This window comes from Perognathus longimembris, chromosome 14 (assembly GCF_023159225.1).
Source record: "Perognathus longimembris pacificus isolate PPM17 chromosome 14, ASM2315922v1, whole genome shotgun sequence".
NCBI lineage: Eukaryota > Metazoa > Chordata > Mammalia > Rodentia > Heteromyidae > Perognathus > Perognathus longimembris.
This window is the reverse complement of record NC_063174.1, coordinates 23,235,206-23,367,989: the sequence shown is the minus strand read 5'-3', so window position 1 is coordinate 23,367,989 and position 132,784 is coordinate 23,235,206. Positions and strand designations below refer to the sequence as shown.

The 132,784-nt window shown below is 42.5% G+C and overlaps 1 protein-coding gene, 1 long non-coding RNA gene and 1 pseudogene across 3 annotated transcripts; 2 read left to right on the top strand and 1 right to left on the bottom strand.

The window, feature by feature from the left end:
* Positions 1 to 57,526: 57,526 nt before the first annotated feature.
* On the top strand, positions 57,527 to 127,245 carry Fermt2 (FERM domain containing kindlin 2). 2 transcript variants are annotated; one of them, XM_048362985.1, is made up of 17 exons: positions 57,527 to 57,696; positions 58,034 to 58,199; positions 82,930 to 83,163; positions 101,687 to 101,821; positions 105,376 to 105,601; positions 105,705 to 105,807; positions 107,635 to 107,742; positions 111,221 to 111,355; positions 113,268 to 113,317; positions 114,416 to 114,540; positions 118,996 to 119,102; positions 119,243 to 119,464; positions 122,020 to 122,043; positions 122,564 to 122,584; positions 123,194 to 123,318; positions 123,608 to 123,749; positions 125,993 to 127,245. In XM_048362985.1, exons 2-17 carry the CDS (start codon positions 58,043 to 58,045, stop codon positions 126,164 to 126,166), a joined length of 2,088 nt encoding a protein of 695 aa, XP_048218942.1. In that variant the 5' UTR covers positions 57,527 to 57,696; positions 58,034 to 58,042; the 3' UTR covers positions 126,167 to 127,245. The 2 variants fall into 2 exon arrangements, with proteins under 2 accessions (XP_048218942.1, XP_048218943.1); XM_048362986.1 differs by lacking the exons at positions 122,020 to 122,043; positions 122,564 to 122,584 and having other exon boundaries at positions 57,529 to 57,696.
* On the bottom strand, positions 73,493 to 99,380 carry LOC125363668. The gene is made up of 4 exons (XR_007213268.1): positions 99,370 to 99,380; positions 96,440 to 96,444; positions 89,055 to 89,058; positions 73,493 to 74,232 (listed from the first exon to the last, which is right to left on the bottom strand). It is a non-coding gene; the product is annotated as an uncharacterized LOC125363668 (long non-coding RNA).
* Positions 79,179 to 79,277, top strand: LOC125363711 (annotated as a pseudogene).
* Positions 127,246 to 132,784: the final 5,539 nt, after the last annotated feature.

Here is a 132,784-nt window from a genome sequence, read left to right as displayed (position 1 = left end):
GGAATCCCATTCTTCTTTCTGCCAAACAGTGTCTTTTTTACTTGCCCTCAAAGACCTTAGACACAGACTTTCATTGTTCTTTTTCTCTGATGTGTTCTTTCCTGTCTATAAGGTTTTTATTTAGCATACTCTTCATGTCCCAGAGTAGATGTATGAGGAAAAATCAGACAGTTGCCCAACTAGTGCTTCTGTTCATCGCAGTGGTGTACCAGAACCCAGTAAAGGGCAGCCAAGCTGAGAGGTTGCACTGTGAGGCCTGTGGAAGAAGACAGGCCTTCCACCCTCACCCATTCTCTCTTTTGGGGGATTCTAATGAATAGGACACCAGGGAATTGAGAAAAGTAGCCAGAGTCTGTCTTTTGGGGGGAGCAGTGGTACTGGGAATTGAACCCAGGGCTTCATGCTTGCTAGGCAAGTGCTCTGTCACTTAAGTCCCGCTGCCTCTAGTGTGTATCTTAACTTGTTTTTGAATAATCTTTCACTATTGTAGAAATGAAGCTAAAGAGTGAGATGTTAAAGGTCAAAACACAGCTAGAAAGAATGTACAATTAGGGCTGGGGATATAGCCTAGTGGCAAGAGCGCTTGCCTCATATACATGAAGCCCTGGGTTCGATTCCCCAGCACCACATATACAGAAAATGGCCAGAAGTGGCGCTGTGGCTCAAGTGGCAGAGTGCTAGCCTTGAGCAAAAAGAAGCCAGGGACAGTGCCCAGGCCCTGAGTCCAAGGCCTAGGACTGGCAAAAAAAAAAAGAATATACAATTAGACACTGGAAAAAGAAACCCGATTTTTTTTATAAACTGTTAGCCATGTGTCTTCCAAGGTGGTTCTTGTTTTGTCCAGGCCAAACTGTGCTGTCATCTGCAAGCCTCAAGCCTTACCAGGGATCTGATGCTACTTGGGCTGAAAACATGGGTGAATTTTATATCTCCCTTTTTTTTTTTCTATCTGGGGATTGTACCCAGGACCTGAACTCCCTAGGCAAGCACTACAATTGAGCTACATCTCCATCCCCTAATCTCATCACAAGAAAACTCATTCATGCTGTTACTCTGATGGTGACAGCCTGGGTTGTGTCATCCTAGTTCAGTCTTCAGCGGATACGTGGTAAATATTTTTAAATTATCTTTTAATTGTACAAAGGGGTTTCAATTCATCTTGTCAGATTATGAATAAAATACATCTTAGCCAGGCACCAGTGGCTCACATCTGTAATCCTAGCTACTCAGGAAGCTAACTCAGGAAGACTGCAGTTCAAAGCCAGCCTGGACAGGAAAGTCATTGAGACTTTATATCTCCAATTAACTACCCAAAAATCCAGAAGTGGAGGTGGGACTCAAGTGGTAGAGCACTAGCCTTGAACAAAAAAAAAAAAAAAAACAACTTAGCAACAGCTCCCAGGCCCTGAGTTTAAGCCCCAGGGCCAGCACGAAAAAAAAAAAGTTGATCAGTGTTTTGTGAGGACTTTCCAAGAACCTTCAACTTTGAGATCTGTGTGGCTTTTGTGAGCCATGCAGTCCAAGCCTATTTGTTTCCCATAGCATTCAACTTAATGACAATGAAGGTCATGAAAAGTAAAGAGGCAACAAACTCAGTGAAACAAGTGCATGTTGACAATGGAGGACATGGAGAAGTACTAAAGGAGAAATATTGATAGTAAAGTTATAAACCTAGCTGGGGTAAAAAAAAAAAATTTCCAAAGTATGGTCTGCAGATGCTGTGTGTTATGCCAACATAGAAGTGCCAGGTTTAAAAGGTTCCTAAATGGCACTGCTGGAAACTTTGGCTCCTTTAAATGCAGTGCAATCTAGTGCTGCCACAAGAGGTATGTAGCAAACTTGTCTAGCCAGAAATCATTTGTAATAGACCTAAATACCTGATTATTACAAGGCCAATGGACCATTGAACCATTACATGGACCGATCTTGATCCATCTGTTGTCTCAGCATCCTGGGAAGCAGAGCTCAGGAAGATCATGGGCCCAGGCCAGCCCTCTCAAAATGTTGGCAAGATGCCATCTCCATAAGCCAGGCATTGTAGTGCCCGTATGTGATCACAGTTACTCAAGAAGCATGGGTAGAATTGCTACCTGGGGCTGGCCCCAGGGTAAAAAAAATAATAACCCTGAGATCCTATATAAAAAGTAGAAGAGGGGCTGGGAATATGGCCTAGTGGCAAGAGTGCTTGACTCGTATACGTGAGGCCCTGGGTTCAATTCCCCAGCACCACATATACAGAAAATGACCAGAAGCGGCCCCGGTACAAGTGATAGAGTGCTAGCCTTGAGCAAAAAGAAGCCAGGGACAGTGCTCAGGCCCTGAGTCCAAGGCCCAGGACTGAAAAAAAAAAAAAAAAGAGAAAGGCTGGGGTTTAACTCAAGTAGTAGAGTACCAACCAATGTGAGGCATTGGGATCAAACCTCAGTACCACTCCCCCCAAAAAACATACATATGTATTGATTACATTTAACTCTTGCATAGTTCTACCCACTTATGCCATGCCTTTATTTTACAGGACAAAATCCCATCCTGAGCAACCACATGGCTAATCTGTGTGACAACTCAGAAACTAGTGCCTGCCTGTTTTATACCAGAACTCCTATTTCCCCCAACAGATAGGAAATTCCTACGAGCAAAATCTCCCTTTTTTGTCCTCTCCACACTGATAGACACATATCTTGCAGCACGCTGGTGACAAACATCTGTAGATTTTAGCTTTTGCTAGTTCAACTCCCTCCTTCCAGGCCTTCATGAATGTCATAGCACATGTCAATAGACTTCTGTGTGCGCTCATGTTCAGAACACAAAGGGGGCGCTGGACAAGCCAGGTACCAGTGGCTCACTCCTGTAATCCTAGCTACTCAGGAGGCTGAGATCTGAGGATCACAGTTCAAAGCCAGCCAGGCAGGAAGGTCTGTGAGACTCTTACCTCCAATGAACCACCAGGAAACAGAAAGTGGAGCTGTGGCTCAAGTGGTAGAGTGCTAGCCTGAGCAAAAAGAAGCTCTGGGACAGCACCCAGGCCCTGAGTTCAAGACCCACCACCAAAGAGGGGCAGAGACAGGAGAGGGATGCAAAACAAACTAGCCAGAAAGGTTTTTTAAAATTTTCCATCCTAATAACAAATAGCAAACATATTAAGGAAACAAGTTATAGTGGTAAATATTTACTATTCATTCCTGAAGTGTTTATATGTTGACTATCAAGTCACAGCAAGTAGGCCACTTGTGAAATTATTCCAACATAGTTCAGGGAAGTGTGTGTGTGTGTGTGTGTGTGTGTGTGTGTGTGAAAAATAGTCTTGCAAATTGCTGATGTGAACATTTCCTCTGACTTTGTGTTGGAAGTGGAACAGGTGCATGCCCAGTATTATCTGTTACCTTCTGGTTTTCCATTCATGTGTAACAAGATGCATCTTGCTTCCTTTCTGCCCTTATTCATAAGAATATCCTGGGGCATCCCTCTGAGGAAGATGAGACATCAAGCCTTCTGTTGGAATAAGGAAAATGGGTTCACTTGTGTTTGCAATCCATTGGGGGATGGGCTTGAGGATCCACACAGCAAAATCTCTAGATGCTCCAGCCCCTTACGTAATAATATTTCACAATAAGCCATGCTCATCCTCCTGTGTGCTTTACCTCATCTCTATTTTCTATTTATTTACAAATCTAACAGTGTAAGGGCTGTGGAAACAGCTGTCACACTGTCTTGTTTAAGGAATGGCAGCCAAAAAGTCTGTACATGTTCCGCACAGGTGTGTGGTGGGTTGCATGAAAGAGTACAGAACCCACAGGCAAAAGACTGTGGCTTAACACTGTACTGAAATGCTGGAAGACACCAAGTGTCTAGCAGAGGCCTCAGACTTTCCCCTGAACACCCTCACCCCGTTCTCCACTTGAGCTCTAAAAGCATTTCATCGATTCCCTGTGAGCTTTCCAACAGAAAAAATAACCATTTCTGCCTCCTACACTGACGTAATGGGTCTCTGTTATGCCAGTAAAAGTCTAAGGGACGGTTTTTGGCTATTTCTCAGAAATAGCACTATGGCAGTCCTTAGACTTACTTTCTTTCAACCTGTGGTCTCATGCTGTTTCAGTACAATCAGTGACTCCAATAATGACTCTGAAGGTGGTCTTCTTTCCTTTCTTCCTTTTGCCTTTGTGACATAGTTTTTCCAAAGCCCTGGCAGGTTCATTTTCTCAGAATCTTCTGTTTTACTGGAGTATTTGTGATCTTTTATCTGTACAAATGAGCTCACATGGCAGAAAGCAAGACTTATGCTAGTGTAGTCAGTTTCTGATGTTCCTCATCTGGACTTGAGCATGCACATTCAATCATGAGAAACTTAGGAAGATTGAAAGATACTGAGATCTACTTTATGAGCTATGGCCACCCTACCCTGTTGCTGCTTGGCTAGAACTGGCTATGCCTCCCACGCTGGCCTTGAACTCTCAGTCCCCTGCCTCTGCCTCCCAGTGTTGTGATTGTAGGCATGCACTATCACATTCCACAACACACACTTTTTTTTTAGAAAGATTGGTAACCATGATGGCATATGACCACCCTACCCCCCCCCCCCAGCAATATCAGAGAATGAAATGCACAGATCTGCAAGGGTTGGCATACTCTGGTTTTAGACAACATCCATTAGCAACTTTGCAGTCCCAGGTCCAAGCAGAACCAAAAGTCTCCAGCCTTCAGACTAGCCCCAGGAATGCATGCAGAGGAAAAGCAGCCACTGCTGTGTTCCCATTCACCTTGCAGTTCCTCACCTCTGAGATGGCACCATGTGACCAAAAGGAAAACTCTTAGGTATGTGGTAATATTGGCTGAAGAAAGTAATTCATCTAATTGGATGAAATCTAATAGTCTTAGATTCGGTAATTAAAATATTAGCTGTGAATCTGCATTAACTTGTTCCTCAATACACTGGTTTCATTTTGCCTTAATTTGAGGCTTGCTTACATGTCCCCCATGTTTGCTAGCCTTCTAACTTACACAGGCAGCAGCTAATTTTTTAGGACTGAATTTAGCCCTTTTTTTTTTTTTTTTGCTTTAGTTATTTTTGTGTGTGTGTGTAGAATCACTTGCTTTTTTTTTCTACCCAGGAACAGCCTTGGACCACAATCTTCTTATCTCTACCTCTTGAGTATTTTCTTACTTAGGAGAAAAGTAACACTAGAAAGGACCCATCGTACCTCCTTGGTTGAAGCCTGAAAGAGTTCCATGTTAACATCATAATCACCTTGAAACCTCACTTTTAATAGTGCAGTCTTTTCCAGAATTTAAACCCTGAATTCTTTCAGACAGTTCTCTAAAATAATATCTGTGGAATGTTAGCATATGTTATATGTGGATGGAGATCAAATCAAAGCACTCAATTCCTCAGATATACATTGGTCTCTAAGGTCTCCAGAAAATCATACATTAAAAATTGTCACCAAAAGAAAGTGTAGGCCAGTTGCCAGTGGCTCACACCTGTAATCCTAGCTACTCAGAAGACAGAAGAACATGGTTCAATGCCAGCTAGGGCAGGAAGATCTGTGAAACACATCTCCAATTAACCACCAAAATGCCTGAAGTGGCTCAAGTGGTAGAGCACTAATCTTGAGCAAAAAAAGCTCAGGGCAGTACGCAGGACCTGAGTTCAAGACCCAGGACTTCCCCACCCCCGGCACACACACACATTGTAATTGCCTCTAAATCAAGTTAAACTTGTGTGTGTGTGGTGGGGGTGGGGGGATTGTGAGACTTGAGACCGGGCCTGAGCACTGTCCCTGAGAACTTTTGCTCAAGGCTAGCACTCTAGCACTTTGAGCCACAGCTCCATTTCTGGCTTTCTGCTGGTTATCTAGAGGTAAGAAGAATCTCACAGACTTTCCTGCCTGGGCTGGCTTTGAACCACGAACTGCAGATCTCAGCCTCCTGAGTAGGACTATAGGTGTAAGCCACCAGCACTTGGCCAAGTTGAACACTTCTTTCAGAGGCTTGACAGACTTAGATTTCCATTTATTTGAGATTTGCTGAGCCTTGAAACCACAACATTTCATAATATTGAAGGCAAATTTCATCTCAGTCATGCTTGTAAAATGTATTCCTCAGATAAATTTGGTGAGACAAATTCTATCAAAAAAATCACAAATTTGTGTTACATCATTTTCCTAGACTTGAAAATGCTCTTTGAACGTTACATATGCCGTATGCCTATTTGCAATCACACTTTTGCCTCCCCTGTCATTTCTCATGTGCAGGGAGTTTTTAGTCTCTAAGGCATTGTCATGATGGTAGGAATAAAGGCGAGTGGCAGGCAGAAGCATCACACCACCACTGTCTGCTCAGAGAGTGCTAAGCTAATGGTTTGGGCAGTGTTCATTAATGCTCAACAAAGCAGTGAGATCACTGAATTGAGTGACTATCTGATTCATTGTTCATCTGGATCCTTTTAACTAGCCAAATTTCACAAACTACTAAATGCCCTGATCATTGTTTCATCATCCATATGCCTTTCATTTTATTGCTTAGAACTTGCCCCTTGCCCCAAGTTTTTGCTTTTAGCCTTTGTCCTCCTCTTTGGTGGTCACTACATAGGCTAAGCATTCATTAGATTATATACAACATTCTTGCATAACGATGTAGTTTTAGAACACAGGAGCCTTTTGTTGGGGGAGAAAGAGCTGAAGAATGTTCTTATTTATGCCTGGCAGAAAACCACAGTACTTAGTAATGTTTATCATACTGCTGTACATTTTAAAACATTTTAAATAAGGTAGCTCTTAATTACACTGAGAAAGGCGTTGACTGAAATCAAATGAATACAATATTTGCCTTTAAATTGCAATCCAAAAATACACATGCATGTCAACACATACTTGAGAACTAAATATCTTAATAACTAACACAGGCTCCTCAGTTTGCTCATGTTCACTGAACTAGGGTGATAGCAGGAGGTCCCCAGTTTGTCAAGCTCTGGCTGATCTTTACTGAGTGCCATGTATCAAGGAAGGAATTTGAAGGTAACTCTCTAATCCATCAGGTCTTTATCTAAAGATGTGAAGATCCTCCTGCTGGATCTCCAGTGTGCCCAGGTATGCAACTCAGTATTCACAAGAGAACATTCCAGATTGCTGTGTGCCATAGTCAGCTCAGCTACAATCAGTTCTATAATCAGACTCCTCTGGCTGTGTGCTTTCTTGTGCCAAAGCTCACCGAACACGAGTCCAGGAAAGAACTTAGAACTGCAATGTGAACAAAGTGTGTGTGCCCAGAAACCTTTGGGCACACAAGTATGATTGAAACCAGTGTTCACATTCAAGAACTCACTGACCCAAGTACCATATTCAGCAAATTCCCGACATGGTCCAACTCGCTGCAAAACCAAAAAGAGAACCTCTGGGAAGAACGCCAAAATCCTGGGTGTCATTGCACAACATTCCAGCCAACTCTGATTTCAGAAATTCTTTTGCAATTGTTACTCCATGATTGGAGTGCATTCCACAGGGCTTGGCGGCAGACAGTCACATTAGAAATACTCTGTGGAATTAGACTTACACCGTGCTAGCTTTATGCAGTAGGATGTATTAACCCTTGGTAGAAACATTTTTGGGGTTTTTTTTTAACTCTGTGTGCGTGTGTCGTGTGTGTATGTGTGTGATAAACGTGATAAACATGCTGAATTGGTTGGAGATGTAAGGAAAGAGCTATAAACAGTTGCTAGGTGAGACACAAATATATTACAATCCCTTTGAGGTAATATGGCAGTATCTACCAAAACCAGCAGTGTCAGACCGGACATAGTGGTATGCATCTATAATCTATGAGCTATGCAAGGGGTGAACATAGAATAGGCATCCAGGCCATCCTTGGACAAAAGCTTGAAACTCGACCTGAAAAATAAAGCAAAAGCTGCTGAAAGTGTGGCTCAAGAGGTGGAGGAAAGCCAAGACTCAGTTCTAACCCCAGTACCACCAAGAAGAAAAAATTCAAAATGGCACCATGACCTTTTGTCACAGCAGCTCTGGTTCTACAAATGTATCCTTTGTATGTTCTTATCCATGCAAAACAACCGGGTTTGAGGGGATAGAGGTCGTTTTGTACTGTTTTGCAGAATTAGTGACAGCAATAGGTGGTTACGTGATTATATGAAAATGCACACAGTGTATGCAAAATGTAGAGTGAGTTTATAGAATGTACTCTTGGCATGAAGAGTAGTAAAAAAAATGCCTCTGAAAGATTAAAAATGAAATTCTTTAAAATCTGTAATAAGTGGAAACTATATAAGTTACCTGAATTCCCTGAAGAGGGACAAAAGAGCTCAGATTCATTTCTTCTGAATTTCAAGAGGTAATTCAGCTGATAGTTGCTTTGTACCTCCTTGCATTGAAGACAGCTGTGTAACCACAGAGTTTAACAGCATTAGATGGGAGAGTTTGAAATGTCTCACTCCTTCCTCTAGAAAAGTCTAAGTCTCCAAGCCTTGGTGGGTAAATCAGGCTGTTGGTCTTTGTGTTTGAGGTGGAAGTGAGGGGGCATCTTATGACATCACCAGGCTGATTCCAGACTCCCTCCTGCCTCAGCCTACTGCGTACCTGTGGCAACGGGCAGTGCATGCCACCACACTCCACTCAAACCAGGCTTCTTAATACCTCTAACTTCCTGGAGCTTTAAAACACACACACACACACACACACACACACACACACACACACACACACACACTTCCTCCAAAGAGCGTCCTAAATTCTTTCTCCAAAGAGCTTCCTAATTATTTACTCATAAAAAAAAATCTCCCCCACATTGAGTATGGTGGCTCACACCTCTAATCCCAGCTACTAAGGAGGTAGAGATTGGGAGGAGGGAGCTGGGACTGTGGCTTAGCGGTAGAGTGCTTGCCTAGCATGCATGAAGCCTGGGTTCGATTCCTCAGCACCACATTAACAGAAAAAGCCGGAAGTGGGGCTATGTATGGCTCAAGTAGGAGAGTGCTGGTCTTGAGCAAAAAAGGAGCCAGGGAGAGTGCTCAGGCCCTGAGTTCAAGCCCCAGGACTGGGAGAGAGGGGGGGAGAGAGAGAGGGGGGGGAGAATTAGGAGGATCAAAGCTCAAAAACAGCCTAAATTAAGAAAGAAAGCAAAAAGAACTGTAGTGAGATCTCATCTCCCATGGTAGGATGCACCCATTATCCCAGCTATATGGGAAGGGTAGGTAGGAAGGAGGATCATATTTAGATGCTAACCCTGGGCGAACATGCAAGTCCCAATCAGAAAAGCAAAAAAAAAAACCAGTTTGGAGACAACAGCTTGCAGAGCACCTGCTTAACAAAGCCAAGGTCCTAAGTTCAAGGCTTAGCATCACCAAAAAATAAAAGAAAAAAAAGTTTCAAAAATCTTATGTTTTTGGTGGAGCTGGGGATATGGCCTAGTGATAAGAGTGCCTGCCTCATAGACATGAGGCCCTGGGTTCGATTCCCCAGCACCACATATACAGAAAATGGCCAGAAGTGGCGCTGTGGCTCAAGTGGCAGAGTGCTAGCCTTGAGCGGGAAGAAGCCAGGGACAGTGCTCAGGCCCTTAGTCCAAGCTCCAGGACTGGCAAAAAAAAAAAAAAAATCTTATGTTTTTGGTACCTTTATGAATTAATTTGTTTACACTTAAATCCCTATGTCAAATTTGTCTTGATCCATAGAGTGAAGTATGAGGGAATAGAGGGAATAGAACCTTTTTTTAAAAAAAGATGGTCGCTCCATTAAATAATCTTTTGTGGTTGTTAAATAACAATTTTTTCCTAAAAGTAAGACATCGATTTCCCCTATCAAAGTAAGATGGTTCCCTTCTCCTGAACCAAGAAGAGAACAATTTTTGTCACCATAGGTGGAAAGCGAGCACCCCTGGGAATATACTAAAATAGCCCTGATCTTCCTTAGTTCATGCTACAGCCTACTCACCTCCCAGGACACATGTCCCTTTGGCAATGGATGGTCCTTTGTTAAATGGGATATAAATGTCACCTCTAACTGCTGCTGTTGAGTTTTCACTTCTTGTCTGTGAAGTCTCTTTGCACACAGAACTATTAACATCAAGAAAAATTGAATGCCTTTTTTCTTATTGTCTATTGACAGTTTAATAGAAAACCTGCCTCTTCACAGTAAAACCTAAGAGAGTAAAGGCGGGGGTGGGGGGGAATCCTCCCTTTCTTAAGTTTTGGCTCACTTATAGGCTGATTTTGTAAAAAGGATCCCAGGCTTCTTTCCTGTGTACTCTAGAATATTTTCTTTGATCTGTCACTTAAGTGTTGGTAGAATTTACTAGAGAAATCAGATGTCAGATGCGCTAGGGTATTGCTTATTTTGGGTAGGGAGGTGAACAACTATTCATATTTATCTTACAGCAATTCCTGTTTTGACTGAGAACAAACAACTATCCCTTCTAAGGATAACACTGGGGATTATTATTTACTAAAAAAAAATCATCCATATTATGAATTTGGAAAGTTTTCTGAATACAGCTAAGCAAAATCAGATTTTGGAAGTCGTTGAGTCAGGCACTGGTGCACACTTGTAATCTTAGCCACTCTGGAAATGAGGCTGAGATAGTGGGCTCAGGCCCATGATCTTTCTATTTTACACTTCCTGCTGCAGCTGGGATGACAGGCACACATCACAGTGCCCAGCTATTGGTTGAAGAGTGGTTTTATGAACTATTTCCTGAACTGGCCTCAAACCACAATTCTCCCCTCTCTGCCTCCCAAGTCATTATTAGAATTACAAGCTTGAGCCACGTCACCCAACTAAAGATCTTTTTAAGAAGGAAAATTAAATCTTAGTGTGAAAAGAATTAAATGACATCTTTAACCCTAGCTCTTTTTCTTTCTTTAGGAATGTACAATTGTTAACTTTCTTGTGTTCTTTGACTTTGGAATTGTGGACAACTCATTGTTTTGTAAGCAATAATCCTAGCCTAACAATAGAAGGGGGTTTAAAAGTCCTTTTTGTTGGCTTTCTTTCAGCTAGCTTTCCTCTGTTCCCTTGAGTCTTAATAAATTATTATACAGTGGTTCAAACTATCATATGAAGATCAAGAAAAAACACATTCCTGGCTTCTCTTTCTGAAAAAAAAAAAAGGTACTTGATCTATTAATTTAATTGCTTAGATGTAGACTAAGTATCCCTTGTAGGTGGGTTTGACACAATGGGTCAGTTGATTCCCTTCCTTTTGGTTCAACTTAATTCCAGCTTTCCTAGGTGCAAGATAGAGAAACTCACTAAGCCAAGCCTTCCTTCCTTCCCACCCCCAGCCTAGGAGCCCCACAGCCTGTTCTGTTAGGTCGTATTTCTCTTCTACCCTCAATCAGACTGCAGAAATGTGAGTCACATGGAGGAGGAGGGACAGCTCTCCCAGATCACTTGCCCCAACTGCAAAAACAAGGAACAAAAGTTAAGCTGGTTAATATGCATGCTCCGCAGTCACAAGGGTCCCCACAGCACAGCTTCAGCCCTAATTTGCCTGAATGAAGCCCTTGTTTGGTGCTAAAGTCTGACAGGATTGAATCTCGGATTGAGTTTCCCAGGGACAAGCTTGTTCTTTTGGGTTCTGCCAAGGAAAACTAAAGCTAGAAAGGGGTCAATTTCCGGTAACACTTTCTGGTAAAGGTAGGGAAGTTTCTATTCCCTCACAGCTCCTCTCCATTCTTGCGCCCAAGTGGACCTTGGGATCTGTAGCAGAAGAATTTAATTGCCTTCAGAGATTTTGTTCTCTTACAAATGCAAAATACCCTCAATTATTTCAATTCTTGCATTTCACAAAGTAGGAAGAAATGTGTAAGTAGGTTGTGCATGTTTAAGGTAAGTTTACTGGTTTTTTTACTGGAAACAATTTGAAAAAGCATACAAACACCTTCCAACGCACCCTGCAAAAGAGTGTCTCAGAGTTACTACAAAACTGCAAGGAAATCACAGGGTTTTGATCCTGTTACTCATTTCATTGCATTAGAAACCAGAAGGCAAAGCCCATTTCTTTTAACAGCCCTTCAGCCCAGACAATGTCAGCATAGATAAAAACAGGATAGCAAAGAGTAGTAATGCCTTTAGAATATTCCAGCAAATTTTGCTCTTGTTATTTCTCCTCTGATGGAAAAGGTGAGTCATACTCTTTTGGGACAACTAGTTCATTTATGAACTCCAGGTGAGGGGGCAGGGGGAGAACAGCGCAATGTATGTACCCCATGAATGTCCCAGAGAAGAAATGCTTATTCTCAAATGATAAACCCAAATGAATGAACAAAATGAGAATTTATATTTTATAGATATTTATGTTACCTTGCTCAGCATCTAAACGTATTTCTTATTTTTGAGAGCCCTAAAATAACAAGGAATTCCTCCATGAAGGAGGTCCAAGGACAAAATGACCTTGGAGTATGAGCAAGCACGTGAGAGGCACCACCATTTGAATGCTTCAACCTGGGACTTAAAGCCACGAGTCTGACAAAGCTCAGGTCTATTAGGGTTGCCTCAGGTGGCTCTGCAGGGAAGGAAGATATACCAGGACAGCCCAGTCCAGCCCTAAACAGTATCCGTGGGTGCAGATGCCTGTCTAAAATGTGTGAAGGTATTGAACAACCAGTGGGCTTGTGGCATGGCCTGCACAGCCTGGCACTATGGCAATGATATGTCTGGTCTTGCATGTTTGCCTCTTCTCTGATCCAGTTCTACCTTTCTTTGATTCTAAGGGGCACCAGATGCTCCTTCTTATATATTCCTATATGTCTGTTTCTGCTTACATTGGCCATAGGTGGTTTCTCTTATGATACTTAAGAACCTCAACAAGTACATGCACTTCTGAGTTGAGGGTCCAAAATCAACCAAGGAGACCAGAACCTTTGCAATGTATCTGAAAAATATGTGGATGGAGATTGCATTGGAGCTATAGATTGCTTTCAGCAGTTGAACCATTTTCATAATATTAATTCTACTTATTCATGAAAAGGGGATATTACACCTAATGTTTTCTTCAATTTCTTTCACCAAGGTCATGTAGTTTTCACGGCAGAGGTCTTTTCCTACATATGTAGGAAAGCCACTGGTTATTGTAGGTTGATTTTGTATCTTACTACTTTGCCAAGAGTGTTTATTAGATCTACGAGCCTTTTGGTGGAATCTATATGGTCTCTAATTATATAATCATATCACTAGCAAATAGGGATAATTTAATCTTTTTCCTTTCTTATATTCTTTTTTTTTCTTTTTGTCAGTCATGGGGCTTGAATTCAGGGGTTGGCCTTGGGCTGTGTGGTCCCTGAGCTATTTTATTCAAGGCTAGCACTCTACCACTTTGAACCACAGCACCACTACGGTTCTTCAGTGGTTAATTGGGGGTAAGAATCTCACAGACTTTTCTGACCAGACAAGCTTTGAACTCTGATCCTCAGATCCCAGCCTCCTGAGTACTAGAGTTACAGGCAACATGAATGAAAATTTTGTTATTTCATTGAATATGGATTCTTTATCTTGACTTTCTTCTGCTTCTTCTATGCCCATAATTCATAGGTTTGGTCTATAGTGGTCTCACAGAATTCTTATATGCTTGCTCTAATTTGTCTTTATCTGAATATTCTAGTTACTCCTTTGTTCTCATGCCCTGTAGTCTGTCTTCTCAGTCTGTTGATGAAATGTTCAACTGAGTTTTTATTTGACTTACTAAGCTTCCTATTTCCAGAATCTCAATGTGTCTCTTTAACTTTGGAGGAAATTTCTATATCTTTATTGAATTTCTCTTTCATATCCTGTATTGCCTTCCTCATTTCATTTAGCTGCATATTTGTATTCTCTTTGAATTCATTCAGCTGGGGGTGTGGGGGGAGTGTTCTCCTTGAATTCATGCTGGTGTTTGTTGGTGTTTAATTTCATTATTTTATCATCATTCTTTTGAATTTAACCACATCATTAGAGTCCATTATAGTAGAGTTGTTGACCTTTGAAGTAGTCATAATGCTTTTTTCCCATATTTCTTGTGTTTCTGCATTGAGATTTGTGCATCTGAGGCCAAGTCATTGGTTCGAAGTTTTAATCACCTAAGGTCTTTCTGTTGAGGTATTCTCAACATTTAAAAGGCCTGGAAAGGGTAAGTTGCTGTGGAAAGGGTATGTTGCAATTTTGCACCACAGAACTGGAGGTATAGCTTAATTGCCAATCATCCTGGGCATTGGATATAAACAATATCATGACTTAGAGAAAGGAAAACTAGCTGAAATCCTAGTTTGCAGGTTGGTGCTATATATGGGCTGTGAGGGAAGCTAATTATGGATCACTTTAGGCAGGATTCATTTTAGAAGCTTCCCTTCTTTATGTATTGGGCACTGTGGCTGGCCATATGGAATTTTATAGCCCAAAGGCCAAGTAAGTACCCACTTGCTCCACACAAGTTTGCACCCTCAACAGCAGCAACTGTGTAAGCCTAGAAATGCCCCCCAATGTGATGAAATATGGGTGGAGTAAACAGAACACTGCTGGATTGGTGAAGAAATGAGGGGAGTAGGTTACTGCCTGCTGTTCTCAGTGCTTTCAGACATTGCCCAGCAGTTCACCACTTCATGGGAGTGGGAAGGCTGGGGAAACATACCTGGTCCATACGTCCTACACTCAGAGCTCTAAGCCTTACCTGGAAGAAAAAACACAGCCAGCAGGCTGCTCCAGAAGGCCAATCTCCATGCTTTGGAACCCATCCCAGCAGTTCATCACCCTGTGAGAGAGAGGGAGATGGTAAAATCATGTGATAAACAGGATCTGGGCCCAAAGTTCTCAGTCTCAGCTGGGAGGCAGCTCCCAGGGACAGAGCACTTCACCAATCAAAGGCTCAGTGCTGTTTCCAGAGTTCTACTCAGGTGACAGGACTCACTCCATGCCCAATTGCTCAAACATCTCAGTGTGTCCATAACTGACATCATTATAAATAGTGAGATGGGATTGTTTGGGAGTACCTGCAGAAATCCCATTGTTTTAATGACAATGGAGGTGAAAAGATCTGTCAGAATTAGAAAAGCCAAAAGCAGGCAGAGTGAACAATGCTAAGTTTAAAGCTGCAAAAGAGACTATTGCCTCTGGGGGCCAGGAAATGGGTTCTGAGGTAGTGTCTGTGAGGAGAGCAAAGAGAAGTTTAGTCAAGGCTGCAAAATTAGGTATCCATTAGCAACAATAGCCAGCTTCCCCTAGAGATTCACTCAGTTGTTTTTCATTTTGGGGAGGAGAGAGAGAAAAACTGGTTCAAGGTGTTTCAGGGTAAGTTTCTAAATACCCTGAGATATCTCCTATCCTAAGTCAGTGAGAGTTGTTGGTTCCTAGTGAACTTTAAATAGGGAAATTATTCATCTAGGTGAAGGAAGAAGTCAATTCGACTATTAGAGTCTAGTAGAGCACCCTGTTTAGTTTATTTACAAAGTAAGAGGGTATCAGCATATTGAACAAGAATGAAGTATGGGTAAAGCCTACAGAGTCTATGTTGACTATAAGGACTTGGGGAGACAATTGAGGCAGGCTCGTCACATACCTGAAATATGGGAATCCATGTTGGCTCTTTTTAAGTTGTGAATGCAACAGGAACTTATGAGTTAGAATACAACAGAATAAAAATGGGAACCTTGGTAGAGATTAATTACTGTAAACTTGGTAGAGGATAATTACTGTAAATGAGCTATGTCAACAGGAATTAAGGTAAGAATAGTAGCTAGATTAGAGACTACTGGACAGAAAAGAGTTATGAAACAGTTGAAGGCTCTTGGACCTTGTATAATTCATTGGATTTGACTCCTATCAGACAAATTTCCTTGTTTTCCTTATTGATAAGATTAGGTGTTTCATACTAAGGAAATTAGGATACAAATGTCCTACCAGGATCTATACTGAATTCAGTTGCTAATCCTATCTATTCCGTAACTCCTGCTGCTTTCCACTACAGTCATACCACCTTTGAATAAGTCTCAAAATTTTCACTTAAACACATTCACTTTGACATGTTTTTGGGTTTGTTTTTGTAATGAAAGACAACATTTGCTTTGGCAGGGCGATGCATATTACTACAAAATGAAGGCCAGAGAACACTCCATAGTTTACACAGTGACTAAAGCACAACTGACAGTAACTTGGGATTGACTGACAATTTCTTCAAATCAGCTAAGCTAAGAATGTCCACATGGAAATTTAAATTTTTTTGGTTTTTCTATTTTTTAATATTTCATTTATTTATGTTTGACCAGGCTTGGTCAAAACTGTAATGAATCTACAAATAAATCAGGCTTACTCTACATTAAATGTATATTAAAATTTTCCTCTCATCAGGTGCTGGTGTCTCAATACCTGTAATCCTAGCTACTCAGGAGGCTGAGATTCAGAGGATCATAGGCTAAGGCCAGCTAGGGCAGAAAAGTCCAAGAGACTCCATCTCCCTTAAAGATAATAATAAACACATGAGACTCCATCTCCACAGTAACCAGCAAAAAGCTGGACTAGAAGCATGGTTCAAGTGGTTAAATGCCAGCTGAATAAGCAAGCAAAGTGAGAGCAAGACCATGAATTCAAACCTTGTCATTGGCAGAAGAAAAACAGAAAAGGGAATGGGGGGGGGAGGGAGGAAAGAGAAAAAAAATAAAAAAATTGAGTCTCAAGTTTAACGGTGAATTCAGAGGTCAGTTATGGATCAACTGACCTCATCAGTTCATGGATGATCATCCCACAGAACAGGAAGAACAAATCTAGAGCTTAGGAAGGGTGTTTGTTAAGCTTTCCTTCCGGTTGAACACAAGGCGGTTGTTTTATCAATGTCCTGGAATTTTTTTTTTTTTTTTTTTTTTTTGCCTGTCCGGGGCCTTGGACTCAGAGCCTGAGCACTGTCCCTGGCTTCTTTTTGCTCAAGGCTAGCACTCTGCCACTTGAGCCACAGTGCCACTTCTGGCCGATTTCTATATATGTAGGTACTGGGGAATTAACCCTGGGCTTCATGTATCCGAGGCAAGCACTCTTGCCATTAGGCCATATTCCCAGCCTAATGCCCTGGATTTTTTTTGACATCTGTGAATACCTGAAGGGGAAACTCTGTAGGCAGCAAGAAAAACTAGAAGATTTTCAGTGCCTTTCAGGGTCATGCCTTTGTTTCTGTAAATACTGAATTGCTAGGCAAGGGCTATTGATTTTCATGCCTTTTCCTCTTATTTTCTGCAAGCTATTTTCAGAGAATTACATAGTGCTTCTATAATGATGCTCAACGCCTGAGTCACCAAGCCAACCACACTATTTTTTATTTGCTTCTTTATATAAGGAGGAGAATTCTGACCAAGACAGAAATTAAAATACTTCTACATTTTGGAGCTTCATGGCTTAATGTGGTGTACCTTGGAAAAGTTGTCTAAAGCGTTCTGTAAAGGCCTTTGCATGCTCTCCTTCCTTCTCAGCACAGAATTGAACCCTTGGACCAACTCATCTTGAGGAAAAAGACCTCTGTGAACCAGGGCTCAGGCCCTGTGTATCACTTTCTGGCTGAGCCACATCCTGATCTTTGGCAGGAGGGTATGGGAGTGGTCCTGGCTGTGTGTTACTCTGTGGGGTTTTCCCTTGTAGGAGCAAAGGGAGCTTCCCTTACTCTCTGATAGTTTATGAATTGAGTCCTGCTACCAGGAAATGACAAGAGACAGATTAACAGGAGAAAAAGCATGTAGATTTATTTGCACTCGTGCAAAGGTGCCACACAAAATAGGAGAGTCAAAGGGCCAGGTGGGTGGAACTTAAGTAGCATCTGAGTTACAGAAGTAAAGGTTTGGGAGTCCTAGGGACTAAAATAAAGATACTGGGTCTAACTGGTGCTATCTTGGCAATGTAGTACATGATAGGGAATTGGTCTAACTGGTGCCATCTTGGCTTCTTGGTGGATGAAGGTGAAGTCCCACCCCCAAGTGATGGATGTGCCTGAATTCCTAGAGGCAGAGGTGGGAATTTGGGCAATAGGTTACTGAACTTGTACCATAAACTCATGAGACTCCTTGAACTCTCAAGCTCCCTATGATTCTGCACGCTACAAGACCTGATTTAGGCCCCAACCAGCTCATATGCCACTAGGTGACACGGCTGTGTCTCCTGCCTCTCAGGTCACCAAGGTGTCACCCTTCAGCTCTCCATTAGAGTTGAACTGCATTTGAGTTTTTCTGTTCTTTCTTTGTTTTATTACCTCACAGCTCAATCTTCTAACAGTGTTAAGTGTATTCAAGGCTGCAAGTTTTTGGGGGACATGTGTCCACAGTTGCTGGCTTTCTAATAAAGACTCACAATTTGACCTCTCAAAATGTGGCTTCTCTGTTTCTCGGGATTGAATTCTTGTATAACAGGGACAAGTAGGAACAGAGAGGCATAGGGACTGGGTCTCCAGAGAGGATACAGAAGGGTGTGAGAAGAAACTGTACCACAATGTCGGGGTTGCTATACAAACCAGAAGTCACCATTAGTCTTCCTCAGAAGAGCAGAAGTTGTGTTTAGTGTAAAAAAAAAAAAAAAAATCAAATTCTTTGGATGAGATCTTTAGGAAAGGAGGTCAAAGACAATTGCACTCATTCTAGAAAAAAAAACAAAAACAACCCTTAGAGAAAGGGACTTCAAAGAAAGCACTTCCCTGCATTTGCTATTTCCTAATTTCCATTGAACGGCATAAGCAGTACCATATATGGGTATAGCTTTTTCTGAACACTAACACCCCCTAGTGGGTGGTTGGTCTGTCTAATAAACAGAATGACCACAGGTAGGTAGGTAGTCCACATGCATGTGAGTGGGATTGTAAACCACCAGTCTTCCTAACTCCTCTATATATTTGGTAAGATCAGAAGCCAGCAAGGGGGCTTTGTAATTTTAAGATCTGCTACTAAGAATGTATGAATTCTTGGGTGTGGTTGAGTCCAGGATATGTTCCTTGGGGTACTGCATAGGAAAATGGGGAGCTGATGGAGACAGATTCCAGATTTCCAGCATGTGGAAGGAAATGGGAACCTAGCTGTGTATTTTTTTTTTTTCCAGTCCTGGGCCTTGGACTCAGGGCCTGAGCACTGTCCCTGGCTTCTTTTTGCTCAAGGCTAGCACTCTGCCACTTGAGCCCCAGCGCCTCTTCCGGCCTTTTCTATATATGTGGTGCTGAGGAATCGAACCCAGGGCTTCATGTATATAAGGCAAGCTCTCTTGCCACTAGGCCATATCCCCAGCCCCGGCTATGTATTTCTGAAGCCGAAGCCTGTGATAGATACGTTTCCTGCTCTTTGGATTTATATAAGCAACCTGTACACCTGTGGCCTAGATTTCAGGCAGAGTGGATCTGTGTAAATCTCACAGGGAAATGGAACTTAGAGCAGGCAGCATAAGGGATTTTAGGCATTAGGGAATTTTGTTACAAATATGGACCAGATTTTGAAGAGAGTAGTTTACAGCGAAGACCAGAGATCCAGAAGATCTGGAGCAACAAGAGAAGAGCATAGGCCATAGGGGTAGGAGTGGTGCATCTCTACTGGTGTCAACTTTAACTCTGTTCCAAGTCTTCTTGTGTTCTTCACTCTTGCTGAGGAACTCCCCAAGGCTATCCATTCACTCCTGTGTCCTCATCAATATGATCATCCCTAGGTGGTGGTTTTATTTTGGGGGATGGGGGGATGGATATTTTGTGTTTTCTTGGTAGCACTGGGGTTTGTTCTCTAGTCCTCACACTTACTTGCCAGACAATCTTACCGCTGAACTATGTCTCCAGTCATATTTTGGCACTGTGTGTGTGTGTGTGTGTGTGTATGTGTGTGTGTGTGTGTTTGAACTTGAGGCCTGGGTGTTGTCCCTTAGCTTTTTCCACTCAAGGCTGGTGCTCTACCACTGACTGAATCACAGTCCCAATGCTAGCTTTCAGGTGGTTAATTGGAGATAAGAGTTTCTGGATTTGTCTGCCCTGTCTGGCTGGCTTCAAACCTAGATCCTAAGATCTCAGAGCAGCTGAGATTACAGGTGTGAGCTCCTTGTGGGTATATATATACTTTGGCTTTCTAGAGTGGCTTCCACCCCCTTCCAGGGCAGATGGAGGCAGTCTGGAGAGAGAAGTTGTGCTTCTGAATGTGTGAATGGAGCCTCCCTCCGTGGAACAGTCCCATCTTCCAAGGGCCTTCCTCATGCTACCAGCCTGGCCAAGCCAGGGACAGGGCGTGGCTGTCTGGCTGGGGTCCTTCCTGTACAGATCCTTTCAGCTTCCCTGACAATTTCCCCCTTGTCCCTGCAATGGCATTTGGCAGCTGTGGGGTTCCCCTTTCTCCTGCCTTTCAGCTGGCCTAGTGCTTGGAGCCCCTAGGAAGTCCCAGAGAATCCCCAACCCCACCCCCTTACCCACCCACCCCCCCCACCCCCTGATGCAGCCTGGAATGCAAAGCCCGGAGTCACAGCTGCTGAGCTGCCAGTCAGGGCCTTGGAGAGGGCGGGGCGGGGCTGGGGAGGCCGAGGCTGCACCCGGGGTCCGGGAGGGAGGAAGGAGAAAGAAGACCTTGAAGAAACAGCTGCTCTGAGCCTGCCACCTGCTCTGCCTGCCACCATCCTACTAGCCGGCCATGTTCTCTGGATCCTCAACCTTTCTCCACGGGCAGACAACCTTCTGGGTGCTACGGGGTGGCCAGCTGGCCATCTACCCCAGCGTCCCAGGGCCGAGCGCAGGGCGCGGTGCCACCGGCTATTTTAAGCTGCGCCCTCATAGGCAGCGGGCGGGCGTTCTTTCCTCCCGAGCCAACCGGGCTCGAGTTCGCGGCTCTTCCTGCTGGCTGAAATCACATTCTGCTTCTCCGTCCCGAAGCGGATCAAGTGTCAAAAACATTGTTGCTGTGGGGATTTTGGTTTTATTTTTACTTTTTAAAAAAATGGACAGTTATGAACAGAGAATTCATTCATGACATTCACTCAAAGTAGCATCCTAAAAAAAGAACATTATAAAATAGGAAGTGTCCAAGAGGGAATGCAGGAATGTAGGGAAGAAGGGTGAGCAAATTCAGACCTGGTACCCAGTAGACACTATGCGGAAAATGAACTATGAATTCCAAGCCAGCCCAGGCAGAAAACTTTGTGAGACCCACATATTCTGTAAATTACCCCCAAAAAAGCCAGAAGTGGAGCTGTGGCTCAAGTGGTAGGATGCAGTCTTGAACAAAAGAAGCTTGAGGACAGTGCCCAAGTCCCAGAACCAGCAAAATAATAATAATAATAATAATGAAAATAATAATAATCAACAATGACAGAGAAAAAAAAGTGTTCACCTCATGCCTCTAGCTCTCCAATCCGGGAGCAAAGAGCAAGCACCACCACATGCTAGTCTATTTTTCCAAAGGTACTCTTTTTAGTGTGTGTGTGTGTGTGTGTGTGTGTGTGTGTGTGTGTGTGTGTGTGGCAGTACAGTACTGGGGCTTGAACTCAGGGTCTCACATTTGTACGTGGCTTTTTGGCTCAAGACCTGTGCTCTACCACATAAGCTACACCTCTACTTCCAGGGTTTTTTTTGCTGGTTAATTGGAGATGCAAATCTCACAAGCTTTCATGTCTGGACTGGCTTTTAGCATCAATCCTCAGATCTCAGCCTTCTGAGTAGCTAGGATTACAGCTGTAAGCCACCAGTGCCTGGCCCAGAAATATTCTTTGCCTGTACAGGCCTGTCTATCATGTGGAAGTTCTGGAGCAAATAGCATGCATTACACAATATGGCACTACTGCTTTTTTTTATCTCAATAACCTTGCAAACTATTTCATGCCAGTACACATAGAACAGTTTTCTTTATTCATTCACTCAAACATACATGTTGTACATTGGTTATTTTCAATTATTTCTATTATCAACTGTTGATAACTTTGAACTTAGATGTGCAGACATATATAATAGTTAGCTTTTGTAGAGGTAAGATATCTGTGCTATACAAATATACATATATGTAGTACCAGGTCTTGAACGTAAGGCCTCAAGCTCACACTAGACTGAGGAAAATTGCTTCAGGCTTCTGGCCTCCACAAGCAGGAGAGAATCAATTTGTTTTCAACCACCTAGTTATGACAGCCCTACTAATAAAAGATTTACAAATTAATACAGGATGGAAACATTTCTCTCAGTCCTTCTTTTATAAGTAGTCAGTCAAACTGCAAATTATGTCTGTAGCTTTTTTAAAAGAACCTGCTTGCTGGCAGGGCACCAGTGGCTCACTCCTGTAATCCTAGCTACTCAGGAGACAGATCTGAGGGTCACAGTTTGAAGCCAGCCCAGGCAGGAAAGTCTGTGAGACTCTTATCACCAAGTTATCACTAGGAAACTGGAAGTGGCACTGTGTCTAGCCTAAGCAGAAGCAGAAGGAGCGCTAGCCTTGAGCAGAAGAGCTCAGCAACAGCGCCCATGCCCTGAGTTCAAGCACCATGACTGACAAATAAATAAATAAATAACCTGTTTCCACTGGGTGCCAGTGACTCATGCTTGTAGTCCTAGCTGCTCAGGAGAACGAGATCTGAGGATCACAGTTCAAAGCCAGCCCAGGCAAAAAAGTCCATGAGACTCTTATCTCCAATGAACCACCAGAAAAACACAAGTGGACCTTTGACTCAAGTGGTAGAGTGTCAGCCTTGAGCAAAAAAGCTAAAGGACAGTGCCCAGGCCCTGAGTTCAAGTCCCAGTACAGGCATAAAAAGAAGGGGGTTAGAGGTGTGGCTCACATTATAGAGCATCTACCAGTGAGCAAAAGTATCAAATCAGGAGTTTGAATCCCTATGTCGGACAAAAAAAGGAAGAACAAAGGAAGGAAAGAAGGAAGGGAGTTAAGAAAGAAGGAATATTTTTTTAGCCAACTCGCCTTCCATAAGCATAGAACTGAGAATTCAACATATACATATAGAAGTGGCAGTATTCCTCTGGGAAAAGGGTAAAGGCGCTGGACTCAGGGGAGGGGGGGAGGGAAGTGTGGGGAGGAGGGCTCTGGGAGTTTTTAACCTAGACTCTTTCTCCTCTAAATACACCGAAACCATGATGAAATGAAAATGCATGCTGTTCCTGTTGCTCCTATAAACAATGACATGGTTTTCATAGAGTTATACAAAAGTATCTTTTACCAACAATTCTTCATCAAAGCCAAGCCATTGATTTGTTCGCACAGTAACAGCAGGATTGCTAACAGCAAACAGGCAGCACGCTCAAGCTCCCAGGCCTTGTTAGGCTACTGTGGCCTGAAATCTGTTGCTAATCAAATTTGCTCGGTCTTGGCTTGCTTTATTTCTTTGTTATGACTTTATTTGGGTGGCAAGGATATGTGTGCTCTTCCTTAATGGGGTTGAGGAGAAGTGAAGATGGGTTAGAGATTGCATGGTGGCAAAGTGCTTAGCTGGCACATACAAGACTTGGGTTCTATCCCTGCCTCTCCAAGAAAAAAAAAAGGGGGGGGGGGGGAAAGCAGACATGCTATGATAGTGCGGCAGCTAGATTCTCCAGTAATGGTGTTTGAACTCAGGTCTTCAAACCTGGCTTTTTCACTCAAGGCTGGAACTCTACCACTTGAGCCACATCTCCACTTCCAGCTTTTTACCTGGTTAATAGGAGATGAGTTTCTTATACTTACCTCTCCAGACATTGAGTCTCGATCCTCAGATCTCGGCCTTTTGGGTAGCTAGAACTATAGGTATGAGCCAACAGCACCGAGCTCTTCTTTTTGTTTGTTTTAAAGAAGACAATGACTCCAAAACACAGACCATTTGAGGTTTTGAATTCCCGCCCCCCAAACAAAAGCTGAGACAGGCTTGGTATGAAGATTAAGTATGTTAAGTAAATGATTATTCTATCAGTATGAAATTTAGGCTCCAAAATAAAACTGCACTCTTGCTTGCCCATTCTTTGTTTCTGGCACACAAATGTTTTGCCTACGTGTATCCTAGAATGCATTAGGGGCCAAGAACAAAATCTATTATTCAGCCAGACACTGGTGGCTCACACCTATATTCCTAGCTGCTCAGGAGGCTGAGATCTGAGGATCAAAGCTAACCCGAGCAGAAAAATCTGTGAAACTCTTATCTCCAATAAACCACCAAAACAACCTGGAAGTGGAGCTGTGGCTCAAGTGGTGGAACCAGCCCTTGAGCAAAAAAAGCCAAGCAAGAACACAAGGCCTTGAGTTCAAGCCCTAGGACTGGCATGTGCACTTATACACACAGACACAGACACACACACACACACACACACCACCACCACCACCACCACCACCACCACCATAACACAGGGAAGCTGCTATGCATGGGCAGACTTCTGATAGTGAGGGAGAGAGGGGACTCACTAGGCTGGACACAGCAGTGAGTGTCCAGCTCCAAGTAGAGGGAGTAGGCCATTGTGTCCACCAGGCTTCAGAGGCCAGCAACCTACATTAATAGAGTAAATGAGTAAATGTCGTGGAGACGGTCAGTTGTGTTAACAGGCCTAGATTACAGTTCTGTGACTATGGTTCCAGGACACTTAAATCATCCAGGCTTTTTTGTTTAGATTTTGAACTTCTTTGACTATTAGCAGTATCTAGCTGTCTATTTTTTATTTTACTTATTTTGTGGTACTGGGGATTGAACCCAAGACCGTATACATACTAAGCAAGTACAGTATCACTTGAGCTATGTCCCCAGACCTTCTGCTTGTATTTGCTTTTGAGACAAGATCTTGCTATCCTATCTTTGCTGGGAATGGCCCAGAACTCATGATCCTCCTGCCTCTGCCACCCAAGTGCTGAAATTGCAGGCATGTGCTACCACACCCAGCTGGATATTTCTTGATGATTTACCTCCCAGGAAGGTCCTTTTTGCAAGCTACATCTCCCAACAGAAGTTCACTCTTTCACCCCTCCCCGCCGTACTACTGCTTGAACTCAAGGCCTGAGCACTGTCCCTGAGCTTCTTTTGCTGAAGGCTAGCACTCTACCACTTGAGTCCCAGCTCCACTTCTGTTTGTTTAGGTAGTTTATAGGAGATAAGAGTCTCACACACATCCCTGCCTGAGTTGGCTTCGAACCTTAATCCTCAGATCTCAGCCTCCTGAGTAGCTAGGATTACAGGCATGAGCCATGAGCACCTGACCAGAAATTTACTCTTATCCACCACCAGCCCTGGTTTCCCTGGCTCCTCAATCCTGGACATAGAGGTGATTCCCCCGCCTTTGTATGCTGGGGCGTGGGATAGGGGTGGGGTGTCCTCAGCTGCTCAACCAGCTTAGACATGCAGGTCACTGCAGCATCCCTGGCAGGGAGTCCTCATGCACATCTTTGCCTTGTAGCTCTGCAAATGAGTCTTCTTGGAGTTGTCTTCCTTTGAGGGTGCCACCTGCTCCCCAGTAGCCATCTGGATGAGATTGTACAGTCATCTCTCTCTATATTGCAGTTCACTGACTGTTCACTTCACTGTATTATGGGTCATATATATATGTGCATATATAATTCTGTATCATGGAGTTTTTCACTATATTGCAGAATTTTGCAGTATATAGGCATTTATGTAATATTTATTATTTTAATTATGATTGCCTAAAATCTAAAACAATATAAAAATGTTAAGAGAATATTAAATTGAAATCAAATACAGTATGTATTTCATCAGTGTATGAATACCGTACTGTACACAATGGAAATGTAGTACACCACTACCTCTTGCCCAAGTTTGCCAGTGTACACAGCACACTATTGGCTGATGGGATGGAAGGCCAACCTACTATGTTCTGAATCCTGGGTGCTGAGTGGCGCAGTGACCGTAGTAGCATCAGTCCGTTGCTCCCCACACTGTGCCCAAACCTCCACCATCTCTCCTTGTCCACATCATATCCACATTTGATGGCTGCGTGTAGTGTTGCTCTGCAGTGTTGTGATTTTGTACAATTTTCATAAAAGTTTGAATTTGTTTCAAGCCCTACGATGCTACCCAAATGTTCTGTGCCTTCTAAGGCTTCTGGCAGTGTACCCAAGCACCAATGGAAGATGCTTGCTACCAAAGAAAAGGTGCTGTAGGCCGCCATTATGGGCTCAGCAAATCGACTGTTCTCTATGTAAAGAAAGACAAGAAGAATAGTAGGTCTACAGCAAAGATGACTTTTGACATAACTGCAAAGAGGGTGGTCACTTCCCGCAACACGGCCATTGTGTGGATGGAGTCTGCACTGGCCCTGTGGATAAATGACTGCAGGAAGAAGAATATCTCACCAACACCATCTGGATGAAAGCCAAGAGGAAAGCATGGACGTTCATGATGATGATGCAGACGAAGATGAGGACAGTGATGCAGAAGCAGAACCACCACGTGCTTCTCCCAACAGACCAGCCCCATTCAGTGCCAGCAAGGGCTGCTTTGACTACGCGAGGTAGAGGGCTTGCCTTGAGTCCAAAGACCAGCGTTTCTCTGCATAGAGAAGAAGCTGTCTCCGCAGATAACACCACAGCTGAGGAGCACGTGAATATGTTCATATCTATCAGTGAGGAAGGGTGCTATAGCATGAACAAGTTTTTAAATGCATGAGACAAAGCAAGTGAAGAAGCGGATGAAGAACAAGATGAACTACGAGTTGGAGAAGAGGAGGAAGTTGGCCCAACACTAGATCAATCCTCTTGTAACCATGGTCAGAATGGCCAAAGAACTTCAGCGAGTGGCTGAAGAACAGGAACCCCAGTTGCTTTGTTCATTGCACTTTGTAAGTACAACCGAGAGTGCCAAGTCAGTTTATAAAAAACCTTCTCACTCAGAAGAAAAAGCAGCTCCAGCAACTCCTATAACTATGTAAATCACTCGGATGAAGTGATCAGTTATGCCTGCGCCTTTAGCAGAAACAGAAGTTACAGCCCAGGGCACAGATACTGCACCACCTGATGAAGCACCCGATGACGTGGCACCTTCAGAAGAGCTGTAATGCTCTTCTCGGCTGTGCAGTACCTTCACCCCACTGTCATCGTCTTCATCGCCATCCGTACTGCACAGCCTCATCATTCATGATCTTCATCATTCAAATCGCAGTATGCTTCACTAGTGAGTACCCATGTAGAATTCCATATTGCTTAAATATAGGTTTAAGAATACATAAAGAGGGCTGGGGATATAGCCTAGTGGCAAGAGTGCCTGCCTCATATACACGAGGCCCTAGGTTCGATTCCCCAGCACCACATATACAGAAAACGGCCAGAAGCGGCGCTGTGGCTCAAGTGGCAGAGTGCTAGCCTTGAGCGGGAAGAAGCCAGGGACAGTGCTCAGGCCCTGAGTCCAAGGCCCAGGACTGGCCAAAAAAAAAAAAAAAAAGAATACATAAAGAATACATATGAAGTGTTTATAAGAGTGTGGAAAAGGTTAATAAGAGAGTGGGAAAGGTTTAGAGGAGAGTAGGAAGGATTTATAAAGCCTTAAAAAATATATGTAAGTCTACATTTGCATGTATTGTGGGGGTCTCTGGAACGTAACTCCTGTGGTGAGGGAGGGATCTTCACTCCCTAAAGCATTGAGACCAAACACAGTCCCTGTTTCCACAACTCATACCGCAGTTGTCCATCTCTGAGCCATCAGTAACTACCACAAGCCACAAGTCACCGGTAGATGGTGGCTCTCCCTCCTTGCAGTGCCTGGAGCTTCTGGAGACTCGAAGTTCTCTCTCCACAACCATTTCTACTCCATTCAAAGCCCCTCCTGGACTCTGCCTCCTCCAGCATATTCCCTTGTCTTCCACTCTGGCCTTCCAGCACCCCTCTGGGGTCTTCTCACTGAAACTCCCTCCCTTGCTCCTTCCCACCCAATTCCTGGTAATCTCAGCCCACCTCTGTCCTGCTGGGGGACCCAACAACATCCCCCCCACCGTGGTACGCTCCCTGCCTTCCTGGGTGCCCCTCTATATCATGTGTCATTGTGCACCCTGTCATCACCGCCATCTTTCTGCCTGCTCCCCACTCATGCACGGTGACTCCCTAAAGGCCTGGATTGGCTAGTATTACTGTCTCTCTCCTGTCTAGGTGCTGGCTGAATGCAAAGGCCTCCAGTGTAGACAAAGCTGAGGCCAGGGTAGAAGCCTCCTCTTCTCCCCACCCCCACCTGCTCCTGAGCTACAATCATGGCCGCTCCTCTGGCAAACTCATCTCCCTCTCCCCACAGAATGAAGAGCTAACAACACAGCACTTAGCATGTTCACCTCATCACAATGTGTAGGACCTGAATTACTGAAGCTTTAATAGCATGTGTTTTTACTTTCATCCTTTAAATAAGCAATACATTTTTTTTAGTTTTACAAGGAAAGTTTATTAAAAATAGCTTTCTCAAATATTACATTCCGTGGGCTGGGGATATAGGCTAATGGCAAGAGTGCCTGCCTCGGATACACGAGGCCCTAGGTTCGATTCCCCAGCACCACATATGCAGAAAACTGCCAGAAGCGGCGCTGTGGCTCAAGTGGCAGAGTGCTAGCCTTGAGCAAAAAGAAGCCAGGGACAGTGCTCAGGCCCTGAGTCCAAGGCCCAGGACTGGCCAAAAAAAAAAAAAATTACATTCCGTTATCTGTTCTACATAACAAGTGGCTGTATTCTCTTTGTAGAAAATTATGTATTCCATTACACACATTTCTTCATTATAGACCACTGAAAGGAAAGACTATATACTGTGACCTGTGATATACTACTTCTAATTGAGTGGTAGGTTATATATTACTTTATCCACATGTCACACTATATCATCTTTTTAATTTTAGGACTTGAATGAATGGGGACTAAGTTGGCTTCAATGGTTATTTCAAATCTAAGTTCAAATTGTAATTCTGAAATTTTTTCTACTTTGTGACTAAGAGAAATTTGAAACAGATGTGGAGAGATATAACCTATTTTATCCACTATACATCTTTCAAGCAATACATTTTCATGAGTCAAAACAAACATATATAAAAGGTTCCGTGGTGAAATCCACACTAGCAGTGTCTCCCACTTCCCTCAGTCCCAACACTGGACCAGTAAGCATGCTCCCAAATTTCTTACATACACTTGGTTCCAGAATTGCCTAAAGCATTTGCAAGAAAATTGCAACTATGCTTATTTGTGATATATGTTTATTTTCAGTATGTATATGCAGGGGAAAATATGCAAAAGGCATATTTTATGCACCTTGTGTTCTTTCAACTGAATATCTTTGGGAAATATTTTTCTTACCTGTTTGCTTTTGCCTTTTATACAACTGCACAGGATTTCAGAATGTGGCTGTACCATCACTTATTTAAACGAACTCTCATTGATACATAGGAATTACTCTTAATATTTTTTTAAAATAGTGTATAAAGGATGCACATTTATTCTCAATATGATGATTTATGCTTCAATGTATAATTCTTTTAGTGTTTGTACCTCATACTCTATTTCAAAAAACTTTTCCTCTCTGAGCCTAATCAATATGTGACATTTGCTAAGGATAAATTAAGGTTAGCCTAGATCAATAGCCCAAAATGCTATTCAACTTTATGAGTTCATTTTTGGGCACTTATCCACAACAATATTGGATGCTACGACAGTGGGAGTTCATTTCAATGGAGCAGGCAGGGGAGTATGTTGTCGATGTCACCATTTCTTGCCAAAGTCATTTGGACACAGCATTCCAGAGTTTTCCTGGGAAGGCTCTCGATCAATCTGGAACTTCTAATGAGCTGAGGGTTGTTTTTTAAATTTCTCTTAGAATGGTAATACAGCAGTAGTTTACCAAAAGGGGGAGGGGCTTGGCCCATTTCTCAGCAACTAGAGGACCCCAGGCTCTTCAGGAGAGTTCAGTGCCCATTTCAAGACCCTGCTCCTCCCGAGGCTGCAGGGTCAGCTGTGGGTTCCCTGGCTGCTCCCCAGTGCAGAAGAGATGTGTGTGGGAGGCCTTGTTTATATTGCACATACCTGCTGCTGGGGAGGGAAGGAGGCCTGTGTTCCATTTGGCCCAAGGGGAAATTCCAAGCAGCTGCCCCTGCTGTAAGGCTTGGTTGGCATGGTGCCCGGGCAGGAGCATGAGCAGATGGACCAGGCACATCTGCATCTGCAGAAGGCAGTGATGGGCTGAAAAGGAATAATCGAATATGGCTGGAATTTACCAAAGGGTCATTAGAGCATATTTCCTCAAAGGGAGGCAATAGGCATCACCACACTGCTCAACCGGTGCAGGGCCAGGCTCAAGAAACATCCAACACTAATTGCCTATCAGGAGGGCTGGATTTCCCCTCCTAGGCAAATTCAATTAAGGGCCCTGGGGGAGGGCTTGCTACCCTCCACCAGGGCTTTCCTACAGGGCCACCAGATCTGAGCTCACTGAAAGCCGTACAGTGCCAGAGGCTCTAGCTCTTTGACATACATAGATAGATAGATAGATAGATAGATAGATAGATAGATAGATAGATGATTTCCAATTTGATGATGACTCTCTAACTCAAGAAAACAAAACAAGGCCAGGTACCATAGTTTAGACCTCTAATCCCACCAACTCAGAGGACAGCCTGGGCAGAAAAGACCCTGAGACCCTATCTCCAAAATATCTAGCAAAAACCATGTCTGGGGTATGGCTGAAGTGGTAGAGCACCAGCTGTACACACAAGCCAAGTGACCTCAAACCCCAGGACTACCAAAAAAATTTTTATTGGCACAGTATCTTTCTAATCCAGTGATATATTTTGCTATGTAACAAACAATCCCAAAATTTATTAACCTTAAAACTCCACCATGATTCAGTAGATCAGGAATTTGACTTGGGCTGAGCTGGACGTTCCTCCCATTTCACAGGGCATTGTCTGGATCACTCGTGGAACTGCCATTCAGCCAGGCATTGGCCTGGCTCCCTGACCTCCTTTTAACTCAAGGCTATCATTCCACCACTTGGGCTACAGTGCCACTTCTGGCTTTTTCTGTGATTAACTGGAGATGAGAGTCTCATGGACTTTCCTACCCAGGCTGCCTTTGAACCTCGATCCTCAGATCTCAGCCTCCTGAGTAGCTAGGATTACAGGCAGAAGCCACTGGCACCAGCTAAGCATATGTTTTCAATAAATGATTTTGCATAACTGAAGGTAGATCCAGTGAAACATAACCCTTTCAAAATCCCTTTGAAACACACTTATAATGTGACTGACAATCATTTTCTTTACAACTTAACCTTACCAATATACTGACTTTGCAGATAGTTTTTTGTTTTAGACTATAATACAAGACAAAATGAAAAGGTTTGGTAGGTTTAAAAATATGTTTAATTTCTTGGGGCTGGGGATATGGCCTAGTGGCAAGAGAGCTTGCCTCGTATACATGAGGCCCTGGGTTCGATTCCCCAGCACCACATATACAGAAAACGGCCAGAAGTGGCGCTGTAGCTCAAGTAGCAGAGTGCTAGCCTTGAGCAAAAGGAAGCCAGGGACAGTGCTCAGGCCCTGAGTCCAAGGCCCAGGACTGGCCAAAAAAAAAAAAAAAAAAAAAAAAAAAAAAAAGTTTAATTTCTTGTTCCCTTTCCTTCACTGGGCCTCTGCATCAGCTTCAAAGGAAATTAGACAACTCAGACAGGGGTTATGTATCACAAAACCATACCTTATGCTTTGTTCTCTCAGCCTTTCTAAATGGGACCTGTGCTGATTTATTACAGTGCTTTTCAAGCAATTGCTGCATGCTTAATAATTGTCAAGGTCATCCCTTTCATTCTTCATTGAGAGAGACATAAACTTGGTCTTTGTCCAGTTTGTGGGAACATATTAGTTCTCAGATGCAGCCAGTCAGCAGGATAGTGACCTTAACTAATTCATGATGTAGCTCAGAAAGCAGGACCTCGGGCACTGTGAGCCACAATACATGGATAGTGCTCAGTCATCTGGGAGGCAGAGCCACTTCCTGAGTGTCCCCGGATTGCAAGCCCTCGCTGATCATTGGCTCCTGTGGCTTGAGCCTTGCCTCCTGATGGGTGACGTCAGTAAAGGGTTCATTAAACCCTGCCTTTTACCCAGCTTGGGCAAACAGGAGGCAGAGGGAGAGCATTCACCAGACCCGGGCAGGCTCTTCACCAGGGGTGGTAGCATTTTCCCCTGTTTAAAGAACAATGAGTAAAGATGATCTCTCATGAATTCAGTTATTTGCAGAACACACTCGGCACATGCTCTGCAGCAGGCCTCATCGAAATAACACTGAACACAACAAAGTCACAGCTGTGGGAATGTCTGCAAGCTGATTGTGCCATCTAGTTGTTTTTTTGTTTGTTTTTTTTTAATAATTGTTGCTTTAATAGCTACAAATAAATACAGAGGAGATGTGTTGATAGCTGGTAACCAAACAAACCAAACCAACCTGGTGCTAGTGGTTTACTCCTGTAACTCTAGGCACTAAGGAGACTAAGATCTGAGGATCAGGTTTGAAGCCAACCAGGGTTCATGAGACTCTTTTCTCCAATGAACCACCAAAAAGCTGTAAGTGGAGGTGTTGCTTAAGTGGTAGAGTACCAGCTTTAAGTGGAAAAAGTAAGGGACAGTGATCAGGCCCTGACCCCCTAAGTTCCAGCTCCACAACCAGCACCAAAAAAGAAAAACTTGAGTCCAAGATTAAAAGTGACAAAAACAGAGCTGTACTAGTTCTTGTTCTGACCCCTAGCAAACATCATCCAGACATAGAAAGAACCCCTTATCAAGGTCTTCTCAATAGTGCTCCCTGATGGACTGAGTTATGAGTTATTTGTGCCAAAATATTCTCAATGGGTAGGTCCTCAAAGGCTATACATTATTATAGAATGTATACCACAGCTGTCTCTCACAACATTCAAAGTCTTAAATGCAAAATAGAACATCTCTACAATCGATTTCCTTTCCCTATCCTGATCACTTGGCACAGTTCATCAGGTTTCCAGTACACAAGAATTTGCTTGGTTTTCTATCTCTTCTTTGCCCTTGAGAAGATTGCCCACTGTGCTCTCTCGCTCTCTCTCTCTCTCTCTCTCTCTCTCTCTCTCTCTCTCTCTCTCTCTCTCTCTCTCTCTCTCTCTCTCTCTCTCTCTCCTCTCTTTCCCCTTTCTAAAAGGGTAGGAAATGATACTAAATAACCCCAGGACTTTTGCATAGGAAAGACATTCATAAGCACTGAGCCCACTGCATGAAATCAACTATTTTTTCCATTGTAGGTAATGTTGTGGCTGAACATTTGTGTCTCTTCAAATTCATACAGGTTGAACATTCCTATTCTGAAAAGACAAATCCAAATGTTCTGAAATCTGAAACTTTTTGAGACCCTACATGAAACATGTCAGATTTGGAGGTTTTCCCATTAGGGATTCTCAGCCTGTAAAGTCTATGCAAATCAGAAAAACAAATGAAGAAAATAGAGCGTCTGATACACTTCTGGTCCTAAGCACTTCAGATGAGAGGTCTCATCCTGGGTGCTGAAACTTAGCCCCCACTGTGATGGTATTAAAAACACCAATAATGTGGTCTGGGCTCCATCTCCAGGAGCCCAAAGGAGCTCAGCCAGCCTCACCTGCCAGGCTGGAGTCACAGCAGGATCTATGTCTCACCAGACACCAAACACTCTGGCACTTCCACCTTGCATGTGTCAGCCTCCAAACCTACCAACAAGGGATGACTGCAATTTATAAATTGCCCAGTGAGTTGGGTACAAGGCAGCTCATACCTATCCTAGCTCCTCAGGAGGCTGAGGAGGACATATCTGCAATTAAATAGCAAAAATAAGAGTCTAAATTGGCTCACGTAGAGAGCCAGCCTTGAGTGAGAATGCCAAGTGAGAGCTCGAGACTGTAGCTTCAAGCCCCGGTATGTATGTGCGTACATACATACATACATAAATACATGTTGGTTTTGTAATAGTGTTTAAATACACTTAAACAAGTAGTAAGTAAAAATTGAAACAACCTGTGTAAAAAGGGACAAAAACTAAGAGATATTTGTTAGATCTTGAACTCACACAATACATCCTCTATCCTTAGTGTCCACACTCTCCTTCTTTTCTCCTCATCTGTCTGGTGGCTTCTCAGCCAGTTTTGTGGGTGAGCTTTCCTTTATCTGACCTCTTTTTTGGGGGGTGTGCCAGCACTAGATCGTGAACTCAGGGCCTTTGTGCCTTCGTGTGACTTTTCACTCAAGGCTAGTGCTCTAGCACTTGAGCCACATATCCACTTCCAGCTTTTTGCAGGTTAATTAGAGATAAGAGTCTCACGGAATTTCCAAATATCCTGCTCGGGTGATCCTCAGATCTCAGCCTTCTGAGTAGCTAGGATTACAGGTGTGAGCCACCAGAGCCCAGCTTATCTGACCTCTTCTTGAAGAGCTCCATTGCTTCCCTCCTCATCTATCCTTTCTGCCTAGGTCATCTCACAATCCACTTGTCTTTCACTTGTATGTATTAAGGAGCAATGTTTATATTTGCTAGTGTGTCTATATCATACAATTGCAGCTGTGTAGAATGTGTGTGTGCGTGTGTGTCTGGTTAGTACAATGACTCACAAGTGCATAGCTGCAGCCTTGCTGTCTCCTCTGAGCTCTAGATCCCCATGTCCAGTGGTTTTTCCACATCTCTACTTTGGGTGTTTCAGATACCACCAGTCTCTACCTGTCAGACCTGAATTTACATTGCCCCGACCCAACCTGGTCTTGCTCTTGGTAGCACTAAGGGGTGCTTCCTGCTCCCCCAGTTATCCAAGCTAAAGACCCAGGACGTCTGGGACCTCTTCCAGCTTTCTTACAGCCCACATCTGTTCATCTCCAAGTTTGGCCAAGTTTGCTTTCTTTTCCTCCCCACACTTCTTTTTGTTGTTATTGTAAAGGTGATGTACAGAAGGGTTACAGTTTCATAAGTCAGGTAAAGAGTACATTTCTTTTGGACAGTGTCACCCCTTCCCTAGCTCTCTCCCATCCCCACCCACAAGTGTACAGTTCATTTTCAACCTAGTGTCTAGTGAGTACCTCGGCTACCTGTGTTCTCTTTGTCCGTCCATTTTTGTGACTTCCCTTACCCTCCCAAGACAGATAAATGAACAAACAAGACAAAAAGAAAGGAAAACAAAAACAGCAAAGAGAAAAGAACACCTCATTTCCATTTCCTGAAGTTCATTTCGATAAATGTTATTCCAAGTTTACTTTCTAACTGTCTCTGCACGCCATCCTCATTTTCATTATTTCAGTCCACAAAGAGGGTTTGACTCCCCCTTGTCAGCTCACGCATTTGGCCTCTTACCCTCCCCTGCTTTCCACAGAATGCTGAAGACAGCTCTCCACAGGCCCCTGGCACCCCCTCAGACCGCAGTAAATCTGTGTTCCTCACTCTATCCAGCTCTGTAAGCCTGCACATTGCACATCTCCTGCCACTGTTAAAAAAAAAATCACAATTAGAAAACAAAAAGTGGCTAGTCACCAATGGCTCATATCTATAACCCTAGCTACTTAGGAGGCTGAGATCTGAGGATCACAGTTTGAAGCGAGCTCAGGCAGGAAAGTCTGTGAAATTCTTCTCTCTAATTAACCACCATTTGGAAGTGGAGCCGTGGCTCGAAAGTGGTAGAGTGCTAGCCTTGAGAGCTCCCTAAGGCCCGAGTTCAAGCTTTACTACTAACACAATAAAATAAATAAACATTTCTTTAAAAGAGAAAGTCCATGTAGCTAATAAAAGGATTGAAGAAAATGAAAGGTTTTCAGGAAAGCAATGAAGATCATTGGTTTGAGGCATGGATTTTCTTTGAAGAGACTGAAGAAATCGATTGCCTACTGGCCTTCCGTGCATACAGATCACGTATTTGCAAATGTTTGTCTTCTCCCAGGGAAGAAGCGCTTCATCTCCAAGAGAACACAATGAGATTTAAAAATTCAGGTTGATTACTGGAAACACTCCCTATCTGGAAGATAAATATTAAATTATGAAATGGCCTCCTCGGGTAAATTGTGAAAGTCATCATCCAAAATATTAAAAATTAAATCAGATAAAACATTAGATGAGCCTAATGTAGGAAATGATTCTGCTCTGGTTTGGGGGCAGGAGAGACTGGAGGACATATTGGGGCTTTTCTATTATTAATTTGAATGATTTTTGCCAAGAAACAAAACCCACACAACATAAGCTCCAAAACTTCTATTTAGAGCTATTGAAGAAACAGGATTTTAGACATTGGAGGTAAAGGTTTGGTTCTGGTTTTAATGTATTGAAGTGGAAAGCCAGCAATGCTTAGTCCACAGCCTCCTGACAATTCTCAGAAATGCAATATTACTTCATATATATTTAGATGCCCACCTTTAGATGTGAGAAGGTCAAGAATACAAACTAGACATTTAAAATAAAAAAATATTTTTTAAAACACTGCAAGGCTGGGTACTTGTGGCTTTTGCCTACGATCCTAGCTACTCAGAAGGCTGTGATCCAAAGAAAGCCAACCCAGAAAAAGCCTTTGAGACGCTTATCTCCAAAATAATCAGCACAAAGCCAAGCTGAAGGCATAGCTCAGTTGGTAGAATACCAGCTGAATGAACAAGTGTGAGACTCTGCGTTCAAACCGTGATACTGCCATACACAGTAGTCTCTCAAATCCTTCACAGACTGAGAGAATATTGGTGTTTGAAAATGAAAGGCCCTTCTGGAAGTTAGAGAGTGAGAATGTCTAACCACGTTTACCTTTTACCCAGCAACACTTCACAATTATAAAACAAGAATTCTTTTTCATCTAAAATCAAATTGCTAATCTTTTAAGTAAATTGTTTTTCTCTTTTTTCAATTGTTATTAGTACAAAGGGGTTACAGTTATATAAGGCAGATAAAGAGTACATTTCTTTTTGGATAATGTCATCTCTTTCCCCCCCCCCTCTCTCCCAGTTTTTCCTTCCCATCCCCCCACACAAGTTGTACAGTTCATTTTCAACATAGTATCTAATGAATGTCACTGCTGTATTTATTTACCCTTTGTCCTTCCATTTCTGTGCTCCCCCTAAACCTCTCAAATGAACAAAGACAGAAATAAAATAAAGTAAAAACAGCAACAAAGAAAAAAAAAGAAAAGAAAATGAAAGGTCTTGTTACAAGTGGGGACTTTTCTATAGTTAGAAGATAAAGGCTTTATTTGAGTTGGAAAGGCTATATTTTTTATTATTATTTGCCTGTCCTGGGACTTGAACTCTGGGCCTGGGCACTGTCCCTGAGCTTCTTTTGTTCAAGGTTAACGCTCTACCACTTGAGAGAAGCTATACTTTAAAAGATAAATATACAAAATACAAAGTTAAAGAAGAGAAGTAGTACTACATGGAGAATGACGTCCTATGCATAAAATGAAGACTTTGTAAAGGTCTTAGAAAGACTATAAAAGAAAAATATGCTGAAATGTGGTTGGCACAAAGATAGCAAACATCTGAGGATTTCTCAGCTAATTCTTGAACAAGCTATGAATGAAAGGGCCCTATTCATCTATCCACTTTTGTTCCACCAAATAGGTGTCTATTTTTGTGCTTGGCACTGGTAAGGATTGAGGACAACCTAGATTAAAAAAGGATATGGAAAAGATAATCTTCCATCCAGGTGGGATGACATATGTTAATCAAAGCAGCAGCAAATACTTCATTATATAGCCAGTAAAAACTGTGATGTAAATGACGGGGTGAAAAGAGCATACAACAGGGTAAATGGATCTAATTTGGGAGGGAAGGAAAGCATCCTTTGCATGGAATATTTCCATTGTGTGTTTTTGAGTGAGTTTGCCCCCAAACAGTCACTAAGGCACAAGTGAGTTATTTAAGAAGTGATCCTAAAACGTGATGTAAAGGAGTAGGAAAGGGAGAGATCTTAGTCTGTTTCTGTTACTATAACAAAATACCAGAAGCTGGGTATTTATAAAAGAAAAAAATGTCTATTTAGTATATTAGTTCAGAAGCTAAAATTTCAAAGTTGGGTGATTCTGTCTGTTTGGCATCTAAGGAGAGGCCCCTTGGCTGCACTGCAAGGTGGGTGGGAGGGATTACGATGAGACCCTGGGCAAAGGTGGGGGGGAGGGAACAGTTATCTGGAAAGACAAGAAGCAAAGAACTCAAGGCTCAGGATCTCTCTTTACAACAACTTGCACCCATAGCAAGAGGAAAACCAATACCAACAGAAGGTTGTCAATGAGCCAATGAACCACTGAGTAACTGTGGCTTCCTCCCACAAGAGGCTGGGAGGCTTTGTGAAACACCTCCAAACCTCTCATGGATGGCAGTTGGTGCATTACCTATCCATCATTAGTTAGGGGTCTCTCTAGGGGTATTAAATCCCCAGCACCCGCTGCCTCCTGATGAAATGGAGATGCAGGAAGCTTGTATGGATGCTACACATAGACCAGAGGTCTCAAACCATGTGAATCACTGGGAGGGCTCAACAGAACACATCTCAAAACTCTGCTCTGGAGCTGCCAACTCCGGGGATGAGGGGATGGGATGAGGTTGGAGAGTTTGTATGTCTTTTTCTTTTCTTTTTGGGGGGCTGGGAATGTGGCTTAGTGGTAGAGTGCTTGCCTAGCATGCATGAAGCCCTAGGTTCAATTCCTCACTACCACATAAACAGAAACGTCTGGAAGTAGTGCTGTGGCTCAAGTGGTACAGTGTGCTAGTCTTGAGCAAAAGAAGCTCTAGGTCCTGAATTCAAGCCCCAGGACTGGCCAAAAAATAATCTTTCTTCTCTTTCTCTCTTTTTTCCCCCTTTCCCAGTCCTAGAGCTTGAACTCAGGGCCTGGGCACTATCCCTGAGCTTCTTTTGGTCAAGGCTAGCACCCTACCACTTGAGACACAGCTTCATTTCCTGTTTTGTTGTTTTTTATATATATAATTAATTGGAGATAAGGGTCTCATAGACTTTCCTGCCTTGGCTGGCTTTGAACTGCAATCCTCAGATCTCAGCCTCCTGAGTAGCTAGGATTACAGGCATGAGCCATGGGCACCTGGTGAAAGTTTATATTTCTAGTTTGTTTCCCACTGAAAATGAGGCTGTGGCTTAGGCATCACACATTGAGAAGAACTACTCTAGGCCAGCTGTGGGCAAGGTCCACCTGCCAATCCTACTATCCTAATGGTTACACAGATGTCAGAACCATCTAGGTAGAGAAAACCCTCTACAAAGGCCCTGAGGTAGGGGGAAATCTGATTATAAGTGACAAAGGAAATGCCCAATGGAGGGAGCACAGAAAATGATTGAGTCAGCAGAGTGTGTAAGAGTCAGACCAGTCAGGGAGGACCCTGGGGCCATAATAAGATGTGTGTGTGTGTGTGTATGTGTGTGCGCATGTGCACATACTCATGCACACTTGCATGCCCAAACACACACAGGGGGTGGGGTGGGCTTTAACTCAGGGCCTGGATACTGTCCCTTAGCTTTTTCACTCAAGGCCAGCACTCTACCCTTTGAAGCGCAACTCCACTTCTGGTTTTTTTTTTTTTGGTAGTTAATTGAAGATGAGTCTCAAGGACTTTCCTTCCCAGGCTGGCTTCAAACCTTGATCCTCAAATCTCAGTTCCCTGGGTAACTAGGATTACAAGTGTGAGCCTTTCACCTGATAGATGAGCAAGGGGAAGGTTTTAAGGAAGGGACCATCCGTGTCAAATCTGCCCAGACATTAGGACAGGTGAGCATGTGACACACCCTTCAGTATCCTTTGTAAAAAGCAGCTACAAAGTGAAAGCTGACCCTGGCAATAGATCCACTTGGAGTAGGCAGTGTTTACAGAGGTCAGTATGCTTTTAGGAGATGTTTGTAGAATGGTTGGCTGTTTGAGGCTCCTTGTTCAGATGACCTGTCCGAGCATGCTCTGAAAGGGCAGAGCTAGCCATCCCAGCCTCGGCTGCTTTGGCATCAGAAATAGGTTGATCTAATTGCAACCAGGAGTCAATGACTCAAGAAAAATTCTTTACACATCTTCTCTGCCTAAAGTAAGGCACAGGTCACCCTTGGTGGAAAGCATCTCGTGTAGCGGGGAAACAGAGCTGTCATTTTCATTAAAGGCAGCATCAACACCAGAAAGCTCGTGTCCAACTTGGTCCCTGTGTGCCATTACTTTACCCACTTATTTCTACAATGGCTGCTCATTTGAAGCTTGTTAAAGAAAAAAATTAAATAACCAAATAGAAAAATTAAAGCTCTAAACAGCTTTTCCCAGAATCATCTCTAAATTTGTTAAAAATTATATTTTATTATAATTTGTGGGGATTAAACACAATACAGTTTCTTTCCTTTCTTTTTCTTTGGGGGAGAAGGGGACAAGGGAGAGCTGGTTCTTGGTCTTGAACATAGGGCCTGGGCACTATCCATGAGCTTTTTTTGCTCAAGGGGAGCTCCACAGCTCTACTTTTGGCTTTTTGGTGGTTGATGGTAAGAGTCTCATACATTTTCCTGTCCATGCTGATTTTGAACCTTGATGCTCAGATCCCAGCCTCCCAAGGAGCTAGAATTACAGGCATGAGCCACCAGTGCCTGTTTTTTTTTTTGTTTTTGTTTTTGTTTTTTTTTTGGCTTGTTTGTTTTTGTTTCATTGTCGTTCCACAAGTAGGACTTGAACTCAGAGCCTCAAGCTCTCAGTTCGATTTTTTTACTCAGGGCTAGTGCTCTACCACTTGAGCTATACCTCCTCTTATGGCTTTTTGGTGGTTTATTGAAGATAAGAGTCTCACAAACTTTTCTTCATTTGTCTTCACTTTATGTTTAGGACAATGTCATTCTCATGCAGTACTACTGCTCTTCTTTATTTCTAAATTTTGTGTTTATCTTTTAAAATATAGCCTCCCAATCCAAACACACGTTTCATAATCTAGCTATAGAAAAATCTCAATTTGAAAACTGAAGAAGACTCCATTTGAAGACTTCTTTCTCCTGAGTAACTAGTTTGAAAAGTTTGAACCTCAGGCACCCTGCTCCCCAAAGGGGTTTTCTTGTTGTTTTAACAGGAGATGCCCTTGTGCTTGTTCAGATAAATGGGGTCCAGTCTAATGGTTGCTGTGGATCTGCTATATTTTGGAAAAATCATTTTGACATTTCAAGTTGTTTGATTACAACCATTGGGTTCTTATCCTAGTAATATTACATTCATTTGCTCAGTATGAACAGTGGCTTCTCATAAACACTGTTTAACAAGCTTAAACTTTGTTTCCTTATTTTCTTAGCAGGGGAAGGAAGTGCCTCTGTCCAGCCTCTTTGATTGTAGCCAAGCTAGTTTCTGTGACCCCAATGTGTATAAGTATTAATAAAACTTACCTGGTTCTTTTCTTGTGTTAAAAAAAAATTCAGGTTAGGTACCATTGGTTCATGCCTATAATCCTAGCTATTCAGTAGGCTGGGATGTGAGAATCACAGTTCAAAACCAGCCCATGCAGAAAACCCCAAGAAACTCTATGTCTAATTAACCAGTAAACAAACTGGACTGCAGATGTGGCTCCAGTGGTACATCACCAGTGTGGGTGGAAAAAGCCAAAATGAGAGAGCAAGGCTGAGTTCAAGCCCTGGTACTAATAACAAGAACAAAAGTCTGTGTTAAGGAGAGAATCTGAAGCCCCGATGGAGACTCTTGAAGAAGGGGATGTAGGTACTGGTGGGCTATTCTCTGGTGGAAGCATGAACACCCATCATGCCTGAAGGACAAGAGGACATCTGTGCAGGCACAAGGGGATTGGATGTCTGTTAGAACAGGTCAGGGAGATATGTCCTGATGACTTCAGCCAGTGGGACTTAGGACTAGGTTGGCAGGGGCCAGAGGGACTACTGAAAGACAGTGGAGGTGAATGAAGGGCAGTATCTGTGAGAAGATGAGGATGGGACACTTCTGCACAATGATAATATTTGCTCATGGCTCAGCTCTCAAAGATGTCTGTGGGCCCAAGAAACACCAATGTTTCTTCTATGTGATGCTTATAGTCTAGGCTTTTGTGGCCTTCTAAGAGTGCACATGCCTGGAGTTCCTCTGTTTAAAGGAGCTCACACTGCAATGATGGAATGGGCATGGAGATCAATAAACAAACATGATCCAAATATCTGATGTCTTATACCAAATAAAAGTAGCAGAGGATAGAAGGTAACTGGGAAAGAAGAGCAGTTCTAAGCTGAGAAACAGAAAGCCAAGAAGAAGCTCCAAGGCAAGAATAATGGTATGTGCAAAGCTGGAAAAATAGGGTCTTGTCTGATGGACACAGCCAGCAGGACAGAGGAGTGGGGCTGGTCAGAACACAGGAGGCCTTTCTAGCTGGGGGAAAAGCTTTGAATTTCATTCTAAGTGCGATAGAGCTGCTAATGCTCCTAAGAAGAGAGTAAGTATTGGGATTTAAAGGCACATCCTAGATACTGGGTAGGAAATGGACTGGAGGGGCAGGATTTGAAGGAGCAATTAGGAGGCCACTGAATACACAAAAGAGAAAGCAGTAGGGAAGACTAGGGAGGGAGGTGGAGATGGAAAGAGGTGAATCCATTTGGATCCATTTCAGAGACGGATGAGCAGAATTCAGTGCTAAATTAGTCACTAGAGAAGAGCAGTAAAGGGAAGTGGAAAATCAAGGCTGATTTTCCTACTTTTTCTTTCAGTTTGAGAAAATGGGTATAACGGTAACACTAGATGAGATGAAAAATGTTGAAACGGGAACAGATATTGAAGAAAAAGGTCCAAATTACAGTGCACAAGGAGTTTGAAGTGTCTGTTACAGATCTGTAATTACAGATCTGTTATAGATCTGTAATTCTGGACCCATTGGGGCCAGATTTGGGCCAAAAACTTGGGGTTTTTCAGTTATAGTACCTAAAGAGTAAAGATAGGAAGAGATTAGCTGGAGAGAACATGTATGTGAAAAACAAAATCGGTTCTGGACAGAGCTGTAGAGCAAGCTGAATTTAAAGCTACAGGAGAAGCCCACAAGGAAGAATGGACAGACAAGTGGAAACAAAACAGGGTATGGCAATGTCCCGAATGTGAGTAGAACATGCATTTAGAAAGAAAAGGCAAGTGTGTCCAGGGTGGTGGTAGCTCACACTTGTAACCCCAGACATTCAGGAGGCAGATAGTGAGATGATTGCAGCTAGAGGTCAACCCTGGGCAAAAGGTCACAAGACTCCTGCCCAGAGAATAGCTGAGTGTGGTGGTACATGGTTGTCATCCCAGCTACAGTCAGAAGCCAGAAAGAGGAAGAGCCTGATCCAGACTGGTCCATGTGTAATGTGAGACCCTATCTCAAAGATCACCAAAGCAAAAAGGGCTGAGAGCATGGATCAAGTAGGACAGCACCTATCTAGCAAGTAGGAAGGAAGACTTGAGTTCAAATCCCCAGTAGTACCAACTGACAAGAGTTTAATAGAAGCTAAAGAAGAAGGCAGAAAAGGCACAATTTGTTTTGTAACACGGTGGCCGTCAGTGATTTTAAAAACAATTTTAATAAAGTGATAAGCATTGAGGAGATAAAGTGATTTTTCTTTAATCCCTGATACTTCTTAGCTGGGTCACATATAATAAAAGATAGATTAAGAGCCAGGTGGGCTGGGAATATTGCCTAGTGGCAAGAGTACTTGCCTTGTACACGTGAAGCCCTGGGTTCGATTCCTCAGCACCACATACATAGAAAAAGCCAGAAGTGGCGCTGTGGCTCAAGTGGCAGAGTGCTAGCCTTGAGTAAAAAGAAGCCAGGTACAGTGCTCGGGCCCTGAGCTCAAGACCCTGGACTGGCCAAAAGAGAGAGAGAGAGAGAGAGAGAGAGAGAGAGAGAGAGAGAGAGAGAGAGAGCGCCAGGTGCTAGTGACTCATACCTGTAATCCTACCTGTTCAGAGGGCTGAGATCTGAGGATCACAGTTCAAAGCCAGCTTGGGGAGGAAAGTCCATGAGACTCTTATCTCCAATTAACCCCTAGAAAACTGGAAGTGGTGGTGTGGCTCATTGGCTCAAAATGGCAGCATGCTAGCCTTGAGCAAAAAAGCTCAGAGACAGCGCCCAGGCCCTGAGCTCAAGCCCCACAACCAAAAAAAATTTTTTTTTAGGAAAGAGGCAAAATATGTGGTATGCCATGTACTAGTGGCTCATGCCTGTAATCCTAGCTACTCGGGAGGCTAAGATTTGAAGATTGTGATTCAGACAGCCCAAGCAGAAAATCCATAAGACTCTATCTCTAGTTAAACATCAGACCTAGAGTTGTGGATCAAGTGGCAGAGCACTACCCTTGAGCACAAAAGCTCAGGGATGGCACTGAGTTCAAGCCCCAGGTCTAGTATACACACACACACACACACACACACACACACACACACACACACACACACATGAAGAGAAAAGCAAAGGAACAAGTTTATAAATATATGGAGCACCCATCATGTGGGAAAAACTTCAATGGAAACGACTCCAAAAGCAGTATAGAGGCTCCTCAAAAGACTAAACATAGAACTTCCCTATGATCCAGCAATCTCACTCCTTGGTATTTACCCAAATGATCACAAACAAGACCACACTAAAGCCACCAGCACAACTATGTTCAATACAACATTCTCTCTCTCTCTCTCTCTTTTTTTTTTTTTTTGGCCAGTCGTGGGCCTTGGACCTGAGCACTGTCCCTGGCTTCCTTTTTGCTCAAGGCTAGCACTCTGCCACTTGAGCCACAGCGCCACTTCTGGCCATTTTCTATATATGTGGTGCTGGGGAATCGAACCCAGGGCCTCATGTATACGAGGCAAGCTCTCTCGCCACTAGGCCATATCCCCAGCCCCAATACAACATTCTTTACCATAGCTAAGATAATGGAATCAACCCAGATGCCCCCTCAGTAGATGAATGGATCAAGAAAAGGTGTACATACACAATGGAATTCTATGCTTCCATCAGAAAGAATGATATCACCCCAAATAGTAAGGAAATGGAAGGACTTGGAAAAAAATTGTATTAAGTGAAGTAAGCCAGACCCAAAGAAACAGAGGCTCCATGGTTCCCCTCATTTGTAATAATTAGTATATGTCTAGGATAGTCCTAGCAGAGGATCACAATAGCTCAATAGCTATGAACATATGACCATATAAAATTATGTTAATTGAAATAACTCCAATATATGGAAGCAATAAGATTTTTTTGTTTCTTTCTTTGCCAGTCCTGAGGCTTGAAGTCAGGGCTTGAGCACTGTCCCTGGCTTCTTTTTGCTCAAGGCTAGCACCCTGCTACTTGAGCTACAGCACCACTTCTGGCTTTATTTTTTTTTAATACATGTGGTGCTGAGGAATCGAACCCAGGGCTTCATGTATACAAGGCAAGCACTCTTGCGACTAGGCCATATTCCAGCCCTTCATTTTTGTTTTTATAATGTAGTGTGTGAGCTCATTTTTTTCCCTTTGGTTTATCACCTGTTGTCACTGTTTTTTATTTTGGTACCCTGTGTCTTGTATATATGTTTATCTGATTTTGGGAATAGAAGAGGAATAACAAAATGGTGAGACAAAAGACAAAGGGTGAACCAATGCAATAACAATACTCACAAGACACTATGTCGGGGGCTGGGAATATGGCTTAGTGGTAGAGTGCTTACCTAGCATGCATGAAACCCTGGGTTCAATTCCTCAGTATCATATAAACAGAAAAAGTCACAAGTGGTGCTGTGGCTCAAGTGGTAGAGTGCTAGCCTTGAATAAAAGAGCTCAGGACTAGGCCCTGAGTTCAAACCCCAGGTCTAGCAAATAAGTAAGTAAATAAATAAATAAATAAACAAGACACACTATTGGAAATGAACTTTACAACTTGGGGAAGGGGAATCAGGGGGGAGAGAAAGTGGGAGAAAACAAGGGAAGGGATAACAATGTTTGACAAGAAATGTACTCATTACCTTACTTATATAACTGTAACCCCACTGACATCACTCTTATAATAAAATAAAAAATAAATTTTAAAAAAAGAAAACAACTCCAAGTGGTGGCTGAGATCTCTAGTTTATGCGGCATCTTCAAAATAGAGCAAGCAGGGGTGCAGTTTGGTGGGAGTGGTAGAGAACTTGTCTGCAAAGCACAAGTCCCTGGGATCAATCCCCAGTACCACAAAACAAACAAAACAGCTGATACTCCACCTCCACCCCACCCAAAGAACTTGGTGGTGGGGATTGTAGCTCAGTAGTAGAGTACTTGCCTGTCATGCACAGGTCCTAGGTTCAATCCCCCCCCCCCACAGAAAGATAGATGACAGATAAATAGATGGGGGGGGTAGGAAAGGGAGAGATGGGAGAGAGGGAGAGGAAGAGAGAGAACAGATAAATAGGAGAGGGGCCAGGAATGTGGCTTAGTGGTAGAGTGTTTGCCTAGCTTGCATGAAGCCCAGGGTTTGATTCCTCAGCACCACATAAATAGAAAAGGCCAGAAGTGGCTCAAGTGGTAGAGTGCTAGCCTTGAGCAAAAGAAGCTCAGGGACAGTGCCCAGGCCCTGAGTTCAAGCCCCAGGACTGGCAAAAATAAAAATAAAAAGATAAATAGGAGAAGAAAGAGGGAAAAAGGGGGGAGGAGGGAGATAGCTGAGAATTGACAGGATGAAAGAAAGCTGTTTTAAACTTCTGAGAATAAGAAACTGGGAAGAAAACAAATGGATTCCTCTAGTGCCACATCTAGGCTCTAGTAACATCTAGGCTCTAGTAAAAGTCGAACGTTAGACTTTGCTTCCAGTGCAGGAGAATTTCTCTGCTATCATGAGCAAAAAGGGAGATCAGACAGCTTTTCTTTCCATTGCTGCTTCTTCATTGCTTTTAGATCAAAAACACCTTTTTAAGTTCAAGAGGCATAAATTCTTATTTTCCAGAGGCCACTCTAGGGCTAAGTGTAGGAGACAATATAGAATTGAGGAAGTAGAGATATTACACATAAGCACCACAAGTGACTGCGTTTGTGTTTAAGAAAACTTGCTTTAAAAGGGTACTGTAGGGGTATATGTGATCGTGGCAGCTTTTTTTCTATGTTTTGGAACAAGAGTTAGAAGAGTCTATGAATGGAGAGAGAGGAATGGCCTGAAAACAAGGAGACAAGTAGTTACCACAGGAAAAATGTGCCATGTGGGAATAGGGTGGAAGACAACAGAAGAAGACAATCCTACGAAGAGAATGTATCCCAAGTTAGGGCTTGAACTCAGTCCTTCACACTCTTACTTGGTTTTCTGCTCAAGACTAACTGATGTTCTACTAAATGACCTGTGCCTCTACTTCCAGCTTTTTGCTGTTTGATTGGAGATTAATCTGAGCCCCTCAGGTTTGTTTTCTTGGGCTAGCATTGAACCAAGAGCCTCAGATCTCAGCCTTCTGAATAGCTAGGGCTACAATTGTATTCACTGGCACCCACCTTTTTCTTCCTCCTGTTTTTATTGAGGTAAAACACATAATATTTCCCTTCTTAACCATTTTTTAGTATACAATTCAAATGTATTTAGATACATTCATAATACTGTTACCCACCAACAACCCCCATTCCTCAATTCTCCTCCCCTGGAAACTACCTTTTAAAAATTATTATGTTTAAGTAGTTGTACAAGATTTGTCTCAACAAAGAAGTTTATGAATAAAACACATCTTGATCAATGTTACCTCTTTCAACATCTCACCCATCCCTCCCAACCCACTCCAACCACCTTCTTTTAAATGTCCATTTCCAGATTTTGATTATGCCTAAGTACCTCATATAACTGAACCACCTCCATTACTTGTTTTTTGGTGTATGTGGTTGCCTTATTCACTTAGTATACAGACTCTCAAGCATTAGCCACAGTGCTGAATTTCTACCAGGAGGTTACACCATTTCCAATACTTACTAAATTCTTCATGATCTATTAATGGAAATTAACTTACGGGAGAGGGAAGGTTTCCAGTGACACCTCCCAGGCACCAGATGGCGATGTTCAGCTATTGGCCGGTTCTCTGTCACCTGAGAATGCTTTCTTAAGACCTCCTTGATAAAAGCACTTTTGTTCTGTAAGGTTGGACTGAGTTGGCCCCAGGGTAATTGGAAATGCTTGTGACCTTCTGATTTGGCTCTTTTAGTGGCACTGCAACTTCTGGCTTGACTAGAATGGAGAGTGTGTGCATTTGAAAAGGACTTTATAATACAAATAACAATAGGTAGAAATCATTTCTCAGAATGGGGGTTGAGAGTTGGAGTTTACCTGCCACCAGAAACTAGAAGGAACCAACTAGACAATGCCAGTGAAAATCAGCAGGGAGGCCTAGCATGTTTAGTAACAAACCAACGTTGATTGGGCTCGAGTTTTGCATAGTAGGATGGAAGCAGCTGTGAGGACTGGCCTGTGGCCTTCCAGTGACCCACAGTAATGGCCATACTGGCTGTCCCAGGCCTGCTGATTCCCACCCCACCCTGAGCATACCTGTAGTACAGCCCACTGCATCTGTGATATCACTGCTGACTTTCCCTTATGGGCCTCTCAATCTCTGCCCTAGTTGGACCAAAATAATCTTTTGATCACATCCTTCCTTTCTTACATCCCCACCCAGATCTGACCTCCTGGAGGGGATCCATCTGAGCAGCACAATAACCCAGCCAGCCCCACCCTCTTCACGGGCTAATATTGATGGTATTTGTTTCAATACATGTAGACCCTCATTTTCTCTATCCTGCCAAGCCTTTTCACTATCAACAGGGCATTCAGAGCTTTCCATTAACCCTTGCTATCTTTCCAAATGTCTGTGTATTTCTTCTGGCTTGGCAATGATCACTCTTATTTCCCTCAAATCTTTTGGAATCATCCCAGGAAGAAATCTTAGTTTTGATTTTAAGCAACTCTTTCCCCTTGTATGGCCCAGAGTCTTTACTTATGCTCATGTCTCTTTTTTTTTGGGGGGGGGGGGTGGACATCTTGGCTTCTGCTGTCCCTTCATATTACCATCTTATTTCTGGTTTGCTGCTGCCCACAAACTGTTGGAACTCTAGAATTGTCCTCTGCAAGGTCAACAATGATTGTCACCAGTTTCTGTTGTCCTTGTGCATCATTTGATACTGCTGACCACAATCTTTTCCTTCTTGAAATTGATTCCCTTTATTTTCTTTGCTTGCCTGTTACTGGACTAACCTGATTTTTTTTTCCTCTCAGCTCTGATCCTTCTGTTACCTTAGATGACTTTTCTTCCTGCTCTGCCCTAGTCTTGCTGAGGGGGTTGAGCCATACCTTATAGCTCACCTCTATGCTGATTTCCCTGTGCTTTCTGATCCTCTCCCAAGATCACCAGGCTTACTTATCTAATTGCTCTCTTAGTTTTACTGTGGAATAAAATGCCAGTAGCAGCTAGACATTTATTTATTAAAAAAAACTCCTTATCTTTCTCTCATCCCTGAAATCAGCCTCTACAAACATCTTAAATATAAAAACTTTGAAGGGTTTCTGACCATGGTTTTAGGCCTAAATTCTAATCTCAATTATTTTAAGTGCCAGCTGTTGGATTTAGAACAATCTACATATCTAGATAACTCTATTAAGTAAGGACAGTAACTGCTGCTGCTGCTGCTACTACTACTACTACTACTACTGTTGGGAAAATGGAGAAGGGAAAAGGAATAGGCCTGACTTGATCATCAACAGGTGAGGGCTGTTTATTAACAATGAGGGGTACAGACCTTCCTGCAGGTTTGGAGGTTGTGCAAGGGCCTGGATTTTTGGAGTAGGCTTATATAGGGCTTAACAAGCAGGAAATAAAAAAAAAAAATGTGGGTCGTGGTCCCTTGGGAGTCCAAGGTGATGTCCTTGACCAGGCCCATAGTGGAATGCACCACCTGGGGTGAGGGGCTATTGTTCCCTGGGACCAAGGGTGGTATCCTTGGCCAGGCCCAGATTGGAATAACCTGCCTTCGGACAGGCATGTGGTCAAGCCTGCTCTTGTGCGCCCAGAATCTTGCTTGCCCTCAGGGAATAAGGCAGGAATCAATCCTTCAACTACTACCACTACTAATAACCTCAGGGTTATTTTGAGGGCATTTAAGGTACATTTAAAGCATAGCACATTTAAAGAACATTACAAATGCTCAGGGGATTTTATTTAGTTATTTATTTTCTTTTTTTATTTTGAGGTTGTGAGGCTTGAACTCAGGGCATGGAGCTCTTTTTAATCAACGCTAGCTTTCTACCACTTTGAGGCACAACCCCACTTCCAGTTTTCTGGTAGTTAATTGGAGCAAGAGTCCTGCCTGGGCTGGCTTTGAACTGTGATCCTCAGATCTCAGTCTCCCATGTAGCTAGAGCTAAAGGCTTGAGCCACCAACATCTGGCTGGAGGATTTTTAAAAAATAACAATCCTTTTGGGATCTTCTGCATACCTCATTCTATTATTTAATCTACCAACAAAAGTGTCTTAGTCATTGTATTTTTTTCTCAAATCTATGTTGTACGCAGATTCCAAATCAAGCTTCTGAATCTTAGTACCTCTTTCAATTCATCATGCCTATATATACATATATATATATACACACACATATACAACATATATACATATATATATATATTACCAGATTAATCTTTGGACATTGACTTCATGCCATGACTGCCTACCATACAGCAACCTTCAAATGGTGTTAGGGTTTCAACCTCAGAGTATGACTTTCTGTCCTCTCCCCATCATCTCTCTGGCATTTTCTCTTCTTTCTCCTGGCTGGGAAGCATGTCTAGATGACTTCTGCCTCTCATATGATGCCACTTGTCCTCTCCATAAAACATGCTATCACTTTGCTAGTGATCTTTGTGTGTGGGGGGGGTATGTAATGTGTGTATCAGTACTGAGGCTTGAACTCAGGGCCTTGTGTGCTCCCTTGCCTTTTTTGCTCAAAGGCACTCTACCACTCAAGCCACTCCACTTTAAGCTTTTTCCTGGTTAATTGGAGATCAAAGCCTCCAATCTGTCAACTCAGGCTGGCTTCAAATATCTCTTGGGTACTTAGAATTACAGACATGAGCCGTCAGCACCAGGGCACTAATGATGTGTGTGTGTGTGTGTGTGTGTGTGTGTGTGTGTGTGTGTGTGTGTGTGCTACAGTTTGAACTCAGAGTATGGATACTATCCCTGAGCTTTTGAGTTCAAGGTTAGTGCTGTACCACTTAAGCCACAGTTTCACTTCTGGCTTTTTGTGGTTAATTAGAGATAAGTCTCACAGACTTTCCTGTCCTGGGTGGCTTTAGACCACAGTCCTCAGATGTCAGCCTCCTGAGTAGCTGGGATTACAGGCAGGAGATATTAGTATCGGTGCTAATAACCTTTTGAAGTCCACAAGCCTCAGAACCGATCTGTGCTTCACAATCTAGCCTTTATTTTTTCTCCCTTCTCATTTTTTAAAATGAATCATTTCTTTTAAATAAGAGCTTTACTGAGACATAATTCACACACCATAAAATCCAGTCATTGGGGCTGGGGATATGGCCTAGTGGCAAGAGTGCTTGCCTCGTATACATGAGGCCCTGGGTTCAATTCCCCAGCACCACATATACAGAAAATGGCCAGAAGTGGCGCTGTGGCTCAAGTGGCAGAGTGCTAGCCTTGAGCAAAAAGAAGCCAGGGACAGTGCTCAGGCCCTGAGTCCAAGCCCCAGGACTGGCCAAAAAAAAAAAAAAAAATCCACTGTCATTCAGTGGGTTTTCACAGAATTGTGCAATCATCACTACTAATTACAGAACACTCTGTCACCCCCACAATAAACATTGCACCCATCAGTAGTATTTCCCACTCTCTCTTCACATCCCCCAGCCCCGTGCTTGACAGCTACATATCTACTTTCTATGTATATGGTTTTGAGTTTTTAAGTTATGTGGGGTTTGTTGGTGGTGGTTGGTTGATTGTTGTGTTTTGACTGTTTTTTCCAGGCTGGGGAACAAACCCAGAGTAAGTGCCCCACCAGTGAGTTGCGGGCATCCCCAGCCCATGGATACAGGTTTTGTGTGTAAAGTATTTTCAACCCTCTTGAAAGGTATACTTAGGAGTCAAACTAGGGAATTATAGGATGTCTTGATCCATTTAGGCTTCAAAACAACACTAAATGGTGGCTTATAGACAGAGCATTGACGTCTCACAGCTTTAGAAGCAGGGAAGTCCAGGCCAAGGCCAGGGTAGATTTGGGTCTGCTGAGGGCAGTTACACCACTACCACCCAGCTTTTCAAATTTTAATTTAATTTAATTTTGCATTTCCCTGTTGACTGATGATATCAAGTATCCAATTTTGTGTGTGTGTACTAGGACTTGAATTCAGGCCTGGGAGTTGGCCCTTAGCTTTTTTATTCAAAACTGACTATCACTTGAACCATACCTCTCCACTTCTGACTCTTGTGGTTAATTGAAGATTTCCTGCCCAGGGTTGGGAACCACAATGCTCAGATCTCAACCTCCTGAGTAGCTACGATTATGGGCATGAGCCACCAGAGCCCACTGCTCAGCTGTGCAGACTGGTCATTTGTATGTCTTCTGTCTACTCATGTTCTTTGTCTATTTTCAGTTATTTGTCTTGGGTTACTGTGAAGTTTTAATCGGTCTTTATATTATTCTAGATCCAAGTCCCTTAATAGATACATTATTTGCAAATATTTTCCTCAAAATAAAATGGTTGGTTGGCTTTCATAGTGCCAGCATCTCCTAGGCAAATGCTCTAGCAGTGGGCTCGCTGCATTCATAAACTCTTACATTTTGATGAAATATAATTCCTTTAATTTTCCTTTTGTTACTTATGCCTTGATGTCCTAAGAAGCTAAGGTTACTTCTTCTTCCTCCCCCCTCCCCTCCTCCTCCTCCTCCTCCTCCTCCTCTTCCTCCTCCTCCTTCTTCTTTGTTGTTGTGTGGGTACTGTAGCTTGAACTCAGAGCCTGAGTGCTGTCTCTTAGCTTTTGCACTCATGTCTGGCACTCTACCACTTGAGCCACAGCTTCACTTCTGGCTTTTCTGCTGATTAATTGGGGATAAGAGTCTCACTACCTGCCTTGCCCCAACCAGCTCCAAACTGCAATCTACCGATCAGAGCCTCCTGAGTAGCTAGGATTACAGGAGTGAGGCACTTGTATCCAGCTTTTCTTGATTTCTACAAGGAATGTCTACTAACTCCAGTCAAGTGGCTCTGTAAGCTTCCTTCCCACTCAGAGCTCACAGCCCACTTCCCATGGCTCTGTCTCACTACCAGCTTTGCTGAGTTTGGCAGGAAGAACGAAGCTCACCTAGTATTTGACAGGGATAACTCATGACATTTCATCTTTGTGACTGCATACTAAAAATCTTGAGCCCCCTTTATATGAGCATATGAAGAAGCATGCTTTCTCTTATCTCTAACTTCTCTTCTTCCTTCAAACCTAGTGATCATATTTTCTTTTAACCTTTTAGAAATGTTTTAGAGCACAGCACCAGGAGACTCAGCGGAAAAAGCTGAAGTCAACCTGAGGATTACCATGATCCAGGGCTGCGTTTGACTGCAGGTCTGTGAGATATCATTTGGTCTAAATCTAAGCCCAGTGCTTGGTACCTTATTTGGATATTGCTGCTTTTAATGCATGAGCTGTTCTTCCAAACACTGGCGTTCTGGGCTACTTTTCAGTATGATGTAAGTACTGCAAGTATCGCATTGTCTTAGGGGTCCTAGCCGGGGATGGAGGGAGTTTCTGATGAGGTCCTGCATGAAATACATTGGAAAACAGTAGGTAGAAGTAAATATTTAAGAAATGTGCTTGAATACCTCACTTGATAAGCTCAAAAAAAAAGTTCCTGGTCTCAGAGGTTTAGAACTAGCTTCTCATTAATCTTCAAAGCAGCAACAGCTTGAAATGCTCAAAAAGAAAGGCCTGAAGGGAACAGCTGTGCCCACCCTGAGCTGATCATTCCTCCTCAGGCACTTAACTGCCTCCTGCTGCAGGGGTATACACTGCTTAAACATCCTGCTTTTTGTTTCTTTGTTCTTTTTTCTTTCCTTTTACTGCCTGTCCTGGAGCTTGAATTCAGGGCCTGAGCATTGTCCCTGAGCTTCTTTTGCTCAAGACTAGCACTCTACCACTTAAGCCACAGTTCCACTTCCAGCTCTTTGGTAATATATTGGAGACAAGGGGCACATGCACTTTCCTAGCCAGGCTGGCTTTGGACTGAGATCCACAGATCTCAACCTCCTGAGTAGCTAGGATTACAGGCATGAGCCACCAAGCCCAGCCAGCATTCCCTGACTTTCTAAAGCCTGCCTTTCACACCACTAGTGTTAAGGTGTAATTTACAACACTGAAACTCCCCTGTCAAGAAATGTAGGAAACATTTGCAGAAGCAAGCTGGGGGTACATAGTAAGAAGAGTAGACTTTACCCTGTAAGGAAGGTTGTTCTGAAAGGGAACCATCCTTGGATAAGAGGTAGATGGTAGAAGCCAAGCCTTAAAGGGGCTTCTGCCATGACTGCTAGCTCTCCCATTTTCCACTCAAGGAAAGTGCATCTTCAGAAAGGACATGGAGATTTTTTAGTTTTATAAAGGCATGTTTCAAGCTGGTGCCTGTGGATCATACCTTTAATCCTAGCTACTTAGGAGACTGAGATGTGAGGATTTAAGTTCAAAGCCATCCTAGGCAGCCACATTTGAGAGACTCTTATGGCCAACTAGCTGGCAAAAAGCAGAAACTGGAAGTGTTGCTCAAGTGGTAGAGCACCAGCCTTGAGAAAAAAATCTAGAGTGGATGTTCTGAATTCAAACCCAGTACCAACACACACACACACACACACACACACACACACACACACACACACACGAGGCTGCAGTTATTCCTACCTTACTGTAGCACATGCACAAGTCATTACAGTGCAATTCGGAAACTCATTTCCAGTTCCATTTTAAACCTCCAGCCTACTCTTCTAATTCTATGCCTGCTCTTGTTTCTGGTTGTTTCGTGCCACTTATAATGTGTGTTACATTGAAGCGTATACACTCTTATACGTTGCTATATAAGATGGCAGAAATACTTAAAACTTAAAAATGTAAATTTCCTCCAATCATGAGATGTTTTCCCCCATGGAATAGACCTACAGACTCTTTGATATCTATATGGATGTGGCACCAGCATGTTTTTCATTTTCCTTGTTCCAACCTATTTATAAATGTGTGTACAGCACAAAGAATTGGAAGTCTCTGCTCTTAAAGATGGTAAGTTTTATTTGTGAATACTAAAAACACAAAAGGAAACCTCTGAATATCCTGCCCAGGAGGCCAGCAGCTGACCTCGCCATTCTGCCATTAGGAATGGAATTGCATGGGCAGAGAAACTGTGACGCTGGAGGTGATGCTTAGTGGTGATAGAAAACCCCTAAATGTGGTTTTGTGAGTTTGTAGAAACTGAAGAATAGAAGAAAAATAAACCTCTCATGATCTCAACATCCAGATGGGTTCTCAATATTTGGTGAATTTTATTCTGTGTGTGTGTGTTCGCGCTGGTCCTGCAGCTTGAACTCAGGGCCCCTTTTGCTCAAGGTTATAACCTTTTTGCTCAGAACTATGGCTCCATTTCCAGCTTTTTTTTTTTTTTGGTAGCTGTAGACATAAGAGTCTCATGGACTTTCCTGCTCCAGCTGGCCTCAAACCCTGGTCCTCAGGTTCCTCAGCCTCCTGAGCTACTGGCCTCCAGCTTTTTTTCTTTTTTTCTAAATCAATGTAGTTACTACTGGGGCTAGAACTCAGGGCCTTGCGATCTGGCTAGGTTGCTATTTTTTTTTTCTCTGCTTCTGGGATTTTGCTTGTTAATTAGATAAATCTCTGTTTTTGTCTGCCTGTGCTAGGTTCAGAATTCTCAGATCTCAGCCTACTGAGTAGCCAGGATTACAGGTATGAGTCACCAGCACCTGGCTTTTCTCTGATATTTAAAAACAGATAAGCAAGCTCTTGATTTCAAAACCTCACATAGTGTTGGTTTTTTTTTTAGCTCTTATAAGCATTTCCCTACTTCATTACATTTTTCTATATGCTTTTAAATGTCTTATTGTTGTAAAGGTGATAGAGGGGCTACAGTTACATAGGTCAGGTAGAGTACCTTTGTTCTGGGACAATGCCACTCCTTCCCTCGCTGTTTTTCCCTCCCATCCTCATCGACAAGTTGTATAGTTTATTTTCAACATAGTGTCCAGTGGGTACCATTGCTGCATTTGTTCACCCTTAGTCTACAGGTTTTTTTTGACATCATAATTTACATAAACACTTCTCTCTGGACAATGATATGTCTAAATGAACGTTTTGGAACATTCATGAGTAGGAATAATTGGAGAGTGGCAAGACTAGAAACAACGCATCAATTTCTCCATGATGACTAGCTAAATTCACTATAGTGGTTTTTCCTATTTTTTGTGTGCCAAACCTCTGGCATTTTGACTCGATTTTACTGTTTTCATTTCTGAGTCCCACCCGATTTCTTTAGGCTCTAGCCTCACTCAGTAGCCCAGCTGTGTTGAAGAGCCCAGGGTTTTGTGCCTGCTGGGACAGTTGGGGGGACTCAACGGCTTAGAAAACGGGTTTCTTTTGGGGCATCTGTTAGAGTCTTCCTGACCTAAGTTTCTGAGTAGGGTCGTCTCCACCGTGCAGCGGGAAGCGAGGCGTGGAAGCGAAGAGGGAAAGGAGCAGGGCCGGTCTCCATCACCAGTCGGTGAGCCACAGGTGGAGGGCTTCGCGTCTCCCCGGACCTGCGGGCAGCAGGGCGGTTAGGATTCCTTCCTGGCCGGGGGGTGGGGTGGGGTAGGGTGGAGGGGTGCACAAGTGCGTGCAAAGGGCACGTCCAGGCCGCAGGAGGGGACTGCGAGCACAGCCAAGCAGGGAGAGCTTTTCCCTCGGAGGAAGCCGTCGGGAGCCGCCCGGGAGCCGCCTCGGGTGGGGGCTTCCGTCCCCACGGGAGGGGCCGCCGGCGCTTCACCTCCCTGGTTGGGGGGGTCTCATTCCTCCGTGGGGTGCTCAGGGAGCTGGCCTGGACGTTACTTCGGGGAAAGTTTTTACACCCCCAATTCCTCTCTCCAGCTCCCGGGGGCCGCGGCGCCGATCGCCGCCCGGACGCTGCGGGATCCACTCAGGAGTGGGGAGGGGGCGGGAAGAATGCGTGCCCTCCCCGCCACACCGTCCAGGCCCTGGGAATTTCCAGGGGCCTTTTCTCACGGACAAGCCCCCTTCACTCCCTCCCAGCAAATTTTAGGGAGCTGGGGGTTGCAGCGCCCCTGGGGGGCCGCACCCAGCCCGTGCCCCGCACCGCGCAGAGCCCCGGCGCGCCCCGCCGGCCACCCGCGTCCCCGGAGAGGCCGCCCGCGCTGCCCGCGCTGCCCGAGCTCCCCCTCCCCAGATCTCGCCGCCCGGAGCCCGGATGTTGGATTCCATCCCTACGCCGGGTCCTTCATTTCCATAAAAGGGCAGCGCGCTCCTCCGCCGCCGAGATTGCGGCCGCCGCCGCCGGCGCCCACCCTCTCCGCCCCTCCTCCTCCTCGGACCCCTCCCCGCCCCCGGGCCCCGCCCCCCGCCCCGCCGCGCAGCCCCCTCCTCCTGGGGCGGCTCTGCGGAGGAGGAGGGGGGTGGGGAGCGGGCGCGCCCAGCCCGGGTGGACGGGGACAGAGGGGCGGAGAGAGAGGGGTGGAGCACGGGGAGCCAAGCGAGGGGCCGCGACGACGGGACTCCATTAGCCACTCAGGCCGGGCCCGGACGCAGCGCTTCGCCGGCTGTGGAGCTGGACGCGGTCGCCGCAGCCTTTGCGCCCGCCTGTTGCCGCGCGCGCCCCGGATCCGGAGCGCTTGGAGCGCACGGTGAGGAGCCGGGGCCCAGCTGAAGTCTGCCCGGAGGGGCGGGGAGCCGTGGGGGCCGGACTGCGGCCGGCTGGAGAAGCCGCCGCGGTCCGCTAGGCGCGGGCTGTGTGGCACAGGCGACGCCGGGGCCGCGGCGGGCCGTGCGGGCCGGGGCCGGGACTGGGACCGGGGAGCGCCGGCCGGCCCGCTCGCTTGTCCGTCCCCGCTCCCTCGCGGTTGGCACGGGACGCCCGGGTGCTGCGCCCGCTCCCGGCCCACGCCGCGAGCTCGGGGCGCGGGGGAGGGGGGAATTGGTCTTCTTTGACGCTGACGAGAGCCATTTCCTCCGCGCTCGCAGGAAGGAGCCATGGCCCTGGACGGGATAAGGATGCCAGATGGCTGCTACGCGGACGGGACGTGGGAACTGAGTGTACACGTGACGGACCTGAACCGCGACGTCACGCTCCGAGTGACCGGGGAGGTGCACATCGGCGGGGTGATGCTGAAGCTGGTGGAGAAACTCGGTGAGTGGCACCCTCGCCGCGTCCAAGGATCGACTCCGCAGCCTGGGGGAGGGGACGGGGCCCGGGGAGGGCGGGCTCCGGGGATCCGCGCCCGCGTCCCCGGCTCTTGGAAAAGGGGGCGATCTGGCAGTATTTAAGCCAGAAGACCTGTCCCCCCTTGGCATCTGTGCGCTTCCATTCTTTTCGATGTCCGAAGGGAGGGAGTGCTGCCTCCCCGTTAGGGATTTTGTCGGGTGGTGTTGGAGACGGGGCAACTCCGGAATTCTTTACATCTGCCGAGTTCGAGTTGAAAACGGCGAGGGGAGGCAGGAATCTGTGAGTGGAAGTCGGGGGACGGCGTTCCGGGACGGGATTCCCCTTCCTCGCCTCCGCGCACCCGGCGGCGGGCGATGTTCGGGGCCGGGGGCAGTGCCCCATCCGTCCTTCCGAAAACCCGGCTGGCTTGCATGTTGGCTTCCTTGCCGAGTTTCTGCAGCTCGGCTTCTACGTGAGGGGAGGGCGTTGGAAATATGTTCCAGGCATCCACTCTTCCCCGGGGTGGGGCACTGTTTGACAAACTTGGTATCTGTCGTCCGGACTGGAAGTCAGCTATTTCGAGCATGCAGTTTTATAGTAATAGCAAGCCAGTGAAAGAGAACTCTGTGTTACAAGGCAGGCTTTATGTAACTAGTGCGGGCTTGGTTGGGACTCCGTGGTAAATAGTAGAATATTTTACAGTCTAAAAACATTATTTTTCACCGTATGTTTTGTGATGAATGAACACATTTTCCACCCGAATAGATGGGGTGGATGATTTTATCTGAAGATAATTACGCCGGGGATTTCTTTCTTGATGTTTTAAAGCTTCCTGTGTATAATGTAATTGTGATAAGGTAGTGTGTATGGCATTGTCTTTCTTAGGCTGTTTTTGTTGTTTTCTTATATTTTAAACAGCACCCAAATCTTCAAGCCACCTAGGAAAAATAGAGAGGTTATTTGTCAGGGAATGTATTTCTTACTTCTAGAGGTATTGCTTGAAATAGCAACCTGATAAGGTTTGCAAAATAAGGCAGAACCCATTTAAGTGGACCTTCTTTGTGCTCCTAAAGGGAATTTTAATTATTGGAAGGACCAAGGGAAAACTTGCAGGCTAGTCTCCTCCCTTGGACTGCCCCTTGTTCTGCTCCCTGAGACAGCCCCCGGGGGAGCCCCCCACCACTCCTCCAGCCCTTTGGAAAATTAGATTTTGCTGGTGTAACCAATTAACTATAAGTTGATAGTTTTTATCTTGCTGGGCTAATCAGTCGCTGAACTATTTATGGACCTTTTTTTTTTTTTGTCCAGCATTGGTATGAGATTATTTAATGATGAAAACATCAAATGTGATTTGTATTTCCTGTTTTCAATGGAAAACAAGCATTTGTATCAGATTACCTTGTATGTGATAAGTGTACTTTATAAAAATATTTGTCTTTAGGAAGATTTTTTTTTAAATGTGGCTAAAAAGGAGCTGCTGAAGGTGACTGAGACAACTTGAAATTCTTGAAAGCCAGGCTTTAATGAATAAATAATGGTTTCTACTATATTTATATTGTTGTATTGATTATAACTGTTGGTTATTGACTCTGTCAGAAATAGACACAGAGGGTAAAGCATTTTCAGTCAGAATTGCCGTGCATTTTAAGTAATTGTAATCTTTTAATGCTAATGAATTTTCCGTTGTAATGCAGTGTAAGGAGCCTGATAGTAGGAAATGGGGGGCATGTGAACCTTTGCATCTGAATCCTTTCTTGAATTGAATGCTAATCTCATTTGTTTTAAGCTCCAAATAAAAAGTGCATGTCAGCATAATTCTTCTTTCCTATTTGAAAAAGCAGGGCCACATGATTTTTTTCTGCTCCTGATTTTTACATATTTTGATATTTTGAGTAAGTTATTTTGTTGCTGACTGGCAAGTTGGAGAAGTTGATGGGAGCAGCATTTAAAATGTGCACAAGACCAGGCTTAGTCAAATTAGAAAAGAATTTTTGTAATTTTTCAGGCTTGCTTTCTGAGCTATGTCCCTAAAGGTATTAAAGGGCAGACTGAACGACTGCTTGTCAGCAGTGACTAGTTAAGATCAAAGCAGGTTGCAAAATCCAGATAAGTGGGGGAGCGGGTGGTAGGGATGTGATGGTACATGGCCTGGCATTCCCAGATTGCAGAGCGGTGATGGATGATTAACAGAACTCCGCTGCTGTGGCCAAGGAGCAGTTAATGACAAGGTATGTGGCAGCCTTCATTTACATCTTTGGGATCTGGTACACCTCTCGGTGTCATTGGATCATGAGTGAATACTGAGGCATTATGTTTTCAGGCTGTCTTCCCATGTGATGTTCAAGGCAGCAGTTAATTTTCTGGACTTGAGAGATCCCAGGATGACCCTTCTTTCAACATTAAGATATGTGCACATGTGAATCTCTGGGAAAAGGCTACTTGGCTTTAAATTCTCAAAGCTTTCTGCTTGTCATCAGAAAAGGTTTTGAAACAGTTGTGTATAGTTTAGCCATTGAGTGTCAATTTTATTGTGAAGCTACAAACAGGGGTATTAAGTGAAACAAAAGTATAAATAACATCAGTAACATTCTTTGCATTTTATAAAGCATTTCCAAAAGGTCATCAAGACACTATTCTTAGATTTATGACTTTATTTTCTGTGCCATTATTGGGGCTTGAACTCAGGGTTTAGGTATTGCCCCTTAGCTTTTTTGATCAAAGTTGGTACTCTACCACCTGAACCACAGCTCCACTTCAGCTTTTTATTGGCTAATTGGAGATCAGAGTCTTGTGGATTCTTCTGCTAGGCTGGCTTTAAACCTTGATATTCGAGTCTCAACCTCCTAAATAGCTAAGATTATAGGCACCTGACAATGATATGACTTTAAAAAATTTGAAAGGTTTCTTTAATTCTTAATGTAAAACACATGTTATTCTGCATTAGTATTGAAGGAAAAAAATAGGGTTGAGAATGTGACCCCAGTGATGAAACACTTGCCCTGAACTCAAGCTTCAGTAACAACAGAAAAGAGTTAAGCTAGTACTAATGCTTAGCCAGATGCAGTAGCTCACACCTGTAATTCTAGCTACTTGGGAGACAGGAATATGGAGAGACCTCATCTCAATAAGCTGATGGTGGGGGTGCATCTGTGGTCCCAGCTACAATGGGTACCACAAGTTGGAGAATCTTGATCTGAGGTTGGTCCTGAGTAAAAAGTGAGACTCTATCTGGAAAAAATCCTAAAAGGCAAAAAGGGTTGGATGTTTGGCTCAAGTGGAACCTTGAGATGAAACATTAAAACGAACTCCAGTACTAGAAAAGCGAGATGAGGATAAATCAATAGAAAATAATGTAGCAAGCAAAAGAAAATAATGTATGCATGAATGAATGTCTTTAGGTTCTGATATTCTGATGTCATGAACTTAGATTTGCCTGTGACTCAGGCTAGGCTGTTACTACCCAGTCCCATTGTTGATCCCCTCCAGGTGTATATACTTCATACTGAAAATGAAGAGTGTTTTTTCATCTACTTTTTAAAAGTCGATTGGAAACCTTGAATCGTATTTTTTTTAAGTTAAAACCTTTAAAAAAATCAAGACAAAAGGGAATAAAATTGTGAAGTAAAATTATATATTTAAAAAAAAAAACTGTAAAGGAGGCCCCGTTCCTTTGAAGATTGTTTGGGAAGTAATGAGAAAACAGTTCTGCTTTGGAATTAGAACATATGACAGCACTGAGGACCCCTAATAGCACAGAGTTGTTTGTGTTTTTCCAGTGTTTGGAATGGAATTTAGAGCTTCTGTGTGCTAGGTGATGCTCTGCACTTGGTTCCCCTAGCTTGAGATGCTTACTCATAGACTTGTGTACTGACTTTTTATATCACCTTATAACATTTGTTGTGTTTTTTTAAGACAAATTTCTTCCTCTCTATAAAATTCACTTTAGATGGAAAGTAAGGAGTGGATAGTAGCATGGTAGCTGGAAGTCTCCAGCCACCAGCTCTGTGAGCTTGGAGGTAGAATTGCCTGTGTGACTGAGAATTTCTTGTAACTGGTTTTGGGAGAGTGAGGAACTGTGATCTTGTGTTAAGTCCAGGCCCCATGATAGAGATGCAGAAATGCAATTTGGAGGACTCAAAATAACTAAAATGAAGAAGTATATGGAATTGTGAATGGGGCCTTTAATAAAGTACATTTATACTAGAATTGCATATTGGGATGCAGTTAGGTTGTGAAGTTAGCATACAGAAGATCTTAATAAAGTTACCATTAAAAATCCTGAGTATTCAGGAGGCTGAGCTCTGAGAATCACAGTTCAAAGCTAGCTCAGTCAGTAAAGTCCTTGAGACACTTATCTCCAGTTAACCAGCAAAAAAAAAAAAAAAGTGGAGCTATGGGTCAAGTGGTAAAGTGCTAGCCTTGAGCAGAAAAGGTTAGGGACAGCACCCAGGCCCTGAAGTCAAGCCCCAGGACTGGAGCATGCATAGCACGTACATACACACCTTAATGCCCCAGGACTGGTGTGTGTACAGCAGGCACACATGTTCACACACACAGGCGCCTTAAAGATAAGCCACACGGAAATGGCTCACACCTTGAGACTGAGATCTATCTGATGATTCCTGTGTGAAGCCAGCCAAGGCAGAAGAATCCTGACTGACTCTTAACCTCCAATTAACCTGCAAAATGCCAGAACTGAAGGCAGTGGCTTGTTGGAACAAGAAAGATAAGAGCTCAAGGCCCCTAAAAGTTCAAGACTCAGTGCTCACACATTGAAAAAGTTCCCTAAAGAGATTGCCGAGTGTTAAATTACTGCATCTCCAAAACTACGTTTCTTCAGTGAGCACCAGCTAAAGCAATTTGATAGCATTAGGAACATTGTTACACAAAAAAATGCTGTACACACTGGGATCAGAGCTTGGCAAGATAGATCCGAGGACAGAGATGTGTTTAACTGTGGACAGCTACCATTCCATAGTTACACTGTGCTCCACTTAGTGGAACTATGTCCATGCTGTTATAATCCTGCTTTTCTCCCTGAGGACTTATGGTTGAAGTCATGGAAGTTAAATGTCAATATAATGCAAACTCACTGCCTTCATAGTAAAATATATTTTAAAAATTTTGCTGGGTGCCAGTGGCTCACACCTGTAGCCAATCCCAATCCTAGCTCTCCAGGAGGCTGAGTTCTGAGGATTGCTGTTTGAAGCCAGCCTGGGCAGGAAATAAGGTAAGATTCTTATCTAAAACAAACTACTCAACAATGCCAGAAGTGGTGCTGTTGCTTAAGTGGTAGAGCACTAGCCTTAAGCAAAAAATAAGCAAAAAACAAACAAAAAACGCTCAGGGTCAGTGCTGGGGCGGAGAGTTCAAGCCCCAGGACAGGCCAAAAAAGAGAGGGAGAGAGAGAGAGAAAGAAAGAAATTTTTACCGGAGACTACAGTGGGAAGATCATAGTTAGAGGCCAGCCTGGCACTGTCAATCACCATCACAACCAACAAACATGGTATGGCGGTGCACACATGTCCTAGCTATGCAGCAAGCGATAAATTAGGAGGATCAGGGTCCCAAGCCAGTCTGGGCAAAAAAAGCAAAGACCCAATCTGTAAAATAACTAAAGCAAAAAGTGCTGGCACTTAACAAGGTCCTGAATTCCAAACCCCAGTAACCACCAAAAAAGGTTTTTAAAAATGTTGGGGTTGTGGTCAAGGATCATGGTGAAAGTGAATCAAGTGAAATCAGGTGAAAGTGAATCAATTAAGGTAAATCAAGTCTAATAACAAGTTTACTCAGTGTTCCACTGTTTGTAAATGAGCCACAGGAACTGAGTAAAGGACAGTACTCAAATTCTATTATAAATCTTATAGCACCTTGTGAGGTTTGTAAATATGGAGATATGACGTTGTATGGCATTTGCTGCCCTTTAAGTTTTTTCCTGCCATGTTTTATGCCCAGTTTTTAAAACTAAAAGTCTTGCTTTATTAGAATATGGTTTCATTCTAAAAGTACTGTTTTGTAACTAGAATTGACTTATTTATTTATAAGGATACAGTACTAAAAGAGAACGTGTCAAGTTTTATTCAGTTACTTAGAAAATAACTTGTTGGTAGTCTCAAAGCCTTTGAAGAAAATTGAGAGAAAACACTTCAGGTTTTACCTTTTATATCCAGTTCTCCAATTATTAAAATTTGAAACTAGGTTAAAAGATAATTCAAGGTACACTGTGTAAACTTCATCTAGGGCCATGTGTTAGCATTTTGGCATTTGGTTTTTTTTTGGTATGCACAGATACACACACCTTTTGGAGTCTTTGTAGCAAGTTGTTGGCATGGTGATCTATCCCTGAATGCTTGCTTATGTGTTCCCTGGCCCTACCACTTACTCATATTATCCTTTGACAACTAGTCCTACATGCCGTGTGGGCTTCCTGGCAGATTTGAGTGGAAATTAAATGAGATAATAGATAATGAAGATGCTTTATAGACATTTTTAGTGCTAGGTAACTGAGAGTGATTATTTTGTAAGATTGAAAGTCTCTGAGTATGTTGAATTGAGGAGAGAGTAGGAAAAAGATGGTTAAAAGGTAATCTGGAATGTTTTAATAAGTTCTGGCTTTAGTGGGGAATTGTACTCCTCAGAGTTTAGTTTGGGAATTTTCTATTTCCCACCCCCTAAACACCAAGAAAAATAGTTGTCATTCCACTCTTCTTGGCCTTTTGAAACACATACCTGCCTCACTAATGTAACAAAGAACTATTTAACTGCTGTTTTCCTGAGATTTCTGAAATGCAGTAGACCACTAAGTGGATGATGGTATTTAAAGGATTTGAAAATCTTATAGCCATGATAGTTCAGTGTAAATGAATTCTCTACTTAATAGTTTAATAAGAGTATTGGGGGGCTGGGGATATAGCCTAGTGGCAAGAGTGCCTGCCTCGGATACACGAGGCCCTAGGTTCGATTCCCCAGCACCACATATACAGAAAACGGCCAGAAGCGGCGCTGTGGCTCAAGTGGCAGAGTGCTAGCCTTGAGCAGGAAAAAGCCAGGGACAGTGCTCAGGCCCTGAGTCCAAGGCCCAGGACTGGCAAAAAAAAAAAAAAAAAAGAGTATTGGGTTTTTTTTGTTGTTGTTGATTTGCAGCAAAGGAACGCAAAATAATTTTCTTGGCACCTGCAAACATTGGTCTTATTTTTAAAATACTGTAAGAAAAAAAGGCTAAGGTATGGAGGCTTTTTGGTGTGTCCTTTGTTGTTACTATTGTTTCAGAGGTGCTGAAGAGCAAGCCTAGGACCTCACAAATATTAGGCAAGCACTATACCAAGCCACATGCTCAGCACTGTATGTAGTATTCTCATTTAAATAGCTATTTCATTTCCTTTAAAAAGGACATGAGCAGTGCTAAAGAAATATGTTGAGGCAACTTTTTGTTTTTAAATTACGAGATGTGACATTGTACTTAGATTTCGGTACAAACTTATCTCCACTGCACTAAAGTTACCTTATCATGCTATAATTACATTGTGCATTATGCATACTAATTCTTAACAAATTATTTTCAGTATTATTGTGTACTTTTTCCTTAAATTATTTTTTTTCCCTCATGCCAGTCCCAAAGCTTGTACATGGAGCCTAGGCATGTCTCTGAGCTATTTTTGCTCAAGCCTAACCCTCTACCACTTGAGCCACATTTCCACTTCCTGCTTTTTGTGGTTAATTAGAGATAAGAGTCTCACAGACTTTTCTGCCCAGTCTGGCTTTGAACCATGATCCTCAGATCTGAGCCTCGTGAGTAGCTAGGATTACAGGCATGAGCCACCAATGCCAGGCTTGAACTTTTGTTTCTCTTGGATAACAGAAAATATCTAGGAATGAGATTGCTACTTAGGACCCAAAGTATGTGCTTAAAATTATAAGAAGCTGCCAAGCTGTCAGCACATTATATTTTGTACTCTAGTCGGTATTGTGTGAGAATTTCTAGTTGGCTGGCTGTGTTCAATCTCTAGCACCACATACACAAAAATAATAACTATTTCTGGTTTTTGTTGTTTGACTTTCAGCCATTTAAATAAGGATATTGGGGAGCTCTTCAGGTACTCACTTTCTGTGTGGACTGTCTTCTATATATGTTTAGCATGCTATTCTTTTTTTTTTTTTTTTTGGCCATTCCTGGGGCTTGGACTCAAGGCCTGAGCACTGTCCCTGGCTTCTTTTTCCTCAAGGCTAGCACTCTGCCACTTCTGGCCATTTTTTCTATATATGTGGTGCTGGGGAATTGAACCCAGGGCTTCATGCATACGAGTCAAGCACTCTTGCCACTAGGCCATATCCCCAGCCTGTTAGCATGCTATTCTTGATGAGTTTTAGTTTGTATTCTGGGTACAAGTTGTCAGTTCTCTGTTTTGCACATGTTTTCTTCCAGTCTCCAGCCCTCTCTCTTCTTCCCCTCCCCTTCTCTCCCTCTCTTCATGCCACGTAGAAATGGCACTTTTGCAAGTGTAGAGCAATGCTCCATGTTCCATCTAGAACAGCTTGTTGGAATTTACATGTAGACTCATACTGCTTAATGGCCATGAGCAAGGGCAGGACCTGAACCTTTGGCCTTTATCTGTACTCCCCATTTTTATAAGTGATGACCTCATTAACCCCATTGCTACTCAAATTCTAATGAAGTGAGGTACCGCAAGGCTTCATGGAGACTCAGAATGTTGTAATAATGCTGTGAGGCCTCTCAATAGCACCTCAGACCCCACCAGACCCACAGTTGACTTGCGAAACAGCTGTATCTTCAAGGAGCAGAAGATCGTGTGTGTGTGTGTGTGTGTGTGTGTATGTGTATGTACATGTACACGTGTGCCTGTGTGTGTGCTGATCCTAGGGCTTGAATTCACTATCACTGAGCTTTTTTGCTCAAGGTTAATGCTCTACCATTGAGCTACAGCTCTGCTTCTGGCTTTTTGGTGATTTATTGAAAAGTGCCATGGTCTTCCTGCCCAGGCTGGCTTTGAACCACAGTCCTCAGATCTCAGCCTCCTTTAATAGCTAGGATTAAAGGCAGGAGCAGCTGGTGCCTGTCAGAAGTTCTTCATTTTGATAACATTCACTTTTTCAGTTTTTGTTGCTGTTTGTTTTGCTGGTCCTGGTGCTTGAACTCATGGCTTGGGCACTGTCCCTGAGCCTGTTCATGCTCAAGGCTAGTGCTCCACCACTTGAGCCACAGTACTACTTCCCACTGTTTTTGAGTACTTTATTGGAGATAAGAGTCTCACAGACGCCCAGGCAGGCTTTGAACCGCGCTCCTCAGATCTCAGCCTCTTGAGTAACTAGGATTATAGATATGAACCACCAGCTCCCAGCTCAGTTTTTTTCTTAAAAGAAAGCATTATCACATGTAAAACACCTAGAGGTCTAAAAGGCTTTGTTCTATACATTTTATAAAGTTGAGTGATTGTGTATTTGAAAAGAAACAATTATATCAGTTTAAATTTTATTTATTTTTGCCAGTTCTGGGGCTTGAACTCAGGGCCTGAGCACTGTCCCTGGCTTCTTTTTGCTCAAGGCTAGCACTCGGCCACTTGAGACACAGCACCACTTCTGGCCTTTTCTATATTTGTGATGGTGAGGAATCGAACCCAGGGCTTCATGTATAGGAGGCAAGCACTCCTTTATTCCCAGCCCCCAGTTTAAATTTTAATTACATTATACCAAGTGAAAATATTATTTAAATTTTCAATGTAATGAATTTTTATTTTAGAATATAGTCTTGTTGATTCCATTGGGAAACTTAGTTTAGAAATTCATTCATAAAAAATGGGACTATAATGAATTTTTTCAAGCAAAGAATGATTTCTTCATTTAATGCTGTAGAAGAAATTAGGTAAATCTAGCTCCACATCTTGGCCATGTACTATGTGGGGAGAGGAGTTAGGGGGATGGCATCAGAAGTGGGTGAGGGGTTGTTTGAAGTTTGTTCTTTCCCTTTGTATGAAAAGTATACTATCTTAGGAGCCTTTGAAAATTGTTCTTCAAATACAGTATCTCTCTAGATTAGATGATAATTAAAATAACAAAAACATCCAAATATATTTAAATAAAGGTATCTGCAGTGATACCATTATGGATAAATTCAGTAATGAAACTGTGATCTACTTTCATATACTGAGAGTATTATATTCATGGTGGCTTCCTGGACTTTATACACATAGTATCTAGACTATCTTAAGTTTAGATTAATGTTTAATTAAGTTTGGATTAATTATGACATTTTTCCCAATGTGTGTAATTATGCTTCTAAATTAGTACATATGAAAGAAGAAAGATGATAAGCAGTAATCAATATGTGAGGTTCCCATTTGGATTTGCTTCCATGATTGAGATTTATGTACTAGCTAGATCATCAGAAGGATCAGTGCTAGTGGTTCTTGGTGACCCTTTGTACACTTACTAGAGTTGCTGAGCTGATGATCAGAAGAGGTGACATCTGCTATAGAATCCTCCATCAATCTTTTCCCAGTCTTAGCTTTTATACCATGCTGTAACTTCTAAATACATCAAGTATTTTAAAGATCCATTATAATTTTACAGTATCAGGGTAAGGATGTTTTTCTTAAATAAAACATGCAGAGCTGGACACTGGTAGCTAGCTCATGTCCATAATCCTAGCTATTCAGGAGGCTGAGATCTGAGGATTGTGATTCAGAGCCAGCCCTAGGAGAAAAGTCTATGAGACTTTCTCTAATTAACCACAAAAAAGCAGAAGTGGAGCTGTGGTTCAAGTGGTAGCATGAAGAACAACTGAGGGACAGTGCCCAGGCCCTGATTTTAAGCCTCAGGATCACATGAGCTCACACACACAATTATGAGTAAGGCAACAATAAACATCATTATTGATTATAGATGAAGTTGTACATTGGGTAAGTGCTTCCCAGTTCAGAGTTCCTTAATGTCATTCTTAGATGCAGATGAAAGAGTTCTTAACCATCAAAATTAAACTTGGGGAAAAAAGTTATATCAATTAAAAAAAATGTTTTGAAGCCAGGACTGGGAATATGACCTAGTGATAAAGTGCTCACCCCATATACACAAAGCCCTGGATTCAATTCCTCAGCACCACATATATAGAAAAAGGTCAGAAGTGGCTCTGTGGCTCAAGCGGTAGAGTGCTAGCCTTGAGGAAAAAAAAAAAATTCAGGGACAGTGCTCAGGCTGTGAGTTCCATCCCCGGGACTGGCAAAAAAAAACCAAACCAAAATGTTTTGAAACCATGCACTGGTGGCTCACACCTGTAATCCTAGCTACTTAGGTCTCTACGATCTGAGGATCTCAGTTCAAAGCCAGCCTGGGCAGAAAAGTCCATGCATGAGACTTTATCTCCAATAAACTATTCAGAAAAAGCTGAAAGTGCCACTGTGACTCTAGTGGTAGAGTACTAGCCTTGAGCAGAAGAAGCTCAAGGACAGCTTCCAGGCTCTTGATTCAAGCCCCAGGACTGGGAAAAAAAAATACTTTGCACAGGATAATATTGGATTCTCTTGTGGTAGAGTGTTCTTGTGTGCAGCATGAACTCCAAAGGGCAGCCCGACTGTCAATCCTCTACCATGTTCTCTCTGTGGGGCAGTCTGCGTGTTAGATTCCTTGCCTGTCAGAATCCCGTGCCATGTTCTGCCATGTTCACTGGGCTCGGTAACCTACCATCTGCCTGCACTTCTTGTTCTTATCTGTGAGATGGAGATAGTACCTTAATAGTAGGTTTATTATAGGATTATGTTAGTTAATGCACAGGAAATGTTAGACTGTCTGTGGCAGTGATGATTGTACTCCAGGCTATTTTAGTGGTTTATAAGTCTTACACCAAATGGTGGAAATAATAGCATTTTGCAAAAGATGGCAACTGTCATTTATGAAGCAGTGCCCAGTAATAGTAATTTAATTCTCTATCACATTAGAAATATATTTTAAGTTCATTGAGCTACTTTTTACCAATATTCTCAATATAATAAAGAACCAAGTATGAAGGTGTTTGAGGAGCAGTAGATTTTTATGCTTTAGTACATCTAAAATTGTAGCTAAACTGTGCTGAAATGAGTATTTTCATAAATGTAGTTAAATAGATGATTTCTTTAAAAGGTGAACTTAGTCTAAGACCTGGCCACATGAATAGTTATATATGACCTTGGACAAATTACATAACTTCTAATTGTTTAATCTCACTTTTGCTTACATAACCATTTAAGAGTTCATAACTACATGTGGATCAACAAAATTTCTAGTAGTTAGAATTAGTATAAGAGGTAATAAAATGTTACCCTTCAAATACACTATATAAGCCTATAGCAAATTTCAATTGTGATTTAAAGTATTCTCCCTTTAGTGCTTATTCAGAAATTCCTTATTTAATCTCTTGTCAATAAGGTGGATATTGAAAGATTTTCTTGTTTTATCAATTTTGTTTAATGGTTGTGAAGTCTTTCAGTCCTTCTCTCAAGCCAGACTGCATGGGTTTGGCATTCTAGCTTTACTTCCATGCAAGCTTCATGAGCTCCTGAGAGAGATCTTAGCAACCTTGCCACCTAATTGCCTTCTAAGTAAAACAGAGAGACTATTATACTTCACCTCCTAGGGTTGTGGCAAGAATGACATACATAGGGATCTGAAAAGCACTTAGAATGCTCTTGTTTTTGCTTTTCTTTCTTATTTGCAACTACTGGCCCTGAACACAGGGCCTCATGCTTTTGCTTAGCTCTTTTGCTCAAGATTGGTGCTCTACGGCTTGAGCTACACCTCCATTCTGGCTTTTTGCTGGTTAATTGGAGATAAGCGGTTCATGAATTTTTTTTGCCTAGGCTGGCTTCAAACCATGTTCCTCAGCTCCTGAGGAACTAGGATTGCAGGTATGAGCCACTTGTGTCTAGCTTAGGACAATTTTTAAAACACATAATTAGTAGTCATCATAAATAACCCATGATTATTTTGAGGAATTCCTCTTGGGCTGTGGATGACTCACTAATAAAGCATCTTACTTGTGAGTTTGGAGAATAAATGTCTTAAAGACCCTAGAATGGCAGAGGTGAAATGAGCCATTCATCTGTAAACATAACTCCATACATGAAATTCTGTACACTGATGATTATATTTAGGTTGTGAGGGGGGGATGGAGGTATGTGAATTTGACCTCATTGGCAGGAGCAACAGTAAACATTTGTAGACGACCAAGAGTTATTTTAGGGAATGCAGTATAATTCCCGTTTTCCATATGAACAATTTTCTAGTAACCAAAATGAAAATAGAAAATTGCTTTGAGTTGGTAGTTTTGTTGAAAACTGCCAAATAGTTGACATTTGAGCACAGGAAGATGATGGAGATCTGAAAGTATGAGTAATGACTGGTCTTATAGAGGCCAGATGGAAAAGGTAGGAAGACGAAAAGCACTCTGGGTTAGTTGAGGATTGCAGTGTTGATTGTGTATTATAGCTAGCTTGGAGAAGTAGAAAATAAACTTACTTCTAAAAAAGTTTAATGGGGCTGGGAGTATGGCCTAGTGGCAAGAGTACTTGCCTCCTACACATGAAGCCCTCAGTTCGATTCCCCAGCACCACATATATGGAAAATGGCCAGAAGGGGCACTGTGGCTCAGGTGGCAGAGTGCTAGCCTTGAGCGGGAAGAAGCCAGGGACAGTGCTCAGGCCCTGAGTCCAAGGCCCAGGACTGGCCAAAATAAATAAATAATAAAAATAAAGTTTAATGATCGTCGTTAGTAACAGCATTTGTTCTCTCATTCATCTTAGTATTTTTAAGTAAGAAAATGTGGAGTGAACAAACAAACCATTTCTTACCTTCGGTCCACTTAAAATCTTAGTTAAAAAAATCAGTTTTCGATAGTAATTGCTATAATGTGGTGAGTATTCTGATAATTGAAATAGTTAAGGAAATACATACTGGAGTACTTGACCTGGTATGTAGAACTTTCTGAAGGAAAATTGCTTATAAGCTCAGATCTGAAGGCAATCAGTATTTGTTAGTGTTTTCTGAGAGAAGTTTAAAATGTCAAAGCCATACTAAATTACTTAATCTTTTGAACATAGGTATCCTTTAAAAGACAAATCCAAACAGAGTGTGGTGGCTTACTCCTATAATCCTAGCTACTTAGGTGAAGATTGGCAGGATTGCAGTTTGAACCAGCTGGGCAAACAGTTATCATAGCAAATGCCTGTCTTCTATCTGTATAACAGGTGTAAGTAGAAGTACGTTTCAGGCTGTCTTGAGACCCCATCTCAAAAATAACTAAAATGCTGGAGGTGTGGCTTGAGTGGTAGGGTACCATTTTAGCAAATGCAAGGGTGCAAGTTCAACTCCCAGTACTGCCAAAATAAATATAGAAGGAAGAGAAGAGAAGATGGAAGGATGCTGGACTTCTGACTTGGTTGTCTCCCAGAAGCCTGGTCTGCTCACACCCTCACGGTGAGGACTAGGGTTTCAGCATATGAATTTGAGTGGATATAAACATTCAACTATAGCAGTTTCTAAAGGGTTTTCATAATTGGACACTGTCTACAATGTTAGCCATTGAAGCCTTACTGTAAAATAATACTTTCCTTAGATTAATTGAATGTGCTACTTTAGCTGAAATTTTTTGGCAATTTGATATGTAAATTGTAGCTTCTGCTAATAGATTTAAAACATTCTTGAAACACAGATTCTTAAATCACTGCTTTTTGCAGTCAGTAGTCATATTTCAGTTACCACTTAAATAACACTAGTTGTCTAACAACATGGTTCCCATTTTAACTACTCCTACTTTAATTGTGTAAAGTACAAACTTTGTTGATAGTTTCATTCCTCCAGTCAGGGTATAACTCATCTGTATGGGATCCTTGAGAAGTCATGTTATGCACCTTAGAGTCAGTCTGTGTTTGGTCATTGTGTGCCATCTGGATTGGCTACTGCATACTTGTCTGTGATTCACAACTGTATATCTGTTACACAGTTTACATTCAGCATAGTGTGTGCTTGCCTTTCCTCCTTATCTCCCAGTGACAAACCCATGTGGTATGTTATAAAAATGGATAGCTAGAAGAGACAATGGACCCATACAGATAAAAGAGACGGCCAGGCACAAGTGGGTCACGCCTGTAATCCTTGCTACTCAGGAGACTGAGATCTGAAGATCGTGATTTGAAGCCAGCTTGGGCAGAGAAGTCCCTTTGAGACTCTCATCTCTAATTAACCACTCAAACCAGAAGTGGTGCTGTGGCTCAAAGTGGTAGAGCACTAGGTCTAGGAAGAGCTAAGGAACAGTGCCCAGGCCCTGCGTTCAAGCCCCATGACTGACTGAAAGAAAAAAAGCACAATAAAGAAAAATAATGAATGTAGTAATGAGATGCAAATTATTTGTAAATGGAGCCACAGAAGAAATAGTGCATCCTGTGTTTGTGGTACTCTAGATATGCATGCAACCAAAGGAGTTTAGTGAAGACAAACTTACTAAGAGAGGAAGGTGGTGTGACAAATAGGAGGAAGATGCCCCAAAGGAATTGACACCAGGAGAAACTCCACACATTAAAGGAGCAACCAGAAATATTTAAGACATTGACTCAGAATAGACACCGATCCAAACTTAATAAAAAGAATATAAAACTTTTCTTAGGTCAAAGCACAAGAGAGGCTTGTTCTATATCTTAAGTTACTAGGAGAAAGCGGGCTGTATTTGAATTTATTTATTTGGAGGTATTGGTGATTTTGAACTCAAGGTCTCCTGCTTACTAGGCAGGCAGTCTTTCACTTGAGCACACTCTAGCCCTTTTTTAGTTTTAGCCCCTCACCTCTAGACAGAGCTCATCTTGCCCTGTGTCTAGGATGACAGGTATTTACAATCATTCCGGCTTGTTTGTTTAGAAGGAGGCTTTGCACCACAATCCAACCAACTTCTGCCTCTCCTGAGTAGCTGAAATTATGGGCATGTGCCACCATGACTGGCTTCTTGCTATTAATTAGTCTTTTTGTCCTCAAATTCAACATATCCCTTCATGTGTGCATGTGTTCTCTCTCTCTCTCTCTCTCTCTCTCTCTCTCTCTCTCCCCTCTCTCCTCTCTCCCCTCCCTCTCTCTCCCTCTCTTCCTCTCTCCCTCTCTCTCCTCCTCCCCCTCTTCCTTCTCCCTCTCCCCCTCTCCCTTTCTCCCCCACCCTCCCTCTCCCTCTCCTTTCGCTCTCCCTCTCTCCCCTTTTCATTCCCCCCTCTCCCTCTCCCTCCCCCCCTCAGTCCTGGGGCTTGAACTCAGGTCCTGGGCACTGTCCTTGAGCTTCTTTTTGCTCAAGGCTAGCATAGCATTTTACCACTTAAGCCACAGCACCACTTCTGGCCTTTTCTGTTTATGTGGTACGGAGGAATTGAACCCAGGGCTTTAATGCCTGCTAGGCAAGCACTCTACCACTGAGCCACATTCTTAGCACACAGCTTTTTTTTTTTTCTTTAAAACAACTGTATCTTGGTTAATGGATGAGTGAATGGATCTGGATTGAAATCTTTTATTATATTTGGCCAACTTTTAGAATTTTGTTTCTCTCATTATAAACATTGTAAAACAGGTCTTATAAAAGTACTTACTTTTACTAAGTGAATTATAGTGCTGCGATTACCCAATTAATTATCAGCTTGGCTATTTCCCTTCCAGCTGTCCAGGTGCACTAAGTGTCATTGAGACCCATGATTCTAACTGAGCCATGGTTGTCCTGTTTGTTGCCTTCCCTTCCAGCTGCTGCCTAAGGTCAGGCTTTGCTCCCCAGAACAGTAAAGTTCCTGCTGCCAGACCCTCATACTGATTTTATTTCATTCTCTTCATGAATAGTGTTTGTACAGCAGTCTCATGGAGAGTTCCTGTGTCTACAGGATAGTTACTGTCTTATTACTATCATTATTGGTGGGGAGAAGGTCGAACTCAGAACCTTCTGCTCATTTAGCTACCACTCTACCACCTGAGCCACGTCTCTGGCTCGCATTTTGCTGGTCACTTTGGAGATGAAGTCTCTCAGACTTTTCCACCAAGGGAGGTTTTCTTTTTGTTTCATGCACGTATATAATGTATTCCAGTCAAGCCCCCAATCACTCCGTGGCCCGCCTTCTCCCCTGCCCACATTACTAACACAATTTCAAGAGGTTTCATTTTCTTACTTACCAACAATGTATTTTGACGACATCCATCTTCTTTCATCCTGATTAGCACAGCCCCCTCTCAGTACCTCCCCACCCCCAACAGAGCCTGCTTCTCTCCCTCAACATCCTCTCGATGAACAACTCTCATTGAGGCTCTTTATGCTGTTTTTGCATATAGTTTCAGTGTATCTCAAAATTGCTCACTTCCTTTTTCCCTTTTTCTTAGTAGTCCCTTAGATTCATATTCTGTGTTTACCCATTTATATAATTAGGAATGCAGACACACCCACACACAGGAATATATGTCTTTTAGGTGTAGCTTCCACAAGTGAGAGAAAACATAAAATAGCTTGTTTGGTCACATTCACTATATCCTCCAACTCTATGATCCATTGTATGACTGTATAATATTTCAGCTATACATCTACCACAGTATCATTTTTTTTTTTAGGTCAGACATGGGGCTTGATCGCAGGGCCTAGGCATTGTCCCTGACCTCTTTTGCTTAAGGCTAGCACTCTGCCACTTTGAGCCACAGTGCCACTTTTGTTTTTCTGATGGTTAGTTGTATATAAGAGTTTCACTGGAATTCCTGCCAAAAACAGTGCCAAAAGACCATAGGCTGACAGCTTCAAAATCACAAACCAAAACAACCCTTTTATCCTTACAAGTTGATGTCTCAGTTATTTTATTGCAGTGATGGAAAGCTTACACAAATTAAGAATAACTTCTCTAAGCATATGCACGATGGAGTCTGGGCACCCGTGGCTCATGCCTGGAATCCTAGCTACTCAGGAGGCTGAGATCTGAGAATCATGGTTCCAAGCCCGTCTGGGCAGGAAAGCTTGTGAGACTCATATCTCCAACTAAACACCAGAAAAGCCAGAAACAGCCGTGGCTTAAGTGGTAGACTGCTAGCCTTGAGCAAGAAAGCTCAAGGACAGAGCCTAAGGCCCTGAGCTCAAGATACAGGACTAGCAAATTTTTTTTTTAAGAATATGAAAGATGGAGTGGAATAGGATGTACAAGGGCACTCAGGCAGAGAAGAACTTATTTATTGAGGATCCAGTGTGTCTGGAGCAGAGTCGCAGTAGCACAGAATGAGCTTGGAGTAGACAGGCCCTGTCATGAGCCTCCATATGCCATGATGAGGCATTTGGCTTTGTTTTAAATGTACTTGGAAGCTGTTGAAAAGGATTTGGCCTTTGAAGGAAATGGCATAAAAGTGCTGACTAGGCTAGGTCATTCTGACTGTTGGGTGTCCCCAACAGGCCACCCAACTGTTGGGTGTCAGTGTTGTGGAACCAAGGCAGTTAAGTAAGCTGTTGCCATGGTCAGTACAGAGGCTGGTGGTATGAGGAAGGCTGATGCTGAAGGAGGCTGATGAGAATAGTGGAAGTGGGATGGAGAAGGCTTGTTGATAAAAGTGGGGAAAATCCATGACCTGGGTTCCTGAGCTGGGTTACTATTTTGTGCTGTTCAGTAGCAGTCAGGGCAGGGAAATTGAGTTAAGTTGTAGATACATTAAGTTTGAGATACCAGTCTTATTTTTATTTACTTGTGGAATCCACTTTTTTTTAAAGTCATCTTATAATGTTTTAAATTGCTCCTACTCAGTCTTTTAAGTAAAGAAATACTTAAGTATGTGTTGATATCAGAAATCTTTCTGTACCTATAATTTAATTTGTGCCAGTAGCGAAAAGTTATACTGTAAAATGTGAGACAACTTAAGTCCTTTAATGAACTCTTGCATTGCCAGGCACCAGTGGCTCGCACCTGTAATCCTAGCAACTCAGGATCTGAGGCTCTAAAGATCTGAGGATCGAGGTTCAAAGCCTGCTTAGTCCATGAGACTCTTATCTCCAAAAAGCTGGAAGTAGAGTTGTGGCTCAAATGGAAGAGCTCTGGACTTCAGTGTTTAAAAAAAAAAAAAGCTCAGGAACAACTTCAAGCCCCAAGGCCAGCCCGGGGTGGGGATGGGGTGGGGGAGGGGGTGGGGGGGGGGAGAACTCTTGTATTGAGCCATCCTTCCACCTTCCTACAAGTAGTGGTGTGCAGTTAAATAGTTTTTTGATTGACAGTTGGCTCTTAAAATTTACCTATGCAGTTGCTTCTCCATTGGTATATGATCACTTTTCTCAGTTTTTTTTTGCTACCAATGGATTGAATGAAATATAGTCTAGAGTATCCTAAGGAAAGCCACTTGTGGGATTTGTTGTGTGTTTTGAGCTTTATGGGATCATTTCATTGTCTGTTAATGTTGGAGGAGCTTTCCCTTTGACAAAAGAATTAAACTTAAAATATTCCTTGAATCTGCCATCTCCTTTCAGTCCATGTGCTATCCATTCTTTTGCGCCTCATTATAGGAAAAGCTGTCTGTATTCTTCTTTATACTTCCTCTTTGTGCAGTCATTGTGTTTCAAGTGGGCATTGTTCCTAGTTTCACATTTATTCTTGCACTCTCTGTTGCCACATTTCAAAGTTACCCTTGATGGTTTTCTTTTTCTGGGACTGGGTTTTGAACTCAGGGCTCTACTGGCTTGCTTTGCTGGCAGGAGCTCTACCACTTGAGCCATACCTGTGTCCCAGCTTTTCATTGGTTACTTTGGAGATCGAGCCCCAAGGACTTTTCTGCCCCAGCTGACTTCTAGTCCAAGCCTTCCATCCAGCTTGGATTACAGGTGTGATTCACTGGAGTGGTCTTCAGTGGTGATTTTGAAACACAAGTCACCCCTGCTTAAAGCCCAATTCCAGACCCATGCCCAGAGATTCTGACTCATGTAGTTTAAGTATCAGCAGGAATAGGAGATGGCCAGCCTATCTCCCTTCCAGAAAAAAACCAAATAATATAGGCAGCAAACCAAAATAGCCACAGTTTGGAGATGTTTCCAAACATAAGTATTTTTTTAATGGGCTTACATAATTCTAATGCCAATCAGCCTGAAAAAAATCTCTGCCCTGGTGGCTTATCTCATACTCTTACAAAATGTCAACAACTTACTGCCCCAATCCCTCCTTGCTCTCTGATGATGCTATCTCCTCCTGATCTCTCTACCACCTGTATACTAGTCCTGTGAACCTTCAAAGATGTTGAAATCTTATCTGTAGCCTTGGAACAGTGCCTCCATCACATAGTGTAACAGATACATTAGTCTAATGCTAATATTCTATGGTAGTAATTATAAGGAGTGCTGACTGGGTTGGTAGTGTGTTGAATCTTAAAGAATGCCACCAAAACATCTACTGTTTAACGTCAGAAACTCCCCCCGACACATCCTCTGCTTTGCTGCCAGAATGCCTATTTTTTCTGTTTCTGTCTCATGACATTAGAAGATATACTTATGATTTTCTTCATCTATTGTCCTATTTGGTGTAATTTCTTCCCTTTGCTGGTAACCCTGTGTTTTTTGCTATCTTAGTGGTGTTGCCAGTCAGTCCTTCTGTGGTAAATACCACCACATCACCTGGTACATAATCTTTGGGTCGTGTACCCTCTTGTCTAGTTTATTCTTGGTGGATATAGGTACGCTCACTGCTCCTTTGATGAAAAACGGAGGTAGAATGAATGAGAAGAGTCAGCTTTAAAGGGAAAGATCCTTTTGTTTTTGTTTATTTTGTTGTTGTTTTGTTTTGTTTTTTGCCAGTCCCAGGGCCTGAGCACTGTCCCTGCTTCTTTTTGTTCAAGGCTAGCACTCTACCACTTGAGCCACAGCGTCACTTCCGGCTTTTTCTATATATGTGGTAGTGAGGAATCAAACCCAGGGCTTCTTGTATATGAGGCGAGCACTTTACCACTAGGCCATATTTCCAGCCCCAGATCCTTCTGTGATTCAGAAACATGCTGAGTTTTCCTCTGTTGTGTGAGATATGCCTCCCACAAGCCTTGCTAAGACCTGGGCACATTACACATTTGATGTGAGGTGGGGACTAGGACAAAGATGGACATCAGGGAAGTTTGTGTTTATAAAGTCACAGTTCAAAGTTGCGATGTTATAATACCCCTATCTGAGTATGTCTAGAAGGGCATTGCTATTAACAGGAAAAGTTTTATGTAAAACTCTGCGAGGGTCACAAAGCCTCCATTAGGAACAGGTCTGTGTTGTCTTACATCCAAGGAAGCAATCATAGCCAGTATCTATCTGGACAGATACTTCATAAAATTCATCATTTATGGGCACAAATTTGAATTTTACAACCATTTAAAAATAGGAAAACCACCCTTAGGCAGAAGGCAGTTCTGGTTCTTGGGCCATTTGTAGTTTGTCACCCCTTAACTTACTGTAATGACTTACAGTTTTGATGTGGGGAGCGTAATTTAGACCTTCAGGCCTTTCAGAATGCAGGCTATAACTTTCTGGTTGGCAGCAAGTTGCTTCTTTTCCAAAATGTATCTGTAACTTACGTCACAGATCTCCTTATCAGAGTTAGGTTTTTGCCTTTCGTTTTAAGATCTCTTCCTGGACTGACCACATGGTTTGAGTGTGTATGCCCATGTCCCTTGTGACTTTACAACATTGTTTCTGCCTTGCTACTGCTATAAAAGCGGCAGCACTTCTTCCAGGCCTGCTGCTGAGCCCCACCCCATGGTTGTGGGAGGCAGATTCCTAATGTGTAACAGATTCTTGTCCTCACTGGGTGGGGATTTCTGAGCTTGCTGTGTCTCATTGCCTGAGTCTCTGTGCCAGAGGGAGAGCAAGCAGTTGAATAGCCCCAAGAGCAACCTTTAACTTGTCTTCACTTTGCTTTGTGGGTCAGTACTGAGACATACTCTGCCTGATTCCTCAGGACCAGATCCATTTGTCTACAGCAATGAGTGAACCCTTAGTTTCCTTTCTATCTCCAGGGCCTCACTCCAGTGTTTCACATGTGCTTTCTGGTAACTGTTTGCCCTCCAGATAAGCTACTGGTACTCAAGTTTTCATCTCAGTGTTGCCCTTTGGGGGAACCCAAATGATAAAACTTAGTACTTGGGGACTCAAACTGACATGTGTGTTATGTGTATGTGAGCGCAAACATGTGCACACATGCCAGTGTTAGAGCTTTAACTTAAAGCCTGGTGCTGTCCTTTAGCTTTTTCATTCAAGGCTAGTTCTCTATCACTGTACCTCAGCTCCATTTCCAGCTTTTTGGTGGTTCATTAGAGATAAGGGTCTCACAGACTTTCCTGACCAAACTGGTTTCAAACCCAGATACTCAGATCTCAGCCTCATGAATACTAGGAGCCACTAGCACCCAGCTCACATGGACTTTTTTTTTTTTTTTTTGGTTGGGGGGGGGCGTGTCTTGGGGCTTAAATGCTGGGCCTAGGCACTGTCCCTAAGCTAAGCTCCTTTTGCTTTAGGCTAGCACTCTACAGTTTGAGCCACAGCACCACTTCTGTCTTTTCTGTGATTAGTTGGAGGTCAGAGTTTCATGGACTTTCCTGCCCTGGTTAGCTTCGAACCATGATCCTCAGATCTCAGGTTTTTTAAGTAGCTAGGATTACAGTGAGCCACTGGAGTCCAGCTAAGATTGGCTTTTATTACTATTACTGTTCTATCCCTCCCTCTCAGTCTCCAGAAAATTAAGTAGTTTACTTAATGGTGATGTTGATACTAGAATTTGCATATGTGACTGGATGAAGTATGGGGAAGAAAGTAATGTAGCCAGACTTAGGCACAAATAATGAAATTTCAGTATGGTGTTATAATCACAAGTGATTATGTTTCCCATTAAAGTACTTGTTGATTATTATAATTTTTTTATTTAGTTTTTGTTGGTTGTGGGGCTTGAACTCAGGGCCTAGGCACTGTCCTTAAGCTCCTTTTGCTCAAGGCTGTGCTCTGCCACTTTGAGCCACAGCTCCACTTCCAGTTTTTTTGAATGATTAATTGGAGATAAGAGACTCACAAGGACTTATTCCTGTCCAGGCTATCTTCCAGCCATCATCCTTAGATCTCAGCCTCTTGAAAGGATTATAGGTGTGAGCCACCAGAGTCCAGCTTATAATAATAATAATTACTATTATTATTATTGTTATCATCATCATCATCATCATATATTAGTTATACCAGGGAGTATTTTATTGTTAATTTCCACCCATATTTACAGTTTATTAAAATCTTAATCCTTTTATCATTGTTCTTTCCCTTATTTCCCCTTGCCTAAACCATTTCAACAGGTTTCACTTTTTTATTTCCATAGCTGCAGTCTACTTCAACCATATTTGTCCTCTTTCATCCTCCTTGTTAGTCCAGGCTGCTCCCTCTAGTACCCCTGCTCCTCAGAGTGTTTCTCTTTTCTGCTCTCTCAGCCCCTTATTGAACAACACCTCATTGAGGTTCTTCGTGTTGTTTTTATATATACTTGGATGTGGTTTTTTTTTTTTTTCAAATTTTTATTATCAAACTGATGTACAGAGAGGTTACAGTTTCATACGTTAGGCATTGGATACATTTCTTGTACTGTTTGTTACCTTGTCCCTCATGCCCCCCTCCCTCCCCCCCTTTCCCTCCCCGCCCCCCCCCCCCAGGTGTTCAGTTCACTTACACCAAACAGTTTTGCAAGTATTGCTTTTGTAGTTATTTCTCTCTCTCTTTTTTTTTACCCTGTGTCTCTCAAATTTGGTATTCCCTTTGAATTTCCTACTTACTTGGATGTGTTTTAAAAGTTATTCACTTCTATCTTCTTTGTGCCCTTCTAAGTTGTCCTTTGGTTAGATTTGTGTTCTGTTTCTTCGTGTGTGTGTGTGTGTGTGTGTGTGTGTGTGTGTGTGTGTGTGTGATATATCTATACATAATATACATATCCATATGTATGTCTTTTAAGTCTAGTTTCCACATATGAGTGAGAGCTTGTTTTGTTTTTTGTTTGTCTTGTCTCACTCAATATAATGTCCTCTAATTCTATTTTCCTGCAAATGACATGGTTTCAATTTTCTTTGCAATTGTCTGATATTTGTACATACCACACATACACACACACACATCATACCACACCTTTATCCATTTATCTGTTGTTGGGCATGTCAGCTGATTCCATTATTTGGCTGTTGTGAACAGGGCTACAGTAAACAGGTATCTTTCTAATATTATGAGAAAATATTTTTTAATGCCTAGGGAATTTAAAGTCTACTTGTGATATGTTTCTTCTATATGGTTTACTCTTAGCCTCTCAGTTTAAGATGCTGCTGGACACTCTTTTCTTGGTTGCTTTTCTGCGCCTACAGTGTTGGGGATTGTTTTGATTCTCAGCCTCCTGCACCTAAATATATGTCTACACCTTACACACCACAGCCTTTCTACCTGTTTCAGAATGCTTTCAAGCTAAGCTCTAACCCCACCAACTCCCCTTCTTCATTAACCCTTGCTATTCTAACCCTGGGGTTCTATTTGTATACCATCCTGAGTATCCAGCCTAAGGTACTGTGTATACTTGCTATCTAAGGCAGGCAGTGTTTTTTCACAGCAGTTTGCATTTGCTATATGTTGTTTATATTAAGTATCTAGTTAAGTTTTCTGTGTTGTTTATATTAAATACCTTGTTTTCTATTCATAAGTGTTCTGCTTTATATTGTTTTCTTTCTATAGATGTAAAAAAAGATTGGTCTGACCATGCTCTGTGGTGGGAAAAGAAGAGAACTTGGCTGCTTAAGACACATTGGACCTTGGATAAGTATGGCATCCAGGCAGATGCCAAGCTTCAGTTCACCCCACAGCACAAACTGCTTCGCCTGCAGCTTCCCAACATGAAATATGTGAAGGTGAAAGTGAACTTCTCTGATAGAGTCTTCAAAGCTGTGTCAGACATCTGTAAGACCTTCAGTAAGTTTTGATTAATTCTTTATTAAACTCTACCTTGTATGATATACATCTGACTGGTACCTAGCATTTAGCAGTTTCTAAGGGACAGGAATTGAGGTAACCTATCTTTTTTTTTTTTTTGTGGACTAATACTGGGTCTTGAACTCAGGGCCTGGGCACTGTCCCTGAGCTTTTTGTTCAAGGCTACACTCTACTTTTGGCTTTCAGTGGTTAATTGAAGATAAGAGATGTGAACTTTCCTGCCCAGGCTGGCTTTAGATTGTGATCTTCAGATCTCCCCCTCCTGAGAAGCTAGGATTACAGGCATGAGCCACCAGTACCCAGCTGGTGTAAACTATGTATTTGTATGTATAAGTATTTTAAGTTTTGATTTTGATATTTAAAGTTCCTATGCTAATTTAAGATAAATGTTGGATTCTTGTCTAGAATTGTCATATTTCTTGCTTTGTTCCTTTCTTCTGGTGATCTGGTTGCTTTTATGGGCAAGGGAAGGACATTCTCAGAGGGCATTTCCTCCACGCAAGTCTCTTTGTAGTAATTTGGGAAGATTAGGTCAGTTCCTTCAGTGAAGACCTAACACATTCCTGAGGGAATGACTTGAGTATTGTCTTCCCTTACTCCTGTTCAACTTGAACACTCCTGTAGTCATTCTATTTATATTGTCTGAAGTGCCCAGTGGATTACTTTTGGCTGACCTAGTTATGTCAGATGACAGGATGTCATCTGATCTTTCTCTGATCCACCATCAGAGACAGCGTGAACTTCTATCATTATACTTCTACTGTATTTGTTCTTAAAAAATAGTCTTAGTTGGTGATTCATTTAATGACTTTGTGTTTTAATTCCAAATAGGACTCCAGCCTTTTAATCCATATTGTGTTTTAAAATGATATTAATGTAATATGTAATATATTTTTATTTATAATGGAAGGAGGAAGAGTGAACAAATTCAGTCATTATATTCAATGTACAATCTGTAAAAATTGAACTACGTAACTTAAGGATAGGGTTAGGGGGAAAGTGGAAGAGAACAATAAAGAGAGGTGACATTGATTAAGATGCATTGTACTCAGAACCTTACCTATGGACTTGAAATCTCTTTGTACAACTAATTAGTAAAAAAAATATAAAATAATCATGAACATATTATGAAATATATCCAATGAATATATATGAATACAAAAGAATCAAGAATACATAGTGAATTTCCCCCTCCTACAAGTAACTGCTTTCTATTTTGGAGATTTGTCTACTATACATTAGTTTGTTCTTTTTGTTTTTGTTTTTTTTTTTTTGCCAGTCCTGGCACTTGGACTCAGGGCCTGAGCACAGTCCCTGGCTTCTTTTTGCTCAAGGCTAGCACTCTGCCACTTGAGCCACAGCTCCACTTTCTGGCCATTTTCTATATATATGGTGCTGGGGAATTGAACCCAGGGCTTCATGCATACAGAGGCAAGCACTCTTGCCACTAGGCCATACTCCCAGCCCAGTTTGTTCTTATATGTTGATTTTTTTTTTTCATTAAAAGTATCTCTTTAAGGATGGCTTAGTTGGCATACCAGTAATCAATGAGCGAACGCAGCCACAGTACCAGTTTGAGTCCCTGTTGGAAACCTGACCAAAAAATAAATAAATAAATAAATAAGGGAAAAAAAATAGAAGGATCACTTTATATGTTATTCATTCATTTATTTATTATTCTGGTCCTTGGGCTTGAACTCTGGGTCTGGGCACTGACCCTGAGCTCTTTTGCTTAAGGCTAGTGCTCTACCACTTCCACTTCCAGCTTTTTGGTGCTAGATTAGACTTTCATGGCTGGGTGGCTCACACCTGTAATCCTAGCCACTTGAGAGGCTGAGATCTGAGATTGCAGTTCAAAGCCAGCCTGCACAGGAAAGTCCCTGAGACACTTACCTCCAATAAACCACCAGAAAACTGGAAGTGGCACCATGGCTCAAGTGGTAGAGCACTAGTTTTGAGCTGAAGAGCTGAGGGACAATGCCCAGGCCTAGAGTTCAAGCCCCACCACACTTTTCAGCCTGGCCGGCTTCAAACTTTGATCCTTAGATCTCACTCAGCCTCCTGAGCAGCTAGGATTATACACGTGAGCCACCAGTGCCCAGCTATTATTTTTGTTTGTTTTTGTGCCCAGTCTTAGGGCTTGAACTCAGGGTCTGATCTTTTTTGTTCAAGGCTAACACCCTACCATTTGAACCACAGCTCCACTTTTGGCTTTTTGGTGGTTAATTAGAGATAAGAGTCTCTTGGACTTTCCTTCTTGGACTGACTTGGAACAGGCATCCTCATATCTGAGCTTTCTGAATAATAGCTAGTATTATAGGCATAAGCCACTACCTGTGCCTGTTGTGCCAAGTTGCAAGACCACCCCCAAGAAGACCACCGAGATTCAGACACTCCGAAATGCAAAAGCAAGGCAAGGCTTTATTTAACGAGCTGCCAACTCGGGCCTCGTCCTACCCACTGACACAGCGGAGGTTAGGAGGAAGCCCCGAGCTGTGATTACACAGGGCTTATAAAGGCAAAGAACAAGGTTACAACAATCAGCTGTGCAAGCAAGATTAGAACACAGGTACAAATCTGATTGGCTCAGGGTTCGATTCTAAAATGGGGTTCACGTGGTGGGGCCTGACTTCAAAGTCTGGCACCTCATGCCCAGTTTAGAATGTAAAAACCACTTCTTTCTGTTGTATTCTCAGGATAAAGCATAGCCATAGACCATTAACTGAAGAGTAAGAGAGAAAATTATTAAACATTGAGTCATTAAATAAGTAAACGAGCATCACTGAGATTGTGGTATGCCTATCATCTCCATCTACTTAGAAGATCAAGAAGACTGCAGCCTGAGGCCAGCCCAGGCCCCACTGCTCCCCCCCAAAAAAAAAGTTCAGTAGATATGCTTCTGTCATCTAAGCTACAGGGGAAAGCATATAAATCGCAGGATTGTGATCCAGGCTGGCCTAGGCAAAAAGCAACACCATATCATCTCAAAAATAATCAGAAAGAAGAGAGATAGCAGAAAGAGAAGGAGGATCTACCTAGAAGCAAAGCTGTGAATTAAAACTCCTCTACCACCAAAAACAAACAAACATGAAAGGCTTTTTAAAAACTTTTCTTTTTTTACTTATTTTGTTTGATTTTTGATGTCTCTAGGGATTGAACTCAAGCCTTCACGTTTGCTAGGCAAATGCTCTATCACTTTACCTCCAGCCCCACCCCAGTAACCCATTTTAGTCTGCTTTAGATAAGATCTTGCATGTTTGCTCTGGCCAACCTCAAACTGATCACCCACCTCAAACTGATCACCCACCTCTACCTCCTCAGTAGCTGGTATTACAAGTTTATACTACCACACTTGGCCTAGCTTTTACATTTTTATTTTTTGTTGGTTGTGGGGCTTAAACTCAGGGCCTGCGCACTGTCCCTGAACTCTTTTGCTCAAAGAGCTTTTACATTTTTTACTGATTAAAAAAAAACACAGTATTTTGTATATGTAAAAAATACGAGTCAAATTCTTTTGTCTAGCCAGTTGCTGGAGGCTCACACCTATAATCCTAGCTACTCAAGAGACTGATACTGGATTGAGGTTCAATGCTAGCTGAGGCAGAAGAGTTCAAGAGGCTTCATCTTCAAAATAACCAGCAAAAAGCCTGACTGGAAGCATAGCTAAAATGGTAGAATGTCAGCCAACAACACAAGCCAAGTGAGCTTGAGACTCTGGAGTTCAAACCCAGGTACCAGTCTCATCCTCCACTCTCCGAAAGAATAAAAGCACTATTCACAAATAAAGCTGTATTAGACACAATCGGACTCATTTCCTTAGCTGTTGTCTTTAGTTGCTCTTCCATTACAGCAGCAGAGTTGAATAGAGGTACAAATCCAAAATACTTGCTATCTGGCCTATAGAAAAGTTGACCAACTCAAGTTTAAGAAGTAGGAGATGCTCTCATGGATTATTTTCTTTCCACCACTGGAAATTGGATACTGACATGGCTATTTATGACTGTTCCAGGAATGATTTTTTCTGTTATTTTAAGTTAATTCATATTCAAGTAATCAAATAGTTCTTCAGTTTAAAGTGAATTCACTTGAGTGCTGGTCACCATGGCTCAGTTAGTTGAACTCTCCTGGGTCCATTCTTGTGGCAGTTGCTTAATGTTATGTGCAGCAGAATGAAAATAAACAAAAGTTGACATTTCCACTTAGCAAAATACATTGTTACCTGATAGCCTTTCCCAGTCATGGGAAGGACATGCCAGTTAGGGAAAAGGGACAGTGAAGCAAAGCTGGAAAGAGTACATTTTACTTAAAGGGGAATAGTCTAGTTTTGCTGAAGAACTTTGCGGGGAGGGTGAGTGGGGGGCACATGTGCTAGTACTAGGATTTGAACTGAGGGCCTTATACTCTCCCTTAGCTTTTTCTTTTTCTTTTTCGGTCGTGGGGCTCGAACTCTGGGCCTGGGCTCTGTCCCTGAGCTCTTCAGTTCAAGGCTAGCGCTCTACCACTTGAGCCACAGCACCACCTGGTTTTCTGGTGGTTAATTGGAGAAAAGAGTCTCACAGACTTTCCTGCCCGGGCTGGCTTTGAACTGTGATCCTCAGATCTCAGCCTCCTGAGTAGCTAGGATTACAGGTGTGAGCCACCAGTGTCCAGCTTCCTTTTGCTTTTTCACTCAGTACTGACTTGAGCCACACTTTCACTGCCTGAAATGTTTTTATTAGTAAAAATTACCTTTTAAATTTAACTCTTAGAAATGCTCTATGAAATGATTAAGTGAAATTTAGTTGCTTTTTTACTTTTTATTTGTGAAGGAAACACTATTAGCAAAAAAATTCTGATTTCTTTTATCTAACACATATTTAGACTAAATAGCTTTATTCTGAGGAAACAAAAAATTTCTTCCCGGGGCTGGGGATATAGCCTAGTGGCAAGAGTGCCTGCCTCGGATACACGAGGCCCTAGGTTCGATTCCCCAGCACCACATATACAGAAAACGGCCAGAAGCGGCGCTGTGGTTCAAGAGGCAGAGTGCTAGCCTTGAGCGGGAAGAAGCCAGGGACAGTGCTCAGGCCCTGAGTCCAAGGCCCAGGACTGGCCAAAAAAAAAAAAAAAATTTCTTCCCAAAGTTTGTCAACTAATGTGGAACTACTGTAAAAAATGTTATGGGTTTAGGAACTTGGTAGCATTGTATGTTAGTAATGGATATGCAGTAGTAAACATACTAATTCATTTGTGTTTCTTTTCATCCTGTTTTACCCTTGTGAAAATCATCTGTATATGGTAGAAATAAAGGAACATATGGTACTAGTGAAACATAACTTTAGATAAAGTGAAGTTTCATTGCATTAATTTTGTATGTGCTTGGTGAGGGGGGGCAGAAGTTTGAAGTCAGGGTTTTGATTTTGCTAGGCCAGTTTTGGACTACTTGAGCCACATTTCCAAAATAATGTTTATAAGATACCTCCTAGAGCTCCCTCCAGGAGGCAGAGGGTCTATTGATCTTTTCAAAAATGTCTTATTGGGGGGACTGGGAATATGGCCTAGTGGCAAGAGTGCTTGCCTTGTATACATGAAGCCCTGGGTTCGATTCCTCAGCACCACATATATAGAAAAGGCCAGAAGAGGCGCTGTGGCTCAAGTGGCAGAGTGCTAGCCTTGAGCAAAAAGAAGCCAGGGACAGTGCTCAGGTCCTGAGTTCAAGCACCAGGACTTGGAGGGAGGGGTGTCACATAAAGGCTTAGTGGGAATATGGCTTAGTAGTAGAGTGCATGAATGAAGAGTAGAGTAGCATGCATGAAGCCCTGGATTTGATTCCTCAGTACCACATAAACAGAAAAAGCCGAAGTGGTGGTGTGTCTCAAGTAGTAGAGCACTGGCCTTGAGCAAAAGAGGCTCAGGGACAGTGCCCAGGAACTGAGTTCAAGCCTCAGGACTGCCAAACAAAAAAAAGCCACATAAATGGAATCATTTAATAGCTAGCCTTTTCTGTAAGGATCTTCCAGCTTAATAGGATGCCCTTTGGCCTTCATGTTAATTTATATACCAGTTCATTTACTGTGTAGTGTTCCCTTGTATACATAAACCATTTTTTGTTTATTCACCAGCTAAAGGGCATATGGGTTTTCTCCATTATAAAGTTTTATGACATCTGCACAGAGCTCTTGTGGAAACAAATTTTGCACAGAACAAATAGGTATAAGTAAGGATTTGGGATGAAATTTAACTTTAAAAGATATGTTTTCCTGAATTCCAGGAAACTTATAGTAGTGGTGATGGTGGCGGTGTTTGTGTGTGTGTGCATGTATTTTTAAAAATTTCTTTTTCTTCTTAGGGGAGTTAGGCAAAGAAGGAATGCAGAAAGGGAGGGAGGAAGGGTGAACAAGTGTGTACTCATTCTATACTATGTGGGAAATGAATTATGCAACTTGTGGGGAGGTCCAGAAGGGGAGAAACTGGTGGAAAATGAAGGAAGGGGGTGACATTGTCCAAAAGAGAAATGTACCACTACCTGAAATGGTTACCCTTCTGTACAACACCTTAGTAATAACAATAAAATTGTGTGTTTTAAAAGGATGTTTGCAAAATAGCAGTAGTGTTTTACTTTCTTTTCAACAATATTAAAGAGTTCTATTTGTTCTAAGTCTTTGAAACATTTTAGTAGATGTTTCCAGTTGTGATACCATAATGACTAATGAGCATTAGTAATGGGAATACATGCTCTGGATCCTGTCTTGAGCATTGGAGTATCTTTGAGCATCTCTTCATGGGCTTGATCACCAGGTATGCATCTTCTTTGCAGAGCCCTCCTACCACCCCCACCCCCACCCCAAAAAAAGTCTAGGCACAGGATTGAGGCTCACCTGGACATTTTTGTTTAGAGCCTTTTAAGGTTGGAATTTAGGTATTGGCACAACTGGTGGCTTCCTAAATTACTATGTCTTCTTTCTTTCCTCTTAAAAACCATAAGCAAACCAGTCACTAATGGCTCATGCCTGTAATCATAGAGATCTGAGGATATCAGCTCAAAGTGAGGCCAGGCAGGAACATCCATGAGACTCTTTTATCTCCAATTAATCACCAAATAATTCAGATACGGAATAGTGGCTCAAGTGGTAGAGTGCTAGCCCTGAGCAAACAAAAGCTCCGAGACAGCACCTAGGCCCTGAGTTCAAGCCCCCAGGACCAGCACAAAAAATGAAAACAAATCTCAACAAAACAGTTAGCAAAAAATGAGTTTTTTTCAAAGTTATCTGACCTTTCTTATCTCTTCTTTGCCCCCCCTCCCCTGATTATATTGAGTGTTCCAGATCCCAGATTATCTCCCTAAAATCAGTTTTTTACTCACCATTATTTCCCTTGCAAAATCTTTTCACAGCAGTAGCTAGATTATTACAGCAGTAGCTAGATTATTGTTCCATTGTATGACAAGGGTATGCACACCAGAGGCCTTTTTGAATGTCTTGTCATCATTTGCTGTCGATCCCTACATTTAGTAGTGGAGGCATCAGCTGTCACCAAAAGGGTGACAATGGTAAGAGGTATTCAGGCATTGAATAAAATTTTTCAAATATCTGGATCTCTGGGGCTATTCAAGTTTTTTTCTGAAGGATCATAAAAGTACAGTCTGTTAGTGGAATCCAGTAATGGAACTGGAATGGAGGAGGATGTTGAGCAGACTCTGTTTTCTGTAGTACCACTATGCATGATGTTTGGCCCAGTGAGTCAGTTGGGTGTCTCTGTCGGTGTCTTCTACTTACATGTCTCCATATGGTGAGCCATTTCCTGTTGTCCCATCTGGCTTCTGTCTAAATTTTTTCTGACATTGCTTATCTGATTCTTTGCCTCCCCCCTGCAGGCTTCTACTTCTTTTTGTGCATGTAGCTTTGGGAAAGGGGTGAAAATAATTAATGTACAGGCTCATATCCTTGTATAGCCAGCAACACTTTGAAGGAAGATTTTAAAGATGAAGTAGAGACGGTAAATCAAAGTACATTGTGTGTTTAAAAATATCATGAGTAAATCCCTGTGTACAATTAGTACACACCAGTATAAAAAGCTAAATAAAAATAAAAGGAAAGTAAAAACTAAAATGATTTTCTGAGAGCCCTTCTTTGTCCTTCAGTTAGTCCACCTAGATTAGATTAGTCTTCTTGATACTATATTGATTTTTAAGAAATTAAATGTTATTGTTATGTAGTATATTTTCTGTGGTAAAGAAGTTGAAGAACATTGCTCTGTATGGTATATTATCTATCATAAATGCTAGCTTGATTTTATTTGTTGAGCTTTAAAACTTAGCACAAATGAGATAGTATATGCTTTGGGTTACAGTTGTCTTTTTTGTTTTGTTTTATTTCCAGTAGCTACCTTTATAAACACTATGTCTTGAATACCAAGACACATACCAATTTCTCTAGAAATCAGATTTCTCCCAGGGAATATAAGCTTTACCTCACATTCTTAAATTGTCCTCTGAAGTTGATGTGCCAATTTATCATTTCACCAGTAATGTATGAATTCCCATTTTTCTGTGTTTGCTCATCCTTGATCTGGCTTTTTAAAAAATCAGCAAATTGGCTTTTGATCCTTATTTTTTAAGTTTTTATATCTCATAGTCCTGTAGATCTGTGTTTTGGTGTAAAACTGTACTATTCTCCAATCTCAGTCTTAACGCTTGTGGTTGAGATTCCTAAATTCACAAGTTTCATTTCTTCTTGATATAAAGTATAATCAAGAAGTTCTAAGTGGTTGGGTAAATGAAAAGGTATCTTACATGGATGGTATGAGGGACTTTTATTTGTTAGTGTAATGAAATGAAAGCCATATACACCCTATGACTATTCAGTTCCAGTATGGAACTCACTAGCATTAGAGAAACAAGATGTCATTTCCTCCCCTCCTCTAAGCTACTATTAAGTAATCAGAAGTTGAATCAAAATTACCTATACAGCTTTAATAAAACAAGTTGCTGGGAGCCCCACACTACTGAGATTATGTGTGTAGGGACATGGGTGTCCTAAGTATGTATTTTAATATGTTATTATTATTGACTACACAAGCAGTTTTCATGGGCTCAAATAGTTAAGAATGACTTTATCTACTTATAACTAACTGAAACTGAATTAACAATATTCATTGTTACACTATGGCAATAGCTTGTCTGTGAACTGGACAGGAAATGACTTAGGAACAAAAGCCTCAACATATGAATCATGTAGTGAAGTAATTCTCAAGCCCTGGGCAACATGCCAGAAACGTTTGCTGGCTTTCACCTCTGCCACTGGACAGACTGTGGGCGGCAGAGTGGCACACCTCCATCGCCCAAGCACGGTTCGCTTTGTGCCTTCAGTACCTTTCCAATGTTTTATGATTTACTAGTACATGACTTACCAGAATGAATGAATGAATGAATGAATGAATGAATGAGAGAGTGATGACCTCCTGAAAGTTTCTAATGCCTCTTTCCTCCCAGTGTGGCCAAGATGGCGTTTAAAGCCAGGGAGGGGAATGCTAAGAATAAAAGTCCCGTTCATAAATCATTAGGTTTGTTAGTCAGACTTTGTCACTATGACAAGTACCTGAGAGAAATGGTTTAAAGAAAAGAAAGATTTACTGTGGACTTAGTCCATCCTGGTAGGGAGAACATAGCGGAGCTGTTGCATATCATGGAGGCCAGGAAGCAGAGAGAGTGCTTGTGCTAGTCGGCTTTTCTCTTTTCCCCCCTAGATAAAGTTGGCCTAAAAGAAATACCTTCTGAGTTTCTTGATGTAAATTCATTGTAATTACTGATCATGAAGCCCCCAAAAATTACATTGGGGGATGAATGGGTTTGTATCCATTTATGAAGAAATTTCTAATTTTTACTTGTGTAACCCTAGATGTTAAGTATGCCGTGCTATTTTTAACACTAAAAATAGTTTGATGTACTCATAACTTGACTTAGAGATTTTTAAGCCCTTTGTACAAATACTTAACGATAACAATAATACTTAAAATAAGTAGATAAAACAGTTTGATGTCCAGGCACCAGTGGCTCACTCATGTAACCCTAGCACTCAGGAGGCTGAGATCTGAGGATCATGGTTTGAACCCAGCCTTGGCAAGAAAGTCTGTAAGACTTTATCTCCAGTTAACCACAGAATACCAGAAATGGCACTGTGGCTCAAAAGTGGTACAATGCTAGCCTTGGGCAAAAAAGGCTCAGGGATAGCTCCCAGACCCTGAGTTGATTCCCACCACCAACCAAAAACAAAAGAAAAGAAGAAGAAAAAGGTTTGGTGTGGTGGCACATACAAGTAGAGTGGCACAAAGATTCCAAGTTTAGCTGCCCTAGGCTACTTACTTAATGAATGAGACCTGTCCTTGAACACCAAAGACTGGAGATGCAGCCTGTCAGTAATAGAGAACTTAGCTAGCCCTTGGTTTGATCCCCATTATGGCAAAAAAAAAAGAAGAGGAGGAGGATCAGATGTGCTTTGAAACTTTTAAGAAAGTCTAGGAATTTATGGAGAAAATGACTGCTGTTTCATACTTAAGATGACTTATTCTCAAACTATTAATAGCTAAGGAGTACATGTAGTCATCTGTCTCTACTCACACATGTTCAGAATAGTTTTCCTATTAATTCTGATTTTAAGTTTTAAGAAAACAACCTTCAGAAAATAAGTTATAAACCACAAAACAAAACAAAAATTTAATGGCATCTTTTTGCTTTGAGGAAAAAGTACTCAGGGACAGTACCCAAGCCCTGAGTTCAAACCCCATGACAAAAAAAAAAAAAAAAAGAAATCCAGTATAGTATGTAGTAGTTGGCTGCTGCCTTATATGCAAATTGAAAAGTCTGATAGAAAATTAAACAAAGGAAGGAAATAAATACAAATGACTAAGAACATACAAGTAGATAGGTGTACATCACTACTAGTTGAAGAGGTGTCTATTTAAATAATATAAAAAATATAAATAGTTTAAAATCAGGCACTAGTGGTTGTAATCCTAGCTACTCAAGAGACTGCGATCCAGAGGATTGTGATTCAAAGTCAGCCACGTCATAAAAGCCCTCTAGCCCCTCATCTTTAGATTAACTAGCAAAAAGCAGGATTTGAAGCATGGGTCAAGTAGAGTACCAACTGAGGAAACAAGCCCGAGAGAGAAGGAAGGAATTAAATGAAGATTAAAATGTGTCCAAATAGGGCTGGGAATATGGCCTAGTGTCAAGAGTGCTTGCCTCCTACACATGAAGCTCTCCATTCGATTCCCCAGCACCACATATATGGAAAACGGCCAGAGGGGGCGCTGTGGCTCAGGTGGCAGAGTGCTAGCCTTGAGCAAAAAGAAGCCAGGGACAGTGTTCAGACCCTGAGTTCAAGCCCCAGGACTGGCCAAAAAAAAAAAAAAAAGAAAAAAAAATGTGTCCAAATAAGCACAAGATTTAAAAAAATATACAAGTTCCTGTTTTGGTGTTTCTTAAAATTTCATAACCTTTCATGTAATAAATTCAAAAGAAATATACTGTAGGAAAATAGATGTTCATGGACACATTTTTAATGGGCACAGTATTATAAGAAGAGTAAGTTATGATAAATTTACATAGTAGAGTATTATACAGGTATTAAAAGGATTATATACAGGTCGTTCCATTTTAAAAAGTTCATAAGTGACTCATAGTTTTCATGTTTCTCTTGTGAATATTTGTTTCTGTACATTTGAGAAAAACATTACAATAGACATTTGTACTTTTACGTCCCAAGGTTTTAGGTACATGTGGTCAGGCCTGGTCCTAAGATACAAATAGAAAACCCCAAAAGTATTACTCGTTTTTTTATTATTATTAATTTAAAATATGCCCCCTTTGGTGTGGCAAATTGTTTTGTCAGGGTATCCATGCAGTGTATGTACCTTGTCCCTTAGCTACTCAATGGCTCAGTGGTGGTATCAGATCAGCAACTATAGTGTGTATTTAAATAACTCCTTTTTTACTTCATAATGGTCCCAAAGGGCAAGAGCAGTTATGCTGGCCATTCTGATTTGCTACCAAGAAGCCTGAACAAACTTCATCTCAAATCGCTATGAAAAGAACAAATATTGTAATCTTTTAAAGGGGGGCGAATATAGGTAGTAGGGGCAGGAGGCTTATTCATATCACTCTTTGTGTGTGTGGTTGGGGGGGGGGTACATTTGGTAGATATTGTATGTCCCGAAGCTCTATAAACTGTCATGTGTAAAGTTGCAATCCAGTAATTCAAAAGTCTGCATTACAAGTCATACATTACTACATGTTTGTCTTGTCTGTTTTCTTCACATTTTGACAGATTAGAGACCTGGTCCCCCTGCTTTCTGCTATGCTTCCGTTTGTAATTTTTTTTCCTATATTTTTAGACCTTCTCTCCTTTTCTTCATATCATTTCAAAAATTAACTTGGGGATGGGGATATGGCCTAGTGGCAAGAGTGCCTGCCTCATATACATGAGGCCCTGGGTTCGATTCCCCAGCACCACATATACAGAAAATGGCCAGAAGTGGCGCTGTGGCTCAAGTGGCAGAGTGCTAGCCTTGAGCAAAAAGAAGCCAGGGACAGTGCTCAGGCCCTGAGTCCAAGCCCCAGGACTGGCCAAAAAAAAAAAAAATTAACTCAATTGTGATATGACTCATATATAGTCAACTACCCAGTTAAAGTGTACAATTTGAATTTCAGTAAATGTTTATACCTGTCAAGTCACCACAAAATCAAAAAAGAATTCCCATCCTTCCTTAGATCTCAGCTACCAACAACCACTGACTTGCTGTCTGTTGCTATAGATTGGTTGACGTTCTCTGAAATTTCATTAATATATTCTCTTTTCTCTTCTCCAACTAGCTTCTTCCAGTTATTCTGAGTTTTTTGTTTTATTGTGTGTGTCAATAGGTTGGGGTTTTGTTGTTTTACTGATGAGTTTGATTCTTTGTAAGTGGTTGCCGGGCTTTGCTCTACCTCCCCTCCGCGTGGGGGCCCTGGGCCTGTCTGCCCCTTCCTGTGTGGTCCTTTATCGCTCTCACGCGGGAGCAATGGCCACGTGTAGCCTCGGTTAGCGTGTGGTCACAGGGCGCCCCATACCCGCCAAGGAAGACACACGTGCATGGGGTCCCCGGAGAAGCCTCAGGGGCATTCTGCTTTAATAAAGGAGGGGCTAACAGTTACACCCGCAGAGGCGCTCGCAGGAGAGGGGCTAACTGGATATTAACGATTGGCTAATGGACTGTCCATCAGGTGATGTCACGGAACTTCCTCTATGGGCGGAGACCACAGCCCCCCAAGGACCAGGTCTCTGGGGTCTCCGCCTTTGGAGAGGCGGGGGCTGCTTTGCTTCTCTTCCGGTTGAAGCCGGAAGGTGGGAGTGGCTACTTTCCACACTGCCCCAGGGTGGGAGGGAAGGCAACGTCTCAGAACTGCCCTCTCCCCCTCAAAGCCAAGCTGAATCCCCAACATCTGCCCCTTTTTTGTTTTTTCAATTAGCAGGGGATGCTGTAAACATATGCCATATGTAGACATGAGGCAAATGCTGACATAAGACATATATGGGGCCCCTTCCACAAAAGGGGTGAGGGGGCCATCCATTTGGCTCAGTCCAGAGAAGTTGGAGTCCTTAACCTGTCTCTGCTCCACTCAGGATAATGCAGGCATCGTCCCCCTCTTCTGGCGGTGAGGTAAAAGCAGGCTGAATCTCTGGCATCTCTGGTAGTTCACAGTAGCTGATAACTCCTGTTGTATGCAGGCAGGCTTCCCATCTTCCCATGGAAGAGCAGAAGAAATCCAGTATGGTCCTTGTTCTCCCAGAAGTTACTAGGGCTGGGGCCTCCAGGATCCAAGTCCGTGTTAGGGTGACAGCTATGAACGGCAAGTTCCCAGGTGGTGATCTCAGCAAGAGATGTTATTCTGTTAAAAGAGACTTTTGAAAAGGTCAGGCAAAAGATTGATAAGTTTATAGGGCTAGTTAACATGAATGACATAGAACATACCCTGGGCATAAGCCAGGAAAGTTCCATTTGGAGCATAAACCCAATTGTAAAATGAACAGGTAAGGAGGAATGACTGAAAGAAGTGTTTAGTGACCAAGAACTGGTTTGGCGTAGCCAGTCACAGGCAAAAAAAAAAAAAAATATATATATATATATATATATATATATATATATATATATATACACACACACACACACACACATCGGGCAGAAAAAAAAAAAGGCAAATGGACAGGTACTATTTCTTTTGATCTCCTGGCTTTGATTAATTTTGAAAGGGCAATACAAGGCAACTCCGTTTAGGATATGACACCATTCTCCTCTCACTCCACTCCACATCCCTGTCTCCTGGACTGGCTGAGTCCCAGGAGCTCAGGCGCTTGTTGCTGGGAAGGCATGCTCCCATCCGCATTTATGGAGTTTGAACTCAGGGCCTGAGCACTGTTCCTGAGTACTTCTGCTCGAGGCCAGTGCTCTACCACTTGAGCCACGGTGCCGCTTTCAGCATTTTGCTGGTTCTCTTGAGCCAAGCTCTCAGTCTGGCTGTTTGCTGGTTAATTGGGAGATGGAGTTTTAGAGAGATTTTCTTTTGCCTGGGCTGGCTTTGAACTGTGTTCCCAAGGAGTCTTAGACACAAGCCCTTTTCTATGTCCAATTGAGCAATGAGGAAAACAACAGAAATAACTCATTTGTAACTTGTTGAGAACTGACCAAAAAATCATTTGTTAAAGTTTTGCTAATACACATGTTGGACCTGTATCCTAGGAAGAAAAATGTTAATTTGGGGTCAGGAAAATTTAGGTTAATAGTCACATTTGTATGAAACGATTCTGATTCCTTGATCTTAAGAGTTTATGAGAGCACAGGAGAGAAAAATGGAAAAGTAAAATCTTAATTTATACCAAAGAATTGCCAGGATTAGATGTACACTTGACTTTTAACACACTGGACATAAAGAATAACACACTGGTTTTACATCATTGTACTTATACCACATGCTGCATATTTGAACTTTTTGGAGTTTTTCTTAGACACATTTGCTTGTACCAGAACATGACCAGTTTGGGTTTAAAACCTGGGTTTTTTTCTTTTGGCTTGGAGTCTGGTGCACTGTGACTCCACCCATAGGCTGCAAAGGAAAGTTTAACAGAAGACTTAAAGTTAAAATAGTAGTCAAAAGCAAGTAATTTTGAAACCATGATGCCAGATTTTATGTTTTACCAACAGACATACAGACACACAGATCATGCATAAAAACTTTGAGCGCTTTAAAAATTTTTTTGATTAGCCATTTAAGTTTTCTGGAATTCCAGTGGCAAATGGTATTATTATGCCCATAATAGAACCACGTGGTTGATAAAAACAAAAGGAAACCTCTCCTCAGTCAACAGAAACATTTGCAGACTCACAGCAGGACGCCCGACGCCTTTCTCACAGATCGTCCGCAGGGCTGCCGGCCTCCAGGAATTTGGCACGTCCATCACCCATGGTGAGGGCGGGAGGAGGCCACCCCAAACCTATCGCCCATGGCCACCGGGGGCTCCGCCGTGGCACTGCCGGCCTCCCGCCTCCGCTGCCGCTGCTTTCCTGGTCGGGTTCTCACTCGCTGCCTCCACCCCCACCCTCATAGCCCTGGCTCTGCGCCAGCAGCCCGGAGCGGCGCTCTACACTTGCCTCCGCCATCTTGCCAGGCCTCCGAAGCGGGAAGGGGGGGCTGGCGCGAGGTAGAGAGTGCGTGGGCCAACCCTAAAACCGTGTGCGCTAAGCTCTGCGCCGCCCGCGCTCTGGTGGGCCGCAGACAGCAGAAAACTCCGCGCTCACCATGTCCCAAACATTGCCGGGGCCGCGACCCCCTGAGGCACCTGCCTTGCTGGTTGCCAGCCACTGTGGGTCCAGACCACCGCTGCGCTCTGCCCGCCCGAGGAGACACGCAAAGCTGCGCGCCAGGGGCTAGCGTGCGTGCCCATCCCCGCGGGCTGCAGAAATCCCTCGGCCCTTGGCCCGAGTGTCCCAAAAGCCCAATCCAGTCTCTTGGAACACGGATCAATTTTGCCCCATCGTCTTAGCCGGAGGGAGGTACCAACACACTCTGGAGAACTCACTCCAATTTCCCGAGGGCTACCGGCAGCTTCGGACTTGCTTTCCATGGGCATCCTGCCCCACGATTGGGTCGCCATTTGCCGGGCTTTGCTCTACCTCCCCTCTGCGTGGGGGTCCTGGGCCTGTCCGCCCCTTCCTATGTGGTCCTTTATCGCTCTCAATGGCCACGTGTAGCCTCGGTTAGCGTGTGATCGCAGGGCGCCCCATACCCGCCAGGGAAGACACGGGTGCATGGGCTCCCTGGAGAAGCCTCAGGGGCGTTTTAGTTTAATAAAGGAGGGGCTAACAGTTATACCCGCAGAGGCACACGCAGGAGAGGGGCTAACTGGATATTAACGATTGGCTAATGGACTGTACATCAGGTGATGTTACGGAACTTCTCTATGGGCGGAGACCACAGCCCCCAAGGACCGGGTCTCTGGGGTCTCCACCATTGCACACATGGCTGAGCCGAGAGGCAGGGGCTGCTTTGCTTCTCTTCCGGTTGAAGCCGGAAGGTGGGAGTGGCTACCCTCCACACTGCCCCAGGGTGAGAGGGAAGGCAGCGTCTCAGGACCGCCCTCTCCCCCTCAAAGCCAAGCTGAATCCCCAACAAGTGGTCATTTTCATTGATAACTACAAATGTCACATTTTTTTGTTTATCCATTTTTGTTATTTGTAGGCTTCACGTTTGTGATAGTTTTCATTTTCCTTAGAAAAAACTGTGTCTTATGGTAAATGCATTTTACTTTTATAAGAAAATACTGAACTCATATTGTCCTATTTTGCATTTACACTGCATTCCAGTTCCTCCTCCACATTCCCATTGTATCATGACACCTAACATTGGGTTTTGTGAGTCTTTTAAATGCTGGCCACTTTGATGAGAGTATAGTGCAATCTTTGATGAAGTTCCTTAGCATATCTTTTGCCCATTGTTCTTATAAATTGGGTTGTATGGATTCTTCATATGTACTTGCAAATATTTTGGCCCAATATTTGTTCACTTTATTAATAAAGGAAAATTTTTATCTTTTTTTTGTTTATTTAAGAAATCTGATTATTTTTCTTTCAGTTTTATTGTTTGGTCAGTTATATTTGGTCTAGCATTCATTTGGAATTCTTGCACATAGAGCTATTTAATTGTTCTTTTTTAAAGCTATATGTGTCGCTCATTAAGTCTTCCAACTTTGTTCTTTTTAAATATTGCTTTAAATTTTCTAAGATGGTTTTTATTTCCATATACATCTATAATCTCTTTGTTGAGTTCTACCTAGAAAAAGTTGGAAGCTTGTCTGAGATCCCACTGATTCTTTTAGCTCAGTGTGGGAAGAAACAGCTTCTTGAGTCTTGCAATTCATGAACATGGTGCATAATATGTAAGAAATTCCCATGTTGTCGGGTCATTCTTTTGTTAATTTTACTTAACCATGTTGCCTCTTATCAGATTCAAATGAAAATAGATGCAGAAGCAAAGAGTTGGGAGGGAAGAGCCTAAACAACACAAAAAACTTGAAACCATCCAGTACACAATAGAAAAGCTTAAATGAGTTAATTGAGATCTGCTCATGATCATAAAGAAAATTACACTTACTGGATGTATTATGTGTACCTTATGACATACAAAATGTATAAGGACTACATGTAATATAAAGCTTGACTTCTAGCCTTAGATAAAAAGCCAATATATAAATAAAGCTTCTAATATTTACTAGTAATAATGAATTAAGAGTGCTGTGGTATAATTCAAAGCCAGCTCAGGCAGGAAAATCTGTGAGACTTTTATCTCCAATTAACTACCAAAAAGCTAGAAATAATGCTGTGGCTCAAAGCCTTGAGCACAAAAGCTCAGGGCTAGTGCCAACAGCGTGAGTTCAAGCCCTATGACTGGTGCGTATGCACAAGCACACACACACATACTCTCATACACACACACACACAGAGTGTTTGTGATTTAAAAAAAATTTTTCTCATGGCTGGGGATTGAATCCAGTACCTTGTTCAGCCTAGGCATATATTCTTTTTGTTTTTTTGTTTTTTTTTTTTTTTTTTGCCAATCCTGGGGCTTGAACTCAGGGCCTGAGCACTGTCCCTGGCTTCTTTTTGCTCAAGGCTCGCATTCTACCACTTGAGCCACAGCACCACTTCTGGCTTTTTCTATATATGTGGTGCTGAGGAATCGAACCCAGGGCTTCATGTATACGAGGCGAGCACTTTACCACTAGGCCATATTCCCAGCCCCCAAATATTCTTTCACTACAGATTCTTTTTGAAAAGTGCCATACATCAGTCTTCATATGCCATCAGTGTCTGACAGAATTCAGATAGAGATATACACAACAGGAAATGGTAAGCTCTTATCTTGAAATAGATTAAACGGATGTACTAAATATAAAAATGTTTATTTTTTTATTTAATTTGTATTTTCTAACAGATATCAGACACCCCGAAGAACTTTCTCTCTTAAAGAAACCCAGAGATCCAACCAAGAAAAAAAAGAAAAAGCTTGATGATCAGTCCGAAGATGAGGCCCTTGAACTAGAAGGGCCCCTTATCACTCCTGGGTCAGGTGAGTCTGACAAACCAAGGGGCTGACTGTGTCTTTTGGTTTAGGATAAATGGATGGATCCTATTGGTCAGGACCATGGTCAAGTTAGATAGTATCACTCAGAATCATTCTTCAGTCATGGATTCACCATCACTCATTTAGTTGTTGTCATGTGTTAATAGATAAAGCAGTAAAGAGGAAGCCTGATTTCTCTTGCTCAAAGTGTCAAAAAGAATAGTTCTCTAATTGGAGTCAGCTCTTTGCACACGCAAAAGAAAAGAAGGAAGAGTGGAGAGAGGAGGGAGGGAGGGAGGGAGGGAGGGAGGGAGGGAGGAAGGAAGGAAGGTCGTTCATAAATCCAATATTTAAGGAGGCAATATATAAATGCCAAAAGGACGTATAAATTTAGACAGGAAACAAAATTATCCTAGTACAGTATATTTTTTATGAACTAGGGAATTAAGTTTGTTAGTTGAGCAGTTAAGTTTCAATTGCTAGAACTTTGATGGAAAGATTCAAGGAGAAAGGGTGATACTAATAAAGAATGACTTGGCAAAGAAAAAAGTGCAATGTATAAATCAGTTAAATCAATTCATTGGAGAGAGACCGCTAAGATATTTCATGATCACATTGGAGGGTTTTTAAATTATCTAGTGTACTATAGAGCCATTGTTTTCTGAGCATATTACAAAATGAACAAATCAATATGTTATAATGAGCATTGAAGCTGGGCATGGTGCAGTAAAGCTTGCCTTAGTGACGTGGTAACGGGATTGTAAGTGATGCACACCAGCTGGAAATGGTTCAAATGAATTATATACAGGATGAGTGTGTTTAGCTGCAAGCCAGCAGGGCTAGCAGATTTATGTCATGGGAACTGCAGAGCTCTTGACCTTGAGCAGGTTCTTTAACCTCTAACATGAAAGTAAAGTTGTTGGGGACACTAAATGAATTACTGCCCACAGTAGGAACCTGGAAGTGAGAAAAATGAAGTGTAAAGTTCAGGTCCTGGCAACTTGAATGGGAAGAGGCTTGGATGGACTTGGTGGCTGTCTAGTTCTGTTCAGTGTGTGACTTAGGAAAACATTTTCTCTATTAGAAACTTTAGGTAAAGAAAACTGATTAATATCTAGCTTGACACCATTTTGAGTAGTAGTTGTAGTTCATCATACTAAGGAACAAGTTTTCAATATGCTGAAACCTGTTCCCGGGGCTTGAACTTGGTGCCTGGGCTCTGTCCCTAAGCATCTCTGTACTCAAGGCTTTAACCACCAGAGCCGCAGTGCCACTTTCATGTCCTGACATTTCTTAGCAAAAGATTTACTTAATAAACTTTGGAATCATCAAATTCCTACTAGAAAGTAATGTTTTGTACTCTGTGTCAAGCTGAGCTAGGGAAATGTCATACCTGTGTGGAGTATCACACAAGTTTAAGTTTGAAAGTCACCATGACTGACTGTCCCAATGTGGTGCTTTTAGTGTTGAGAAAGAGGATTCACAGTTTTCCTTTCATGTTTAGATCTTACAAATTGTGTTAGAACTAAGACTAGAAGAACACATAAGAGGAACATTGAATCAGATATCCTGTGCCTCGTAAGAGAGTGAATTATTTTCAGTAAAACTCCTTTGGATTTTAGTTTGCCTACTCTTCCTAGTTTACTAGGTTGTGCTAACTGCAAAAATCTGTAACCTCCATTTTGGGGGAGATGTTGGTTGTGGGGCTTGAACTCAAGGCCTGGGCTCTATCCCTGAACTTTGTGCTCAAGGCTAGTGTTGTACCACTTGAGCCATAGCACCATTTCCACTATCACCATTTTCCACCCATCATTGCTTCAGTCACCACAGAAGTGGAAGTTAGGAAGGAGAGGGATTCTTAAGCATATTCCTCTCTTTGGTAATAGGGAAAAGCTTTTCTTTCCATTATCCATTAACAAAGTTCTATCCTTCTGTGACTTTTTAAAAATTTTTGACTACCTGGGACAAGATACAATTTAACAGAAATTAGAATTTGGGGAGATGTTTTTACCCAGTATTACTTTGAACTTAAAAAAATGTCTTAAATAAATTTCATTTCCATAATTCTGTTGTTTAAGTGAAGAAACATATTGACTAATTTTACAAGCTTATGTTTATGTGGCCTTGACTGAATGCTGTACTCCTATTATGTTGAGGAATTGTTTAAAATAAAACAAGACCTCAGGAGGAATATAAAATTTCTTTTTTTTTTTTTTTTTTTTTTTTTTGCCAGTCCTGGGCCTTGAACTCAGGGCCTGAGCTCTGTCCCTGGCTTCTTTTTGCTCAAGGCTAGCACTCTGCCATTTGAGCCACAGTGCCACTTCTGGCCATTTTCTGTATATGTGGTGCTGGGGAATTGAACCGAGGGCTTTATGTATAAGAGGCAAGTGCTCTTGCCACTAGGCCATATCCTCAGCCCTAAAATTTATCTTTGTTAGCCTCTTTCAAGGCAAAATCCTATCCACCCTCTTGTGTTAATACTTTATTTCTAAATCTATTGAAACTAGTTTGGCTATTCGCTGGGAAAATAGTAACTCTCAAATTGTTCACCTAATATATTTACATTGAGCTATCTTAAAACAGAATGGATTTTAAAAGATGATATATGTTGAAGACATTTCACTATATACTTGACTAGAGCACAACTTCATTCTTTGGGATTACTTGTTTTACTTTAGACTTAACTTAGAGTGTCTGAGGTTCTTTATTCTCTTTCTCTCTAGACTCTTTTATTAATAGTACTTAAGTTTGAATTCAGAACCTTGCACTTAAGAGGCAGGCACTCTATCACTTGAACCATGCCCCCCAGTCAACTCTTCTGTTTCTTTAGTTATTTTTTGAACATTTTTTTTCTGGGTTGGCCTGGACCGTAATCTTCCTATTTATACTTTATAGGTAGGATGATCAGCATGCATCAGTACACTCAGCTTTTTAGAAGTTGAGATGGGTGTCTTTTTGCCTCAGGGGCTATAAATTATGGTCTTCCCAATCTTGGCCTGTAGGGCTATAGGCATGAGTCACAGTTCTTGTCTTAAGATTCTTCTCTCAAAATATACTTCAGATACATAAATGTCAGTTTGCAATTCACAAGCAGGAACAATCTGTTTTTCCTTTTCCCCATTTTCTTTTCAATCTTTTGTTTCTGTCCTCTTAACATTGTCTTTCCTTTACCTCTGAATTCCTTTCTTTCCTTTCCTATAGGCACTGATGTTCTTTACATTGGTCCTCTGAAAGGTGAGCCTGCCACAGTTAAATGCAGAAAGTGTTGGTCTGTCTGCTTCAGCTGTACCCTTTATTTTCTAACTCCCTGGAATCGACTTTTCCTCACAATTTCTGCTACCTTAGTGATATTTTTATGGCTTTTTTGACATGATCTAATGCTGTACAAGTGGAGTTAGTCAAGTATGCTTTGCAGACAGGTAAAATAATGTGCTAAGCTTTCTTTCCAGATTGAAGTTTGTGTTTTACATTGTGTTTTATGTTGTAGTATGTGTTGTTAGTGAAAACTAATATTCTTTATTTCATACTGATGATAGCCTTTTTATCTTGTAACTTCTTAGGAAGTATATATTCAAGCCCAGGACTTTATAGTAGAACAATGACTCCCACTTATGATGCTCATGATGGAAGCCCCCTGTCACCAACTTCTGCATGGTTTGGTGACAGTGCTCTTTCGGAAGGCAATCCTGGTATACTTGCAGTCAGTCAACCAATCACATCACCAGAAATCTTGGCAAAAATGTTCAAGCCTCAAGCTCTTCTTGATAAAGCAAAAATTAACCAAGGGTAAGTTTTTTTGAAAAAGGTGTAGGTACCATTGAAGAATTTATCCAGCTAGAGATAGAAACATTTTGTTAATTCTGTATGCTATTCGTACTGATCGGCACAGGTGGCTTGATTCCTCAAGATCTCTTATGGAGCAAGATGTGAAGGAAAATGAGGCCTTGCTGCTGAGATTCAAGTATTACAGCTTTTTTGATTTGAATCCAAAGGTACCAAGGGTTTGAAGGGATGGGTTTATTTCCTCTCTCTGTCCAGCTAGCTACTAATACTGAATTGTTATAAGTTGAGGGTTTTTTTTTCTTTTCTTTTTTTATTTAGCACCTTTCTTCAATTATACTGTAAGGAAAGAAAAATTCTGAAACTTTACCTCACATATTACTTTTGGATTACTAATTATATGGCAAAAGATTTATGCTAGGCAAACATTCTACCACTGAGCTTTATCCCCTGCCTTATATAACCTTTTCCTATCTAATAGTCAAGTCTTACCTGTTTTTCTGTGACTGGCATCATCTGTGCTACTATTAGCACTTTGCTTTTGAGGTGAGATTTAGCTTGGCAAGGAAGATCAGGATTTTCCCCAGAGAGGACTTGGAACAGATCCTTGAAATCTTCTTGCTCATGCTAGGGAAAACCTCTCTTGACTATCCTGCAGACCTTTTCATAGCTGGTATACTCTAGATTGTAATATACTAAATTTTATTATGTGCTTGCATTGTTTTTTGTAATTTCTTGGCAGTACTGGGGTTAAAACCTCAGAGCCTTGCCCTTCCTGTCCCCTTTGGTTTTTGAACTCTGGGCCTTGGGCACTGCCCCTAAACTTCTTTTGCTCAAGGCACTCTACCACTTGAGCCACAGCATCACTTCTGACTTTTTCTGTTTATGTGATACTGAAGAATCGAACCTAAGGCTTTATGCATGCTAGGTGAGCACTTTACCACTAAGCCACACTCCCAGCCCTCCCTTTGGTTTTTGCTATCTTTTTGTTTTGTTGTTTTTTGGTGCTGGTTCTTGGGGTTGAGTTTAGGGCTTAGGGGATGGGCACACTGTCCCTGAGCTGGGTTTGTTTTTTGTGTTTTGGTGGGGGTTTTTGCTTGAGGCTAGTGCTCTGCTACTTGAGCCATAGCTCCACTTCAGGCTTTTTGGTGACTAATTGTAGATAAGAGTTTCTCAGACTTTCTTGCAGGACTTTGAACCTCCATCCTCAGATATCGGCCTCCAGGGTAGGATTACCCACATGAGCTGTCAGTTCCTGGCTTTTGTTATGTCTTGAGTAAGATTTTACTGTAGGTCAGCCTAGACCTCAGTCATTTTATGCTTCCCAGGTAGGTAGGATGACAGGCTTATGCAACCAAGCCTAGCTTCTTGTTGGTTGAAATGGGAGTCTTGAAAAGTTGTTGCCGAGGCTGACCTCAAACAGCAGTTCTGTTCTCTACCTCCTTAAGTATACTTAGGATTACAGAAGCTTCCATGTCAAACTTTCATTATTATACAATACACATACACCGTAAGAATGTATAATAGAGATACATAAAGAATATATAAAGAAATAATTTTAGTTGGGCACTGGTGGCTTGTGCCTGCAATTCTAGCTACTCAAGGGGCTGAGATCTGAAGATCATGGTTCCAAAGCAAACATAGGCTGGAAAGTCCATGAGATTCTTACCTCCAGATAGCCAGGAGAAAAAACAGAAATGGAGACATAGCTCAAGTGGTAGACTGCCAGTCCTGAATGAAAAAGCCAAGTGAGAGTATGAGGCCCTGAATTCAAATTCAAGTACTGGTACCAAAACAAAAAATAATAATAATAGTATATTTTATTGTGGCAAAGTCTAAATAAAATTATTGAAAAGCAATTTATAGTTCTACCTTACTTTAATACCTACAAGTTTGATTTCTTTCTTTGTTTGTTTGAGATAGTCTTGCTCAGAGTGTATATACTCACTTTTTCTTGTGAAGCTTTAAAAATATTCAGAGTTGAAGACTTTAATGCTAAAGGATAATATATTACAGAAGTGTTTCTTTTTGCTCCTCAGTATGACGCAATCAGAATCAACCAGCTTTATGAGCAGGCCAAGTGGGCCATCCTCCTAGAAGAAATTGAATGCACGGAAGAGGAAATGATGATGTTTGCAGCCTTGCAGGTAGTTGAGAAGATTTAGTAAATGGGACATGTGGGGGCAGGGCAGAGGTTGGTTTAAAATAATAACTTGGTGGCTAGTACCATTGCGTAATAGTTTTTACTATTTATGTAGATAGTGAACAGACACTTTTGAAAAGCTAAATACAGAAATTAAGTTGCATTATTTAAAAGTTTAGTAGTATATTTGGTTAACTCTTCTGCTTTCTAAAGGGAAAAGTTACCCTCCACCCTATGTATAATAGCTTAAAGATGCCCATTGGATTTAAAGTCAGATTTCCGAGGTGATGCTTACCCCATCATTTCATGAATGGCTGGGGAAGGAGTGTCTTTTAAGTGACAAGATTTCAGGAACCTAAATATAAATGTGCTTTTAAAGCAATAATCGTTAAGAAGTTGGCAGCTAATGTTGTCCTTAGATTAAACCAGTGTTTCTCTAGTTGTGATTCTTGCTTGCTTAACCTGCTTCGGAATTACTGTAACACTTATTTTAATTCATTATCCTTCTTCAATGTCACATATGGACCGAGGCTGCTCTCCATTGATGAGGTTCAGCAGCCAGTCCCCACGTGGGGAGTGGGTGGCAGCCTGGGGAGCCATGGGTTGGGGCTGTGAAGAGAAAAGGCACACTGAAAGGGAAGGATTCTTATACAGCCTATTCTCTTATTCTTTCATTTTTACAATCTTACATATAAACTATTGAAACCATAGGAAAGGTTTTTGTTGTTGTTTCACAGTTTATAGTATCTGGTTTCTAGATGGAAACGTAAACTGGTGTTGATTGCTAAGTGTCAGCTTTGCCAACTAAGTCTAAGATGCAGCACTTTTGAAATTTACATATCTCCTACAGCATTGTTTGCAATTTTTTTTTTATAAAATAGTAAGCAGTGTGAATTAAAAAAAAAATCTCGTATCTGGGGCTGAGAATGTGGCTTAGCAGTAGAGTCCTTGCCTAGCATGCATGAAGCCCTGGATTCCATTCCTCTGCACCACAAAAACAGAAAAAGCCAAAAGTGGCACTGTGGCTCAAGTGGCAGAGTGCTAGCCTTGAGCAAAAGAAGCTCAGGGACAGTACCCAGGCCCTGAGTTCAAGCCCCAGGACTGGCAAAAAAAAAAAATTGCTATCTAAGTTAGGCTTTGGCCAGTGTTCTCTCTCTGTGGTGGATTCTAGTCCAGATACAGTTGATGATGTTCTTCAGTCTTTAGAGAGAAGTTCAGGAAAGAAAGCTGATATTCAGGAAGAGCTTTCACTGTGACGATTTTTGTTGTTGGTTGTGGGGCTTACTCAGGGCTGTCTTGTACTTTTTCACTCAAGGCTAGCACTCCACCACTTTGAACCACAGCTCCACTTCTGATTTTTTTTTCTGTGATTAATTAGAGATAAGAATGTCACAGACTTTCCTGCCCAGGCTGGCTTCAAACTGTGATCCTCAGCTCTCAGCCTGCTGAGTAAATAGGATTGGATTATAGGTGTGAGGCACCATTGCCTGGCTTCATCTTTGAGACATGCTTAAACATCCAGCAAAGATCAGTTACAATTCAAAAATATCGCCATTAGGAAGCAAGAATAGCTAGTTCTCCCTAGATGCATGATGGAAGAGGAAGAAAGAGACTGGAAAAGCCTTATTGCCAGGTGATCAAGAATTGATTAAGCGGGGCTGGGGATATAGCCTAGTGGCAAGAGTGCCTGCCTCGGATACCCGAGGCCCTAGGTTCGATTCCCCAGCACCACATATACAGAAAACGGCCAGAAGCGGCGCTGTGGCTCAAGAGGCAGAGTGCTAGCCTTGAGCGGGAAGAAGCCAGGGACAGTGCTCAGGCCCTGAGTCCAAGGCCCAGGACTGGCCAAAAAAAAAAAAAAAAAATTAAAAAAAAAAAAAAGAATTGATTAAGCAACTGGCTTAGCATCCTAAACTATTGCCGGGTGATTCAGACTACCAGAGTTCTTGAATTAAATCCTGGAGCAGTTTATTGAGTCCCTACTTTCTTTAAAAATTTCAACCTACATCTTTCTCATTTTGAAGAAAAGCATATAAATTTTCTAGGGGAAGTTTTGCCAGTGACCAAAAATGTAAAAGACTACTGTTTTGTTTTTTGTTTTTTGTTTTTTGTCAGTCCTGAGGTTTGGACTCAGGGCCTGAGCACTGTCCCTGGCTTCTTTTTTGCTCAAGGCTAGCACTCTACCACTTGAGCCACAGCACCACTTCTGGCTTTTTCTGTTTATGGATTGCTGAGGAATCCAACCTAGGGCTTCATGCATGCTAGGCAAGCACTCTACCACTAAGCCATATTCCCAGCCTCAGTCTTTTATCTTTATTTCAAAAATATTCTAGATTCATACAGAGCATGGCACATAATAGGTCCTCAAAAAGTATCTATTAAATAAATATCTGTGCAGCTGTGAAAATGTGCTGCAACCCCTCTCCCCTTGGCATAGAGCCACTAGTGATTGGATTAATGGAAACTGAAGGGTAGTCTCAGAGCACAGCTCACTGGAGCATTTTAGAATCCACAGATTCAGTGAGAGAATTTTGGAGTGCAAATCGCCTCTTCAAAGACCAGACCCAAAGGCCAGAAGCCATCCACTACCACCAGGAAGAAACTTTGCAAGTATGGTGAAAAGATCCTGGTGTTTGTTATTCAGAGATGACCTATGCCCCAAGTTCTTGTTGAGACATCCAGATCCTTATGTTAAAAAGATTCCCCACATACCTTTGAGACAAAGCTGGATTTTATAACAAGTCCTGTACCTAGCCGTGACTCCACTGGTATGATTCCTAAAGACCTTTGCTCCAGAGTAACCTGAGCCACTGATATGAATGCAGATTCCAGAAGGGTGGTTTTTTGTTTATTTGTTTGTTTGTAGGTAGTATAAGGCAATCAGGGTTAATTTTCTGCTTCTAGGTAGTAGTAGAAGGTAAAGCAACCAATGTTAAGCCATCTCTACAAGACTATGCAGGTTCTGCTCATTCACTCAGTGTTCATATTTACCAAGCCCTGTTCGAGACGACGTAGGGATGACAGCCCTGAAAATAAGAAAGAAAAAAGGGCGAAAAGGAGAAAAAAAGATCTCTGCTGAACTTTTAGTAGAAGACTAGATAACTCTCTCTTAAGTCTTGGAGGCCTCCAAATTATGAATTCATTTGTATATATGGAAAGGCTACTGATTGTGGGTAAATGTTTATTAGCAGGTTAATGATATTAATATTAGGTGCCATACCCTTTACTTCCACATCACAGTAGTTCCTGGATAGTTTTCTTTCAAATTAAATGTTAAGCATCCACTAACTGGAACATGGTGGTGCAAGCCTCCAATCCCAACATTTGAGAAGCCGAGGCTAGAGGATTTGAGGCCAGCCTGGGATACATGAAGAGACACTCGGATTATTTTTTTAAGCACCCAATATAGATTCTGATAGTGATTCTATTTTAAAATTTCATAATTAGAAGTCATTTCAATAAATTGTTGTTTCTGGTTTCAGTATCATATCAATAAGCTGTCCATCATGACATCCGAGAATCACTTGAATAACAGTGACAAAGAAGTTGATGAAGTTGACGCTGCCCTGTCAGACCTGGAGATTACTTTGGAAGGGGGTAAAACATCAACCATTTTGGTAGGGTGAACCTTTTACATATTGATTGAGCTTGAATATTTACCTTTTCATGAATTTCAGTTCTCAAGACAGTATCTTGGGGGCTGGGAATGTGGCCTAGTGGTAGAGTGCTTGCCTCATTCATATATATGAAGCCCTGGGTTCAATTCCTCAGCACCACATATACAGAAAAAGCCAGAAGTGGTGTGGATGGCTCAAGTGTTAGAGTACTAGCCTTGAGCAAAAAGAAGCCAGGGCAGTACTCAGCCTCTGAGCTCAAGCCCCAGGACTGTCCCCCCCCCCCCCTCAAAAAAAAAATATCTTGGGAGTGAGGAGAGACTACTTGATGCTTTGAGACGTGAGATAGATTGCTTAAGGGGTAGTGTGTGTAGGCTACGTGGCTCCCAGCACTGCAGACCTGACCAGGCTCTGCACATTCTGTCACTAGTTATGGGGAAATCTGCATCTCAAGTCATGGTGAAATCCACTTAGTGAGCTCTTCATTTGATTTCTTACAAAAAGTAGAGAAGTAGCTCTCAAAATATCTTTTAAATATTGAGTTTGCTTTAAAAGCTATGGAGTTAGTTTGCTGAAGAAGCAGCTTTCTGGGGGCCATTAAGAAGCTACAGTCTTCCCATGAAAGTTCTAAAGATTCAGCTCAATGGAAGCACAGTGGCATGGTGCAGTGGTGCATGCCAGTAATCCCCAATGACATGAGGAAGCACAAGGAGGATCATTGCCCAGATTGGCCTGGGTGTAATGTGAAAATAACCAATACAAAAAGGGACTGGAGGCATGGCCCAAATGGTAGAGCACCTAGTGTTTACACCTATAATCCTAGCTACCCAGGAGGCTGAGCTCTGAGGATTATGGTTCAAAGCCAGCCTGGGAAGGAAAAGTCCATGACACTCTCCCTCTCTCTCTCTCTCTTTTTTTTTTTTTATTGTAAAGTAACGTAGAGAAGGCTTATAGTTACATAAATCAAGAATTAAGTACATTCTCTTTTTGAACAATGTCACCCTTCCAGTTAACCACCAAAAAGCCAAAGGTGGAGTTGTGGCTCAAGTGGTAGAGCACTAGCCTTGAACAAAAGATCAGGGGCAGTGCCCAGGGCCCTGAGTTCAAGTACCAGGACTGGCATTTAAAAAAAAAGCAAATGAGTCCATTTGAAATTGCTTTTATTTCAGAGCAAGAGAGGTCCTAGGGATTCATCCTTCAGCCTCACACATTCTAGGCAAGTGTCCCAAATTAGATCTATTTGACTAATTTTCTTAGTTGACTATGAGTCTCCATACCAGTCTGAGTCAGAAAGTTCATATGAAGAGTCACATAAATATTCATTAAAAACTAGAATCATGGACTTGTTAGTTCTCCATGGTTTATCAGTAGACATAGAGGGCCTCAACACTGGAGTGTATTGTCATGTGAACATGGAACCTAATATTATATGTTGATTGTCTAACTTGAATTTTTAATGTTGTGAGTTCACAATTTGTTTTATTTCTGTAAAATATGTAATCTTAAGTATATGTTGGAGGTGCTCTGTTGATTTTTCTTTGTCCCTCAGATAATAATTCAGAATAATAAACATACTACAGCAAAAAATTGAAAAAAAAAAAAAAAAAGAGTTGCAGTCTTCCCATATGTAACCACAGTGCTGGCCTTGTCTAGAATAACAACATAATCTTGTAGGTTGTATAAGTGGTCACTTTGTTCAAATCTTCATCAACTTTCTATGCTGTTTGAAAATACCTCTGTAACAAGAAAATGTTTGGTTTACACACACGTAATATGGTTTCATCTTTTCACTGTTTTTAATCTATTTTACTTAGTTCTGTTTATTAAATAAGCAAGTTCTTGGTATCAGATACTAAAGCTTAGGATTTCAAACTAAAAAAAAGTAAGAAAAAGATGTTTTACCTTTTTTTCCTAGGGTGACATTACTTCCATTCCTGAACTTGCTGACTATATTAAAGTTTTCAAGTAAGTGGAAAATGGGGGAGAGATTCCAAATATTAAGTGATAATTACTGTCAGTTATGATCATGTTCACAATTTAAATTTACAGTAAGTATGACTGTCACATGGATCTGTAGAGGAAAACTAAATTGTAATGATTGCAAATAATCATGCTTATTAGAATAAATCCTTGTTTCATCTAGTAAACAGTTTGCTTTAGAAAAAGCCTGTGAAACCTAGATTGCACCATGGAGAGAGATACTGAAACATACCAGTACAGTGGCACATAATGCACCATGGCCACCCGTGGCTGTTTTCTTGTCCAGAGCTCCAGATGTTACTGAGTTATTTGTTTAACGGGTCAGTGTATAATGCCCATTCTAGACATCTCGTTTTTTTAAACATTCAATCCAGCTGTATCCAGCTTAAACAAGAGAAGTGAGCAAGTCAGGCATGGTGGTGCAAGCCCACAATCCCAGCACTCAAGGCTGAGGCTTTTGCCTCAGGACTGTGTGTGTGTGTGAGTGTGTGTGAGTGTGAGAGAGAGAGGAGAATTAAGACACAGAATAAAGATGAGGTGATATAGAATGTCCTTTTTTTTTCTATAATGCATAAAATTTTCAGAATAAACCATTTGCTGTGGCTAAAGATACAGTAGCTCTAGATATGTAACATTTCTGAGATGAGGGCAAGATTTCAAATACTACTGCCCTACCCTTTCCATCCACGCCCACCTTCCTGGCTACTTTGCCGTCTTTTGTGTTTGGCACAATGTATCCTGGAGAGTTCCAGTCTTTCTTCATGGCCAGGCATACAGGGTAGAGGCTGCGCTGTAGATAGCCCTGAACTTTCAGGTAAATAGGATCTTAGCAATCTTCTAAATTGGTTTCCCTTCCTTTCCTGACCTTTCTGTGTGAACTGATAGCGCTGAGGTGTCTCTGAGATGCCAGGTGGTGGGCCCTTCCCCTCCCTGGGATCTTCCTCAGTGATTGAGAAGGGAGGGTACATCCTACTAGAGGGAATTGCTTATGGCATGTGTAAAGTTGGACCGTGAAACTTGTCTACTAAAAACATTAACAGTTACTACAGAGTGGGTTTTCTCTTCCTTTTCTCCAATTCATAGACCAAAAAAGCTGACTTTAAAGGGTTACAAGCAGTATTGGTGTACCTTCAAAGATACATCTATTTCTTGCTATAAGAGCAGAGAAGAATCCAGTGGCACTCCTGCTCATCAGATGAACCTGCGAGGTAAGGAAGGCCTGAGTGCCAGGAATATGCATTCTCACTCTCAGCTTCTCTGGGTGGTAGCAGAATAGCAGTTTCTCTTCTCCTATGGGTACTTTTCTGTTAGCTGGGTTTTGTATTTAATTCTTTTCAATTGATGTATTGAATTCCACGGGAATATTTTGCCATGGTCTCTTGGAAGTAGTGTTTTTCTTACCAGTAAGTTTCTGGTGTCTGTTTTCTTACCTTCAGCATTAAGGACACTGAGGTCTTCCCTCATTCTACAGGGGCTGTTCTGCCTGTCTCATCTCATCTGCAGACCTCTTGTCATCTCTTCTTCTCCACCTTTCCCTGGTAACAGGCCGGCCTTGCTAAGGGTCCTCAGCCTCTTGGATTTTCCTGGCTTACCAGTGGGCCAGCAGGCTCCCTGGGTGTGCGGCCAAGTTATTTTCCTTCCCTGCCTGATTTTGTCTGCCTTGCTTTGTTCTCACTCTGGCTCCTGGGGCAAGCCCAGAATGCCCCCACTTCAGCTCCAAACTCCCAATCTCCGTTTCCTTTCACCTTGTTAGTTCCAAAGCTGAGAACTAGGGGCTGATGTTTAAGGCACAGGCATCTTTCCCCCAGTGGCAAAAGATGTGGCAGGCTTGCTTCCTTCAGCCTGGATACAGCTCAGCTGTTAGCTTTACTCTTTTTATTCGTGCCCATGGAGCTGTGGCTTTATTTCCCATTTTGGTGGCTCCTGTTGACTCTTCACAGTTTCTTCACCTGTGATAGAATTCTCTTGGCCTGGGTCTCCTGCAGCTAGTGGTCACTGCTTCCTTGACTTCCTTATAGAGTGTGTAGCTGGTCTGGCAGATTGTTGGTGAGCCTCTGATATGTGCTGATAGTACTCACAGAAGTCTCGTGGCTCACTTCCTCTCAGGTCTGTGTCCCCTGAGAGTCAGGAGCTCACACAGGCTTCTCTACACTAGATGCCAGCTTTCCTGGTAGAGAGTGCAGAGACTGGCTCCTCAGTGTCTACCCCATGTCTTTCCTTTGGGCAAAGGCTAGAAAACATTTTCCAGACTCATTCCCAGTGAAATCGAGACTCCAGTCAGATGCATGCATTGGAGGCTGGAATTCCATGCTGGCCTCAGGGATTGGAGACAATGGACAAAGGAGTGAGGTGTGTCTCTGGAGCTCAGAGCTGCCTTGGCAGCCTTCTGTGCCCGGTTGATAGTGGCAGGGGTCACACCTCCCTCGGCCTGCCACTGCTGAGCTGCTCCCGGAGGCCCCACTCGTCTCCTTTGGATTCGTTTTGCATGCACACATGTATTGAAGATAAAGCAATATGCTTTTCTGGTGTTTTTTGTGTTTTTTTCGGTCCTGGGGCTTAAACTCAGGGTCTAGAGGTGCTGTTCCTGAGCTTCTTCGTGCTCAAGGCTAGCACTCTACCCCTTGAACCTTGTTTTCCAGCCTTTTCTGAGTAGTTTATTGGAGATGAGTCTCATAGACTTTCCTGCCTCGGCTGGCTTCAAACTGTGATCCTGAACACCAGGAAAGCATCCTAGGACTGGCATTTACAGAAATAGCCACTGAGATAAAAAGAATTTTCCCCAGCACACCCATGAGCCAGAGCCTAAACTCTGATCTATACTTCATTTTTCTTAGTACATTTCAACAAATGAATTCTGCCGTCTGCCCTGTTACTTTACAGGTATGCACAGGCATTGCTATACCCATGTGTTAGAGTAACTTGTTCAAACTCTGTAATTAGTCTTGTGAGCTTTGTTCCTTGGTCTCTGCTATTATTTGTTACTTTCAGAATCCATTGCAGCTTTGTCCCTTTGTCCCTCTGCAGCTGCTCAGGAGCAGCCTACACTTTCCACCCTTGACATGTCTTCTGGCCTTGTCCTCTCTGTCCCTATTACAGTCATAACCACGTCCCTGGGAGGCTGAGAAGCCCCCTTCAGGCATAGAAGGAAGACTCTCCATACCTCTCCCACTCAGTGCACATTATACCCATGACACTAGGGCCCCAGACAGCCTGGCTTTCTGCACTGCTACCAAACAAGCAGTTTTGGAGAATAGCCTGTGTGAGCCTCAGTGTTGTGCTCTGAAAAATGAAAGTACTGGACTGTCATTAAAGTCCCTTAGAGACCTAAAATGCAAAGTTCTGAGAAGTCAGTGCAGCTAATACTAGTTGAACCCCCATGCTGGGTTCATATCCAGCACCATAAATAAAAAACAAAAATTAAAACTGGGCAGGCAATGGGCTCAGAGTGCTGCATTACTTCACAGTGAGGATAGAGAGGTTTCATGGGGGAAATAATGTCTAAGTTACAAGGCTTGAGGTATATACTCATTTGTAAAGTATTTCCCCAGATTCGATCCCCACCACCGCCACATATACACATATTAAAAAAGATCAAAGATGAAATTGGAGCCTATGGCAGGGAGCAAGGGTGTTGTTAGAGAACCTTCTAGAGGGAGATCATCAAGTGACTGAGAAAAGCCTGAGCACCACCACCGCATATACACACACACCAAAGATCGAAAGAGAACAGGGGAGTTGTTAAGAGAACTTTCCAGAGAGAAATCTGTAAACACCATAAAAGCCTGGGCAACTGCCATGGCTTTTCAGCTCCTGGAATGTAAAATTAAAGAGAGAGGATGGTAGCTTTGGTTCCTGCTAACATGAGAGAGAATGCAGAAGGAATTCCACGATTGAAATAACAAGAAGATTGTTTGGTTTATAGTGATAGGAATTGAACCCAGGAACTCCGCCTGCCAAGCAAGAGTTCTGCTACCCAGCTATACTCGCCAAACTCAGAGTTGTGTTGTAAACTAGCAACTATGAGCTGCCACTCATAGATTACTAACACAAAATGACTAGATCCATATTTAGATCAGCCATCAAGTAGAAGAGTAGTTTGAGAGAGGTGATAGGAGATCCAAATTAAGGCAATCAGGGGCTAGGTTAGTTCAGTGGTAGAACTAGTTCAGTGGCTTTGGATTGTGTGAGGCCCTGTGTTCTTCATGTGATAGAAGAGGGGCAAGTTCTGTATGGGCCGAGGAAGACTTATCAACAAGACCAGTGATTGACTTGGGAGGAGGCAGGACCCTGTGCAGATGGACAGATCCAGTGATACTAAGATTGAACAAAGAATGAAGTTAGGGGAAAAGCTTTGTAATACTGTGAGGCATCTGGAAATATCCTGTAGACCCTTGTTAGGGGAGATACATGCTGCAGCAGATACTGATATAGCTATTAGTGCTAGTGGTGAATGTGACTATTAAAATGGTTGTCTGGAATATGAGAAGGCTAAGAACAGAACCTTGCAGAATACCCATGCCTAAAAGGCTGGTCAGAGAAAGAGTAGTTGTTTGGGACACAACACAATGCCTAGAGAGAAGATAAGGTCAAAGCTTTTTAGCGGAGCAGTCTATAGTGCCAGATGCTACAAAAATAGGACAGTTAAAGCTCTGGAGTATTGAACATGAAAGGTGGTTAATGAGAACAGAGTCGATGGATTTCAGTAGTTCTTGGTATGGGAACCAAAGTATAGTAAGTGAGAAATAAGTAGGAAATAGATTTGTAAATGACCCTATCTAAGACAGGTAAGAAGGATGGTAAAGCAATAACAGTGAGGGCTGTTTGCATAGCAGTAGAAAGCCCAGGTAGCAGGAAATGGCACTCTCTGTAGTAGAGCCCAGGAGGAGTGTCTCTGGCCCACATTAGAACCAGAAATCCTCTGACTTTATCTCTCCTTTTTTTGTCTTGGCATTTTTAAAAGAGCTTAATTATTATAGAATTACTCTAAATCTAAATATTCTTGAGGATTAGTGTCATTTGTGTAAATGTTGTATATCTTCACATCTTTGTTTGGCCTTTGCCACATAAATTGTCATATTATCTTCGTTTCTAATGCTTCTATTAAAAAAAAACTTCTAAAAGGAGTTATATATGTGTAGTAAAGAGCTTAAAAAAGAAAACATGAAAGAGAAAATACCCTCAAATTCATTGTAGATAGTTCTTCTGGAGTGAAGAGGACACCCCACTACCTAGGATGTTCCAGGCATACTGATATTTAATATCATACTCTTTGTAGTCTCTCAGGAGAAATGGCTCCAATACAAATATCAGGCCACAGCCACAGGGGATGGCCTTCGCTATCGAGGTGATGGTGGCGGTGACTCAACTCGGAGGAAACAAGATTCCAATGTCTTTAAGGGGCTGTCACATGTCCAAAACCGGGAATACTTAAGTGTTCGGTGTTTGCATTCTTATAGCCCACAAATACGTGTGTCTCTGGAGCCTTTCTGGCGCAGTAGAATGTGAAGGCCAGAGCTGCTCTTTGCCAGCACCCTCGCGTGTAGCCACACTCCCACAGTGGGGCTCAATTCAGCATGTTCACATCCCACACAGAGGCTTTGTATTGGCTTGGGATTTTTGAAAAGTAAAATTCAGAACTTTTAAAATGAACTCATTCATTACAGGATGTGAAGTCACCCCGGATGTAAACATCTCAGGCCAAAAATTTAACATCAAGCTCCTGATTCCGGTTGCAGAGGGCATGAATGAAATCTGGCTTCGTTGTGACAATGTAAGTTTCCCTGCAAGAGTAAGTCCTGGTTTCCCGCAACCCCTGCTTGCGTTGCCCCATCGTCCTCTACTGCGCGCTCAGAAAGCTGACCACGGGGCACTGCGTGAGCATGGCATTTCCATCTCACTGCTTCTCCACAGGAAAAACAGTACGCACACTGGATGGCAGCCTGCAGACTGGCCTCCAAAGGCAAGACCATGGCAGACAGCTCCTACAACTTAGAAGTGCAGAATATCCTCTCCTTCCTCAAGATGCAGCATTTAAACCCGGATCCTCAGCTTATACCAGAGCAGATCACCACTGACATCAACCCTGAATGCTTGGTGTCTCCTCGCTACCTGAAGAAGTATAAGAACAAGCAGGTACTTTCATTGCCCCGTAGCCATTGCCCTCTCCTCCTTTTGTTTTATGGTTTTGTGTGTATACTCTGAATTTCTGTGTCCCTGTTAAAAGTTTTTAGCTTTAATTTTGTATTAGCTGGTTGCAATATATAAAATACCTTTAATCAAATTAAATGGGGTCATTTAAAAACTCTTATGAAGAAGAAGCAACAGTGGCAGCATTGAGTCTTTCTTTCCTCTACCACCCCACCAAAAATATATATATATATGTATATATAGTATGTAGGGAATAGGAAAAATGGAGTAATAAAAAGAGTTAATCTCATTAACATAATAGATTCACATTTGAAATAGCAAAAATAAAACCAGGCTCTGTAAGGAAAAGGAAGAAAACTTCTGAAGAACAAAAAAAAAAATCTTATTAATGGCACTTTAATGAAATTAGTAGGCATTCCTTGTAAAAAGCAAGACAAGCTGGGCACTGGTGGCTCACGCCTGTAATCCTAGCTACTCAGGAGGCTGAGTCCTGAGAATCATAGTTTGAAGCCAGCCCTGGCAGCAAAGTCCGTGGAACTCTCGTCTCCAATTAGCCACCCACCAAAAAGCTGCAAGGAGAACTGTGACTCAAGTGGTAGAGCACTAGCCTTAAGCACTAAAGTTCAGGTCCTCTGTTCAAGCTCCAAGACCAGCACCCCAAAAAAAAAAAAAGAAACAGATAATGAGATGGAATAGTTGAGCCTACTTATTCTAAATTACTGTCAACAGAGTAGTCTTTAAAATACTCAGGGAAGTGAAGATGGTCTTTAAATGCTTTGTGTTCCTTAATTCATTGTTTTATTCTTTATATAACTAAGTAAATGGGATATAAGACAGTCTGCATTTCCTGACAGAACTTTTATTTATTACCTATTCCCGCTGTTGAAATGGATTTTCCAAGTTTGGTACAAATAGTCTCCATTGTTATCTTAATATTAATAGAACTTGACCAAGAGCCTGCACAAAAGTTTGATACATTTTAATGTAAAGTCACAGCTTTTGTCCGCTCTTTCTAGAATTCTCCTGGAAATTAATGCCATAAAAGGTTTGTTACTTAGGAAACTGGTTCTTGAGTACATCGTGAAAGAGCCTTGCAGGGGAATTTTGCGGGAGCACCCGGGGTGTCCTCCACACAGACCATCACACCAAAAAAGGAGAGGCTCCAGTCCAGTCAGGGGAGCGGAGAAGATCTTTCAAATAAATATTTCGTTTTTATCTACTTTTGTTTTATCTTTGTTAAGGATTAATTTTTTAAACATCACGAAAAGGCTTGTTAAGTACCAGAACACCAAATTCTTTCACTTCTAGTACAGTGTTTATTATATGGATCTAAATCATCTAGCTTTCTACAGGAATGGAAGATGCTTTAATCAAAAGTATTTGGCTTTAAGTTTCAAGGTTGTGTAAGCCACAGGAAAATTGTTTATCTGGCAGCGTGGGGCAGGCCAGTGAAGAGGAGGAGGAGGAGGAGGAGGAGGAGGAGGAAATGCTGCTCTGGGGGCCGTATGGAATGCGGACTTTTCCATTAAAAAGTATAGGAAGTTCTCATTTCATTTTTTTACTTGTTCTTCATCTAAGAATTATTTGTAAGGAACCTTGTTTCCAACAAACTTGTTTCTAAAGGCAAATGAATAACTTCATATCTTAGAAATTCTGTCTTTCACTCATAGGTATCAGGAAATGAATGATATTCTAGAAAAAGGAGTTCTAGACAGGAATGTGAGCTGGAAATTCTCTTAAAATCAGAGACATTGTTGCTGTCTGTAGTACCAGGAGAGCAGCAATTGGGGTAGTCTGTGCCGTGTTCCACCCTGGTATCCTATCACATGCACGTTCTGCTCTGACCCTCCTTTCTCTTAAGTAGACCTATGGGTCATTCCCAGAAGGTAGGAGCCATGTACTACTGCCCTGCCTCATGGGTGGGTGCCCTACGAGGCAGAAGTGTAGTAGCTGCCGCGGGTCATATGGTATGTGGGTCATCTGACATAACTGGCAGGCCTCTCTGGTTAAGCGGAACCCCATATGCCAGCTGCAGGGTCCCTATGTCGCCAGGCACAAGCACAGGGTTTCTGTGGGGCCATCAGTATAGCTGTTGGCATAGTTAATCTACTTTACTTTCCCCAAGCTGCACATGCATTCGCGTACTGAGGTGTTTGGTTTTTTTTTAATGAATGATTCAAATTGGATTTTTTTTTTAATGTTAAAGAGTTAGCCTGGGGGCTGGGGATATGGCCTAGTGGCAAGAGTGCCTGCCTCGGATACACGAGGCCCTAGGTTCGATTCCCCAGCACCACATATACAGAAAACGGCCAGAAGCGGCGCTGTGGCTCAAGTGGCAGAGTGCTAGCCTTGAGCGGGAAGAAGCCAGGGACAGTGCTCAGGCCCTGAGTCCAAGGCCCAGGACTGGCCAAAAAAAAAAAAAAAAAAAAAAGAGTTAGCCTGGGTATGTCTCCCTGATAATCCAAACTGGAGTGGACTAACGTGTTTCTAGCCACAATTCCTAGTGTAGCATACAGCATCTCTTTATTTTTCCCTTCCAGGAAAAAGGATGCAAAAAACAGATGGTAATTGAGGGGCTTGCTTTCCTTGTAGAATTGAGGCTGTGTGTGTACACTGAACTGACTTCGCACTTCAGCTTCCTTTCTAGGAAGTAGCGCATGTATCATGGATTGGACTTCAAAGCCTTTGTACATGATTTTTTACTCTGCTACTAAAACAGTTAGCCTTTCCTAATGAGTAAGGACTGAGTAAGGTGCAGGAGGGCAGGAGGTATTTATTTGTGCTTTTATTTTGTTCTACACAAATTCTAGCCAGAATTTTAGTAACGTTTAACATCTCAGTGTGCAGCACTCCTCGGCATTCTAGGTGGAAAGTAATTGCTGCTTCCTTGGTTTCATTTCCATTCTTGCATTTACTTTGCCTGTTTCTACCTGAAGCAGTTTTGCATGGTTTTGGCTGGAATTTCGGTTTGCAGGTTGCCACAACTTTTTCTTTGCTTCATTGCCATTTTTTCTGACTGCCTCTTTTTTTTTTTTTCTTTTTTCTTTCCGCTTCCTTTTTCTTTCTTCGCATTGCCATCTACAGCCAGGCTATATAAGAGATTTGGTAAGTTCTCCATATTTACCAAAACAATTTTTTTAATTAAAGTTTTCCCTCCTTGTAGGAGTAGTCATCCCAAAGTAAATACAATTTAAAAAGGGTTTTAGAGCATTGATGACTACTGTAGACATTTCTAAAAATAGGGATGGGGGTAAACTACTTGTCTTAAATGTAGAAGGCCCTGGATTAGATCCTTAGTGCGTGCATGCACGCACACACACACACACACACTCCCTAAAAATTAATAGGATGATTTCGGATACTTTAAAGCTGATAAGTATTGCTACTAGAAATTTGTATTCCAGACACTCATTCCAACTGTATCTTGTTGCTAAATTTAAACTCATCATATACATACAGATCGGAATATACTATTCTGTAGCATCTTACTATATGTGTGTGCTGGACTATGTCTCGTGTGGCAGTTAAGTACTTATTTTGAAAAAGTACTTTTATCACTTTATGAAAAGTCTCCAAATATAAATGTAGTATTTCCTAGTCCCGGCTCTTACATGTTCTTATAGAGACGTGTATAATCCAGTCTTTTGATCTTTTTTTGTCTTGATTACCATGAAGCAATGATGTCTGATGGTACGGGTGTTTGATCATGTTTAGATAACGGCAAGAATCTTGGAGGCCCATCAGAATGTGGCTCAGATGAGTCTGATCGAAGCCAAGATGAGATTCATTCAGGCATGGCAGTCACTGCCTGAATTTGGCATCACGCACTTCATTGCAAGGTCAGTGATTCATGTCATCGCTGCTTAGGATCAGACAGGAGCATTGTCAACAGAGCCAATACCTCACTAACCCATCCCACCACGCTAATCAATGCTGCAGTAACAGCCAGAGATGATGGAATGTATTTTCTATACCTTCAGTTTTGATGTTAAATGCTCAAAATGATCGCACTTGTTTTCACACAAGAATAATGCTTTTCTTAACTTTAATAGTGCCTGTCTTGAAGAAAAATAGACCAATAGGCCCCTAGGAGTTTCAGCTTTGTTTTTTTCTTCCCCAATGTAATAGGTTTCAAGGGGGCAAAAAAGAAGAACTCATTGGAATTGCATACAACAGATTAATTCGGATGGACGCCAGCACAGGCGATGCCATTAAGACGTGGCGGTTTAGCAACATGAAGCAGTGGAATGTAAACTGGGAGATCAAAATGGTAAGCCAGGGCAAGGCTGCCTGAATATACCTGTGTCCATAAAAGTGAAAAGGGATCACCATTCTGAAGATAGTCTGTATCATTCCTCCTGAATGTACAGGCCATGTGGCTGCTCGCTCATTTCTCACTTGAACTGACCTGTCCATAACAACCTTGCTTAGAATACTGGCCTTGTCTTTTTGTTCGTTTCTTCTTTCTTTTTCTATTAATTTACTTTATCGTTATCTTAGAGGTGATATACAGTGGGTTTACATTTACATCAGGTAATAAGTACATGTCCTTTTGTACAGTGTCATCTGTTCCCTCATTTCTCTCCCATTCCTTCCCTCCCAGCTACACTCAGGAGTTGCAGAGTTCACTTTCATCAGTGTCCAGTACACTCCACTGCTGCATTTTTTTTCTCCCATTTTCCTCTGATTCTGTGCCTCTCCCCACCCTCCTCTATATATGCATGTGAATACACCATATTTAAGGTACAGAATCATCAGAAAAAGAAAAAACAAATTTTTAAAAAGCCCTTTGTTTTCATGTCTTTGGAGTTAATTTCAATGTGCATGTGTGTGTGTGTGTGTGTGTGTGTGTGTGTGTGTGTATTATATATGAAGAGATGCTTGGGTATTGCACCTTTGTGATTCTCTCCTAAGACTATCCTCTTTTGGTCTCTTTTGGTCTATGAGTATCTAGAATCCTGTGTAATTTGTCATATCCTAGTGCATTTTTAGATCTATCGTCTGCATATCAGGGAAAACATGTGCCATTTGTCTCTCTGATCTTGGCTTACTTCACTTAACATGATTTGTTCTAGTTCATCCATTTCCCTGCAAGTGACATTATTCTTTTAATAGCTGTGTAAAATTCCATTGTATATAGGCACCACATTTTGGGGGTCCACTCATCTATTGTGAGGCATCTGGGCTGTTTCCATATCTTGGCTTTTGTGAATAGTGGAGCAGTGAACACAGATGTGTTCTTACCATATTATATTATAAGGTGTCCTTATCATATCCTGGCTCATTAGGCTCAGGTTAGATGCCTAGGAGTGGTATGGCTGGGTCGTAGGGTATGTCTATGTTTAGGTTTTTGAGGAACTTCCAGACTGATTTCCAGAGTGTTTATACTAGTTTACATTCCCACCAGCAGTGCAGAAGAGTTCCTTTCTCCCCACATCCCCACCAGCATTTGTTGTTCAAATTCAAAATGTTGGCCAGTCTAACTGGAGTGAGATGGAATCTCAGGGTTGTTTTAATTTGCATTTCTGTATGGCCAAGGATGATGAGCATTTCCTCATGTGTTTCTGTGCCATTCTTACATCTTCTTCTGAGACATCTCTCCTTATTATCCTTTTGGATCTGTTACATTTACTGCAGGGCCTGTGCCTCACAGCCCTTTCTTGCATTAGTTCTTTTTCTCATAGAGTCTCGTATTTGCCCTGGCCAGTCTTGGGCCTGAATCCTCCAACACAAAGCCTCCCAAATAGCCGACGTCACAGCCATGTGTCACCACTGTTCAGCTTATTGATTATAGGCCACTAAGGCTGGCCTTGAACCACAAACCCAAATAGCTGGGATCCGGCATGCACCACCATACCTAGCGGATAAACTGTCTTAAGTTATTTGGTTTAGAATCATATTGGATATTTTGTATCTACTCTTTCTACTTAGTAAAACTCACATTTCTGAAACATTGGAACATGATTACCTAAAGGTTAAGTATTGGAGCAAATATTAAATAAAACACAGGAAGTAGGTTTTTCTCCCAGGACTTGAAGAAAGACATTCTCTCGTTAATTGAATCACCAGAGATCACTTGGGAACTTAATGACCTAAAACCCTTGCGTCCTGTCTTCCTTTTTAGCACTTGAGAAGTAAAGAATGGGGAAGGGCTGCTACACTTTCCTTACTCTTTTGAACGTAAAGGCATTTTTACAACTAAGGGCCACACATTTGATCATTCACAGCTAGTGCTGTACTACTTGTGCCAAGCCTCCCGACTGGCTTTTTGCTGGTTAATTGAAGATGGGAGTCCCAGACTTCTTCTGCCTGGGATAGTTTTAACCTGTATTTGAGCAGCTAGGATTGAAGTTGTGTGCCACCAGTGCCCACTATTACTTTAGTATTTTTGAAGAGTAGTTATTTGGAGATTGGCAAGAGTTTGGTGGTAGGGCAGGCTTCAGCAGCAGTCACCTCATTGTACTCAGCCCTGTAGAGTCTTACTGGGACTGACTGTTCTTTGTCTTGTTCCAGGTCACCGTAGAGTTTGCAGATGAAGTCCGATTGTCCTTCATTTGTACTGAAGTAGATTGCAAAGTGGTTCATGAATTCATTGGTGGCTACATATTTCTGTCAACACGTGCAAAAGACCAAAATGAGAGTTTGGATGAAGAGATGTTCTACAAACTTACCAGTGGCTGGGTGTGAATAGAGATACTGTGTAATGGAACTTCACGGCCATAACAATATTTAACTTCAGAGCTGTTGTTTATTATATGCTGCTTAATAAAGTAAGCTTGAAATGTATCATTTTATCATGAAACATGTTTTTGCCTTAGCAGACTGGTTATGTGTGCACTAACAAGCACGACTGCTACCGGGACACAGCGTATATGTGTGTGGACTGCGGCAAGTGGCACGGTCCTTAGGGCCAGGAATTGGCAGCAGAGATAGTGGGCAAATCAGGAGCCAGCCGCCACTGACTTAAGCTAGCCAAGCTGTAAGAAACAAGCCATCTACTCTAAAATTATCCAGGGCTTAACCTATATGAAGTCTATTTATCATGTTTAATGCATGTGTCTTAATGTATGTTAGTTTGATGTCATATTTTAAAATACCCTACTTCTGGTAGTCATTTAACACCTCTTCCTCCCCCCCCCCCCATGAAATCAGACCTACAAATAGGCCTGAGTTTTAGTGATGTCATTGTTTGACCTTGAAGGAAAATGCTGTTAGTCTGTTACGCTTGGTTTGTATTTGTCCTTGAACAAGCATGTGTGTATATTGTATGTCTTTTTATTTTTACACCGTATTGTATTACAACACTTTTAGTATTCACCAGCATATTCACTGTCTGCCTAAAATGTGCAACTTCTGCATTATGATATGAAGTAAAAGGTCTATGAAGTATGCATTTTGTGTAACTAATGTACAAACACAAATTTTATAAAATTGTACAGTTTTTTAAACCATTCACAACTAGCAAATGGCTTAAATGTAGCATCCTTGCATTAAAAGATATAATATGCAACTTTAATATCTGCTAAATTAAAAATGACTTGGTTATGGTCATGACTTGCCACAGTGTCCTTAGCTCCCGCCTGGACAGGCCGGTGGGGGTCTGTCCCGCTGTTACAGTCTGCATTGGTGCTAGTCAGAAAATTCCTAGCTCACAGCCCAAAAGGGGCCGCGGTGGGGTGACTACCAGGATTGACAATAATCCATGCTTTAAAGATTGTATAAATGCATTTTATTTTAAATAAAAGCAAAACCTTTTATTTAATGGGGTTTTTTGTACTTCTTGTCTTTAACTTTTGCTTAAGTCACTTGCACAAAGCCCTAAGAGCCGTTTGAGACTGTGGCCCGCTCAGGGGCTGCCTCCCCTCACAGCCCGGCACTCGGCTGCACTCAACTCTAATGGCAGAGTCCACAGCAGGTTGCTCTGGGCTGGCTCACTGCTTTCCCCCAGCAGCTCTATTTCTAGACACTTGTACCCACCCATCTCCATTCTGCTCCCAACCCTGGCCGTCTCCACCTGTCCAGATCTGCCCAGCATTTTAGGAATTTCAGAGCTCATGTTCATAGTCCATAAATCCTTCCCTGTACAAATATTTTCCACTAAAAATATTCCCTCTTCACCAAAATCGAGAAACAAAGAACAAAAAGACAAACCATTCAGAAAGCAATACTTACAAAACCATTTGGTGTAAACCAATTGCACAACTCTGGGGGGAAGAGGGGAAGGGGGAGGGGGGAAATGAGGGAGGAGGTAACAAGTAGAACAATAAATGTACTCACTGCCTTTCATATGAATCTGTAACCCCTCTGTACCACACTTTGACAATAAAGAAAAAAGAAAAAAAAATTCCTTCTTCCTCCTCTGAACTGCCAACCATGTAATTAACAGGTATCGAAAAGTAGGGTAGAAACCAGGTATGCATCACCCATCCAATTGTGTTGAAAGCAGACCCTCCCTTCAGCCAGATGTGGTAGTTCAGGCCTGTAACCCCAGATCCTGGGGAGGTGGACATGGAAAGGTGAAAGTGTACGTCCTGCCTAGATGGAAGACTAGACCCTATTCCAACACAAAAGCCAGGCACAGTGGTATGTATCTGTAAGCATCGCTGTTTAGAAAGTAGGTAGAAGGGACATGGTCCAAGCATGAGATCCTATCTGGAAAATAACTAAAGCAAAAGGGTTAGGGATATGGTTCAAGTAGTGGAGCATTTGCCTAGCAAGTGGCAGGCCCCAAGTTCAAATCCAAGAACTACAAAATAAATAAAAAGCAGACTTTTCATGAACCTAGTAGAGCACTATGGACAGTGGCCTCTAGGCCAACAGGCCTGGGAGACGGGGTGGGAGGGTGGAGAGACAGGCCAGTACCTTCAGAGATGCACATCTGGGTTCAGGTGTCTGCTTTGTGATTCAAGTTCACGTGGACACCAACCAAACAACTTATTTTCCACACATCAGCAGGTTAGAGACCTGTGGGAAACCCCAATACAGTTAATCAGTAATCTCAAAACAAATTTTCTGTACAACCTTGAACTTGGAACGTCAGGGAGCTAGAGACATGACCTCTTTTTTTTTTTTTTAACTTTTTTTGTCTTATTTTTTGGTACTGGGGATCGAACCCAGGATGTTGCACTTGCTAGGCAAGCACTTTGCCACTGAGCTACATCCCAGCCCATGGCCTCTTTAAAAAAAGAAAAGAAAACCATTTATTTGCCTGTGCTGATTCCCATCTCAAAACAGGTCCAAAACACAAAAACCAGACTTCTTCATTCTGCAGTGTTTCTTCTCTTCCATTTTATTTTTCTTGTATTTTTAGTTCTACAAAGGAGTTGCCGTTCAACAAAGTCATATATGAATATAAGGTATCTTGATCCATGTCACCCCTCATCATCCTCCCCCCTTTTCTCCACCCACCCCCCTGTCCTAGTGCTTGAACTCTGGGCACTGCCCCTAAGCTCCTTTGGCTCAAGGCTAGCACTCTACCACTTGAGCTACAGCACTGTATCCGGCTTTTGATGTGATTACTTGGAGGTAACAGTCGCGCAGACATCTGAACCACAATCCTCAGGTCTCAGCCTCCTGAGTAGCTAGGATGACAGGCGTGAGCCACTGGCTCCCGGTGCCTCTCTTCTATGTTAAAAGTCTTACTAAATGTTCCCAGTGCATTATCAATTAGTGATATGGGAGAATTAGGCCAATCTATGTTCCTGGAAAAGCCCCACACTGGGCTAACTGGAATGTCGACACCGTATAAAGTGAGGGGAATTCTCTGTGAAGTGGGGTGATTCTGTCACCTGTCTCCTCTGCTATCTACCATCATCCTTTCGTAACAGCGGCTGTAAGGTTTGACAAGGTATGTGGCCAGTTTCTCATGAGTCACTTAACCTATGGCAACCCCTTCCCCTGCTAATTCAGAAAGTCAGCCAACAGAGCTTGCTGATGCCTGTCCCCTTGCAGCATTCTGTCAGCCCTACAGGGACCCCTCGTCCCTGCCTGTCCACATGCACTACCATGCTGTATTCAAAAACAAGCTCCCAAGCCTCCTCCCACCTCCTCTGCCGCCCTGGAGGGGCAGAAGGGATCGAGAAGCCCACCTGCCCTACAGGTGTGGCCCTCACCGACTCGTCCAACAAACCCACCCACGTTTAATTCTGCCGGTCACATGAGGATCAGCTACACAGCCGCGCACAGGAAGATGGGGTTTCCTGGAGGGTTCTGCATTCTGCAACGAATTAGCTGTGTCTTTATGTTTCCATTGCTTTCCTTTGGCAGCTCAAGAATGAGGAAAGGAGTGACAAGGGAGGGGACAGGAAGTAGGAAACTTGAGTCTGGGAAAGGGGAATGACATTCTCTGTGGGTGTCGGAACTGCTCAGAACAGGAAGCAGAGGAGCCCCAAAGCCATATCTGCTGACCTTATTCCCCACTGAGCTGTCAGTCTTGTTTGCTCTGCATTATTTAATAAACAACATGAACTTTCCCAGGGTAAATGTATACATAGAAACCTGCACAGGTCTCCCCAGCTGAGCGTCCCTTTTTCATATCTGTGCCTGGCTCTGCATATTACCAAAAATCACAAGCACTTAAAATACTTTGAGACCATTATTTCCTGAGATGTAATTATAGTCTCCTGTGGCTTTCCCTGGCCAGGCATTACCCGTATTACTGAGCATGGAAGTGGTCCAAGTTCAATGTTAATTAAATCTATGATTTAAAGCAACACAACCAACCACACAAGTCTTAAAATCCTGTCTGAATTAATACAATTTGTAGAAATTGCATGAAGAAAACAATTAGCATAAAATTCCCATCTCTAAGTTTTGGGAATATATTTTTATGATCAAATGAAATAGAAGTGGACACAATACTTACTGTTTAAACCACCTCATATCCAGCTGGCGGACCTGATAATCCCTTCAATTAGCTCTTAGGAAGAACATTTGGGAAATAGCAGAACCAAGAAGAGGCAAAACAGGTGAGGGGCTAGCAGGTGGCAACAAGCCAGATGAAAAGCTGGTGAGCAGCCAGTGAGCACAGAGGAGGGGGGGAGGGGAGGGGGAGGGGAAGGGGAGGGGGAGGGGGAGGGGAAGAGAAGGGGAGGAGGAAGAGGGAGAGGGAGCACAGTCAGGCTGTGACATCTGAGTCTAGTGCTGACAGGCATGGAACAAGGGCCTCCCGAAGACTAGGTCTGACCACTATGTCCAAAAACAAGATTTTGGACCATTACCTCATACATGTATGTAACAGTCTAGATCTTTACTACACTTTACTAGTTTTGTGGGAAATGGTCATTTTTCTTTCTTCTAGAACTGGAGATGAATCTAGGGCCTCAAGCATGGTAAGTACTGTTCTGTCTTTTGAGCTACCGGTTTTCAATTAAAGTAGTTTCACATCTACCCTATCAGTAAAAGAATGGAAGTCTAGCAACCAAATACTGGTGGGCTCGCTGGCACACGGACAATTGGCTCACTTCCTGCTTTTTGGTAATTAATTGGAGATAAAGGTTTCATGGCCTTTCTCACCCAGGCTGGCTTTGAACCACGATCTTGAAATCTGAGCCTCCTGAGCAGCTAGGATTACAGGAGTGAATCACCAGCACCTGGCTACAGCTATACTCTTGAGAGACAGTGATTTCCATACCCCTGTGAAGCAGAGGCCCTGAAAGCTCCAGCAGACTCTAGAAGGGAGCCTCCCCGCTGGGAGGGAGACTTTCTGGAAGAGGAGGCCTACCCTCCCAGCAGCTCCTCTGCTCTGGCTTTGATCTACAGCAGCACAAATCCAGCTTCTCTTTGGTGGGTGGTTTGGCTGCCCCGATTCAAGAATGAGCTAATGAACCCAAGGTCAGGGGTGCAGTCCTCCTGGGGTCCAGTTGGCTCTGCTCTGTTCCCTACGCACAGGCTGCCCTACTGTCCTATAAATGTCACCAGAGGGACTGGACAAAGGAAACCAGAGATGAGCTCAAAACTGCTGAGCATGCAAATCCCAGGCTGTGACTCATCAGCAATGGTGGAAACCGCACATCCCAGTCTTCCCAAGCCCCAAGCCACTTCCCACCACCTCCGAGCCTTTCACACAGAAGCTGAGCCAACAGCTCCACGGTGAAGAAAGAACAAATGCTTCTTCCCCAGCAGCCAAACTAAGTCACTGCAATCGCTGCCCCATCTCTAGACCATGGCCTACCCTCATCAACGTGACCTCCGTCACAGGCCCCAAATTCTAGGAAGATGTGGACAGATGTTTTCTTTCCGTGTCACTGCTTAGGACACATCTATGGAATGTAGACCTTCTAGAGTGTTGGGTTTTGTTTTGTTTTGTTTGGGGGGAGAGGGCAAACAACATGGCTTCAGCAATGTTTGCTTCCATACCAACAACTCTGAGGGTCAAACTGTGTTCATCTGCAAATAATAATTATTTCTAAACCTACGAGCTTTGATTGTAAACTCGCTTTTCTGTTTTATCTTTTGAGCAATTTTAAGCTAAGGAGCAGTTTTCAGCAAAGCCTGGGGCATGGTGTATTTGTTTTCTTTGCTTTGCTTTGCTTTTTTTTTTTTTTTTTTTTTGCCAGTCCCGGGCTTGAACTCAGGGCCTGAGCACTGTCCCTGGCTTCTTTTGCTCAAGGCTAGTACTCTACCACTTGAGCCACAGAGCCACTTCCGGCTTTCTCTGTGTATGTGGTGCTGGGGAATCGAACCCAGGGCTTCATGCATGCAAGGCGAGCACTCGACCACAAAGCCACATTCCCAGCCCCTGTTTGTTTGTTTTCAATGTTAGGCAGCTATGTCTTTAAAAGGGAGGGGGTGTCTGATGGCTAATTTCCCAGTACCTAGTGGACTGGGTGCTGTCAGTAAGCAAGAGGGCACAGCCACTGGACGCTGGCAGCATGTTTGTTTGCAAAAGATCTCTGCGGGGGGCTGACCCTTGTGACCCTTGTGAGGGCACGCCCCTTCTTAGCCCAAGACCAAGTGCGTTCCAGAAGCTGAAGGCAGACAAACAGAAAGCCAGAGGCTCTTCCATGTTGGTGTTGGTGGTGTTTTTCTTTTGTCAGTCATGGGGCTTGAACTCAGGACCTGGGTGCTATCTTTGTGCCTTTTACTCAAAACTAGTGCTCAACCCCTTGGAGCCACAGCACCACTTCTGGTTTTCCGGTGGTTAACTGGAGATAAGAGCCTCACAGACTTTCCTGCTTAGGCTAGCTTTGAACTTCTATCGTCAGATCTCAGCCACCTGAGTAGCTAGGATTACAGGCGTGAGCCACCAGCACCCGGCTCAACTCTTCTGCTGTAATAAACAAATCTCAATCTGTGAGGGGAAAG

Bases quoted from the DNA above. Each gene is read 5' to 3' on its own strand.
- Fermt2 (XM_048362985.1), top strand. From the start codon at position 58,043: ATGGCCCTGGACGGGATAAGGATGCCAGATGGCTGCTACGCGGACGGG. The intron at 119,465-122,019 runs GTACTTTCATTG...TTTCCCTTCCAG, and splicing joins AGAAGTATAAGAACAAGCAG to GAAAAAGGATGCAAAAAACA. The intron at 122,044-122,563 runs GTAATTGAGGGG...TGCCATCTACAG, and splicing joins AAGGATGCAAAAAACAGATG to CCAGGCTATATAAGAGATTT.